Consider the following 114086-nt stretch of genomic DNA (forward strand, 5'->3'; position numbering starts at 1 on the left):
TCACAAACTGCCATACCAGAGCAAGAAAGGTTGTATCGGCAAAATTGTTGGGGAATGTTCCCCTATGTTTCTTAACATATCTGAAACATCCCTGAGTAAATGTGCATTTTAGAATTTCAAACATTTCCACTTTAGCCCTGTTTCACACTGGCAACTTTTAGCCTTGTATTTAGCTTATTTTCAGGGGATAACCCCACAAACTCAAGACTAACACTGCTTTGGAGCAATGCCAGCAAGCCCTAGCTAAAGTCGGGGTTAGCTCACAATGGAATGTGCTGGGATTGTGCCAGTGTGAAAGCTTTCTTAGCCCCAGGCTAACAGATCACTTAGCCTGGGTCTAAGTGCAGTATGATTAGCCCTAATTAGCTAGCATGAACCACCAGAAACTACTGACTATGCTGGAGCAGGAGAGGTTGCAGCGGCTAAACTAAAGCGTACTGAATTGTGTAATTGCGTTTTATTCCTTAGACATTTTTCATTAGTGAGAGGAAGAATGTGTAATTGCTTTTTCTTTACCTTGCTAACATTAACAATTGCCACTAGAAGCTCCTGGCCAGAGCAAGAAAGGTTGCAATACAGTGTATTAACCAAGTAAGGGTGAATTGTATGGCTTTTGTATATAACTTTACATTTGCAAAAAGAAGGATTTGTCATTTCCTCTATCAAAAGTTCCATAGTCTCACTTTAAATGTCAATTTTGTGGTAAGGAGAACCTTCAAGCAAAGTTCTCAAGATGTTTCATGGAGGTACTTTAAAAGTGACTGTTTTATCATTAAGAAGAGACCTTTTGGGACAGAAAATATTCCCCCAACAACCTTTGAAGGTAGAAAGAAGTTAATATGTCAAGGGAACATTATGTGCAGTATTAACTGGGTGTAGAGAAATCAGATAAAACTAAAATTTTCTGCTATAGTACATCTTACAAATGTAGTTCAGATTGGTTGACTCAGAATCAGAGGTTTGCATGCTGATGATGACTGATCTGACTCTCTGTACCTGACTACAATGGTTTCTCAAAGTGGGTGGTATTCCTCTTTTAAGTGTTGTAAGCGCCTGGTAGCTTCATAAGTCTGTGCTCTTCATATTACCGGCGGCATTGCCTTACATGTGTTTCCCGGGATTTCAATACAGATGTCGATATCTTTAAGGTGGAGTATTTTTCTTACATTGTGACTGAGATATCAATGTGAAGTATGTTAGAAGTACTTTAGAACCAGGTGCAGTAAAACTACACTGTGATGAGATGACAATGGTGTCAAATGTTGTCGGTCGTTTGTGTGTTGTTTGAGTAGGTGAGTGGAATTAAATAGGAGGGTAATTTGTCATTTGATATGGTTACAATACCGTGGAATTTAGGCTTCTAAATGCTGTTAATTCTTAATGCCTTTTTCATAACTGTTCATCTTACGACAATAACTCACAATCTTATGAATTTGTACATAATGTCGTCGCTATGAAACAGAGAAGAGCATGCATGTTTGGGCCCAGAAATTATGGTTCACACGTCGGGATTTTCCCAAAGAATGAATTGTAATCCCATTCTCACCACCTCTAGTCACTGTTGGCATTCCCTATGTTATGTACATGCTAATGTCACTCAGCTGTGTACAGCTCTGCTTGGCTTTTGTATCGCACACATGCACACATGTTGCCGAGGTATACTCTTCAAAGAAGAACAGGAAATTATCAGTTCAGTCTTCGGGTGTTGCTTGTTTTTCCGGTTGCCTTCTTAGGTGTTGGCAGAGTTTAAACTCTGTTTTGCTAATCTTTGCCTCTTACCAAGCAGCAGGAAGATTTAACCTCATTTGACTGAAGTGACACAGGGAGAAACACAGGGGGGGGGGGGGGGGGGGGGGGGGAATGTAGGCGAGGATGAGAGAAGTGTTAGGGGGAGGAAGAGATAAAGGAAAAAGGATGCCAGCAAAACGGGAGGTAAGCCCTCATTTGAATTTGAGAAGATTCCAGCAGTAGGGAAGTTTTTCTGGTGAAGGGAGATGGCGTATGAATGGAGGGGGACTGTGCTCATGTTGAGTCCTTTGCTGATGTAATGAGTCTTACTGGCTTATTTTACTGAGAGAATGTCTCTCTGTTGTGACAGATGCAGATTTGCTTGTTTCAGAGGAAAGTGACTTTATCTCAAAAAGGTTAGATTTCTCCATTACCGTCAAGACACTGCCACTCTCATTTTTCAATGATTCTCAAATCAAGTTCAGATGAAGAAAATGGAATTAGCCCTGTCTCCTAAAAATTCCCATTCAACAAAACTGAATTTTGAATTACGTTTCGAAGAAAACATATTTTATCACGGATTAAGTTTGATTTGACATATCACCAATACGTCCGTGATGACGTATTGGTGATTCGGCATGAGAAGGAGGTCGGGGTGGTGAATGGGTCCAACAAACACAGGACTTTCACCCAGGAGACGCTGGAGACCTAACAAAGTAGTTTTGTTGCATAAATCTAACCAACTAGTTTTGTTGTCTAAACCTAACCCAAGTAGTTTGTTGCCTAAACCCAACAAAATAGTTTTGTTCCTTAGACCTAACAAAGTAGTTCTGTGGCCTAAACCTAACCCAAGTAGTTTGTTGCCTAAACCTAACCCAACTAGTTTGTTGCCTAAACCCAATGAAATAGTTTTGTTGCCGAAACCCAGTGAAATAGTCTTGTTGCCTAAACTTAACAAAGTCGTTTTGTTGTCTTAACCAAACCAAGTAGTTTTGTGCCTAAACTTAACCCAAGTAGTTTACTGCCTAAACTCAATGAAACTATTTTGTTCCTTAAACCTAACAAAGTAGTGTTGATGCCTAAATCTAACAAATTAGTGTTGATGTCTAAAACTCACTAAGCACTTTTGTTGCCTAAACCTAACCAAATAGTTGTGTTGCCTAAATCTAACCAAGTAGTTTTGTTGCCTAAACCTAACCAAGTATTTTTGATGACTAAACCTAACAATTTTTTTTGTTGCCTAAACCTAACCAAGTAGTTTTTTTGCCTAAACCTAACAAAGTAGTTGTGTTGTCTAAACCTAACAAAGTAGTTTTGTTGCCTAAACATAACGAAGTAGTTTGATGCTTAAACCTAACCAAGTATTTTTGCTGCATTTTTTTTGTTTTGTTTTAATTTACAACATTAACCACGTGTATAAAACTGTTTAAAACTGTGACCGTAATCCAGGAGAAAATACATTTCCCTCGGATAATAATTTAGCATGCAGTTTAGTTGTATGAGAACTTAATTCTGTAGGAGACAGGGTTGCAGATTTTATAGCATGTTTAAATTAAAAGGTTACTCCAGCATGTTAGTATTGCACTTCTATAAAGGTGGGGGACTTGTGAGAGACAGATTTTTAAAAAAGAATATATCCAAGGCCAACGTAACCTGACTTTTAGTTCCTATGCAGGGCAAATTGTGAAGTCTGAATAAACAAAACCTACACAGTCCTGATGTAGCAGATTAGCTGAGTTTGTGAGTGTAAAAACTAGTTCTAAATATATACTAAAAATGCTTTTGACCCAACTTTAACATTGATTGTTACTTATTTGGTCATGAACATTAAATGTTGCACAGAAAATATAAAGATTTGAAAACAAGTTTTCAGGGGCTTTAAAGGTACAGGGACCCTCTGTAAAGCCAGTGTTTAAGGGCGCCACTTCAGGGCCTTTACCATTGCAGTTTTTAATTGTTCTTCAGTGGTGCATATTAGCGACCAAATAAGTGACTGTCGTACAGACAACCTGGGGCTTTTCAACCCGATTACAGGCCCAAAGCATGTAATAAACCCGCCTGTCCACCAGAGGACAGAGTGTTAATGTCACATTTTTCCTCGCATGAATATTACAAGCCTGTATGGACGTGTAGTACAACAAAGCCACTCATTTAGGATTAGACAACAAAACCACTTAGTTAGGTTTAGAGAACATTTCTTGGATGGGCTTGAAATAATACATAAACTAAGTAAAACATGTACGGAAACAGACAAACGTCACTAACCTAACTTGCAAAATGAAACTCCAGCCTCAAACACGGGTCTCCCGCTTTAAAGTCCTGTGTTTGTTGGACCCAACCCACCTCCCAACCCGCCCACCATAAGTGGTCTTTCTCTCTTTATATACTTCATAACTAGTTCTGAAGATAGGCTTCCGTCACCATACAAAACGTGACAACTGTCACTTCATAACACTGCACCTTCATTCAGCCATGTAATATATATATAATATACCTTTTGGCGACACAAAACTTGACACTGACGAGCTTTCTTCCGGTGGACGGGCGGGACACGCTTTGCCGTGAGACCAGGCTGGGCTTTTAGATTCTGGGGCCCTGGGGCAGTGGCCGACTTTCTCCAGCCAAACGCTGAATACTACACTTCCCATAATGCAACTTTGCATCTTTCATTTGACCCTAAATGCCTAAATGCCCACATCTTTGAAACTCCACATAGTTTCAATGTTAGTTTCAATAGTTTCAATGTGTAGTACTCTCTATGACAAGTAAACTGAACTTGACGTGTAAAATTGCTGGAGTGCCCCTTTAAAGATCAGTAAATGGTCAGAATTCAGCAGGGAAGAACTAGTATTATTTTCAAAGTTCGGATTCAGAAAACCATCTGTGTGACGGAGGAAAGTGCTCGTCAAGTTACTGTGTCTTATTGGCAGTATAGAAGAAGTAGATGGACTAGTGTGAGACTGGGCTTTATACTGCACGACGCTGGAAGTTTTACTGTACACGGCGACATCATAGTGGCTTTTTATAATCCCCCTAACGTTTCACTTCCTGAGCTGACGGAGACTGGCAGCAGGAGTGGCTGCTGTCGCGTCGTGCTCCGTTGCAGCGTTATTGCGCCAAGCTGCCTTGGCCGGGGATATTTTTGGCTCCCACCTTGTCTTAATCCTGTCGTGATTCTCCAATGGATTATTCATGCTTCCCCTCCTGTTTATCCCACCTTCTTCCCCTCTCACCCCACCTCCTCTCTTTCTCACCTTCCCCATCCTCCCCCTCCTGAGCGCCTTCCTTCCTAACACCACCACCACCACCACCACTAACAGTCTTCCCCCGTAAACATCATTACCATGCATGCATGGTGTGTGCTCTCATGATGTGCACCAATCACTTCTATATAATGTTTTCATTTAGGTTATATAATATATCTGCAGTTTTCTCCATACTATCCAAATATATAAATAAATATGTCAATAAATCAATAATCTTGTTAGCACCATTACCTACCTTTTAATGTATCCCTCCACTCTATACCCTTCATTTAGATAGCTTTTCTCCACAACCTATTAAAGTAGCCTGAAATCCCTGCTGAGGACCGCTGTGATAATTACTTCCATAGAATTCTCTCTTTTGCTGTTTCTCTCTCCACCTAAAAAGAGGTCCTGAAGACTCTTGGCGATGAATAGACTTGAAAAAGTATATGAATATATATTTCACTAGAGACTGAGGGTCCCATCAGCCTTTGCTGAATGTGAACAGAACAGTGAGTGAGAGTTCTCTGTGAAATCTTTATTTTATTTACAGTTTGTGACACTGTGCAATGTTGCTGACAAATGATGGGATGATGATAGAAAGTTGTTGGTGTACTGCATTGAGAAAGTGGAAATATTATTATAGGTAACTCTACTTCTAATTCTATATCTAGTTCATCTTAAAGAGTACGGACAAATATTGCAGCTCGCATCCAATCCACTTTCAGTTTCAGAGTACATCCACACTAAGCCAGCTGAATTTGAGAATGCCAACACATTCCCACTCCGTCAAATACCGCAGCTTGGTCAGTGACCCTACGTTTCAAGCTATGACGCCCTTCGTAGCCCTCCAGCGTCAGTTTTCCATGTGTCAATTTCCGCTTGTTACATGTGTACACTGTCTTTCCAAAATAAACTTCTGTTTTCACAGTAAACTACTTGGTTAGGTTTAGGAAAAGATTGTGGTTTGGGTTAAAATAAAGTATGTTTGTTACGTAGTTAAGTAGGCTATGTTATGTACGCGACGTAGTAATGTTACATAACTTTGCGCAATCTATGTAACATGGTGTTACAACCCGGAGTTGGTGTAGGGGTAAAGGGAGTAACATAGAGCCGATGTTATCAGGCAATCACTTGTTTATTGATGAGTGATTGAAATTAAAGCAATATAAAACGTACAATGGTTGAATTAATACTAAATGAAAACGAGGGTTTAGGGTGGCCGAAACGGAGAAAACAAAAGGCACACACCCTAGCCCTGCACAATCCTAACACACAGACAAATTAAACAACTTCGCTATGCACAATTAAATATAAACAAACACGAGTACCTCAAACTAGTTAACATTCAATATCACAATCTAAAGTCCACTGACTCCAGTGGGACTTATACACAATTTCTGGTTAACAATTTCCACACAACAATCGAGAGGCACGGGGAACAGATCAATAATAATCACTGCCCGCCTGGGTCTAGTCACAGCTGGCCTTTAATGCTTTCCACGCGCCCCAGCCGGCTGGTGATTGGCTAATCACATGTGACGTCGTCAGAGGCAGGACCACAAACGGCGGGAAACGAAGGGCATCCACCTGAGGGCGTTCCGGAGGCATGGCCCCGAAGGGAATCCCCAAGACGTGACGTCGTCTTGGAGAGACGGGACAGCAGAGCGCACTAAAAGAAGAGAGCACAGGGAACAGCGCCGCACAGCAACATACAACACTACAAACAATAACGAACGGTCACTTCTGCGACCGTAACACCCCCCCACATAAATACAAACCTACTGGCTTTGTCACCATATCACATCTAACAATACTACTTACACTCTGGACAAGGCATCGGCCACAATATTTTCTGAACCCTTTTTATGTTTAATCACAAGGTTGCGTTCCTGTACCAGCAGGGCCCAGCGTATGAGCCGCTGGTTGTGGTTATACATCCGCGACAAGAACACGAGCGGATTGTGATCTGTGTAAATCACAAGGGGCAGAGTACAGGAACCGAGGTATACATCAAAGTGTTGCAACGACCACAACAACGCTAACGTCTCTTTCTCAATCGTGGAATAGTTGAACTGATGCTGGTTAAATTTTCTCGAAAAATAACTGACAGGGTGTTCTATCCCATCTGCATCCTCCTGCATTAACACAGCCCCTGCGCCCACGGCACTTGCGTCTACCTCCAACTTAAAAGGTCGGGCAAAATCGGGGGCAGCGAGGACCGGCGCGTGACACAAAAGGGATTTTACACTTTCAAATGCACGCTGGCACTCCGGAGTCCATTTAAACTCTACCTTGGGACTCGTGAGACTAGTCAGTGGGTGGACCACGGCAGAAAAGTTCCTACAGAAGCTTCTGTAGTACCCTGTCATGCCGAGGAAACGCCGCAATGCACGTCGGGTGCTTGGAACGGGGAACTCGGCTATCGCGCTAACTTTAGCCTCGATGGGCCGGACCTCACCCTGACCCACTTGACGACCCAAATACGTGACGGTGCCTTTCCCAAACTCACATTTGGCTAAGTTCAGCGTGAGAGAGGCCCGCGCAAGACGACTGAGCACTTCAGTTAAGCTGAGCAAGTGTTCAGACCAGGAAGAAGAGTAAACTATCAGGTCATCGAGATATGCGTTGCAGTTGGCCACACCAGCCAGAACAGTGTTTACTAACCGCTGGAAGGTGGCAGGCGCGTTGCACATACCAAACGCCATGACAGTGTACTGAAGAAAGTGGTCGGGTGTTACAAAAGCGGAGATTTCTGACACGCGCTTAGTCAGCGGCACCTGCCAGTAACCTTTAAGTAAATCCAATTTTGTGACAAATTTAGCAGTGCCTAAATTATCCACACAATCCTCCATCCGCGGCAACGGATATGAGTCGGGTATGGTGACGGCGTTTACTTTACGAAAATCAGTAATGAACCTGGGTGAACCATCTGATTTAGCCTCTAGCAAACAGGGGGAGCTCCACGAACTAGTGCTGGGCTTGGCCAGGCCATTTTCCAACAGATATTTTACCTCTTTTTTCATCAGCTCTCTTTTAATCTGGTTAACACGATAAGAGTGCTGCTTAATTGATCGGGCATCTTTTACATCTATATCATGTTCTAGTACCGTGGTACGAGTGGGAACATCACCAAAAAGACACGGATACTCAGCTACTAAATTAACAATGTCCTGCTGTTGTTCTGCGTTCAGATGGTTAAGCAGATGTGGTAACACTTTCAGCATCTCTGAATTTGGTAACCGCGCACTGTGCTGTGAGGTGGGGCGTACAGCCAAGCCATCCTCGTCACCAGAACTTTTTTCGGCTACAATGAGCGCGGAGCAACCACTTACCGGAGAGGAGTCATGTTTTGGGGAGCGAGTTTTCGCGTCACGAGAGTGATACATTTTTAACATGTTCACATGGCAAACACGAGTTTTGCGCTTTCGGTCAGGAGTATTTATCACGTAGTCTGTCTCACTAAGTTTCTTTTGGATACTATACGGTCCGGAAAAACGCGCAGAGAGGGAAGAGCCAGGAATGGGTAACAGAGCCAACACTTGGTCACCCACTTCAAAGTGTCTGGCAACAGCGGATCGATCGAACTGTTTTTTCATCTCCACCTGGGAGCTGGCGAGTGCGTCTCTCGCCAAACTACGAGCGTGATGCAAACAGTCACGGAATCTACTTACGTAGTCAAGCACATTACCCTCCTCGGACAGCTCAGCCAAGAGGAATCTATCTTTCAGCACCTTTAAAGGGCCGCGAACGGCATGCCCAAAAACAAGCTCCCCTGGGCTGAATCCTAAAGATTCCTGCACGGATTTTGTCTGACTCCAAACAGTATTTACGCAGCATGGATTTAAAGGTCTGATGCCATCGCTCCAGCGCGCCCTGTGACTCTGGGTGGTAGGCACTGGAGATCACATGTTTTACCCCTAAGGACTGAAGAACCTGTCCGAAGAGCTTGGATTTAAAATTGGTGCCTTGATCAGTCTGTACTACTTTTGGTAGACCAAAGGTAGTGAAAAACTTGGTCAGCGCTTTAACTATGGAACTGGATGTTATTAGAGACGGGACAGCAGAGCGCACTAAAAGAAGAGAGCACAGGGAACAGCGCCGCACAGCAACATACAACACTACAAACAATAACGAACGGTCACTTCTGCGACCGTAACACATGGTTAAGTAGGCTATGTTACGTAACTCAAAATTCCACATGTTGACTTTTGGTTTCACATGGGACACAAACAAAGGTCTCCTGGGTGAAAGTGTTGTTGGACCCAAAATCCAGCTGACCTCCTTCCTACGCAGACTTTATCAGTCTTTATACTACGTGGCCTGACTTCCTCTTTTACTCCTACCATAACTATGGCCACGTAGAGCGTCATAGTTTGACGCGTAGGGCTACTGACCAAGCTGCCAGCTCAGTTTTACCAAATGACGTATAACTGACACAGCAATTTGTAAGTCATTTTGTGCACAACAACAACGCCGTTCGTCATGTAGTCTGTACTGACTGCCATGTAAACGCATCCGCGTGAATATGCTACGCTCAGATAGTTGAGTTATTTGAAGTTATATTACATTTGTGGCGTGTTTTCTGTACATATGTTACGTTGTTTACATACCTATTTTACTTAGTTTACGTATTTATTTTAAACCCAACCATGATGCTTTTCCTAAACCTAACTAAGTGGTTCTGTGTCCTTAACATAACCGCAGCTTAGTCATCAGTGACCGTAGTTTTTTTGCTTAAATAAAACCGCGATTGGTTCACGGTTGTGAAATGCACACGATTTGACTGTTATCAGGCCATTAAGTAGTTGTTATCGGTCGCTATAAGCACCATAGATGTGGGTCAATAGGGGCCTACTACGCCTACTACTTTGTAAAAGTGAAAGTAAAACTTGAAAGCAACATGTTCTAACATGTAAAAACATGTTAGAACGTGTTGCTTTCAAATGAAACGTCACGTTTTGAACACAAACAAAAAGGCTTCTTTAGGTTTAGGTAACAAAACTACAACTTCTTTAGATTTAGGCAAAAAAGTGAAGTTGAGGGAAAAACATTATGTTTTGGGTTAAAATAACTGAACACAAAGACAACTACACGTTGTTGGTTTCACATGGGATGCAAACTTTGGTCTCCTGGGTGAAAATATGTGTTTATACTACAGCGCCTGACTTCCACTTCTGCTCCTGTCATAATTACTACGGTCGCTACCATGACCATGTCCACCATGAGAATAAATGATAAATCCTACTAGTGGGTGTAGTAGTTCTCTATTGACCCACATCTATGGGGCTTATAGCGACTGATAACGTCTATTTAACAGCCTGACAGCAGTTTAATCGAAAGGTATGAAAAAGCCGCTTTGCAGTGTTAACCCTGTGATGTGAAATGATCCTTAAAATGTGCTATTTATATGCCTTCACATGAGATCAGGTTCTCCAACCTGATCTCATATAGATTGTCAAGCATTTTTTTTTTTTTATCATATGACCCCTTAGTGGTTTTCCTACAGTTCAACATAGACATAAAATGCCAGTGCTAACACGTTGTTTAAACAGCATTTAAAAAATTCGGCTAAGTGTGGACGTAGCGTCTGATGACTACAAAACTAGTGTAGCTGCAAGGTTGCTGGTCCGTAGTCTGGAAAGATAACCTCCAAATCTCTAGCACAAAAGAGTTTATCAAAGAATAAAAAAAAGAAAAAGAGAACTTATAATACAAATTGTATGTCCTTTAAGACAGTGTGATATCAAACAGTTATATTTATTGTAACATAGAATCATCTCCAGCTCTTTAGTGTCACATTGCCCGACCACGAAATGTGCACATCATACTTAATTTCACCCACATTTTCATTTTTGCAGTAAAGTAATGTAACTCCAAGGCAGCATTATCCACTGCAACTGCTCATATAAAAGCTTTTGCAACATACTATATGCATGATATAGCTGCAGCGGCAACACGCTGCCATGTATCGGCCCTGTACTGCAATAGAAGTTGAACGCACCCAGTGAAGATTAGACGGAAGCAGATACATTATGTAAGCTTGTGTATATTTTCGTGACGTGTGTCCTGTTGCAGTTCATGAACTTTTTTCTCTCAGATGTCAACATCAGCTATGTGAACGAACACAAAAATCAGCAGCAAATGATCAAGCAGTCTTCCATAAATGCAAATATCTAGGTGATAAATTTATTAGCAGAAAAGACCTCTCGGACATCCTAGCTTAGCCATTTCAGCTGACGGGAAAAAAAATATATATATTTCAGATGTGTCCAACTGAAATCACCTGGGTCACAAAATGTTATCCCAAATCCTTTTTCTAAAGCTTTTCACAGCAGATGGATTGAGCTCACCCAGCACATTACAGCATCTTCCGAACAGCCAGCCCAGTTGTCTGGCACTGCTCCGGACGTACGAATTTGAGCACCAGGCTTGCACACTGTATACATCTATCTTGTAGCGAGGAGCTGAACAACCCACCGATCAGACCAGCCAAAAGTAGAACCGTAGTGAGTCGATGATGTACGGGAATGTCTCAGTTGTCAATTTATTAGAAGACGTATGCTTTTGAATGCTCTGAATATTTTAATGTAAACTCTTTTTTCTACTGCCTGCTATGTTCAAGCTATAAATAGTATGCATATGATCAATCTTTTTTACTGGACAGAAAAATACATGATTTTCATTAAAAAAAGAGCTTTTGTCTATGAAACACCTGCGAGTTACTTCTTTTGTTGTCTTTTTCAATTTTCACTAGTAAATGTCATGTGTTGCTACGGGTGCCAGTGAGAAGCCTTGATAGAAAGGTATTGGTAAAGGTACTGAGAGACGCTTTTGAATTGTTTTGAAATGTATTTTGTCCAAAAAACACGTTACTCGAGCAATCAGAAACTCCCATAATAGACCCGTATTTGTCTTTTTTAGGGGGGTACAGTGTGTCTTTAGGGGGAGATAGCAGGTCAACAGTAGATGTCACATAGAAGTGGTTATTAATGTGAGATGCAGCTCAGCACTCAGTGTCAAGTTGTTCTAGTAGCAAATCAGAAATGAAAAAAAAAAATTTAATTAATTAAAATAGATTGTGAAAGTGAATAAGGGCTTAGAACATAATGATAGAAGTATATGATGGTCATCCCCATGCTTTATTATGTCTCATAAGTTGTAGCAGCAATTTTTGGGTTGATACCATTTGTTACACAGATTTTGGTTGCTAAATTTAACAATTTTTTTTACCACTGGAGAATTGATAAAAATGATCAATAATCCTTCCAAAATACCACATTAAAACACCAAGACCTTGAGGAACACCATAGAAAAAGTCATTCTGTGATTTGGGATCAAAAACTTTTGACATTTGGAGATTTATACAAGAATTGAATTTGTTTTTGCACTTCTGTTGTGTAAACTGCTCAGAAACCCCCTTATTGTAAATCTAACTAGGAAAGCCATCCATCCTCTGAATGCTCTAGGTCTCTAGTTTGATCCATCCATCCTCTGAATGCTCTAGGTCTCTAGTTTGTGGCTGTAAAGTTTCATGAGGCTGTGAATATCCTAAAGGTCACCACAGGTCATTTTATACAGTGAAGTCAAGTTTCCAAAAATGGTCTCACTACAATGAGATGGCTACTACTAACATCATCACACATGAATACAGTTGGACTCATTGAATCCACAAGAGTCTCCGCTTTACAGTGATACCCAATTTGTGTAATTCCAAGACTGTTTAGGGACCCCAGTATGCAGAAATACATTATTTTTAGAATAGCACATTTATACTGCATTCAAAAAACGGCATGTTTTTTTGCCCAAAACTGCTCAACCTGGTACAGCCCCTGAAACACAATAATCTTGTGGGTCTCAGAGGGTTTAATATAATTTTGTTTCTGCTCTTTTGATGATGTCACACTCAAGGTCAACCTCTGTGTTATGAGGCTTCAGTCCTGTGTCAGTTGTTGGGCTTTGTGAGCAGCGTTGGTTCCTATTTTTATACCACTTATGGCAATCACCAGATTGCTGCCTTCAGGAGATACAAGCGTAGTAAACCTGACAGTGCAGTCAGCGCAACCAGAGGAACCAACGCATCATATTTTACTGTAGCCAACAAGAGGCGGACATTGCATCCAATTTCCATTACCTAATTAATCCAGAGATCACAGGGAAATAAAAGCTTGACACCTCAAGATAACCGAAATAAAAAGTAAGCATCAACAGCTGCTCACGACTTCCTTATTCAACCAATTATACATCCATCAAAGTGTCCTCTAGCAAATTAACTAACTGCTCCAGTGGTGCTGCTCTTTGACAAATGGAAGAAAATGGAGGTTTTTACTGGGCGGCTTCCATGTGTGAAAGTGTCGGATGATTAAAGTGGGAAGTTGGAAGATGCTGAAACGGGGACGTGTGTACTCAGCAAAGCTTCCCTGGATAAATCAAGGTTAAAGGCGTTCACAGTATGCCTGTGAATGCAGCCTATTTAAGATCACATGTTCTATAGAGTCAGTGAGTGCATAACGCTAACACAGAGCAGAGTGAGTACCGGAGCTTCACCTACAGGATGACTAACTTGTTGTTGCAAATTAAGGCTGTCAACGTTAAAGTGAATTTGATTTAGCGCCACTAATTTATTTAATGCATTAACACAACTTGCAATTTTAAGGTTAGCTAGAGTGAAGATACTGGCATCATATGAAGCAAGACAACCGAAGGAATCCATTGGTACCAACCACAGAACCACGTTCTGGCAAGGTTTCAGGCAGGTTTCATGTGAGCCCATTGTAGTGGGCTCAGTTTTAAAGCTAGAGTGAAGATACTGGTATCATATGGAAGTAGAAAAAATAAGAAATCCATCGGTACCATCCATAGTATTAATAGTCCTACTAGATTGTTGAGAAGGAGTTTAAATAACGCTCAAAACTTGTCCTAAATTTTGGCGTGGAAAAACTGGCACTGCCATTTTCAAAGGCGTCCCTTGACCTCTGACCTGCAGATATGTGAATGTAAATGGGTTCTATGGGTACCCACGAGTCTCCCCTTTACAGACATGACCACTTTATGATAATCACATGCAGTTTGGGGGCAAGTCATAGTCAAGTCAGCACACTGACACACTGACAGCTGTTGTTGCCTGTTGGGCTGCAGTTTGCCATGTTATGATTTGAGCATATTTGTTATGCTAAATGCAGTACCTGTGAGGGTTTCTGAACAATATCTGTCATTGTTTTGTGTTGTTTATTTAATAATTTCCAATAATAAATATATACATACGTTTGCATAAAGCATCATATTTGTCCACTCCCATGTTGATAAGAGTATTAAATACTTGACAAATCTCCCTTGAAGATATATTTTGAACAGGTAAAAAATGTGTGATTAATTTATAATTAATTGCAATAAACTGTGGACAATTGTGCGATTAATCGTGATTAAATATGTTAATTGATTAACAGCCCTATTGCAAAATAATTTAAAGGTCCAGTTCACTCAAAGGGGCCAATTTTTACCACTTACCTCAGTATTGACCCATGCAGATATTTTTGGTTTTACTAAAGTATCTTCACGGGGTTCCTACAGATGAATAATCTCAACCCAACTGAACACCTATGGGAGCTACATGTTAGACGGCGCTCTGTGCCGCCACCATCGACACACCAAATGAGGGAATATCTTGGATGAATGGTGACCACCTCTACATATCTGGAGAATCTCTTTTTTTCTGGCATTTTTGACCTGAGAAAGGAGTGACATTTCTCACATCTGCTTCTAAACGTTATTCTAAATATATATATATATATCTAAATTATACTAAACGTAACGCATTACAGGGAAGCTCATCGCTACTAATTACAAAAGCCAATCAGATAATGAAAACAGTCCATCTGGCACAGCGAGAAGAAAGGTGAAAAAAAAAGCAGTAACCGGCAGACGAGTGGAGAGGGAAAGAGAGGAGACAGAGATAGCAGCTGAATTCTTCTCAATCTGCCACTTTTTTTTACAAACTCCTTCTCACCCTCTCCTGCCTGCTTGCATCTCTCCAGAAAATGAAATATTCATGGAAGCCCTGGATTCTATCTGCTGCTATCTAATGCTGCAGGCCTCCCTGCTCTGCTCGCTGCTACAGCAGCATGCGATGCCACCACCACTGCATCTCTGCTGTCACCTGCTGCAGGTTCACACTGCTTCTTTTGAAGAGCTCCTGCATATATGCAAGGGCCATCTCCAGCTCCATCTCCAGCTCCTGCTCCAGTTCCAGTCAGCCTCCTTTTTTTTCTACTTCCCACCCACACAGTGAGACAAGAAGAAGAGCAAAATGGTGAAATGTAAAATGAGAGAGAGAAGGCGTCTTTTTGGGGGTGCAGATATCACAGAAATGTAAAGAATGGAGGGAGAGAGGAGATAAGGAAGAAATAAATGTGAAGAAGAAGGAACAGATGGATGGATACAGTGCAGCGTGGTGCACTGGGTAGAGAAACATTATATGCCTTTTTCTTTTTTCTGAAAATGCAAATGTGGAAAAAATATTCTATGACGGAAGGGGGGGAAAAAAACAAGCACTGACTCCATTTTCAGAGCATGAAAAATAAATTCCGAGATGTGCTATCATTCATGGTTGTGGTGCTGAAGCTGCATCCTGTGAGCCTGAGCAGCTTTTGAATGTCAGAGAAAGAGCAATTGCTCCCCCTGGAGGACTCTCTGCACTCAGCTGTTCACTCAGACATTTTTATTCAGTACTCAAACTGTTTGAGCTCATGAGTGACGAAAGAAAGAAGGAAAGAAAGAAAGAAAGAAAGAAAGAAAGAAAGAAAGAAAGAAAGTGACGATTCTGTGATGATTGTTACATACAAGTGATTCTGAAAAGATCCCCTGGTAACCTACTGAAGTGCATGTTTGAGAGACTTGAGCTCACTTATTTTATTTTTTTCTACTTTTTCTATTTAATTTGTTTTTCATTCATATTTGATATGATTAAATTAGTTTGTATATTTTGCATTGTTTATTACTTTATTGTATTATTAAACATTTAAAAAAATATATATTATTTACATTTTTTATCTGGGCTGTCAATCGATTAAAATATATAATCGTGATTAATCACATGATTGTCCGTTGTTAATCGCCATTAATCGCACATTATTATTTTTTATCTGTTCAAAATGTACCTTAAAGGGAGATTTGTCAAGTATTTAATCCTCTTATCAACATGGGAGTGGGTAAATATGCTGCTTTATGTAAATACATGTATATATTTATTATTGGAAATCAATTAACAACACAAAACAATGACAGATATTGTCCAGAAACCCTCACAGGTACTGTATTTAGCATAAAACAATATGCTCCAATCATAACATGTCAAACTGCAGCCTACAGGCAACAACAGCTGTCAGTGTGTCAGTGTGCTGACTTGACTATGACTTGCCCCAAACTGCATGTGATTATCTTAAAGTGGGCATATCTGTAAAGGGGAGACTCGTGGGTACCCATAGAACCCATTTACATTCACTGATCTGGAGGTCAGAGGTCAAGGGACCTCTTTTAAAAATGGCCATGACAGTTTTTCCTCGCTAAGATTTAGCGCAAGTTTGGAGCGTTATTTAACCTCCTTCCCGACAAGCTAGTATTCAATTTCAATTCACTTCAATTACATTGTTTATGTTTTGCAGTTTGTTACTTGTTAGGTGGTATTGCCCAAATACAAACAAATGCAGTGGGGGTCAAAGGTCAGGAGCAGCTTGTTTTCCATTTTGCGTCTCCTCGCCTCCTCTCTCCTCTTTCCTCTCTCCTCCGTCCTCCTGCCTGTGACCCAAAATTTGATGTCAGTGCTCCATCTTGAAGGATGTATCAATTCCTAAAATGAGAGGTGAGTGAGGATGCACAGGTGTGTCCTTTGCAGACTTCTTTCCGGTACCCGTGACGTCTAAAAAAAAGGCCTGATACATTCTTGTCACATTATGCCACGTTGGGAATAGAATTACAATTAAATATGTAAGTTGTCATGAACGATTATGCTCATATGACAGAGATCCTAAAACACAGCAGTAGGCTGTAACAAAACAATGGACAGCTGTTGCAGTTGTACCACATGTTGATTTTAAATGACGGCTCCGAAACAATTTTGTTACAATGCTGTTGCCTCGACTCCTCTCTCCTCGTGTCTCTTCCTTGCCTCCTATTCTTGCATCTCAGGTGGGAGGGACTAAGATGCAAGGAAAGGAATCAAGGGATGCACAAACAGAGACATGAGAAGAGCCAGGTCAGCTCTACCCTGAAGTTAAAAAAATGTAACGGCAGAATAAGATCACATTAACTCAACATCCGCTGGCTCCTGCAGTCCACTGGCTCTGCATTTATGAAAACTGCTTTATGTTATTCATATAGTTAGCCACTAGAGGGCAATGTACATTGTTGGTATTGGCAGTCATTGGCAGTTTTTTCTATTCATGTATGTGTTCCAAAAGTTGTAGTTTCTTGGTTATGAATGGACTCTTTAGAGACTCCTTCAAGGTGATAACCTCTGATTTCAAACACTTATACCTGTTATAGTATAGTATAGCATAGTATGTCGAAAAATAGTAATAGTAGTGTGTTGAAAAAATAAAAAAGTTATAGTATAGTATGTTGAAAAAATTAAAAAAACTCATATTATAGTATGTCAAAAAAAAGTCATAGTATTGCATGTTGAAAAAATAGAAAACAGTCATACTGTAGTATGTTGAAAAAAACAAGGTATAGTGTGTAGGAAATCTTTTTAAAAAAAGTCATGGTATTGCATGTCGAAAAAATTAAATAGTTATAGTGTAGTATGTCGAAAAAACCGAAGTATAGTGTGCAGAAAATCTTTTTAAAAAGTCATAGTATAGTATGCTGAAAAAAAGTCATAGTCTATTATTTAAAAAATGAAAAAATCATAGTATAGTATTTCAAAAAATGTAAATATAATTTAGTATGTTGAAAAGGGGTCATAATGTAGTATTTAAAAAAAAAAGTCATAGTATATTATTTAAAAAATGAAAAAGTCCTAGTATAGTGTGTGTGACGGCCCCAGGGCCTCTTCCAGGTCTAGGGTGTGTTGCAGTGTCCTGGTCCACGGTGGGTTGGAGCTGGAGGAGGTGCCGATCAGGCGATTGGAGACAGCTGGCCACTATCTCCCTGACTATAAGACCCGCCCCATCCTCTTGGTCGACAGACGTCATTCCCCTGGCACCACCGGGTGTTATGCCAGCTTGGCTTTGTTGTGTAGTTTTGGTTAACAAGTTCTTAAGTAGTCCAGAGGCCTGTACTACGAAGCGAGTTCAACATACCCAGGGTATCTCCTCGTTATCTGGCTTCACTAACCCGAACAAACGAGATCACGCTAAGCGGTGCTACGACGCTGCTTATCAACTCTGTAAATCAACCCAGGGTTTCTCCGTCTGGCTGTGAGCGCGTTCACATGAACATGGCTGTGTTTGCAGCATCTGACCAATCACAGACATGGACAAATCTACTGTCAGCGTAGCGGCACATTTAACAAACGAAGAGCCAACTATAATATTAGACAAATACGAAGAAGTTAAACACTTAATCCAGACTAAAATTAACACAGTTGCAACTGCCAAATGCAGGAAGGACAGCTGGCAAAAAATGGCTGACTGTGTGAAGTAAACAACTATAATATCACTGTACTGTATAATGTAAAGCATCAGCAGCACGCTCTCCACCGGTGTATCGGGAGCACGGCAGTTATATTATAAGACAAACATTGTTTGTCTTATAATATAACTGCCCATTTAGGACACAAGTAGATCCGACTATAATTACATTAGCGTATTCCATTAAATTAATGTGATGCTTATATGTCTAATGAGGGCGTATTATAAATTACATGGCGTGTATGACATTTTTAGTGTGATTTATTTATTTATTTATATTTTTCAGCTGTAACCCCGGCGGTGTGAAATGGACTTGGGAGCAAATAAAGAATAAATATAAAAACATCATTCAAAGCGGTAAGCAGGCTTACTTTCATATTTTCATCAGTACAACAAGTAGGAGGCTTTAGTGATTCAATCAGTGTCAGTTGTAGAATGATATCGATATACAAAAGCACAAGGAAATGCTTTGACTTTGCTTGCAGCCAACAGAAAAAAACAATGAAATGAGAAAGACAGGAGGGGGCCCCTGGTCCTCAGCAATAATGAGGGTCTCCCCTCAATGGAAGGGGGTGTCTCTTCGGACCCGGGTGGTGGCAGCTCCCAACAGGCCACATTTTACAGGGTATGTGTCAATAAGTACATGAAACTAAGTAAAACTACTGGGTTGTTAATAAAATAGAAATATAATATACTAACATGTATTTACTTGCCCTACAGTTGATGGGGAGACGCTGGTGTTGCTGCCACCACCTACATACACACTGTCTCATACAGAGGTAACAGTAAAAGCAACCCGTGGTATTCACTGGCTGGCATGTCATCTGTGTTTGCTGATCATGGATTAAATAGTCAATTTACTTGTTTTATTTCCTCAGGTGGAGGCCCTAGATGATGAGACACTGTCAGTGTGCTTTCGGGGTACACTTCAGTCTTCTGTTACCACTTTTATGCAGTTTTCAGTTTGCCCATCTTAACGCAAGTTTGGACACTCACCATCTGTGTTAAGTAGTTAACACAGATGGCTTAAATAAAGTTCAATAGATTTATCTTAAATTACCTTGTTACAGCTGTATGTGTTTTCTGTTCTGCTGTCCCTTTTCCCTCTTTAGTAGCTCTGCCCAGGTGTGCTGCACTCCTCAACGAGGTGCCCAGGTGTGCTGCATTTTCTAAGGGAAGGAGGTGCTTAAAAGCTCCAGTACCAGCAGCAGAAGAGAGAGGCTTCTGGTGTGGGGACTGCTGTTTCTGCTGCCTCTCAGTTTAAGACTTGATACTTTGTCTTTTTCATATTTTCTTGTTAATAAATCCTATGGATTTTGAGAGTTTTAAAGGTGTCTTTTGTGGTTGGTTTGGGTCAGTGTTGGGGTGTTGTTTGCCTCAATAGGGCTGCCCAAGGGTGGGGTGTAACAACCTGCAAATGGTGGTGGTCTGCACATGGGACTAATAAATGCTTTCTATCTTAAAATGAATCCACTGCTTTGATCATTTAGCAGGAAGAGGGAAATCCTCCTCTCCCTGAGCCTGTGGCCTCCACATCTAGGCCAAGACGGTCACAAGTGGTAATGAATTAACCTTACTTTAAAGTATTAGTAGTCAATGCAACATGTGCACCTTTCTTTAAGTGAGCCTTGCAAAGGGACTGCTTGAATGTTAAAGCAACTCATGTTATGAGCTTTGTGTTTCAGGTTGGAGCAGACAATGTGAGGGCCCTATACAAAAGGACACTGGAACTGGATATAGAAATAAAACAATTATAAATACATCACAAACATATCCTAATAAAAAAAGGAAAACCGGAGGTGGAGAAATTAGAGCACGAAAAGAAGGTAATTCAGTAACAATTTCTTTCCAGGCAGGGGAAACAATTAAACAAATGTATTTCCCTTTTTACCAGGGAACAATTAAACAAATGTACTTCCCTTTTTTCCAGGAACGGGAGAACCGAAGATAAAAAATAAAGACTTAAAAATTCAAAGAAAAAAGGCCTGTTTTATGACTTCATCAAAAAACTTGCTGTGTGATGGCCTGTCTCACAGCCCTGCCAGTAGGGTGGTCAAGGGTGATGGGGTCCACAACATCAGGGGGTTGTTCGTGTACCAGAGGGGCTCTCTCCTTTCTGATGCCTGCAATGTTGTGTAGAACAACACAGGCCGTGATGATCCTGCAGGCTCGATCGGGGGCCACTCTGAGGCCACGCAGGCAAGCAAAGCGTGCTTTAATTAAACCAAATGTCATTTCTATCCTGACCCTGGTTTTGGTGAGGGCCATGTTGAATGTAGTTTGTGGCCCTGCATCAGGGTCAGGATAGGGGGTCATGAGGTATGGCTGGCAGGCGTAACCCCTGTCCCCTAGCAGCACTCCACTGTAAAGCACTGAAGATGAAAAGGAATATTGTCATGATCAGTATCACAAAATGCAGTTCACAAAACAAAAAAATAATATGCAATGTACAGTTTCCATACCCTGCTCAAACCGATGGCACAGTGCAGACTCCCGGAAGATCCGGGAGTCATGAACTGACCCAGGCCACTTTGCCTCAAGGCTTGTCACCAGACACTGGTGGTCACAAGTCATCTGCAAAAGCATTCAGGGTTTACGATACTTTCACAAGACAACAGCATCAAAGACAATGTGTAACATCAATGTGCATTTGAAAGGACTCTACGGTGGAGAGAACGATAGTCCAACCATGACACCTGTGGGCTGTGTGAATATTTCAATATGTGCTGACCTTTAACCTTTAATAACCCCGGCTACTGCATTTTCTGCAAACCCTTTTTACAGGCAATGTGCTGGTGTTATGCTCTCCCTCATTCTGATCGTGCTGATCCTGTCTCATGCCTAATCTTGGTCTGTGTTTTTTCTCTCCAGGTGTGGCTGTTTTCTCTTGATTGTGAATCAATAAAGAGGGGGAGGGGATTTGGGATCACTCTCTCTTCCACTCTGGCTTGGCAGCAGCAGCATATTAGCATAGTGACCACATGTAGTTTTTTGTTGTTTCATTCTTTATCTTTCCTGGTGAGTCCGGTGGTCTAGTTTTCAGTGTTTTGTTTCTGTTTGTCAGGGTTTAGTTTGGGGTTATGTTGTTCAGGGGTAGAGGGAAGCACCCGGTTCCGCCGGCTCTGTAAGAGCTGGGCTGAGGTGGCTTCCCCTCTTTTGTTCCTTTTTGCCGGCTCACCAGTTCAGTTAGTTATGGGTAAAACTTTAGGGGTTAGTTTTGTTTTTTACTTAACTTAGCTCTTTGGTTAATTATTGGTAAATTATTTCTGTGTTGCACTTAAATAAAAACTGATTCGTGTGATTATGTTCGACCTCGTCAATGAGCTTTTCTCGGGCGTTGTAACATAAAATGGGGGCTCGTACGGGATAGAACATCCATAAGGTGAAGTAAATGTAAGTTTTTCTGTCTATTTTTTTTGCCGTGAGTGTAGAGTTTAGATAATTTGTGGTTATTGCTGCTTGTTTAGTTGTGCTTTTGACTGGATAACTGTTTGACCAGCTTGGAATTTGGGTTTAGAGCACCCTGACTAGGTGGTCACTGGGCAGGTTTAAAGAGTCTGCCACTTTGTTATTTTGCCGTCCTTATTTTTGGTGGTAATCCTGAGTGGGGGTACGTTTCAGTGTATTACAGTTGGCTACATCTTTGGTCTTCGGTGATGCACTGAGTTCAGCGTTTAAAGTTGCCTCGACCTCGGCAAGCCACTGAAGATTAGCTAGGTTAATTATATATACGTCCAAATTACCATTGCAAGACTTACCTGAATGTTGAGGCTGTGGAACGATTTACGATTCACATAATCTGCCTCGTTGTCACCCAGACATGCACAGGTAGGAATGTGTGTGCACCAAGCACTCTGGGGAACCCTATGAAAAGAGTAGGCTGCATTTACTATAGGCCTGCAAGAGTATACGTTATTTATAGATCAAGTAGTCACATAGGTTAATGCCTACCTGTCATGTTATAAAAGCCCTCTTGTGTGTAGTACTAGCCACTAACATTATGTTCAAGACTGTGCACTTTATATTAGTCTACATGGTCAGGTAGTGAGGTGTTAAGAATTGTAGACTGAGTACTTTTGATCTGTGTATTTAGCTGTGTTTTACATTAACATACAGCCCTTAGTAACATTTGTTTTACTCATTTTAAGTGCCAAGTACACTTCATTTCAATAAATAAATAGTATGGTGGTAATTTGTCAGTGTGAACTTGTATGTTATATTGCTGCCGTGCTAAACTTTAAATGTTTCGACTACTGTGATTGAGTGACAAACTATTTACTCATTGTTTTAAGGCTGGGGGTGTTACGGCTGTATGTGTTTCCTGTGCTGCTGTCCCTTTTCCCTCTCCAGTAGCTCTGCCCAGGTGTGCTGTACTCCATTTGGTTAAGGAGGTTGGGAAGGAGGTGCTTAAAAGCTCCTGTGCCAGCAGCAGAAGAGAGAGGCTTCTGGTGTGGGGACTGCTGCTTCTGCTGCCTCTTAGTTTAGGACTTTTTATATGTCGTTGTTAATAAAACCTATGGATTTTGAGAGTTTTAAAGGTGTCTTTTGTGGTTGGTTTGGGTCAGTGTTTAAGTGTTGTTTGCCCCAATAAGGCTGTCCAAGGGTGGTGTGTAACAATTGCAAGATTTACCTGAACGTTGAGGCTGTGGAACGATTTACGATTCACATAATCTGCCTCGCTGTCACCCAGACATGCACTGATAGGAATGTGCGTGCAATCTATTGCACCAAGCACTCTGGGGAACCCTATGAAAAGAGCTGCATTTACTATAGGCCTGCAAGAGTATACGTTATTTATAGATCAAGTAGTCACATAATGCCTACCTAACCTGTTATAAAAGCCCTCTTTTATGGTCTGCATGGGCAAGTGGCCAGAGAAAACAACAAAGACATCAAGAAGCTCTGTCAGAGCACATGCACCTTTGTGTATTGCTCTGCATACTGTGTTTTTGCTGAGGCTTTCAGTGTCACACACAGCATACAAGAAAGTACCTGTAGCAAAATACCGCATAGCAATACACACTGTCTGTGGCACTGTAAGAGCACAGCTGCGACGTGTCATACTGGCAACATATGGTTCCAGGAGCTCACACAGGTACACCGGCCCCTCAGACGAGAATCTGTAACGCTCGTACAAGTAATCATCGGGAAATGAAAACGGGTTTTGGCGGTCCCTAAAGACTCTCGCCCTCCGAAGAGACCCTCTCACTATCCGTGCACCCAAGTCAACGGGATCTTCCACAAATGGTTATGACATTTTCCAAGATAACTGATTGGTCAGTGGGTGGTGCTTTTACGGTGTACGGTCACCTGCTCTATATATAAAGCGTCTCGAGATAACTTCTGTTATGATTTGACGCTTTATAAAAATAAATTGAATTGAATAGGCATTGATCTCCTATCTGGAACATAACCTGCCCCAGAGCAGGTCAGCTGTTGAGCATAAGTTACCATGGCGATCTACCCCAGTAAGAAGTGATCCACCTTCGTAGGACGGAAGACCCTGAAGGGTCAACCCTGAAGTTACATCAATAACCGCAAGTCCTGCTTCGTAGTACAGGCCTCAGGAGGCCTGTTTGTTCCTATTAGTTTACGTTGTTAACATTCATATTTATGTTACCGTTGTTAACATCATTCAATTTTTGTTAAATAAATCATTGTTTGTAGTTACTCCCTGTGTGGCTGCTTCCTCATTTGTTGTGGCCCCAGAGCCAGGCCATAACATATGTCAAAAAATAGAAATATAATTTAGTGTGTTGAAAAAGGGTCATAATATAGTATGTCGAAAAAAATACTATAGTATGTCAAAAAAAAAGTAGTGTAGGAAATCTTTTAAAAATAAGTCATAGCATAGTATGTCTAAAAAAAAAATCATAATATAGTATGTTGAAAAGGAGCCATACTATTGTATGTAAAAAAAAAAGTCATAGGATTGCATGTCAAAAAAAAAAAAAAAGTCATAGTATAGTATTTAGAAAAAAATCATAGTATAGTATGTCGAAAAAAACAAAGTATAGTGTGTAGAAAATCTTTTTAAAAAGTCATAATATATCCAAAAAAAGTCATAGTATGGAATGTTGAAAAAAAATATAGAATATAGTATGTTGAAAAAGAGTCATTGAAAAATAACAAAGTCATAGTATTGTACAGTTTGGTGTTCCTGAAGGTCTTGCTGTCTTATTTTGGAGGGATTATTGATCATTTTAGCATCAAATCTTTGTAACAAATGGAATTAAACCAAAAATTGCTGCAACAACTTATGAGACCTAATAGAGCATGGGAATGGCCATCATGTACTTCTATCATAATGTCATAGGCCCTTATACACTTTCACAATTAATTTGTATTTCTTATGAATGAGCTGCACCACAGATTAATCTTCAGGTTCTCAGCTTTCAGATGATGTACACCACTTCTCTGTGACGTCTACTGTCGACTTTAATTAACTTCTGAACATCTCCTGTCCCCCGCCCCTCTAAAAAAAGAGGGCGGAATGGTAAGGGGGTTACATTTTTTATGCTTCAGTTTTACATTTATTTTCAGTTTTGTCATTCATTCTACCAAATCAAATGATTGTAATATAATACTGTAATTAAAATGCTCCTCATATTTAAAGAATTGTCAGCTGTTCAGTTCCACCACTAGGTGCTGCAGCAGGACAAGACTGAGGCTGAGCACCATCTGAAAGTTCATCCTGAAGCCAGATTCACATGAAGGCCAGTTCATTCTAGGCAACAGCCCAAGACTCTCATGTCCCAAGAGACATCCGCCATACTGCTGGCTCGTCCTGCTCTGTTTTCTTAGTTTAAGGGAAGCTCGTTCAATGCCCAGACGCTCTCTCATGCCTGTGATGCTCCCTACATATCTCAGATCAGAGTTAAAACAGGACATTTTGAAGCTTGACCTACTTCCTTTAACAGACTTGGCGTCACAGGGCTGAGTACAGTAATTGCATTTAAATAACCTGCCGTTCAGTCCGTTCCATGATGTTTAAGTCTCAAGTGGCCTCAAGGCCTATAGACCAGGTGTTGCCTGAGCAATTACTCAAGCAGTAAAGACTGGTTTTAGGAAGATTTATCATTCATCTGGAAGGTTTTTCCCACGAGAATAGGCATTTGTTATCAGCGTTACTGTGTTTCATTGTGCACAGATTCATAGAAACGTTTTAGATGTTTTGTATGTGGTTTCTTACAAGAGATATATATTCTTAGCACAATTCATATATTGTGCTAAGAAAAGGGAAAAAAAAAATATATATATATATATATATATTTTTTTCCCTTTTCTTAGCACAATGACTAGATATGGGATGAATCTATGCATGTGGACACCGGAACATGACACGCTGCTGCTATAACAGCCTCCACTCTTCTGATTTCAGCCTTTCCACCAGATTTTAGACTTTGACTGCAGCTTAGATCAAGGGCTGTCAAAGTTAACGCGATAACGCGTTAACGCAAGTTCGTTTTAACGCCACTCATTTTTTTAACCGATTAATGCACATGATCTTTCGGAGGTCGTAGCGGGCATTATATGAAACTAGAAAAACCTAAGGAATCCATTGGTACCAACCATTTCACACTAGCTTGTCAGGAAGAACGCTAAATATTGCGCTACGAAGTAACGCTACGAAGTAACGCTACGAAGTAACGCTACGAAGTTACGCTACGAAGTTACGCTACGAAGTAACGCTAAATTTAAAAAAATATAAAAAACAGGCATGGCCATTTTCAAAGGGGTCCCTTGACATCAAGATCAGTGAATGTAAATGGGTTCTATGGGTACCCACGAGTCTCCCCTTTACAGACATGCCCACTTTATGATAATCACATGCAGTTTGGGGGCAAGTCATAGTCAAGTCAGCACACTGACACACTGACAGCTGTTGTTGCCTGTTGGGCTGCAGTTTTCCATTTTATGATTTGAGCATATTGTTTTATGCTAAATGTAGTACCTGTGAGGGTTTCTGGACAATATCTGTCATTGTTTTGTGTTGTTAATTGATCGCCAATATTAAATACATACATAAATTTGCATAAAGCAGCATATTTCCCCACTCCCATGTTGATAAGAGTATTAAATCCTTGTGCGATTAATTTGCGATTAACTGTTTCAATCGGTTGACAGCCCTAGTTTAAATACATTTAAATACTTTAGATGATAACACTAAACACTGATGCTACTGCAGTAAGAATTTCCGAATGAAAAGCAGGTCAGTTGTTAAACTCTTGAAGCAGAAGTGTCTTTCAGTGATGACGTGGAGAGAATCCATTCACAGGGTTTTCGACTCACGGGAGCAGCTGTGAGATATGCAGCGTAGGAAGTGTGAAACAAAAGAAAAACAAACACATTTCATCTTGACGTATGTGCTTGTCGCACCTTTTATTTGCACTTTCATTCAATACTTTACTGACACAACAGATTTTGCAATTCAGTGCGATATGTGATAGAAACACAGTACTCAGTGTGCAACATGTGATACTCCAAATAGACAATAATACCGCACTGGAATGATACAGAACAGTTACTGTAACACATATTTGTGATGTGTCTGGACATAAAAATGGCATATTTTATGTGACTTTTCTTTTTCTATCTTGGGAGTCAGTGTGATACAATATGTATGTATGTATATATATATATATATATATATATATATATATATATATATATATATATATATATATATATATATATTGTTGTTTCCTGAGTCCTGTTAAGTGTGGATCGTCCATCAACGTCACAGTCAGTGAAGAAAATTGTGTAATTATTACAAGCTATTGAAAAGATGTTTGTTAAGCAGATATGTAAATTCAGGTAAATAAAAAATAACATCTCACTTTATTGAAGCCTACAGACACCAATTCACATCAGGAAAGTGCATGACAAGGGGAAGAATTGGGTTATTACACAAGTGAATTGTGATATTAAAAATTTTTGAAAAGTGAATATTTCCCATTAACTTTGCCGTTCACACATACTCTTTAGCTTTCACTCATTATCTTATTACAGTACTAAAATACATTTGATTGAATTAATGAAATCACAAAAAAATTAAATATGAAGTAAATGTTAGTCAGGCTGTAAGAGTTTGCTTTCTGAGAATTGAGCTTTCTGACTAAAAAATTAATGATTATTTTCATGTGATTTTCAGAGAATTCAAGAATTTGATGAATCACCACACAAACACCAAAGTTAAGGGTTATGGTTAACTTTGGTGACCCTAATCCTGTTGGGTTTACGATATACCTCCAGGCTTTTTTGTACGTCTCAACATGTTACGTATACCTGCCAAATTTCATACATCTCGGGGAAACCACAATGAGGGGCTCAATTTCAGCAATTTTGTAGGGGGGGCGCTATCGAGCCATTTTGTCACATCTGAGCCAGAGACCCAGAAAATATCAAATTTTTCACCAGTCCTGAAAAATTTGTTCATTTTCCGAGCACCTTTAACCCCTAAAAAATGTGATTCATTTTGTCCTAATAATAATAATAATAATAATAATAATAAACGGACCAATTACAATAGGGCCTTCGCCGACCTTCGGTCAGTTCTCGGGCCATAGTTAATAAAGTTGAAATAAATTGAGAATCAAAGAGAAAACAGTGGCTCATTCTTTTAGTTGCAAAATCTCCAATTTGCGGATTTCTGTCTAAGTAATGTTTCTGCGTCAGAGGCTGTCTGAGTCGGTTGTTTGCATTGTATTTACCAAATTACGTATTCCAGTTTTAATTTGTCCACGGATAAGGGTCAATGAACCGTCTGACTGTCACATGAAATTAACAATTTCAGAAAGGAAATATACTAGGCTAACAAAACAAAAGATCCTTATGACATTGACATAGGTATACAAATATTTCCACGTTAAAAAATCTTTTCCACAAGACTGCAAATTTAAGACAAAATATGTACAGGCAGACTTTGTATGGGGTGCCATTAGTGACAAAAATGTCTGTATTCTGCTTTCATTTTGTCAGAGAAAATAATGCTGTTTTTCATCTTTATTTTTTACATTCATTTGTTTTGTATATTGTCTTGACTTTATCACTTTGGTTGTTTGCATTTATCTGTAGCTTCTGTCGTAAATCGACAGAATAAGAATATTTGTTCCTACTGATGACATACAGTAGATCTTTAATAACAGTTCACAAACACGTAGTTAAATTTGTTTGAATGTATTTTCCTAAAACAGCTGGGCACTGTAGTTTTTAGAACGACCTTACTCAAACGGGAAAAATAGGTATATTTTTTGGGACTATTTTCAGCTGTGGATTAATACACACTTGGTGAGTACTTCAGGCAGCACGACTGATTCAAAATAAACTACAACGTGTGTGTTCGTGGTAAAGAAGGAACATGTCACCTAGTGCAACAGTGTGGAACATTGATGTGTTTTTAATAGTTTTTGGGCGACAAAAATGGAGCTCTATGGCAAAAAACAACCTAAAAGAGGTTAAATTATATAATGATAAAATATAAAACCATGCTGCAAATTCTAATTAAGTGAAACAGTATATTATATTTAACATGTCAGCGTGATCATTGATTATGTCAATGTGTAGTCACTTCTGTTTGATTTTGTCAAAGACAAAACAATGTACTACAGTTTTTAAATGTGTAAAGATGAAAAACAACAGTAATTTACATTATAACTCTGAGAAAAAGTATTTAAATGCAACTCATTTTTGGCACAAATGTTAAATCCATAAATCCTCATAGACCAACAGACTAGAAACAGACCAAAAAACAACTAACAACCAATACCTGAGATTCAGTTTGATGCCGAACAAGGACATCATTGTAGACTCCATCATCTAACAACAGGCCGGGGCCACTTCACCCTCAGTTCAGGATTTCAAATATGTATTCTGTGAAATCTTAAGGCTTGAATTCATGCGTATGATTATTAACAGAATTGTTAAAGGTCCCATATTCTAAAAAGTACGATTTTCATGTCTTTTATATTATAAAGCAGGTTTAAGTGCTATATAAATACTGTGAAAGTATCGAAGCGCTCAATATACAGAGAAATACACACAGCTCGTATTCAGAAATTGTGCTTTTGAAACAAGCCGTTAGGTTTCTGCCCATTTGTGATGTCACAAATATACAATATTTAGACCATTACACCGTTTTTAAACGTAAACAATCTAAATTTGTCCCAGTTTATTCCTGGTTGCAGTGTATGTTAATGACATCAGCTGACAGGAAGTAAACATGGACCCAAACTGTTGCCAGGCAACGCAATTCTGTTGTAATTCCGTTGCAATATCGTTGAAATGCATTTCAGACAGAGGGTAAATACAGGTATATTCAGGCATGCAGTACGAGGATAACATTTTTTAACATTACAGCATGTAAACATGTTCTAGTAGAAACCCAAAATACAAGTATGAAGTGAAAATGAGCACAATATGGGACCTTTAAAAGATTTGACATATGAACTGAGAGCAAACACACACCAACCTGTGTTATAATGCTTTCGATATGCATAAACATTAGTTGTATCAGTCCTGATTCAAAGTACACTGTACAGTGTGCTTACTGGAAAACTTAACGTCAGTTTCCTTTTTGCTTCTATGTCGACATCGACCTTACAAACAAATCACATGACAACATTTGACCCACCGAAATAGGAAACAAAACTTACAAAAATACTCTATCAATTAGCACATCGCTAATTATTGATCATTTAGATGCAAGCAGCAAGTCACGAGGGTCCAAGTAGACTAGAAATATTGGGACAATGCAGACAGTGCAGAACTAAAGCAATACTGAGGTGGTACAAAATGTTTCGGTGCAGCAGTGTTTTACATTTAGTGGGTTTTGTGCAGAGAACATGGGACTAAGGGCTGGCACCACTAGTAGACATCAAGGAGAGGAAAACATGCACATTCTCAAAATTGTTTGTGGTGCTGGGAGCAGATCCCCTCCAACATGTACTTTTTAAAAAATTACTTGCTCCCGCACACACATTTCTCTGCTTTATTAGTCAACGTCATCAGGACATTAAATCACTAGGAGACATGCCTATTAGCTTGACTTAGCAGACTTTTTCTGTGGCTAAAGTAACACCTGTACAATATAATGTAACAATAGCCCTGCAATACATACTTATTTGTGAATTCTTTTGCGAAGATTATTTTGTAAGATTATAGACTGTAAAATGCTGCTGTTGTGTAATATCATGTTAAGTCAATACAATGTACAAACTGTGGCCTTATTGGTGCCATCATTTCTATTGTGTTGGATTGCATCAGAAGTTTTGTAGAAGTGTTATACTATTACATTTATACTGTGTGTATATATATATATTAGGGTTGTCGAGTAACAAGTTAGCCATAACGTGTTAACGCCACTCATTTCTTTAACAATTAACTAAATTAAATTGGAGGTCATACCGGGCTCAGTTTTAAATCTAGAGTGAAGGTACTCGTATCAACTCAAAAACCTGAGGAATCCAATGGTACAAACCATGTCATACTAGCTTGTCACGAAGGAGGTTAAAAAAAAACGCTCCAAACTTGCGGTAAAGTTTGCCATGTTATGATTAGAGCACATTTTTTTTATGCTAAATGCAGTACCTGTGAGGGTTTCTGGACTTTATCTTTCATTGTTTTGTTTTGTTAATTGATTTACAATAATAAATATATACATATATTTGCACAAAGCAAGCATATATGTCCACTCCCATGTTGATAAGAGTATTTAATATTTGACAAATCTCCTTTTAAGGTACATTTGAAAAGATAAAATAATGTGCGATTAATCAACATGCGATTAAATTAAAATAATGAATCGCATGATTGTCCATGATTAATCGCGATTAAATATGTTAATCGATTGACAGCCCTAATATATATACTATTATTATAAGTGTCATACTTCAATATATACATTGACTATAATTTATCAATCTGTGGAGTTACTTTATAAGGACTTTTATATTGTGGCATTCCCTGTGGGCAAAATTTTGAAAATTGATTCTCCATCTGAGGATGTTTGTTGGGTTCTTTTGCGTATTGAACTTAGCATTCATGAAATATGGCTTGTTTTATATGTGCAACACCCTAGAACTGAGTGATTCTTAGCTTTGTATGGAGTGCCAAGAGTGCCAAAATTGATTGACAGTCTAGCAGTAGTCAGAAAAGACAGGTCTTTCCTTAGTACAAGCATGTTTGGGCAATATAATGTTAAGATACATTTTTAAAAATAATCTTCTAAATAAAAAAACACAGACTGAAGCACATCGATGACCCACGGTGACCACAGAAAGCACAACACTTTTTTTTTTTAACAATTATTGATGCTGAGAATCAATATATTCTCCTTTAAGCTTTTTTTAGGCAAAAACTAGCTTGCAAAAGCGGGTTTTGCATATTTTGTAAGATTGCTAAAAATCTGTGAAAGTGAAAATGGAATAACGTGGAAGAGTGCTTCTTAAAGCGAACACCATCTGAACAAAGCTCAGTTGAATTTGGTCATATTTTTTTTCCAGTTCTCAAAATGTGACCACATATGTCTTTTGTAAACTGCAGGTTTACAATTTGCACAACACAATCAGTCACCTCTAAGTGTGTACATATGCCTAATGGATGAATTTAGACTTGCAGGTTGCTTGAGAATCCACAAAGTGTCTGACTTACTCTGGTTTGCAGTCATAATAGATGCCAGTCAGGTGTTGAAGACAGTAGGACATGTCCAAACACTTAAGCGTCTGCACAGGGGTGAGTGCTGACACATGGAGGGAAACAAAAGAGGGCTCAATGTGGCAGGTTTACAAAAGGCTCAGCAACACAGTGACAAGTTTCAGCAGCAAAGGGAGCGTCGCCTCACTAGAGGAAGTCTCATACTACCGGAAAATGCAACAAGTTGCGTGGTCATATTTTGTGGCGTTGGTTGTCATGCAAGTGGCTTTCAATCACAGCTGTTATAATGGAGGGTCCAATGGCAATGTGTTCAACTGAAGTATCCCAGAATACCCTGCAAACTCTCTGTAACGTGCACTAGCTGTGAGACTCAGCCAAATGGCGAACACATATAACATAAACTACACTCTGTAACTATGACTGATTGCTTTGACATTGTCTAATACAGTATTTGAAGTAGGTTCAAGTGTACTGATGAAAATAGGGTAAATAAATTCTGTGTTGTCTGGTAGTAAATTTCAGGACACTTGGCACATAGCGCACACCATAGGAATTCAGGAAAAAAATAATTCTTTAAAAATAAAAAGATTCACATCTTGAAGCCAGTATTTATAGTGATACATATACAGTGTATATATATATAAATATATATATATATATATTAGGGCTGTCGATGTTAACGCGATAATAACGCGTTAATGCAAAATCATTTTAACGCCACTACTTTATCTAACGCAATAACGTAACTTGCGATATTTAGGTTGTAGCGGGCAGTTTTGAAGCTCCAAACTAATGCTGAATTTTGACGAGGAAAAACTGGCATGGCCATTTTCAAAGGGGACCCTTGACCTCTGACCTCAAGAAATGTGAATGTAAATGGGTTCTATGGGTACCCACGAGTCTCCCCTTTACAGACATGCCCACTTTATGATAATCACATGCAGTTTGGGGCAAGTCATAGTCAAGTCAGCACACTGACATACTGACAGCTGTTGTTGCCTGTTGGGCTGCAGTTTGCCATGTTATGATATGAGCATATTGTTTTATGCTAAATGCAGTACCTGTGAGGGTTTCTGGACAATATTTGACATTGTTTTGCGTAACTAATTGATTCCCAGTAATAAATACATACATTTGCATAAAGAAAGCATATTTGTCCACTCCCATGTTGATAAGAGAATTAAATACTTGACAAATCTAATCACTAATCACACATTTATCCGTTCAAAATTTACCCTTTAAGGTAAATTTTGAACGGATAAATTAAATAATAAATTAATTAAATTAATTAATTTATTAAATGTATTAATTAATCGATTGACAGCCCAATTATATAAATATATATATATATATATATAATAAGCGGAAAGAGGGAGGCTGAGGAGTAGCGAGCGTCGGAGCCACTGTCCAGGATGAAACATCGAAAATCCAGGAGTACATCAAGAAGATGGCCCCAGATGATGAGCCGCTAAGTGAATACCTAAGACAGCAGAAACCTGATGATAGTGAAGAGGAAGAGGAGCAGACAACATGGAAGGACAAGCCCCTACATGGCATGTACCACCATCAGATAGAGGAAGTGGCTGATATCAAGAAGACCTACCAATGGCTGGAAAACGCTGGACTGGCAGACAGCACAGAAGCACTAATCATGGCAGGACAAGAACAGACCCTAAGCACAAGGGCCATAGAGGGCAGGATCTACCAAAGCAGATCAGACCAGGATCTACCATAGCAGATCAGACCCAAGGTGCAGGCTGTGCAAAGATGCCCCTGAGACGTCCAGCACATAGTAGCAGGGTGTAAGATGCAAGCTGGATCAGTGTACATGGAGAGGCACAACCAAGTGGCTGGGATAGTGCACAGGAACATCTGTACCCAGTACGGACTAGAAGTACCCAAATCCCAATGGGACATACCACCCGAAGGTGGTTGAGAACAACAGGGGCTAAGGTCCTGTGGGACTTCAGGTTCCAGACTGACAAGCAGCTGCTGGCTAACCAACCTGGACATATTGGTGGTTGACGAACAGCAGAAGAGGGCAGTGGTGATAGATGTGGTGATACCAGCTGACAGCAACATCAGGAAGAAGGAACATGAAAAGGTTGAGAAGTATCAAGGGTTGAAAGAACAGCTGGAACAAATGTGGAAGGTCAAAGCCGACGTGACCCCCAAACTGGGAGAGTGGCTCCAGCAGATTCCAGGAACGACATCTTAAGCCTCAGTCCAGAAGAGCGCAGTCCTAGGAACAGCTAAGATACTGCACAGAACCCTTTCAAACTCCAATGGTAGAGGAGCCGAGCTTGAGGAAGACACAGATACCACCCCACGAGGGGTGGTATCTGTATATATAGCCATATATATATATATATATATATATATATAGGGCTTTTAATCGATATCTTCACTGTTGGTTTATGGATATGTATGTATTGGAATCTTCACTTTAAAACTGAGCCCGCTAAAAATTTAAAATTGTGTTAAAGAAATTAGCGGCGTTAAAAACGAATGAACGCGTTATCGCGTTAATTTTGTGACAGCCCTAAAATGTATATATATTTATAAGTACTTTGTATATGGTAGTTGCCAAACTTCGGTCTCTCCTGGAAGACGTTCATAGAGTTGCGATCAAGTGTGCACATGAAAAGTGACAGAAACAGTAAAGAATAAATCATTGGATTGTCAGCTTCAGAAAGTTAAAGAAATTGTTGAAAATTGCCGACCATCTGTCGAGCAGCATACCAAACGCTTTTACTCTAGCCACATCTTAACTGATTGTGATTCATGACTTTCCCTTATCTTAACCATACCATAGTTCCATAATATGCAGATATTGCAGAAAAGGAAGAATTTTAAAAACGTTGACACAGGACGTAAGAAAGAAACGTCATTGGACATAATCCGAAGTGCAGAATAGTCCAATGGTGACGTTGGAGTATTGAGTTGTTACTGTCTGATTCTTGATGAACTTGCAGAGTTCAGGGGCTTCATCTAGAATTTAATGAAGAAACTTGCATCATGATGAGGAAATGTTCACGCCGCTCAGGGCTTCACTTGTCATATGACCTTTACGTGCTGTAGTATCTCAGGTGTGATCATAGCAACCACAACATTTCTCCAATAAAGTTAACCCAGGTGAACCTGAGCCACTGCAATGTCGGACTTTCCATTAGCACATCCCTGAGCTCCTTTAACAAATACTAGGTCTTCATCCCTGTTTGCCTCCACTTGAGACTTGTGAGAGAGCGGTGACCTTTTGATTTACTCTGATGCTGCAGGCTGGCTCTTTCATTTTGACTTCAGACGGGTTTCGTCGCACTCCACCCACTTCATTCCAGCTAACCCTGCTGTTGAACTCTCTCTCAGCACTCGCGAACCTCCCTGTGTGTCAACAGACAATCAATCCCCCTTAATCAAAGTCCACCTTCAACCCACTGGATGACATTCTGAAAAACCGTGGTCGAGCACCTTCGAGCACTAGTTTATGAGTCATGGAGTGAAGGTGTGCAAGAAAGATGTGCACAATATTTTTTTTATATATATTGCTTATCCTCATTCCAGAAATGTGGATAAATGAACATTAAACATTAATTAAAAAAACAGTTAAATAAATATAAATGAGACCCCAGGTGTGTGCAAAGGCAAAATGTTTAACCAAGTAAATGTTAACTTTAAAAAGAATACTTTAATGTTTTTTGGAAACACACTTATTCGCTTTCTTGCCGGGAGTTATAGATGAGAAGATCTGTGGGAGACTCTCAACTGATCGCTATGACCCGCAAAGCAAGGGCTGATGTGATACACGTAGACAACCGAAGGCATCGGTAGGCCACGTTTCTGTAGCTAGCATGGTTAGCTTGTTGATTTGAACTGAAGAAAGAGACGCTTAAAACGACAGTGAAGAAGCACATAACACAACTATCCTTGTAAAGAGTAAAACATTACATGTCCCTTTTAAATTAAAAAGAAAATACCACTAATTTGTGAGGAAAATGTCTTTATTCTTTGATTTTTGGGTTGCTGGATAATAAATAATTCCTGACAATGACTGATATATTTGACTTCATGCTGAAAATCAAATATTTTACTTTATTAATTTAGATATTTTCCAAAGTAAAAGTCCCTAGAAGTGTATTATTAAACCTTTTCCCCATGGTCTAGTGCTAAAAGAGTTAACAAAAATAGCAATAAATTGTAATATTGAATCGCAATATTTGTAGAATTGCATATCAACATACATATCGAATCGGCACCCAAGTATCGTGATAGTATCGAATCGGAAGATAGGCGTATCATCGTTTTTTTTTTACTTTTGATATGGCTAGGCTAGCTGTTTCCCCCTGCTTCCAGTCGCTATGCTAAGCTAAGCTAATTGCCCCCCTGTCTCTAGCTCCAGACTTAACACACAGACACTCTGGTATCAATCTTCTCATCTAACTTTAGGCAAGAAAGCGAATGACCATATTTACCAAAACGCCAAACAACTATTATAATGGAAAAAATGAAGTTATTTCTGGCTATGGCAAAAAAACAAACATACAACAATAAATAGATGAAAGAAAATGGTCCCTGAATCAACCAGAATTGTTTGTGTACCCATGGCCACAAGTGTAGGTTTGGTAGTTAGTTAGAGAATTACATTTTCATTCGTTTCAAAAGAAACAAACTGAATGCTTTCGCAAGTATAAAGTGCACCGTCTGAGTCTCGGTTTTCGCCGACTCGAGTCACGTAACGTCTCCTCGTGTGCAGTGTAACAGCTGATAAGAACATTAGCTGGTGCGATTCAGTGCTTTTTGAGATATATTCACGGTATACAAGCCACAGGTGTGGGAGTACAAAAGACAACAGCCTGTACAAACAGTAAAAAATACACCCAAACCTGTTTTGACATGGCTCACGTCAGGTTGATTTTTTTCTGCTTTAATTTGCAAGTTTGGGTTTAGAAAATATATTGAAATTTTTTGGTGCAATTTCATAAGATTTGGATTCACAAAAAAAGTTATAGCTCTTAATTTGACTGCACTTTGGTTGTTTGAACTTCTCATGATTTCAAACCTCAGTGGAGCCGTGTTATGAGAACAACTATGTAGTAAGTCATGTCTGTATAACTATGTCTGTAATACCGGAAAAACAAAGTCAAGAAGCTCACATGACACGTCACTGGTATGTTGCAACCGCTGCAAAGACAACGTTTGTGTATTCTGAGGAAGGAGGGAGGTGGGGAGCTATGGGAAGCACATGGAGATCCAGCGTGGGTGTAAAAAAAAACACAAGCAGCGAGAGAGACTTGGGGGAACCACCGGCAACAATGGTGAGCTGTTGATGATGCCGTAGCAGGTGTGACAGGCAGCGTGTGATCAGGGTAAGTGTAGGGCACGTAGGGCGGGAAACAAGGCAAACTGTCCGAAGTAGGAGAGGAAAAAAGGTCACGCAGTCTAAAGTGTCTTGTCTCACCTCTCGATGTGAGCTTCTTTGGCTGGCGGAGTGTCCTTTAACGAGCCGGAGATGGCGTAGAACCTGCAGGGACGTAACAAAAACAGGAACATCGGTGAGGAGCTTTTATTTTTTCCAACACTTAAAGGTCCCATATTGTAAAAAGTGAGATTTTCATGTCTTTTATATTATAAACAGGTGATATATAAATACTGTGAAAGTATCAAAACACTCAATCCATGGAGAAATACACACAGCCCGTATTCAGAAACTGAGCGTTTGAAACAAGCCGTCCATTTGTGATGTCACAAATCTACAATATTTAGACCATTTCACATTTTTTAAACCTAAACATTCTAAATGTGTCCCAGTTTATTTCCTGTTGCAGTGTGTGTGAATGTCATCAGTTGACAGGAAGTAAACATGGACCCAAGCTGTTTCCTAGCAACGCAATTCCAATGCAATTCCATTGAAATGCACTAAAACGGAGCGCTTCAGACAGGGGGTGAATACAGGTATATTCGGACAGACAGTATCAGAAAAATAAAGTTTTTTTTTAACATTACAGCATGTAAACATGTTCTAGAAGAAACACAAAATACAAGTACGAACCTGAAAATGAGCATGATATGGGACCATTAAAGCTAAAGTGGACATGCTGGTATGAAACCTGAGGAATCCATTGGTACCAACTATGTCATACTAGCTTGTCGGGAAGGAGGCTAAATAACGCTCCAAACTCGGGTGGTGAAGACAGTAGCACATGTCCAAACACTTAAGCGTCTGCATGGTGGTGAGTGCTAACACATTGCTCAATGTGGCACGTTTTCAAAAGGCTCATCGCCTCACTAGAAAAAGTTTCATATTACCGGAAGATGCAACAAATTGTGTGGTTATTTTTTTAACGATTTTGGTATATATGTGTTAGGGTTGTCAAATTTAACATATTAACTGGTATCATATGAAACTACAAAAACCTAAGGACTCCATTGGTACCAACCATGTCATACTAACTTGTCGGGAAGGAGGCTAAATAACGCTCCAAACTTGCGCTAGATTTTGGCGAGGAAAAACTTAACCCTTGTTAACCGATTATTAACTGTTAACCGACAAGATTTGTGCCTCGCATGCAGCGGTGCGCCAGCTCTATTGTACGAGCACGACAGACAACTGAGTCCCCAGTTCACCGTACGGGAGCGTTAACCTAGCAGCCACGGTGCTTCGTGTAGTGTCGCGGACATGCAGCCACTTTCTCAGTAAAAGTCTCCACCGCACATTTAATTTAGTTTAGCAGGTTGTCTGCTGTGTGTCTGCCCGACGTCACGATACTCCGTCTGCCCGGATTAACTTTAGCGATTGTACGACAAACAGTGTGTGTGTTTGTGCTACGTTAGCATCTGTAGCCCTGCTGGTAGCTTCGTGCTCACACACATACAGTCTGTCAGCGCAGCGTAACTTCAGCGAGTTTTTCCGACAGACCGTGTGTGTGTTGTCGGTGGCGTTATAGCTGTGAACGTACAGTAGGTGTAGCAGACAGTATGTGTACAGTTTATTTGTCGGTGAATAAATGCTACGAGGCTACAACTCCTCCGCTCAAGCGAGCAATAGACGGGAGCCAACTTCCTGTATCTGTAACTCCGGCTCAGACTCTCTTCAGGTGGGCCAGCTTTTCTCCTGAAAGTGACGAGTTTTTCTCAGCTCTTTATTAATTATTAACATTTCTTTTAATCGTTTTAATCGATAGCGCTAATCTTTTAAATTGCTTAATGTCGGTTAACGGTTAAACAGTTAATTATTAACCTCCCTAGTTCTGGACAATATATGTCATTGTTTTGTGTAAATTGATTTCCAATAATAAATATATACATACATTTGCATTAAGCAAGCATATTTGCCCATGTTGATAAGAGTATTAAATACTTGGCAAATCTCCCTTTGAGGTACATTTTGAACAGATAAAATATATGCGATTAATTTACGATTAATCTGGATTAAATATTTTATTTAAAATCATGATTCTCGATATTTTCTTACAGCCCTAGTAGCCACACAACTAATGAATCAGCCAGTGTTTATGAACCATGAATGAAACAGCTGATGCCGCTAATGCTATGCTACGCTAATGTTATGCTTCATCAAAAGTTTCACAGGGATACAGACTAAAAAAGAAAACTGCTCTGTTTTACCTCGACTTTCTAAAAGGCCTGCGTTTCTTCAGGGACTTAAAACAGGAGGACTTTGCGCAGGAATTCTTCAAGTCCAAGACCTGGTAGATGATGGGGTTGTACATGGCTGAGGACTTGGCCAGCAGCGTGGGAATGACCGACACGGGGATGGGCACCGAGTCCGGTTCGCCGAACGCCGACACCACTGACACCACCGCGTAAGGGATCCATGCAATCAGGAAGCCGGCGCAGATCAGCATTGCCACCTGGGAGAGGATACAAAGCAATATTCAGACAACACTATTCCTTTTTGAGTCATTTCTTTTTTCTCTTCTCCACTTTTCTCTCTGTCCTGCACTTTTTTTCTTTGCCTCCCACCTCTACCCTTACCTTTGTCAGTTTCATCTCAAGGTTGTGGCTGTTTTTGATGCGGGCGTCAAAGTGCGATATCTCCTTCGCGGAGGACTTGACCTTGAAGATGATCATGACGTAGGAGAAGACGATGATGCCCGTGGGGAGGACGAGACAGAAGAACAGGATGGCCATGACGAAGCACTGGCCCGACACGGAGGCCTGCGCCAGCCACCAGTCCAATGTGCAGGAGGTCCCGAAGGGCTCCGGGGCGTAGTTCCCCCAGCCGACCAGGGGCATGGTGGCCCAGAACGCCGCATACACCCACACGAAGACCAGGCACAGGAAGGCGTGGTGGCGTTTTAGCCATGTGCCTACAGGAAGAGGGAAGGAAAAGACTTGTGGTGAGAGAGACGACAGAAACTTAATTTGCAAATTCAATGAGGCTGGTTGACAATGTGCAAAGAAGGTTTAAACTAAACCTGGGAGGAGTTTAAGTTGTGTGCGCCTGCTTTCTGCTGCTTTGTTGAGTGCAGTTGCATAAGAACGATGTGTCTCTGAACTATAATAATTTCAGCAGGGGAGAGTGGGGACGAAAGTAACACCATTTGTTCAGCCTCAGTAACTCAGTGGTTGTTTGTGGTAGATCTCCCAAACTTTGATAAACGGTACCCTAATCGCGGGTCCCAACCAACTTTACTGTCTTTCAGAGGCTGTATTGGGTTCAGTTTTAAAGCTAAAGTGAAAATACTGGTACCATATGATACTAGAAAAACCTAAGGAATCCATTGGTACCAACCGTGTCATACTAGCTTGTCATGAAGGAAGCTAAATAACGCTCCAAAATCAGGCAAGGAAAAACTGTTACATAGTTGTAACGTGTGCAAGACCAGGCCAAAACATTCCCTGTTTGACATGATGCATAACATTCGCAACCCAAACCTGACGTACCGTAACTGAGATGGCAGATCTTGAGGTACCGGTCCAGACTGACCACGGTCATCGTGATGAGGCTCCCACAACCAAAGAAGAAGCCTGCCCAGCCGTAGAAACGACAGCCCTCCCAGCCGAACAACCAGCGGTGGGCGAAACAAGATACGACGAAGAAGGGCTTTCCCGTCACTGCAAGGACAGAGAAGGGGGAAGGACGAAGATGACGAGGAGGAGGGAGATAAAAGAACGAGATACAAACAGGAAAGGGAAGGATAAAAAAGAGGAGTGGGAGTGAGTGGGGTTGCAAAATGATTTGATTATAAGGTTAAAGGCTTATTCTCCACCTCTCACCATCTCCACAACCATTTATCCAACACAGATCACCTACAGAACCAACGTTTACTCTGTTATGTGTAGGCAACTGGCAGCTAGTATTCCTCAACAGTGCAACTAACGGCTTCTACAAGTGCGATGAAACGTATGATTCCATTCCATGTTTTTGACAAAATATTTCATCAAAACCATTTTTCTTTAAACTTGAATAAAAATCAAAAAACACAGGAGACCGGTGTTTGTGTCCCATGTGAAACCAAAAGTCAGAGTTGATTTATTTGTCCCGTAACTTCCGCATTTAAGTTACGGCACTTCCAGAGTTATTTAAACTCAAAACATGATCTTTTCTTCAAGCTATCTTAAGTAGTTTTTGTCACGTAACTTCCATACATAAGTCGCGGCACTTCCGGTGCTTTTTTAACTCAAACCGCGAACTTTTCCTCAACCTAACTAAGTCGTTTTTTGCCTAAGCCTAACCAAGTCGATCTATTCCTAAACCTAACTAAGGAGTTTTGTTGCCTAAACCTAACCAAGTCGATCTATTCCTAAACCTAACTTAGTAGTTTGTTGCCTAAGCCTAACCAAATCGATCTATTCCTAAACCTAACTAAGTAGTTTGTTGCCTAAGCCTAACCAAGTCGATCTATTCCTAAACCTAACTAGGTAGTTTGTTGCCTAAGCCTAACCAAGTCGATCTGTTCCTAAACCTAACTTAGTAGTTTGTTGCCTAAGCCCAACCAAGTCGATCTGTTCCTAAACCTAACTAAGTAGTTTGTTGCCTAAGCCTAACCAAGTCGATCTGTTCCTAAACCTAACTAAGTAGTTTTGTTGCCTAACCCTAACCAAGTCAATCTATTCCTAAACCTAAATAAGTCGTTTTATTTTGAAAAGACTGGAGCGGCAACTGACACGTGCATCACGTGTTGCTAGACATTCGTAGGAAAAAGCATGAAAAATACGTTGTTAAAAGTGTCAAGAAAAAAAGGGAAATTCGTGTCTATGTACATGAATCAAATAAATTAAATTTCGTAACTATTTCACGGACTGCCGTGAGACTATGTTCTATAAACATACTGTACATATATACATTTTAGGGCTTTCAAAGTTAACGTTATAATAACGCATCAACGCAAAAAAAACGCCAATCATCAAAGCTAGAGAGAAGATACTGGTCTCAAACTTAAAAACCTGATGAATCCATCGGTACCAACCATGTCATACTAACTTGTCGAAAAGGAGGCTAAATAACGCTCCAAACTTACACTAAATTTTGGAGAGGAAAAACTGGCACGGCCATTTTCAAAGGGGTCCCCTTGACTTCTGACCTCAAGGTATGTGAATGTAAATGGGTTCTATGGGTACCCACGAGTCTCCCCTTTACAGACATGCCCACTTTATGATAATCACATGCAGTTTGGGGGCAAGTCATAGTCAAGTCAGCACACTGCTAAATGCAGTACCTGTGAGGGTTTCTGGACAATATTTGTCATAATTTTGGGTTGTTAATTGATTTCCAATAATAAATATATACATATGTTTACATAAAGCAGCAAATTTGCCCACTCCCATGTTGATAAGAGTATTAAATACTTGACAAATCTCCCTTTAAGGTACATTTTGAACAGATAACAAATTTGCAATTATTTTGTGATTAATCGTGATTAACTATTTATAGATACATTATAAATATATAGATATATAGATAGATAGATAGGTAGATAGATAGATACATCGATAGATAGATAGATAAAATAACAAAAGAGCCTTTCTCCTTTCCCAGAATATTCAAAGGAGACAAAGCAGGACTACATGTGACAGCGCTTGTGACAATGTGTGACTAGTGCCTCATTACTGAACATCATAAAAAGGGAAGTGACATCTACACAAAGCAATACTAGTAATTATTGTATCAAAGCTTCCTTGAAAGGTCACAGTTGTGTCTTAAGTGTGAATGCTATGGTAGCTATGGTGTTGTCATTGGACCAGCCTTATCCTTTATGTTGGATATATAGCCTTCACACAACAACAAGGGTTCTTGACTTCAACACAAGGCTCCAGTGTAGTCGTTATTGCAGCAAGCCACCGTGAATCTCTGATTGTCGATGTTGTGTTGTGTGTCAGATGTGGACCCTCGTCCTAGAGAGCAGCACAGGGCCAAGAGCCATGTGGCATACCAAGCCCGAGCGGCATTTAAAAGGGATAAGCATCCAAACCCCTCAAGGCAAGTTTGCATGAGATGCGATGAGCCAAGACTTTTTCTTGGGATCACTGGAAAACCCAGCGGGGCATGCACACACAGTCGCTCACATGTTTCGGAGACTTAACAGTATTTACTGATTCTGAGTCATGGCAATAACGGCGAAGAGACTTTCAAGCTCTTCAAATCAGGCAGTTGTTTTGTTTGGCCTTTGGCTTGTACAGCATGGAAGCAGCAGAAAGGATTATTGCATAAATGGAAAATACTGGATGTACAGAGCTGAAATTTGGCACTCCCACAGTCGGATCTAACCCGGTCACTCCCAGCAAGCACGCACAGTTTGTTTGGGGGAGCAACTGACTTGATGGATTCTTCCTCCCACTTCACTAAGGGCTTGTTACATTTTTCAAGATTCACTCCAGGGTTTCTTTTACATGTATTCAATAGGTGAAGATTACTAACACGGCATGCAATATTATGAAAACAATAGGGCTGTCAAATGATTAAATTATTTAATCGCAATTCATCGCACATTTTTTATCTTTTGAAAAATGTACCTTAAAGGGAAATTTGTCTAGTACAGAATTTAAAGCAGCACTCGGCAGTATATTTTTGGCATCATTGGGTAAAAATTCCATAATAACCTTTCAGCATATTGTAATTCACGTGTTCTGAGAGATAACTAGACTTCTGCACCTCCTCATGGCTCTGTTTTCTGGCTTTAGAAGATATAGCTCATGACGGAAGACTTTGACCAATCACAGGTCATTCCAGAGAGAGAGAGCGTTCCTATTGGCTGTGCTCCGGTACTTGGCGTTCCTTCAACAGATTTTACAATGGCGGCCGCGACACAAACATTCTCATTTACAGCTAAACCGTGCACTACAAGATGATTCTGGGGCCGCTACAGTTGTAGCGTTGGCCCATTTGCGACAGCCGGCTCGACTGCAACTTTACCGCGATACGATAACGTTTCCTGTCCGCGACAAGTTAGCATGCAGCTTTAGCCGTGATGTCTAACTCTGCTTTTCCTGTCAATGTGTGAAACCCAAAGTGTATCCTTCCTTTACTGGATGTATAGTGTTTACCATGCTGGATTTAACATGTTACCACGCGGATCCTCCGCCTTTTTCTACTTTATCGTTTTGGCTTTGTTTGTTTTGGTTGACGGATACGGACTTCAACAATAAAAGCGGTAACTTCCTTCAATCTCCGCATAGACTCAAATGAAGCAAATATGTCGATTCTGGCATTACAAAAATCCACTTCAAAATCGTAAAAAAAAAAAAAAAACGCAATGTTTTTTCCCACTTCTAATAAATAGTGTATTTGTAGGGGCCTATTATATTTTGCTTGGTGGTGACACAAGGGGAAAGTTTACTGTTAGCAGATTAGGATTCATCCTCAGGGGTCATCAACAAACACAACGAATTTCATTGAAACGGGGCCACCAGGTTCTACTTGCCCTCAAAACCTCCACCAGTGGTTCAGCAACGAGGAGAGCTGCTCCCTGTGCAGTATCATTAAGCCTACAACACATCCTGTCAGGATGCAAGACTGCACTGATCCAAGAGGCGCTACAGATGGCGACATGACAAGGTCCTGAGGAAGCTGAAGATTCTTGAAACCTGCAAGCAGGAGACAAACACCATACAGCCTCCTGCAGGGAAACAGCTCGTCCAGTTCGTCAGGCCTGGAGGGGGCTCCGAAAACACCTGCCCAAGGGGCACCATCAAGGCTTCACTCCCCTGGCAAGGAGTGGAGCATGAGAGTCGAACATCGGAGCACAGCTTCAGTTCCCTAGGGAAATAACACGTCTCTCCGCCCCGACATTGTCGTATGGTCCAAGGCTTCCAAGGCTTCCAAGGCTTCCAAGTCTGTCACCCTCATTGAGCTCACCGTTCCATGGGAGGATGGAGCTGAGGCTGCCCACGAACGGAAGAAGGGGATGAAGTACTCAGATCTGACTGCTGAGTGCAGGGAGGCGGGCTGGAGGACCACCATCTATCTACCCCGTGGAGGTGGGGTGCCGGGGCTATGTCTGCGCAATCAACTTCACGGCTACTCCGCGTGATGGGAATAACAGCGGCGAAACTCCAGCGGGCGCTCAAAGAGACTGGCAGCGGAAGCAGAGAAGGGGCAATTTTTGGCTGTGGTTGAGGAGGAAGGATAGGAGTTGGGGTACCGGTTAACCCGAAGGCCAGTTGCAGGGAGTGGGAGGGAGACGTCCCTTCCACTGCTCCGCCACCAAGAGACGTACCGGGTGTAATGCCCGGTTCAGACTACACAATATCAGCCCGATTATAGCCCGACACGGCCTTCGTAGGGGATCGGGAACGATAAATGAGTGTCATGTGCGAAAATCGATTCTCTTATCTCGTGTAGTGTGTCATAGTACACGACAACTGACGCCACTTCTGGGACGCCCCACGACACCCCGAGGAAAAGTCTAACCTGTCAGAATTTTTCGTCTTGACACACCTAGTGTGACATCTCCAACGACGTGTTCCTTTGTGTTGACCAATCAGGTGCTCTCTCCAGCGCGCAGTCGCAAGTCAGGTCACTTGGTAATAAACAAACATGGCGGTAAGGAGGAGGGATGCCAAGTTTGCTGCTGTCAGGTGGGACAACGAAACTGACTGAAGTATGGACAGCCCATACCGTCCTCTCTGTGCCACCCAGGAGCGCATCCACAACCCTTTTTTCTTTCTTTACTTTTTCTTTTCGCAACACAAGACCACCAGCATCACACACAACGCTTCTGTCGCCATGATTGAGAGTTGCTTCAACCGCCTCCCCGATGATGTCTGAACTCGCGCATGATCGCGGAATACGACGTGCCATGATTGGTCGTGCTCATACGTGTAGTCTTGCCAGTCACCCGACCAAGACACTGCAAGAGTTTATGGCGCTGGCATCGTCAGATCTGACATGGTGACGGCAGGCAATGTCCAGCAGGTAGCAACACCCACCTGTATTTCTAATGAATTGGTCCAGTGAAATTACTGAATGCTTAAGAAAAGATTGGCAGTCACTACAACGCTTAGAAAAACATCCTCTGGGAACCATGAATGTTCATACCAAATTTCATGGCATCTGGTCCGTAGATGTCAAGACGACTTTCTCCGGACCAGAGTGTCAGATGGACACACGGTGCCAACTAAATCAATCAGCTGAATGAACTCCATCATCTTTAAGTTCCCCGGGGCAAAAACTAATTTCAATAATGGAGAATATTCATAATGGTAATGTGTTTGGCCCCTCTTGATCCGGATGCTGTCTGTTACGGATGCACTCCTGGACAAGATAAGGTTATTGTCAGCTCCAAATATCACTGCTACTTGTATTTATTTTGAGCAGTGTTTTGAACTTGAAGAAGCAGCAACTTGATTTGAGATATAATTGCCAGCTTTAGACGCTTTAAAATATTGATTTATTATATTACAATTTTCATGATGATGAAGAAGAGCACAACATGTCCTTCTGAATCCCACTAAAGAGCTTAATGAGAGAACAGGTCAACCAGGGGAGGATTAGTGAGGATTACAGCACTGAAGGTGACATCAAGTGTTAAACAAGGTGGAAAAACATGTAATTACATGATTTCAGTTGCATAACGCCTAAAACTCATTTTTAATATCCAAACATAATTTGTATAGACTTTCCAATTGGAGTTATTTTAATATATGTGTAGGTATGTTTGTATGGCATGAAGGTAACATCCATTCAGTCATGAGAGTTAAACCCATAGCATTTTTATTAAACCTGTCTGACCTGACTTTCAATGGATTTCATAAGCAGTTATAAAATTGTAGAATTTCACGTATGACCAAACCAGAGGAAGGTACACGCAGGACTTAATTAACTGTTCGATAACTTTGCCGAGGCATGCCGTGATTTCTCCCTCACCATCACCATAAAAAAGACTGTAGTGTTGGGTCAAGATGTCATTGCACCACCACCAACGATCACCATCAATGATGCGACCCTGACATCAGTGGATACTTTCCGGTATCTAGGGTCCACCATCTCCAACGATCTTTCACTTGACCACGAAATCGACGCCCAAATTGGTAAAGCCGCTGCAACCGTCATGGGTCAGGCTAAACAAGCACGTATGGGACAATAACAACCTGCAACTCAACACCAAAGTGAGGGTCTACGGCGCTTGCGTTCTTAGCACTTTATTGTATGGCAGCGTAACCTGGCCTGCATACGCCCGACAAGAAGCCAGACTGAATACATTTCACTTAAAGGAGTCTCCGCAACATCACGGGCATCTCGTGGGAAGACACGATTCACCAACACGGAAGTGCGAGAGCTAAACTCACCTCCATCCATAGCTTCCTGTCTAAACGCCGTCTCAGATGGCTCGGCCACGTTCGCCGCATGGGAACAGGCACACTCCCCAAGGACCTTCTTCACGGACAACTCGTTCTCGGCACCAGACCCATCGGCCGCCCTCACCCTACGCTTCAGAGACGTCTGTAAGCACGACCTCCATCAATGTGGACACTTGGGAAGAAGCCGCAGCAGACAAACCCAAGTGGAGAAGACTGGTGAAAGAAGGCTGCGAAAGAGCCGAGGAGGAACAACAGAACCGACTGGAAGAGACGAGGCAAATGAGGAAAACTTATGCCAGCGACCCCACCAAGCCACAGACTACATATGCAGCAAGTGCAGGAAGGATTGCCAGTCAAGGATTGGACTCCACAGCCACTCGAGGAAGGGCAACCCCCACCAATCGACGTGAACCATTGTCTATAAGAAAGACGGAGGCCAAGTTAACAGTTCATTGTTGCACACATTAGAACATTTTATAGAAATATGTAAGTATTTGGTAAGATATTATTTGTAAAATTTAAAGAAACTGTTTGTGAAACATCTATAAATATACATAAATAGATATTGGTAACTTTGTCAATGGTTAATAATTGGTTTGTAAATCATCTAGAAATATTATTTGGATGGTTATTATAAAGTTGCAACTGATGATTCTGATAACTTCTTAAAGGTATTATATGGCATACTTTGTAAAGTGTCTATAAATAGTTAATACCCGGTTTGGAATCCAGTGGGTTTGTCCAAAAAAAACATTTTTTTGGTTTTTGATCGTTTTTTGTTTTTTTATCTGCAAGACATTTTGCTCAATTAATCCAAAGGTTTGCTGCAGGACTCCAGCACCTTTTGGTCCAAAGAGACTGTGTAAGCAGACTCCATCTCTCATCATGTCAAGATGAACAAGCACTACATCAAAGGAACAGGGGTTGTGCTAATATACAGTACATTGCCTTGACATTGGAGTGGTATATGAAAAGAAATACATTCATCTTCTTTAATATGAGCAACCCCACTGTGACACACATATATAGATATAATATTTGCTGGAAAAAGGCTGAAATGTCCCGTAGAGCGGAGAGGAACTGCAGAGTCTGTATTATTTTTGTGTTTTCCTGACTACGAGCAACCTCTTTCACATCATACTTTACTCATTTGATCCATTCTCAATGTGAATATTGAATACAGAATGTTGAATAGTGAGGTTTTAAATTGTGTTCACATTCACTATAAAATGCTGACAATTTATATCCTTATTTCTTATTTTCAATAAAAGTGTACGAAAGAAACAAAGAAATGAATCGCAATTCTTATCCTTCTACGATTCTGAGTCAGCTCACAAAATCCAAAAAGCATGAAAATTGTATTATTATTATGAATCCCGAAGGAAATTTTTTGGCAGAGTTTGCTCAAAATTACAACATTATAATAAAGATAATATTAACACCGGGCAGAATAGAAAAGCAATAAGAAAAAATAGAAAAGTACATTTCTACAACATCAGAATAGAAACAACAGTAAAAATTAGGGCTGTCAATCGATTCAATATTTAATCGTGATCAATTGCATGATTTTCCATAGTTAATCACAAATGAAGCAGACATTTTTTATCTGTTCAAAACGTACCTTAAAGGGAGATTTGTGAAGTATCTAACGCTCTAATCAACATGGGAGTGGACAAATATGCTGCTTTATGCAAATGTGTGTATAAATTTATTATTGGAAATCAATTAACAACACAGAACAATGACAAATATTGTCCAGAAACCCTCACAGGTGTTGCATTTAGCATAAAACAATATGCTCAAATCACAACATGGCAAACTGCAGCCCAACAGGCAACAACAGCTGTCAGTGTGTCAGTGTGCTGACTTGACTATGACTTGACCCAAACTGCATGTGATTATCATAAAGTGGGCATGTCGGTAAAGGGGAGACTCGTGGGTACCCATAGTAACCCATTTTCATTCACATATCTTGAGGTCAGAGGTCAAGGGACCCCTTTGAAAATGGCCATGACAAAATTTAGCGCAAGTTTGGAGCGTTATTTAGCCTCCTTTGTGACAAGCTAATATGACATGGTCACTCTAGCTTTAAAACTGAGCCCGCTACAACCTAACAATTGCGTTAATGTGTTAAAGAAAATAGTGGAATTAAAACAAATTAGCATTAAGGCATTCGCGTTAACTTTGACAGCCCTATTTGTCATACAACGTTAGCTTGTCTTACAATGACGTACCAATGGATTCCTTAGGTTTTCTAGCTTCATATGATACCAGTATCTTCACTCTAGCTTTAAAACTGAGCGCGCTACAACCTATAAATCACAAGTTGCGTTAATGTTTTAAGAGATTAATGCTGGTAAAACAAATTTGCGTTAACGCGTTATTATCGCGGTAACTTTGACAGCCCTAGAAAAATAATATTCTCCACATCTTCAATTCCATCCCAGGACAGGGCGTTTATATCTGAACAGATTTCTTCTTGCAAACTCACCCATTTTGACATTATCTCCCCGATACACTCTCAAAACTGGTGCTCTCCTCCAAACCTACTACTCGTTTACTCTATCCTATTCCTTTTAAGTTTATTAAAGACCTTTTCTCCCAAATCTCAGCCCACCACTACTACAGATAATAAATAGCTCTGTTATTAGAGGAATTGTGGCCGCATCTTTTAAAACCGGGGTTATCCGGCCACTCCTGAAGAAACATAACCTTGACCCCGATTTTATCGACGACTTTCAGATCAGACCAATCCCCAATCTGCCATTCTTTTCAGAACTCCTAATAGATCACCTCTCATCCAATAACTTGTATGAACCTCATCAATCCGGCTTCGGAAAATTAGACAGCACAGAAACAGCTCTGACAGAAATGATAAATGTCTTACTATTCGCTCTGACCTCAGCGCAGCTTTCGTCACGATTGATCATCACATTCTGTTACATGGCCTAGAAAATCATATTTTGTCTCACTGACACTGCTCTCTCCTGGTTCAGATCATACTTAGCTGACAGACACACTGATACATGCAAACCGTACAGACCAGACACATAGCGTAAGGTCTAAGATCATCAAATGCCAATGATGGTTTGTATAAATGTACAGATGAAATGCTCTCAAGGTCAAAACAAAAAGAAACTGCTCTGACTCTTGCTCAGTTTCTACATTGCACCCTTAGACCTCAGCACAGCTTTTGACGGGATTGATCATCACATTCTATAACATCGCCGAGAAAATCATATTGGTCTCACTGACACTGCTCTCTCCTGGTTTAGATCATACTTATCTGACAGATCCCACACAGTTGTCGCTACTAGAGATGTTCCCATACCATTTTTTGCTTCCCGATACCGATTCCGTTACCTGAACTTGCATTATCGGCTGATATTGAGTATCTGACTATCTTTGTTGTATGGCCTGACTCAGGTTAAAACCTTTTTTAAACTTCCTTGTATTATTCAATTTGTCAGTTACAAAGAACATAAATTAATAATATAAAAATTACAAAATATAAAATAATCCGGTTAAACAATCCCAAATTCTGGGCAGTATAAGAAGCATTTCCGATACTGGTATCAGAACAACTGTAATTGTTACACAATAACTTGTTCATTAGACCACAAGAAGGTCAGGTATGGTGTGCCACATGAATCTGTGCTTGGTCCTATTCTTTTCTCTATTTACATGTTGCCCCTTGGTGCATTAATAAATAGGTAAGTAAACTAGGTTCCCTTCTATGCAGATGATACTCAACTTTACATCTCCATTAAGCAGGACGCCTGTCATAAGCTGGTGAAACTGGAAGAATGCATATCAGAAATCAAACAATGGATGTCATTAAACTTCCTTCTTTTAAATGCTGAAAAACCTGAAATGCTAATTCTTGGTACAAAGCCAATTAGAAATAAATTCTGTGATCTCACTCTAAAAATCGCTGGTTTCACAATTCCACAAAGCCCTTTTATTAGAAATCTTGGTCTCCTATTTGATCCCAATCTCTCCTTTGAAGAACATATCAACAATATTACTAAGAGTGCATATTTCCACTTACGAAACATTGCCAAGATCCGTCCCATTCTTGCCATGATGATGCTGAAACACTTGTTCATGCATTTGTCTCATCTTGGCTTGACTACTGCAATACACTTTTCTCTGGCTTACTTAAATCAACTATTAGTAAACTTTAAACTTGTATAAAATACTGCTGCTAGAAAATTAACCAAAACTAGAAAATTTCATCATATTACCCCTGTTCTTATTTCATTACATTGGCTCCCTGTACATGCTAGATCAGACTTCAAAATCGTAAATTTAACTTTTGGAATATATACATGGATTTGCACCACCCTACTTATCACCTCTAGTCTAAACTATGGTCTCCAACTTACAATTCTGTATGTTTTGGTATATTACGCTAATGCTGCTACTGTTTTTATTGTATGTATTGAGTGTGTCAAATTTCTTCCGTTTGTAATGCTTTGTATGTAGTTTATCTCACTTACGCCTCGTCCACACTGGGAACATCAGGAGCGCGTGGCAGCTGAGTAACCTGTTGTTTTTTATTTCGGCATCCGTGTTGACAGGTTAGAGCAGCCGTGTGAGACTCGGCTGCGTCTCAGCTGCATTTCTTCTAGAGATTCAAGGTCTCGGCTATTTTTGACGCGAGCCGTGCGGTTCACAGGAACAACAGATATCATAATAAAAATCATAGTACTGCTGGCAATGACAACTAACCACCTGAACATTTTGCACGTTTTTTTGTTTCTGGAAAACAGGTTTCCAACGTGACATCATACCAGCAACATTACTACAGTTTCGATCTTTATATCTGTAGAAAATGTTACGGAGAGGAAAAAAAGTAAAGACTTATTTTTTAAATCAACACTTCCTGCTTTCATTTCAAAATAAAAGCCCTCAAGTGTTTTTTTCTGTGGACATAATTCCTTCATTTGTTAACACGAGGCTTTCATTCTGCAATATTTGCAGGACAGTGTTGTAGAACATGCAGTGACTTGGAGAGCTCCATGAATGAATATAGTACGGAGTTTTAATTGTGGATTATTATTATTATTCACAAATTACAACACGTTTTTCAACCTTTCTCTGTCTAAAATAAACATAAACGATATTTATAATGAAATGAAATGGCCATTATGAAAGGCAAACTCTATTTAGAAAGAAAGGGCTGGCAGCAGCAGCTGCAACAGCAGAAACGCAGCAGAAAGTCGCATCAACCACACAGCCGCCACGCCACACAGCTTCCAAGTGTGGACGAGGCCTTATATACGTTTTTGTCTGTTTTGCTAATGGTGCTCATCGATGTTTTCATTATACGTACAGCTCTTTGAGACATGTTTTGTGATATTGGGCTTTAAAGGTCCCATATTATACACATTTTCAGGCTCATACTTGTATTTTGTGTTTCTACTAGAACAAGTTTACATGCTTTAATGTTCAAAAATACTTTATTTTGCTCATTCTGTCTGTCTGAATATACCTGTATTTACCCTCTGTCTGAAACGCTCCGTTTTAGTGCATTTCAACGGAATTGCAACGGAATTGCAATGGAATACGTTACTAAGTAACAGTTTGGGTCCATGTTTACTTCCTGTTAGCTGATGTCTTTTGCATACACTGCAACAGGAAATAAACTGAGACACATTTAGAATGTTTACATTTAAAACTGTGTAATAAATAATCTAATCTAAATATTGTATATTTGTGACATCACAAATAGACAGAAATCCTGACAGCTTGTTTCAAACGCACAATTTCTGAAAACGGGCTGTGTGTATTTCTCCGTATATTTAGCATTTTGATACTTTCACAGTATTTATATAGCACTAAAACCTGCTTTATAATATAAACGATATGAAAATCTTACCTTTTTACAATATGGAACCTTTAATAACCCTCTCTGATCATGCCTCTGTCTTTTAAAGACAGAAAGTCAACGGAGTTCTGTAAACATATTGATGACCATCGCAATCACCAGTATCAAGAGGCTGTGGCTAAGAGGGTATAGAGCAGGTCGTCCACCGATCAGAAGGTCGGTGGTTCGATCCCAGGCTGGTTTGATTCCAGTGTCACATGTCGATGTGTCCTTGAGCAAGACACTTAACCCCAAAATGCTCTCGAAGGCTGCGCCATCGTTGTGTGAATGAGTATTTAGATTAGATCCTGATGGGCAAAGTTGGCTCCTTAGCAGCCTCTGCCTTCAGTGTGTGAATGGGTAAATTCTGACATGTAGTGTAAAGAGCTTTGAGTGGTTGGAAGACTAGAAAAGCGCTCTATAAATGCAAGTCCATTTACATCAGAAGTGTCTGTATGATTAGACCTAGTTGAAACAAAAAAGTAGCAATTACTACAATGATACTACATGAACAATGTTGCTTTCTTCTATTCATATTTTTAATGCTGTTGAACTTTTTGCAAGAATAGATATTATTGAATCAAATCAAATATTGGATGGTAAGATTTGATGACGCATTGCATTTGTGCATTCAGTCGAGACATCTGATTAAGTCATTATACACAATGAAAGAGCTTGACAGAGCACAGCTTGACTGAGAATGTCCTAGCTGATTTAGGTCATCAGTGTATCAAAATGAAACTGAACTGGTGGGATGACTCATTTTTGGAATAAAACACTTCAGTTATTCTCAATATGCCATCACAAGGCATGGTTAATACACATATTGAGCCAGGACTACTGCGTATGTAGCTACGGGGCAAACACATGGGCTGGTAACCTGTGTTCACTTCCTGGACACAGTTGATCTTTGTTGCCTTGACTGTGTCTGCATAGAGAGGGGCATACACAGGTCAACGTCCCACACTGATGCATGCTAATGCCAGAAACCATATGGACCAGACATACAGCATGAAGTCAAAGATCATCAAATGCCACTGCTTTGGCAGTGCACTGCTTTACAACTAAACTTAGTTAATAGTTATTTTACTGTTAAAAAACAATGAACGTGATCATTAACAATGTTTACTAATTATTAGTAATGCTATAATTTCTGTTATTTTATCATTAGATTGTGTAATACGAAATAATTAGTTTATAAATTATATATTATATCATAGCTGATAAGAGACTAACATTTACATTCTGATTAAATTAGTAAACTACTAACAGTTTATTGTTGCACACATTGTATCATTTTATAAACTATATTAAGTATTTGCTAGTGATTACCAGATGATTTGTAAAAAGTTAGATGTTCATGTCTTTTATATTATAAAGCAGGTTTAAGTGTTATATAAATACTGTTAAACTATCAAAACGCTCAATATACGGAGAAACACACACGGCTCGTATTCAGAAATTGTGCGTTTGAAACAAGCCGTTAGCATTTCTGTCCATTTGTGATGTCACAAATCTACAATATTTAGACTGTTTCACGGTTTTAAACGTAAACATTCTAAATGGGTCCCAGTTTATTTCCTGGTTGCAGTGTATGTGAATAACATCAGCTGACGGGAAGTAAACATGGACCCAAACTGTTGCCTAGCAACGGCATTCCGTTGCAATTCCATTGAAATGGACTAAGACAGAGCGTTTCAGACAAAGGGGAAAATACAGGTATATTCAGGCAGACAGTATGAGAAAAATAATTTGTTGTTTGAACATTACAGCATGTAAACATGTTCTAGTAAAAACACAAAATACAAGCATGAACCTGAAAATGAGCATGATATGGGACCTTTAAAACACCTATAAACATTATATAGATAAATGGACCAGAAACCAATTATTAACCATTGAAGTATTAACTATCTATCTAAATAATGTTTATAGATGCTTTACAAAGTATTTATTAACCATTTCACAAGGTATTATAATCAGCAACTTTATAATAGCCATCCAAATAATGTTTATAGACAGTTTACAAACCAAATTTTAACCATTAAAAAAGTGTTACAAATATCTATGTGATGTTTATATATGTTTTATAAACAATTTCTAGAGGTTTAAAAATAATATCTTAATCATGTGCAACTATTAATATTATTTACATTTTATTAACAACAATTATTTCAACAATTAACAAGTGTTAAATTAACAATGTTGTTAATTATCATTTCGTTGTTGTAAACAGTAAAATAACTATTAACTATGTTTAATTAACTGTCAATTCACCATTTATAGATGATGGTTATTATAAAGTGTTACCAAAAACATTATAGTTTGTGTTAAAGTAATAACGTAACAACCGTAAATTACAACCGCCGTTAGCTGACTTTCTTACTCAAAGTCAACGTTAGCTTAACGACGTTGGCGTAACGACGTTGGCGTAACGACGTTAGCGTTAACGTTAGCATTTTCTTAACTGTTTCTTGACAGGGAACAATTGAATGCAGAAAATAATTCAACCTTTACCTTGGGAGATCTCTGATTATCATTGTCTCGTGGTTTCACTCACATCGTATTGGAAAAGGCCAAAAGAACAACATGACCTATTGTCCCATTACTTTAACTTCACATTATCGTGTTGAACTCACTTGTCCATCGAGGCTAAATGATGCTCTAAACAGCACACATTGATCATAAGTACACTGAAAATAACACATTTTAGTGTCAGAGTCGGCTGTTTAATTATGTTAGGAAACTATCGTTTAAATCCTGTCTGCTGGCTGATTTGTGTGTGTGATATGATATGTATGATTCTATGGAAAGCCCTTTCAGCTACAGCTTATGAATGAAGGGTTCTATACAAGCGGTCTGCTGGTTTACACGCTTGTTAAAACATTATCCGACAATTTTGAAATTCTATGAGTGCAGTGTTTCCCACAGCATTAGATTCTATACATGTGGTGTTAGCTGGGGGGCATATACTTCATCCCACCCATGATCATGCTTTCAGTCAGAGTGTGCACAGACGGGTCACAGAGCGAGAGAGAGAGAGAGAGAGAGAGAGAGAGAGGCAAGGAGGGGCTGAGCGAATCACTCACTCTCTCATCCCTCATCTTCAACCTCTTATCTGGGGTCGGGTCGCGGGGCCAACAGCTCCAGCAGGGGACCCCAAATTTCCCTTTCCCCGGGCCACATTAACCAGCTCTGGCTGGGGGATCCTGAGGCGTTCCCAGGCCAGTGTGGAGATACAATCTCTCCATCTAGTCCTGGGTCTTCTCCCCGTGGTCTCCTTCCAGCTGGTCGTGCCTGGAACACCTCCTTAGGAGGCATCCTTACCAGATGCCCGAACCACCTCAGCTGGCTCCTTTCAACGCAAAAGAGTAGCGGCTCTACTCCGAGTCCCTCACAGTTGACTAAGCTTCTCATCCTATCTCTAAGGGAGACGCCAGCCACGCTCCCAAGGAAACCCATTTTGGCCGCTCGTACCCGTGATCTAGTTCTTTCGGTCATGAACTGCAGCAATCATGACCATAAGTGAGAGTAGGAACGAAGATTGACCGGTAAATCAAGAGCTTTGCCTTCCTGCTCAGCTCTCTTTTTTTCACAACGGTGCGGTAAAGCGAATGCAATACCGCCTCCCCGCTGCTCCGATTCTCCGGCCAATCTCACGTTCCATTGTCCCCTCACTCACGAACAAGACCCCGAAGTAACTTGAACTCCTTCAATTGGGCTGAGCGAATCAAGCCGCTTTATTTTTTATCTATTTTCTACAGTAACTACAATTACAGCCTCGCAGCTGTGTGCCTCCGCCAACCAGTAAAGTTGCAGTTTACATCCAAGTCTGTCCAAAATATCATAACTTCATCATGTTATCCTGACATTTGTGTGAAATAAGCATATGAATTAGGGCTGTCAAAGTTAACGTGATAATATCACGTTAACGCAAATTTGTTTTAATGCCATTAATTTCTTTAAGGCATTAACGCAACTTGCAATTTTTAGGTTGTAGCGGGCTCAGTTTAAAAACAAAGAGTGTAGATCCTGATATCATATGAAACTAAAACATCTAATGAATCCATCGGTAATAACCATGTCATAAGGGCTTGTCGCGAATGAGGCTAAATAACACTCCAAACTTGCGCTAAATTTTGGAGAGGAAACACTACAAAGTTACGCTACGAAGTTACGCTACGAAGTTACGCTACGAAGTTACGCTACGAGGTCACGCTACGAGGTCACGCTACGAGGTCACGCTACGAGGTCACGCTACGAAGTCACGCTACGAAGTCACGCTACGAAGTCACGCTACGTAGTCACGCTACGTAGTCACGCTACGTAGTTACGCTAAATTTTGGCAAAGAAAAACTGGCATGGCCATTTTCAAAGGTATGTGAATGTAAATGACTTCTTAATGATACAGCACAATTTAATAATTTATAGCAAATTATGTTTCCAGAGCCCCTGACTGAGTGCCACGGACTCCACTTTGAGAATCACTGCTCTAGCCATTCTCTTTTCTAAAGGGTACTCCAGCTGTTTAGTATTGCACTTCCATAAAGTCACATACAGATGTGACAAAGAATGGTGGAAATAGATGCAGCAGAGGCTGAGAAATCCTGAATTGTAGTCCATAATATGGGTGTAAGTGCAAAAAGGGCTGGTTGAAGTGGAATATAGACCAGAGGGTGGTGATTAATAATAATTAATAATACACTCTCAACCACTCACATCACTGTAAGCTCCTCCAGAGCCACGGGAAATCATTATTCAATGGAGTAGTACTCCCAATGACAACTACCGTGACCTTTACATCCGTTCATCCTGTATTAGCTGAAGGAAAAATGTGTGTGTGTGTGTGTGTGTGTGTGTGAAAAAAAAGTCTAAATGTCAAATCATTCCTCTGGGGGTCAAAAGTATCTGCTAACACGTGAGTCTTAAAAAAAAGACAGTTGTCAGTTGTCAGTCAGATTTCAGTTTCCAAAGTCAAAGAAAGTCAATAAACGCTGAATTTTAGATGATTCCGGGCTAGTGAATCACAGGCATTGTGGGTTGGTTTTATTGTAACATTTTGAGATGCAATACTAGATAATGAATAGGCTTGGTGAAATCGAAAAACAATGAATGTAAATGAAAAAGGCAGCCAACAGATAGACAGCCCCATCTTTATCAAGAGTAGAAACAGTTATGGGAATGGAAATCATTTCATCCCTCTGTCACCCTTGTGAATAAATGAATAAATAAATCAAGGAAAAAGGCAAAGAGCATTCTAACGGCACATGGTCTGAAGAAGGACTGAATGAGAGAAAAATGAGCTGACTGACATTTACTGACAGCATATTCACTTCATAATCACTGGATCGGTTCGCAGCCGAGTGTTGAAGCGGCTGGGATGAGGATCAGCACCTCTGAATCTGAGGCCACGGTTCTCAGCAGGAAACCGATGGATTGCCTTCAACGGGTAGGGAATGAGTCCTTACCCCCAAGTGAAGGAGTTCAAGTTACCTCGGGGTCTTGTTCACGAGTGAAGGGACTATGGAATGTGAGATTGGCCGGAGAATCGGAGCAGCGGGGGCGGTATTGTGTTTGCTTTACCGCACTGTTGTGACGAAAAGAGAGCTGAGCCAGAGGGCAAAGCTCTCAATCTACCGGTCAATCTTGGTTCCTACGCTCACCTATAGTCATGTGGGTGCAGGTCATGACCGAACAGAACTAGATCACGGGTACAAGCGGCCGAAATGGGTTTTCTCAGGAGGTTGGCTGGCATCTCCCTTACGCTGGGATCAGACTACACGATATTTTTGTCTTCAACGATGGTCACCATGTCAGATCTAACGATCACAGCGTCATAAACTCTTGCAGTGTCTTGGTCGGGTGACTGGCAAGACTACACGTATGACCACGACCAATCACGGCACGTCGTATTCCTTGATCATGTGCGAGTTCAGACGTCATCGGGGAGGCGGTAGAAGCAACTGTCAATCATGTAGGTAATGATAATTTAGCATATTTCCGCAATTAGGACCGGGGATATGCCGGCATAGCTAGCCACCTGGACACCTGAGTAACGACGTCAGCGCAACGACGTCAGCGCAGCGCAAAGACGTCAGCGCAGCGCAACGACGTCAGCGCAGCGCAACGACGTCAGCGCAACGACGTCAGCGCAACGACGTTAGGACTTTCTCGCTTGTTATACTCGTTATTATACCATGTAACTTTCCTACCACGTAACTTCGGTCGCTCGATATATACTACGCCACTTGCTCTGACCGAATGCACAAACGTTGATATCCAACGTATCCATGATTTGCAGAAACATACAATGCCCACATTTTTTCCTAGCGACTGGGCTGGACCAAGACAATTTGATATGCTATACTTTTATTTTTGAGGGGTTTTTTTTATGCCAAATGGCCTAATATGTATCCTTCATTCTTTCTTACATTTATTCTTTTTGTACTACAGTAACTGTACACATAAGCCAGTACCTGATATGCCAAAGTCGAAGATGGCTAGATTAACGGTCATGAGCTCAGGAGGCTTCAACTTGGTCTTGCGTTTGATGGTCATATAAATGACATAGCCATTCCCTGTTGCAGACATGATTCCTGTAAGAGAAAGAGAGAGAGAGATGTTGACCATTTGCACTTCTGAGACACCAGTCACATTTGTTTCTACTAGGGATGTCAATCGATTCAAATATTCAATCACGATTAACCTCATGATTGTCCATAGGTCATCGCGATTAATCGCAAATTAATCGCACGTTTTTTATCTGTTCAAAATTAACCTTAAAGGGAGATTTGTCAAGTATTTAATACTCTTATCAACATGAGAGTGGACAAATATGCTGCTTTATGCAAATGTATGTATATATTTATTATTGGAAATCAATTAACAACACAACACAATGACAGATATTGTCCAGAAACCCTCACAGGTACTGCATTTAGCATCAAACAATATGCTCCAATCATAACATGGAAAACTGCACCCCAACAGGGAACAACAGCTGTAAGCGTAGCATATTTGCCCACTCCCATGTTGATAAGAGTATTAAATAACTGACAAATCTCCCTTTAAGGTACATTTTGAACAGATAAAAAATGTGTGATTATTTTGCGATCAATCAGTAATCCTGATTAAATATTTTAATTGATTGACAGTCCTAATTAAGATACATTACTACGATCAGGCCTTTCCTTTGATTTACACAGACCTTACTGTAACACACTGTTGGCAAGAGAGGTATTCATACGGCTAGCGCAGAACAAACCTGCCATGCCCATCAGGATCTAATCTAAATACTCATTGACACACCGATGGCTCAGCCTCCGGGAGCAATTCGGGGTTAAGTGTCTTGATCGATGACATATCGACATGTGACCCGGAGCAGCCGGGGATCGAACCACCGACCTTCCGATTGGTGGACGACCTGCTCTAACCTCTGAACCCGCCCGATAAATATGTCCAGTTTGAACAGCAATATAAAATAGATAATAGAGAGAGAATTATGACCTGTTTAACTTAACCTAACACTCTAGGCTCTAGGCAGCTTCTAATATATAATTAAAACTACTAATGCCAAGACTTTTGTTTTAATCAAAGCAAATATTTAAATAAAAATGAAATAATTTATTTCCAGATAATTTGAATTCATGCAAATCGCCACGACAATAACAAGGCAAAAGGACAACATTCCGAATTTTTGACAGTTGGAATGAAGCACGACATGGAAGTGACAGCAGCGCGCTGTTTATTAAAATGTGAAATTGCAATAAAAATATTTGGTCCCTAAATTATCGTGATCAAAATAATCGTGATTATCATTTTGGCCATATCTGTGCAGCCCTAAGTCATAGACAAGTCAGCAGCTGTTGTTGCCTGTTGGGCTGCAGTTTGCCATGTTATGATTTGAGCATATTTATATTTATGCTAAATGCAGTACCTGTGAGGGTTTCTGGACAATATCTGTCATTGTTTTGTATTGTTAATTGATTTCCAATAATAAATATATACATACATTTGCATAAAGATACATACATATATATATATACATACATGTGATTAATCGCGATTAAATATATATATATATATATATATATATATATATAATCCATTGACAGCCCTAATAAACAAGTATAAGTGCATATACTCTAATTTAGAGTGGTACAGGAGAAAAATATGACAGCATGGTTTTGGATCCCTCAACTCCATTCCCACTCTGCTTCCACACTTACCACCACCTAATTAACACTGGAGCACAGGAGACACCATCTGATGGCCCCGACATTCTCCATAGCAACTTCATTGATTGTCACGGCCTACCGTGTGTTCCTTTAACTTCGTCATTAGCAGTTCAACTTACTGTGCACAACAGTAGAGACGAGAATGGGGCGGTGAGTGACGAGGCAAACAGACGATTTACATCGATCCAAAGTCTATTTCATTACAATGAACACATTATGTCTAATGTGAACAGACACAGTGAACCGTGACGGGGTTTCCCTCATTCTTAAACAACTGAAGTGTAAAATTGTACACTGAAAATACAGTGTTGACTATGTATAAAACATGTAACAGTGTGAGATGATGCATTTTTTCTTTGTATCTTGTAAGAAAAAATAATAAATCAAATGACAATGTGTAATGTTGGAAGGGGTTATTTGCATTAACAAACCCACGGAGAACTGTCAACTATGTAGCTTTTAACCTGTTGATGCTCTTTTATTGGTTTTAAGATCCACAAATTTACCGCCACTCTGATTAACCTCGTTTCCAGCAGCTGCATGTTTACAGTACCTCGCACGGTAGCTGGATTCTTGCGATGTCAAGAGATCACGAAAAATTGACTCTCTCTATTATGAATTTTTGATCCATGAAGGTTTTACATTTGTAAAACTTTTCTGGGCTGGGCCAGCGTGACAAACACTACTGCGCATATTCAATCACACAGAATCCTGTGTGTAGATGCTGCAATCCCATCAGTTATATCAGAACTGGAGAGTATTTTTTCATTGAAAGAAGAACAAAGAAAGGCATTTAAGGCTTTTTTTTCCAATGGAAATTATGTTTTCGTTCTTCTCCCGACTTTCCGAAAGTGCCTGCCCTTTCTCTGAACACTTTCCAATGACGGCTTCTCAGATGGTTCTGTGTGACAAACCATCTTGCGCGTTAGGTTAGCTGCGTGTAGCTGTTCAGCAAAATATAATTGTCTGGAATTAATGCTACTTGCTCTGTGTCTGTTGGATGCGTAAATAGGCAATTGTTTAACTTTTTAGCCATAACCACTTGATGAGGTGCTGCTGCATAGCAAACACATCAGCCATAACAACTTTATAAGGCAATGTTGTAAAGCTAACACGTTAGCCATGACTTTATAAGGCAATGTTGTAAAGCTAACACATTAGCCATAACAACTTTATGAGCAATGTAAGCTAACACATTATCCATATCAATGTAAAGCAATATTGTAGGTAACACCTTAGTCATAAAATTATAAGGCAATATTTTAAAAGGTAACATGTGACGTTAGGCATATCTTTATAAGCCAATGTTGTAAAATTCTTCTGCCAAGCAAGAAAAAAGTGTATATTACTGCAGCTTTAAAGTTGTTCAGTGTTTGAGTTCTGCGTGTATTTTGCACGAGTGGGGAGTTAAAGTGAGTTGAAGAGATCAGCCAACTATAGGGTTAAAAGAAAAAAAAACACTAAGCTACTACTGATATTTTTTTGAACCAAAAGACGAAAACAAAACTCCACCCAGCGTACTGGTAATGTTTTGAGAGTCAACTGTAAAATGTGTTGAATTACCCACTCTGTGGAATGCCAACATCTACAGTAAGAGGACAGGAAATTGAAGACACTAATTGACTCTATAAGAATACTATTTTGTATAATAACAATGTGAAAGAGGTCGCCCGTAGTGATCAACCTACAGAGAATTATCACCTGAAACTGCAGCTCCCCTCCACTCAAAATCCTTAAAGGGGACATATCATGCTCATTTTCCGGATCATACTTGTATTTTGGGTTTCTACTAGAACATGTTTACATGCTGTAATGTTCAAACAACACATTATTTTCCTCATACTGTCTGCCTGAATATACCTGTATTTATCCTCTGTCTGAAACACTCCGTTTTAGTGTATTTCAACGGAATTGTGTTGCTAGGAAACAGCTTGGGTCCATGTTTACTTCCTGTCAGCTGATGTTATTTACATACACTGCAAAAGGAAATAAACTGTGACGCATTTAGAATGTTGACGTTTAAAACTGTGAAATAGTCTAAATACTGTAGATTTGTGACATCACAAATGTACAGAAATCCTGAGGGCTTGCTTCAAACGCACAGTTTCTGAATACGGGCTGTGTGTGTATTTCTCCATGGATTGAGTGTTTTGATACTTTCACAGTATTTATATATCACTTAAACCTGCTTTATAATATAAAAGACATGAAAATCTCACTTTTTACAATATGGGACCTTTAAACCCTAAATTTCAGGTTTAAGTTTTTGGAATAACTTAATTTGCGATTAATCGTGATTAAATATTTGAATCGATTAAACAGCCCAAGTTATAACGTGAAACGTTTATTATTAAAAGTGTATTTCAACGAGATGTTTTTCACGTTATAACAAGACAATATATATAACAGATATTATCCAGAAACCCTCACAGGTACTGCATTTAGCATAAAAAATATGCTCAAATCATAACATGGCAAACTGCAGCCCAACAGACAACAACAGCTGTCAGTGTGTCAGTGTGCTGACTTGACTATGACTTGCCCCAAACTGCATGTGATTATCATAAAGTGGGCATGTCTGTAAAGGGGAGACTCGTGGGTACCCTTAGAACCCATTTACATTCACATATCTGGAGGTCAGAGGTCAAGGACAATGGTAATGCCAGTTTTCCCAGTTTGCCAGTATTGGAGCATTATTTCGCCTCCTTTGTGACAAGCTAGTATGACATGGTTGGTGCCATTGCATTCCTCAGGTTTTTGTAGTTTCATATGATGCCACTATCTTCACTCTGAGTCCCCTACGAGGTAAAAAATCGCAAGTTGAGTTACTGCGTTAAAGAAATTAGTGGCGTTAAAACAAATGCGTTAACTTTGACAGCCCAAACAAAAGTTGCACCACGTCCGATGGTGTGTGCTTTTTTGAAGTCACAGTCACCTTGATCTTTGACCACCAAAATCTAATCAGTTCATGCTTGAGTTCAAGTGGACGTTTTAAATTTGAAGAAATTCCCTCCGCGGGCGTTAACAAGATATTATGTTCACCAGAATGGTACGTACGCACAGACAACCCGAAAACACAAAATGCCTCTGGGCCACGGTTGTTGCAGAGGCATAAGAATAATCTTGGTTTCAGGCTTTAAGATTAAATTTTCACTCGTAAAACCCGCTGTCCTGTCTGCTGCTTCCTATTCACCCTATTTGACCTGCGTAAATAACGTTGTCAGTGCTGAATAAACCTGATTCATTCCAATTATCTATGCGGGCACTTGAAGTAAAATGGCAAATTAAATGAAGAAAACAGCACAATGGACGTACTGTACACCTCAATTTCCAAGTACTCATATGACGCACTAAGAAATAGTGGCTCTCCGCCAAGATTGGCTCTTTGGAACGTTCCCACATGGAACCATGTGGGAAGATGTATCTTAAAACTGTAAAACCACAAAGGGAAATTGAATTGACAGAAAAATTAATTGCATATCCTCCAAAACATTATCACGCTGCCCACTCTTCCTCTCTCCATCTCTCCTCTCCACAGATATTGTGTTTTAAAGAGGTTGAAGCTTGACACACATTAATGGGAACAACGGTGGTTATTATCAATCACTAACATCTGCTAAGCTGTGTGTCATACTGGCTTATTATCAGGAGGATGGGCGTCTGCTCGATTTGACTTATATTAGTAGTGTACATGCACTGGTGACTTTATTTTTGTTTTGTTTTTTTTGTTTATTTAGATTAAAAAAAATTTGTAACCCCTTTCTTTTTGGTCTCCCTCTCAAAACCATCCATAAACTTCAACTGGTCCAGAACTCTGCCGCTCGCATCATCACCAGAACCCCCTCCATTATTCACATCACACCTGTCCTTCAGCATCTTCACTGGCTCCCGGTTAAATACCGCATTGATTTCAAGATTCTGCTCCTCACCTTTAAGGCCATCCATAACCTCGCTCCCCAGTACCTCTCTGAACCTCTGCATATCAACACACCCATTCGCACTCTCAGGTCTTCTTCTTCCATCGACCTCGCTGCGCCGCCCGCCAGCTTGACCACCATGGGGTCTACAGAGCCTTTAGCCGCTCTGGCCCCCCCGCCTCTGGAACTCCCTCCCACCAGACAGCCGTAACATTGACTCACTCTCCACTTTCAAATCTTGTCTCAAAACACATCTCTTTAAACTGGCATATTCACTTTGGCCCTGTTCACACCTGGTATTAACATGCTTCCTTAGTTATCGGATCACAAGTGGACAGCTCTGAATACAGGTGTGAACACTCTCGAGACGCATTGAGATCGGATCTTTCAGACCACATTCAGAGGTGGTCTGGGCCACATATGACCACATTCTTTTAGCAGTGTGTACGCGAATGTGTCCTGGACCACATTAAGGACCGCCTACTCATCTGATGTCCAGCTTGGATCCGCGCGATCACCGCGTTCGTCATGTGAATAAACAGGCAGACACGCGCGCCTGTCAGCATGGAAACGACCTCTGTGCTCTACTGTATGCAGAATAGACAAGCAAAGTGCATTATTATCATACTGTCGGAGATGTGTCGGTGTTTTGGTTCTGCTGCTTTGCACGGAGCTGACACCCGTCCGTCTGCCTGTTCTCTGTCCTCCCAGGCTCCCTGGAGCGCTCTACCCCTACAGGCTGTTGTCTGGCAAAAGCAGCGGTACAATAACCTTTTATTTTGATGTTAATACAATGTACCAGAATTAACAAATATGTAGGATATTACTACTGACTCATGTAATATTACGTCACAACGTCTGCTGTATTAGCCGTGTGTTTACTACGTGTTTATTTGCATATAGAGTGGGGGAGTGAGATCCGATCACAAGTGGCCACTGAAGACGCATATGGAGACACATTTTAATGCCAGGTGTGAACAGACGTACTGAAAGCTGTCCACTTGTGATCCGATCACTGAGGACGCATGATAATACCAGGTGTGAACAGGGCCTTTGATCATTATCCATCTAGTCCCACGAATCCTCTGTACATAATGATTTTATAATGATTTTATACGCTGTCAATTTGTTTTGTTAATTTTATTATTTATTGTTACATTGTTATCCATTTTTTACTCTCACTTGTAAGGTGACCTTGAGTGTTTTGAAAGGCGCCAATAAACAAAATTGGTAATTATTATTATTATTATTATTATTTCTGAATTTGGTTGTGATTTCTGTATTCACAGTGTGTTTCTTTGTTTGGTTATGTTCTCGTAGTATATTCTTTTTAAATGCTGTTGCTAGTTTGTCCAATTGGTGAATATGTTTTCTCAAGTTATTTGTGTTTTGGTTCATGTTAGCGGAGTTAAAGCAACGGACATTGCCACTGTTGTAAATGTGTCAGCTGTGAGCCAGAGGTCTGCAGGAGTGCAAATCCCACGAGATCCACAGCAGATGCTATCAGCGCAGGTTACTGCCGTTATCAGCCACCACCACACACACACATTAACTGTAGCTCTTTCCTCCAACCATTATCAGACAGTAGAGAGCTGACAGAACATTAGTTGTAAACAGCTGCCTGCATTGGACGCTGATAAGAGCAGTGGAAATGACCCAAAACAGTAATGTTGTGGGCCAAAGCAACGAGTCAAAAGATGCTAGAACGCACTGTAGAGCTGAGGGGAACTGCCGAGTTGGTGATATTACCTATGTATCACAAGATTTCTATTTTTTTACGATTTTGAAATTGATTTTTTTAATGCCAGAATTGATATTCTTGCTCTATTTGGGTCTATGCAGAGGTAGAAGGAAGTTTCCGCTTTTATTGTTGTAGTCTGAGTAACCTGACGTCATATCCGTTCCGTATCCGTCAACAAAAACAAACCACAGCGAGCCGAAACGAGAAAGCAGAAAACGTTGGAGGGTCAGCGTGGATACGACCTGCTCCCTCACATGTTAAATCCAGCGTGGTAAACACTACACATCCAGTAAAGGATGGAAACACTTTGGGTTTCACACATTGACAGGAAAAGCAGAGCTAGACATCACGGCTAAAGCTGCATGCTAACTCTGTCACGGACAGGAAACGTTATCACATCGCGGTAACGTTGCGGTCGAGCCGGCCGTCGCTCTCGTCTCCGTGGTCAAATGGGCCGACGCTACGACTGTAGAGCACCCATATACTGACATTTATGTTAAATGCATTCAAACGGCCCCGATGGAGCTGACCATGGATGTAGAAAGAGAACGGAGCTGACTGGAGAGCTAGAGACCACCTTGGATAAGTTAGAGGAAGTATAAAGGTGTGACTATGTCCGGTTTTCAAAATAAGGTGTTAACAAAGGGAACTGTAAATACAAAACACATCTATGGAAATAAGATTGATTGGATTATATTCTGCAGAAGTGTAAAACATTACATGTCGCTTATAAATTAAAATGAAAATTCCACTAATTTGTGAGGGAAATGTCTTTATTCTTTGATTTTTGGGTTGCTGGGAAAAAAAATTAATAAATATTTCCTGACAATGACTGACATATTTGACTTCAGGACATCTCTGACTACATAAATGCTGAAAATCAAAATTTTTTACTGTATTCATTTAGATGTTTTCCAAAGTAAAAGTCCCTAGAAGAGTATGATTCTACTTTTTCCCCCATGGTCTAGTGTTAAAAAAGTGAACAAAAATTTCAATAAATTGTAATATGGAATCGCAATACTTAAAAATTGCAGTTAACGAATCGGGTAATAGGCGTATCGTCCCTGCCCTAATGGCAATGGTAGGATTGAGCTGACCTATTTACCCTCACAACCTCTCTAATCTTCTAGTCTTGCCGTTATATCGAGGCTTTATGTTCCCAGTGAATTCTTGCCTGTGTCTCCAGCCAGGGTTGCTAGGGTTTTACTAACATGTGTAGCTGCTATGGCTGTGTACTGATCATTAGGCCAGTATCCTGTTCTTTACTGCCACTTCATGTGACAGTGTGTGAGTGTGTGTGTGACATATGGAGCAAATTACACTTTTAAATGATGACATCGAGTTGTCATTTTTTTAAGCCGCCGGCATGAGACTCACTTTGGCGTTTCGAGTGTGTGTGGTGTCTGAGCATGAATGTGTGTGTGTATGGAGTGTGCGTTTTTGTAGCTGGAGGGAAGCAGGGAACAGGGAAAGAGCCTGGAGAGAGCAGAAGAAGTGAAGCTTAGTTTATACATGTCGCAAAAGGTGATGGAAGATGCCAGTCTCCACCTCACGAAAGACAGTCAAACTAGCCCCCACGCTGTTATGCTGGTACGTGGATACATGCACTATCTGCCTTTAAATGTGCACTATCTGCCTTTTAACATGCACTATCTGCAACCATCTTGGACTCTAACCACTGGCGCACTTTACACTTACTTTACACTATACATCCTATATACCACTTTATAGACAGCACACATGTACATATTACATTTATTTATTGCACATACTACATTTATTTATTGACGGACTGCACACACTATGTTCACCCATTCACTCTGTATCTTTTATATCTCTATTATTGTTTTTTATAATTTTTGTATACCTTTACCTCTCCTGTGTTTCACTCTGTTTGCTGATGTGTGCTGCTCTGACACCTGAATTTCCCTCCGGGGATTAATAAAGGTTCATCTTATCTTATCTCATCTTATCTTATCTTATTACGGTAAGAGCACTTAAAAACTGGCTTCAAAATAAAAGTGATATTCCAGTGAATGCGATCTGCAATTTAACATAAACTAAATAAGCCAATTATTCAATCTGTCTATAATAAATAAAGACATTAGGGTGATTCAAATATGTAATTGTGATTAATTTGTCAAGTGTTTAATACTCTTATCAACATGGGAGTGGACAAATATGCTGCTTTATGCAAATGTGTGTAATTATTTATTATTGGAGATCAATTAACAACACAAAACAATGACAGATATTGTCCAGAAACCCTCACAGGTACTGCATTTAGCATAAAAATAATATGCTCAAATCATAACATGGCAAACTGCAGCCCAACAAGCAACAACAGCTGTCAGTGTGTCAGTGTGCTGACTTGACTATGACTTGCCACAAACTGAATGTGACTATCATAAAGTGGGCATGTCTGTAAAGGGGAGACACATGGGTACTTATAGAACCCATTTTCATTCACATATCTGGAGGTCAGAGGTCAAGGGACTCCTTTGAAAATGGCAATGACAGTTTTTTCTCGCCAAAATTTAGCGCAAGTTTGGAGTGTTATTTAGCCTCCTTCCCGACATGCTAGTATGACATGGTTGGTACCGATGGATTCCTTTGGTTATTTTAGTTTCATATGATGCCAGCATCTTCACTCTAGCTTTAAAACTGAGCCCGCTACAACCTCAAAATTGCAAGTTGCGTCCATAACTTTGTCGTCAATTAGTTCCTAATGACTTCATATCTTTGTTTTCTGTTTAAATTAATGCTTTTTTAAAAAAGACCAATGTCTTTGGGTCCCAATCAAAAGAACCTAATTGCAGCCTATGCTGTTAAACTTAAATTAAATACAATAGACAGATCAAATGTTTGCCATGTATCCTAATTTAAAGTACCACACATGATCATTTGGGTATAGGAGCACTGTGTCAATCATTGTGAAGGAGACAGACACAGATTTCCTCGTGTGCTCTGTCTATTTTCGTTTTACACAGTATGCAAATTAATTTGAACTTCCCTAAAATAATATTAATATTTTTTATCTACATAATAATAATATAATATAATATATAAACTAATAATGTTTTGAGAAGAAAAAAGTTAACATTTTGCTATGATGGTTGTTTTCTTACAGTGGTTTATTTTGGGGTCCCCATGTATGGAGGACTGAACCTGCCAAAATCAAAAATAAATACATGACTCGATAAATAAATAAATATGGCATTAAATTAACCAAAAATAATGTAAAAAATAGATAAAATGTGACAGAAATGTATATTTCTGTTTTAATTTGCTTCTTTATTTATTTATCTTTGTTTATCATCCCCTATCTATCTAATCTTCTATTAAATTTCCCCGGGAGACCGGTGTTCGTGTCCCAAGTGAAACCACAAGTTAAAGTCGATTTACTTTGTCACGTAACTTCCGTACTTAAGTTACGGCACTCCCGTTGTTATTTTAACCCAAACTGCAATCCTAAACCTAACTAAATAGTTTTATTTGTAGTGTAGAGCGCCTTGAGTGGTCAGAAGACTAGAAAAGCGCTATATAAATGCAAGTCCATTTACCATTTACCATTAAAAAAAAAGACTGGAGCAGAAATTGACATGCGCTTCATGTTTTGCTGGACATTCAGTGGGGAAAACGCCTGAAAAATATGTTGTTGAAAGTCAGGCTGAGCGTCATGAAAAAAAAACCTGGGAAATTTGTGTCTATGTACGCGAAACAGATTAAATTTCACGACTACTACTAACTGCTGTGAGACTATGTTGTGCATTGCAACCGTAAAAGCTGTCAGATGATGGACACTCTAACCTAAATTAATATAAATCAGTTTGATTTTTGATAAAAATATGTGAATATGCTTTAGATTTTGCCTGTTTTCCTGTTAAAAAATGCTCTTATCTTTGACTTCCATACTCTGGAATTTGTTTTACTTGAGACATCTGCCAGGCTCTGTTTAGCTAATTATGCTAAGTTTGTCGGTAAGTGAAAATTAACCAGTTCCCAACTGACTCTTCTTTACCCATATAATTGGCTTATTATACATGGTATCCCTTATACATGTTCTTTTAACCACCCGTCTCCCATATTTGACCCCTTACTGTATGCAGCCTTTAGCTCTTTATCTATTTATTATGCCTCCATCTGAACATTATGTGCCACAGGACACACTGCATTATGCTTAATCTCATACATCACACGTACAAGGTGTCGCAGGATTTCCTGTTTTCTCTAGAAACCATTGTATGCTTCCTTCACGGCGAGCCAAAGTAAACCCAGACCTTACAAACTGCTTCCTGTGTGTCCAGCACACCTAACGTCTCCAGAGTTCAACCGACAAACATGACAAATGACACATTGAACTTCCCAATATGCCTGATCAAATTGTAAATTTTTTCTGATATCAGTGCACAAGAGTCACTTCAAAACATTTATTGCACGCTGCAGACCATTATCATCTTTCTCTTTGCCCTCGCAGGGAGATCGCATTATTACGTTCTAACACATTAGCATTAAAGCCTGATTGCGGACAACACTCGACGTCACCGTCTGGCGAAAAGATGTGAAATGAAAACATTTACGAAGAGAAGGCAATCCCTGCAATCAAGACTAACCTATGATGCAGATGTAACAAGCCGCGACGATGTCCGCCTCTCTGGAGAGCCTCGAGGCGAAGGGGTCGTCGCGGAGGAGGTAATGGGGGACGTACAAAGGGTGCGGCCACGTCTCGTTCTCCATCATTGCCGTCAGTAGGGAATGTCCTGTAAAGTGGAGGGAAAAAGGCTTGAAGGACAATGAAAAGGCTTCCTCAAATTGAAAACAGCTCTCTCACACACGCACACAGGCATCAGGTAAACAGGACACGTTACTGTAACTAATACATGCTGTTTATGAAATGCAAAAGACATACATGCAAACGTTGAATAATTCACGACAACCTGCCGGTGGTCAGACTTTTTTTCCACCGTAGTGTCCCAATTGGGGGCGCTGACTCATGTGGGGCTGGTTATGTTGCGTGTGCACGCGCACACGCTCAACAGAATGGCATTAATTTACCATTTCTGGCTCCACTACCCGTATCTGCTTTACTAATATTGCAGTATTTTACGGTTTCGTACATTCCTGTGTTTAATATTTGTATTCAAAAGATAAATAGACCCACCAGTTACAACACAACTAGGTGGCACCAAGAAGCTTCCATACTTTATTCTTTAAGTCCTCATAAAGAAATTGCACCTCCAAAAGTAGGCTACGTACAAAAAAAAAACAATGAACATTCAAAAATACAGCCACAATATTAGGTACCAACAAAATTACCAATAAACACACTGACACACTGACAGCTGTTGTTGCCTGTTGGGCTGCAGTTTGCCATGTTATGATTTGAGCATATTGTTTTATGCTAAATGCAGTACCTGTGAGGGTTTCTGGACAATATCTGTCATTGTTTTGTGTTGTTAATTGATTTACAATAATAAATATATACATACGTTTGCATAAGGCAGCATATTTGTCCACTCCCATGTTGATAAGAGTATTAAATACTTGACAAATCTCCCTTTAGGTACATTTTGAACAGATAAAAAATGTGTTGTTAATTTGCAAATAAACACGGTTAACTATGAAAAATCATGCGATTAATCACGATTAAATATTTTAATTGATTGACAGCCCTAATAAAGACACCTTACGTCTAACAGGCATATAACCAATCATAGTTTAGGATAACGAGGTGGCCAATCAGATTTCAAAGTGGGGCCCGTGCTACTGGTTTCTGTCGAAAGTTCTGGTCATGCCGTAAGTATTTATTTTTCTGATAAGTTTGTTTTTAATTAGTAATTTGATTTGAATGATCATAGGTATTTTTCACACAAGGTATTTATGTATATAAATAAATTATTACATTTAAAAATAAATATAAAATTTAAAAAAAATTAAAAACTGGAAAAAAAATAAATTTTAAAAGTATTAAAAAATAAATATATTAATAAATAAAAGGGATTTTTATCAATTAATTAATGGCTACATTTATTTTTATTATTATTTTGCTAAATTTGATATTTATTTTTTTATTGAGTCATTTATTTATTTATTCATTTATTATTTTGATTTTGTCAGGTCCTGTCCTCCATACCATCATGGGGAAAAGTAGCTCACTAAATGATTAATGTGGTATGTTTTGTTTAAGGGTACAGTTTAGCCACTTGGGTACATAATTGTACTTTTGAAGATATAAATAGTATGGATACAAAAACCTAGTTTGCATTAAGGTACTCTTGAGTGTACTACCCCTATGACAATTTTTTGTAAAAGGTACTTTTCTTGGAGTCATAATATGTATGCATACTACTTCTACATAATAACGCAAATTCGTTTTAACGCCACTATTTCTTTTAACAAATTAACGCAACTTGCGATTTTTAATTAACCTCTTAAAAGTCCAATGGGCCGCCAATTTTCCAGCGGGCTAAGTTTTAAAACTAGAGTGAAGATACAGTACTGATCATATGAAGCTTAAAAAAACTTTCCAAAATTACGCTATATTTTGGCGTGGAAAAACTGGCATGGCCATTTTCAAAGGGGTTCCTTGACCTCTGACCTCAAGATATGTGAATGAAAATGAGTTCTATGGATACCCACAAGTCTCAAGAATAACATATAGAATCACAATGGTTCTATCCAATGAATGGCATATCTGTGCTCTCCAACATCTCGGCACTCTCACCAATTAAAGAAAAATCCAATTCAGTCAAGAACACTGTCCTCCAAGTCTACAGTGCTATTGTGGCAAATTGACCTTGGTTCAGCAGCTCGGTTCAAAGCACTCACAGTGGTAATGAAGTGAAGGGAGCCAAGGCACGACAACATGTCCAGCTTTATCTCTACAAATACGACAACACATTACATGATGAAATATTATTGAAATTCCTGATGCATTATAGAAATAGTGATAAAGTTAATTAATAGTAGAGGAATCAGCTTGCATTGCAATGAAGCTGTGACAGCAGCAACAGGACCAAATAACAGCCATTAGATGCGCGGAGCCATAGGCTGAAACATATTGCTCTACGATGTGAAATGTGTGTGTGGGTGGTATTTAATCCTCTTATCAACATGGGAGTGGACAAATATGCTGCTTTATGCAAATGTATGGATATATTTATAATTGTAAATCAATTAACAACACAAAACAATGACAGATATTGTCCAGAAACCCTCACAGGTACTGCATTTAGCATACAAAATATGCTCAGATCATAACATGGCAAACTGCAGCCCAACAGGCAACAACAGCTGTCAGTGTGTAAGTGTGCTGACTTGACTATGACTTGCCCCAAACTGCATGTGATTATCATAAAGTGGGCATGTCTGTAAAGTAGGGGTGGGGAAAAAATCGATTCACCTATGTATGTGTCGCAACTTTTTTTTTAAATTGATTTTTTAATGCCAGAATCGATATATTTGCTTCATTTGAGTCTGAGCTTGTCTTATAAGAATGTTAGCTTGCCTTAGGCTAAAGTGCGCTTGTGAGGCAGAAAACACATCCCAAATAAATGCTACAATGTAGTGAAAGAAAAGGCTACGTGGGTTGCTTTTAAAATTATTTGAATTACGTGCTAGTTTGAATTCATTTGCATTTTTTTTTTTTTTTTAAATAACAGCCTTGATACACACACAAGCCATGACGTGTGAAAGACTGCGCTGGTTCTGCTAGTCAAGATTCACTAGCTGAACCTCCCTCGGTGACGTAAAAAGAGATGGAAAGTCATAACTGTCAATAAATAAAGAAGTCTTTAACCGAGACTTATAAAATACTTGGTGCAACATATCCAAGCGCAATATGATGAATATGATCAACTTGGTGTGCACAAAGCAAACGTACTGTACAGAGCATTATTAGATATTAGATGATTCTACAAAACCCCAAATTAAATCAAATGAAAACAGTTTTGATGCAATCTCCAGTTTCTGGTATGAAAGCCATACTGACCATAACCTGATATTTTCAGGTGGAATTTCATTCATTCATTCATTTCATTCTCACTGTGCAATATCATTTTCCACTTGTGCAATTTTGTTAATAGTCTGTTTATTGTCAATACTGTACATACTGCTCCTATTTTTATACTTCCTTCTATTTAAATGGTTCGTATTTTGTTACACTTTGTTTAGCTCTTTTTTACTGTTAGCTGATGCGTCTTGTTTTTTGCACTATCCCCTTTGCTGCTGTACACTACATATCTACCCACTGCGGGACTAGTAAAGGAATATCTTATCTTATCTTATACGCACTACACACCCTGCCCCCACCCTGACCTCCACATCCTTTATGTACACTACATGAAGGACGCACTTCCTCCTGTGTCCGCATTTAACGTCAGCACTTAAATCATGTGCTGTGTGACAGTGCAGACTTCCTATGAAGACTGGGCTGTCACAACAGCACAGGCGTTAGCACTCTTATACTGACTGGTGCAGATGGAACAACCCTTTCCTTCCTTTATGTACGTATGTACAGGATAGAACTGTACCGTAGACATGATATATTATAATATCCTACATATGTAGTATGTAACTTTTAACTTAAATTAGGAGCTTAACTGAATTTCCACTAAAGTATATAATCTGAGTTTTGATTCACTCAAATTATTGTCTCAACTCAATCAACCCGATCTCATGGGAAGGCGTATAAATAGCACAACATTACAAGGACATTCCACGTGTCTTGGGGACACATTTGAGGCTTTTCCTGTGTCACTGTCACTTTTCCTGACTATGGTAACATCTGCAGTTAACTTTAGACTACAAAACCAGTCATTTAGGTTTAGGCAACAAAAAATCACTTAATCAGGTTTAGGAAAAACATCATGGTTGGGCTTAAAATAAGTACATAAACTAAGTAAAATATGTACATAAACAGCGTATCATAAGTACGGAAAACACGTCACAAACGTCACTAAAAATCATGAGACAAACATCACTAATGTAATTTACAAAATAAAACACCGGTCTCCTGATTGAAAGTCCGTTGTTTGTAAACCACTCAGTTAGGTTAGGATTAAAGTAAGCATGTAAACTGAGTAAAATACGTACGGAAACAACTTAACATAATTACGAAAAACACGATACAAACGTCACTAAAAAACATGAGAAAAATGTCACTATCATAACTTACAAAACAAAACACTGGTCTCGAACATCGATCTCCTGTTTGAAAGTCCAGTGTTTTCAAACCATTTAGTTAGGTTTAGGAAAAACATCATGGTTGGGATTAAAATACTTACGGAAACAACGTAACATAAGTACGGAAAACACGTCACAAACATCACTAAAAAACACGAGACAAACATCACTAGTGTAATTTACAAAATAAAACACCAGTCTCAAACACCGGTCTACTCATTGAAAATCAGGTGTTTACAATCCACTCAGTTAGGTTTAGGAAAAACATCATGATTTGACTTAAAATAAGTGCCTAAACTAAGCGAAATATGTACCAAAACAGCGTAACATGAGTACAGAAAACACGTCACAAACGTCACTAAAAAACATGACAAACGTCCCTAACGTCACTTACAAAACAAAACACCAGTCTCGAACACAGATCTCCTGATTGAATGTCTGGTGTTTGTTGGAAAAAACATCATGGTTGGGCTTAAAAGAAGTACGGAAACTAAGTCAAATATGTACAGAAGCAACATAAAATAAGTATGGAAAACTTGTCACTACCGTCACTAAAAAACACGTCACAAACGTTACCTACTAAACAAAACACTTGTCTCCAACACCAGGCTCCTGATTGGAAATCCGGTGGTTTGTTGGACCACCTCACCGCTCCCACCCGCCATAAGTGATCTTTCTTTCTTTTTTACTTCTACATCACTAACTCCAAGCATAACATCTTTTATGCAGATGTGTTTACATTGCAGTCAGTACAGGCACAGACATGGTGTACAAATGACACGCCGAAAGGATGAAAGGTATTCTTATTGCACGATTAAACGCCTGTCATTCATGTGCCTTCACGGGCGTACGGGCTGCAATTATATTGAAAGGTGGCAATTCAAGGCTTCTATTTGCAGAACAAGATGTTTAGAAATTAGCATCCCTACTGGCAACTTCACATTATTTAACAGTATCTCAAAGCGATTCATCTTATTAATAAGTAAGGCCCCTTACAGTATAAATGTGGAGAATTATAAGTAATAACATTAATAACACTAATTAACAGCCTACTTCACAGATTCCACAGTCTCTATTTACTGCCTCTGCAACACGAATCACCAGATGTCCTCAGGGCTGGAGGTGAATTCTCATTATGTCAATGAAGCTTTGCAAGCGAAAGCGCAGGGGTATTATTTGTGAGAAAAAATGTCTCACTCATGCTGCTCAGGGTTAGACGTCAAATAAACACTTAAAGAACACAGCACAGGAGGTTATTATGTGACTGTGTTGTACAACAAGCTAAGATTCACCTCTTTTCCACCGGGGACGTGGCTGCTTGTTGGCTATTAGTAATGGGGTATGTCAGTGACTGATGCCCAACTGCTTTTTATTCTATTGACTTTTAAGCCTTATGGAGAAGAATTACACCTCAAAACTAAGAAGTAAGTTCTCATCATGTGTTTGTGTTCTTTTTAACAAAGTTTTGTAAGTCTTAAAAACGTTTTTAAATATGGATGCATTTTGACCATCTTAAAGTTGCATTAATTGTTGTTGTTTTTTGGTCAAACAAGCATATTATGATGTTATTATAGCTACAATTTTAGTAAACAACTGCTTATTTATAGGGATGCATTGGGTCCGATACTGTGTTCATGTACTCGTACTCGCAAAACGGCTCCGATACAACGGCACTGATACCACTTTACGGCAGCGTTGACGTTAACCTCTCGTGACCATCTTTCGGGTCCTATCGCACGCGCTCACGCTCCACCTCCCCGACGGTGTGGGCGAGACGGGCCGGTGGTGCGCCCGACAGCGCGGGGCAGGGATCCCAACTCAGCCGGCGCGCCCCAGCCCTCACTTTTATTGCACCACAGGGTTTTGCTTGCACCCTCTGACTCGCGCGTGCGTTAGACTCCCTGGTCCGTGTTTCAAGACAGGTCGGGTGGGTTGCAGACATCGCCGCAGACCCCTGGTGCCTTTTACGTGGGCCGAGCCCACGTAAAAGGCACCAGGGGGGCACGACTTGGGGGCACGACGCTGTTGGGGCGCACTGAGGACAGTCCACCCCGGTGACACTTTGGCCACGGCCCCGGGAAGGACCTTCGCCCCGAGACTTTCCAATCCGACCTAGAGCCGGTCGCGGTGCACCGCCTCGTATGCGGGACTCCCCAGCCTGCCGTGTGTCGCTCACACTGGGACTTATACCAATCTTGTGACATGACACTAGATTATCTGGAAGTTATTGTTGTGTAGCTTACATGTTTGTCTTTTTGTGGTCTTAAAGCTGCATTAGAGTTTTTGGGTGATTACTATTTTCTGAAGTTTCTGACATTATTCTGACGTTATTATTTAGCTGGCTGTTAACGAGGGTCTTCTGGCACAGAGAAGTACTCGTATCGGTACTCGGTATCGGTGAGTACCCAATTGTAAGTACTTGTACTTGTACTCGGTCTGAAAAAATCGGTGGTATCGGTGCATCTCTACTTATTTATACACAAAGCATGTACAAAGCAACAATATCATTCATTTGGAGTTGTGTTTCTGGTAGGGCTGTCAATGATTAAAATATTTAATCGCGATTAATCGCAAATTAATGACACATTTTATCTATTCAAAATGTACGTTAAAGGGAGATTTGTCAAGTATTTAATACTGTGATTATCATAAAGTGGGCATGTCTGTAAAGGGGAGACTCGTGGGTACCCATAGAACCCATTTACATTCACATATCTTGAGATCAGAGGTTAAGGGACCCCTTTGAAAATGGCCATGACAGTTTTTCCTCCATTCCTACCAATGGATTCCTCAGGTTTTCTAGTTTCATATGATACCAGTATCTTCACTCTAGCTTTAAAACTGAGCCCGCTACAACCTAAAAATTGCAAGTTGCTTTACAGAAATTAGTGGCGTTAAAACAAATTTGCGTTATCATACCGTTAACTTTGACAGTCCTGCTTATTAATTATTATTTTTATTTAGAATCCGGGTATGGGGCCAAAATATTGCAGTGCATCAAGCTCAATTACACATTGTTCTCACTGCATTTCATCTAGGGATCAATTAATCCAATGAAACACCCAAGACCAAATCACGAAAAACAACAACAGATGGGTAGATTATAGCCTACGAGGCTTTTCATCTACCAAAAGGCTTTGCTTCAGAAGGCAGTGTTGTTACACAGAGAGGAAATTATATTATTGCCCGTTAATTATCCGGGAAAGGTCACTCCGAAGGAAAGACATCATGTCATCGGAAGAAATAAAAGAGTCTCTGTAGCTCAGAATTCTAAGGATTTAATGAGTCTTTTTGGGAGGACCTGTTGATACCATGACGATCTAATGCCCAGTGAGACACCCTTTGGTTGGCAAAGAGGGCTTGAACCCCGTCAACATCTGACAGCTCGGAGCAAAATCACACGCACTCAGCGCTGCCTACAGCACTCATCAAACATCTAAAGGGAACGAGTTCTCTGGTTTCGGCATACACAGATGTGACCTAGAATACAGAACATCAAAGTGTATATATCCAATATGTTTCTGGCGAGAGCTGAAGTGAGCGAAGCAGCACTGGACACAGTTAAAACGGGCTATAGGTGTATTACTGTTAATACTAGGGATGCACCGATACTACTTTTTTCAGACTAAGTACAAGTACAAGTACTTACATTTGGGTACTCGCCGATACCGAGTACCGATACGAGTACTTCTCTGTGCCAAAAGACCCTCGTTAACAGCCAGCTGGAGGGTGTGAGCGACACACGGCAGGCTGGGGAGTCCCACATAGGAGGCGGTGCGCCACGACCGGCTCTAGGTCGGCTTTGAAAGGCTCGGGGAGAAGGGGCTTCCCGGGGACGTGGCCAAAGCGTCACCAGGGCGGACTGTCCTTAGTTCGCCCCAACCGCGTCGACATGCCCCCAGGGCGGGGCTCTGCCCACGTAAAAGGCGGCAGTCATCTGCGGCGATGTCGGCGACCCACCCGACCCATCTTGAAACACGGACCAAGGAGTCTAATGCACGTGCGAGTCAGAGAGTGCAGGCAAAACCCCGTGGCGCAATGAAAGTGAGGGCCGGCGTGCACCGGCTGAGGTGGGATCGGGTCGGGCGCACCACCAGCAGTCTGGCCCGCACCGTCGGGGAGGTGGAGCGTGAGGACCTGAAAGATGGTGACGAGAGGTTAACTTCACGCTGCCGTAAAGTGGTATCAGTGCCGTTGTATCGGAGCCGTTTTGTGAGTACGAGTACATGAGCACAGTATCGGAGCCGATACCCGATACTGGTATCGGTATCAGTGCATCCCTAGTACTCTGTACAAAAAGATGCATTTCCTGTTGTTGTACTTTGTAAATTGTTGTATTTTTGTAAAAGCTCATTAGAGTAAAGTTCTTGCTGAGGTAACGTCACCATCACTCTCGTGATTATTTCACGCAGTTTGACTAGTGTGGACGAACTGTGAATGTATTCATTGGCAAATACAGTAGGTGATAAAATAATGACGAAAAGCATAAAGGTGGTGCTAAATTGCTAATTTTCGAAAGGTGAGATTAACAACAATGAAGGAGATTATAACACCTCAGCTGGAAGCTTACACAAGTGAGGAAGAAAAGGGAAAATGAGTAGTCCTTATTCAACTGCTGGAGACCAGATAAGTGATTTTTGTGGGCGGAAGGTCAGTGATTAGAGTGATTAGAGTCCTCAGTTGACACCGATGAGTTGCTGAACGTGTCACCTTTAACTACTGGCTCACGTCATCCCTCCCTCTCTCCGTCTCTGTGTTATCAGGAAAATAATGTGATTATTTAGCCTTACAACCTTTACTAGTCTCTATAAATCTGATATTCTGTGCTTCTTATTGCCAATAAATCTCAAGTATTGTCTTTGTATTCAAAAGCCTGATATATCGTATCCCTCGGAGCTCCAAATTTGCCCAAAAAACGATTACATGTGTATTTATTAGCAGGTGAAAATAGTGCCCAACAAATGCTCTATTTATTGCAAATGATTGCTAAAAACTTCCGTGCCCAGCTGAATTAGGAAATTACTGAGCCCTTTTAACGAAGGAAAGTCAGCTGATTTTAAAGATGTACAAACTGGACAAGAACTGGACAAATACCCTATTTATTGCCTTTGATATTTTCATGGGATTTGTTTACAACAACAAAAGATTGTCTGTAGTAGGGCTGTCAATCGATTAAAACATTTAATCACGATTAATCGCTCCATCTAGGAATGAACACGGCAGCAACAACGTCAGCGATGACAGCGGGAGAATCTCAACACTGATCCATCCATCCATCTACAACCCCTTATCCGGGGTCAGGTCGTGGGGTCAACGCTGATAGACTTTGATAATACTTTTAACCTTGCATGCTGTATGTCATGCTAATTCCTTTTCACCTTGTATAAAATGTATAATATCCTGACTAGTAAATGTTACCACTTACTGTTACTGAATGTGTTTTGCTTCATTATCAATCAAACATTAAGATATAAGTGGAAAAAAAAACTGTTCTTGCAACTTCATTTACAACATTTCTTGACTTTTTTATATGCATAGCTTTACAATGTCCTCATATGCTACTCCCAGTGGTGTAGCGGAGGGTGTAGTGGAGGGTGTACGTGGGTATACAGAGTATACCCCCTTCTTTTTCTGGCAGTAATATACTTATCCACTAGTTAGCCAAAAAGCCATTGGAATATATAGGAGAGTTTACCCACCTCCTCCTCTGTAACCTGCCCATCTCCACCCAGTAGTTCACCCACCTTATCGACGACCACACTGTCTACTGCAGCACATTGAGAAAGACTTACTGGATTTAACATTATAGACATGACCTCTGACTATTTGTGTAACAATTTAGCCACAAATTCCCATACTGACCATTAGGGATGCACCGATACCAGTATCGAGTATTGGGTCCGATACTGTGCTCATGTATTCGTACTCGCAAAACGGCTCCGATAAAACGGCATCACTTTTTTACCACTTTACGACGGCGCGTCGTTAACCTCTCGTCACCATCTTTCCGGTCCTCAGGCTTGAACCGGTCGTGGCGCACCGCCTCGTATGCGGGACTCCCCAGCCTGCCGTGTGTCGCTCACACCATCCAGCTGGCTGTTAACGAGGATCTTTTGGCACAGAGAAGTACTCGGATCGGTACTCGGTATCGGCGAGTACTTGTACTCGGTCTGAAAAAAAAGTGGTATCGGTCCATCCCTACTGACCATATGGTCCAGCCATATACTCGGTTTTGTTTACCGAGGCTTGTTTGACCATTAAAGCGTGTAAACATGTTATAGCAGAAACCCACAATACAAGTATGACCATGAAAATGAGCATGAAATGTCACCCTTTCATTTATGACAAGGGAACTTTCAAGGAAAACAAACATTCTTTGTCGCAGTGAAATGAAGCGGTGCTGCTGTGATTTTATCTGAATGTTATAATGATGATAATCTCATCCAACAGTTTGCCAAAAGCAAAAAAACACCTTTTAACAGCGCGATGACCTGCTTTGGTCATTATGTCCAACAGCGTAAGACTGACGCACGCGGTCTCTTCAGAGGTCAAGCTTATTTGCATACGACCATATGACAACAGTTTTCAGGTACGTCCAAACTTTCCTCATACAAAATGTAACGATCGCAACGTGCTCTCCTTTTTAAATAAGACATGACACGGGTCAGAATTAGACAGTGTCACTCTCCATCTCGTCAGGAAATCTACCTTAGAGGTTAAGTGATGAAACACGATGATGAATTGATGTGCTGTTACGCGCTGGTTGGAAAGTGCATTGACTCAAGCACTAAAAAGGTTGCGGTACTTGATTTTTTACTTGTGCATTTCTGTTGCAATACTTCTGGCTATTACTGTGTTTTTTAATCCACTACATTTGTCTGACAGCTGTAGTTTCTGATCCGCTTCTGAAATAAAACCTATTAAAGTGAAAAAATAAAAAAAGTGGAAGTTAAATATTTAAGTTTAATTTTTCCTAATTCTTGCGCAGCAGGCACCCGCCTCGTTTTTTCTTCTTTCGAGTTACAGACTCTTCTTTCCAGAGCATTTTTAAACATATCGATTTAGAATAAAACCCTAGTTGAATAAAATGTTTTTACTGCACAGACATATTTTTTTACACTTGTTTTAGGAAATGAATGTAATTCTACACAGAAATGTCGTCGTGAGATTAGGGGTTTGCAATTTAATTTCTCCACCTCGACCAACTATGACAGCAAAAGGCAGCTACTTAATGATTAATGCATCAGTTACTTCTTCTCAATGTACCTTAAAGGGAGATTTGTCAAGTATTTAATACTCTTATCAACATGGGAGTGGGCAAATATGCTGCTTTATGCAAATGTATGTATATATTTATTATTGGAAATCAATTAACAACACAAAACAATGACAAATATTGTCCAGAAACCCTCACAAGTACTGCATTTAGCATAAAACAATATGCTCAAATCATAACATGGCAAACTGCACCAGAGACACAGTGGAGAGAAAAAAAAAACGCTCAACAGTATGTTGCTATAAACCTGAGGAATTTTACCCTGATGCAACACTGTGAACAACAAATCTGTGTTGAAATCAGCAGGAGGAGAGTTAGTGACATTAGCTGTTAGCAGCCGGTGGGCAGCACAGTCCCGACTGGATAAATAGCGGAGATACGAACGTTAACGGAGGTGCCATTGAGTTATTATTATGAGAACGAAGGTAAATTACAACGTTATCATGATGCGTTCAAATGTAATCTCGTAAAATTAAGTGTTTGGCGAGAAACTTGAATAAATCCAGTTGTTTGTAGGAGATGTTTTCATATCAATATAAAATAGATATTAAAGAGAGAATTATGACCTGCTTAACTTCATATCAACTTACCAAGATTTTTTTTAATCAAAGCAAATACTTAAATTATCATAATCACTTAAATTGTGTTTTTATGCAAATAACCACTATAGATGACAATGACAAAGTACAGTACAGTACTGTGTACAGTACCCTCCCCCAGAAGCTACGGTGTAATTCTGACACTGTAATTTACCGTGTATATAATGTTTTTGATGTTAAATATATCGAACATTGAATAACATCAGATTTAAAATGTTATTCCTTCATTTAACACAGAGATTTCAAAAGTGGCAGATACAATTTCTGAGTGGCCGACAAAAAAAACAATACTTGTCTGCCATAGTGGCACGAAGTGAAAAAATTCATTCATTTCAGACCCTGGTTTCAGGAATCAATGATATGATAGAGACTGAGACACATCTCTAACCACAAAGCACAGAAGTTAAAATAAATACAGATGATGTACCCCAGATCGACCACCCAGCTTTAGCAGCTTAACAACAGAATTTGCGGTGTTTAATCACCTTGACAGCTCACGTCTTTTTCCTCATTTTATGAAAATTGCTTATAAACATCTTTTTGAACAAATGACTTGAATTGATTTAGAGTCCGCTACAGAAAACGAGGCATCGATTCTGCTTGTTCTGTCAGAGACAGCAGCTGTCAGACATAGTTAGACATAATGGATGTTCATTTACAAGCTTTTATCTCCTCCAGACTCCATTGTTGCAATGCACTTTACCTCAGGTATCAGCGGTATCTGAGGATCTCAGGCAGCCAAACTCAGCATCTTCCATTTAAATCTCTTCTGAAGACTCACTTTGATCTTTTATCTGAACTGATGGTATTTTGTTGTAGCTATATATATGATTTTATCATGCTCATTTTCACTAGAACATGTTTACATGCTTTAATGTTAAAAAAAACACATTATTTTTCTCGTACTGTCTGTCTGAATATACCTGTATTTACCCTCTGTCTGAAACGCTCCGTTTTAGCGCATTTCAACGGAATTGCAATGGAATTGCGTTGCTAGGAAACAGTTTGGGTCCATGTTTACTTCCTGTCAGCTGATGTCATTCACATACACTGCAACAGGAAATAAACTGGGACACATTTAGAATTTTTTACGTTTATAACTGTGAAATTGGTCTAAATATTGTAGATTTGTGACATCACAAATGGACAGAAATCCTAACGGCTTGTTTCAAACGCAGTTTCTGAATAAGGGCTGTGTGTATTTCTCCGTGGATTGAGTGTTTTGATACTTTCACAGTATTTATATAGAATTTAAACCTGCTTTATAATATAAAAAGAAAGGGTCAGACCTGAGGCTCATTGATGCACGTGGGGAGCGAAGGCTGGCCCCTGTTGTCTGATCCAACAGAAGAGCTACTGGAGCTCAAACTGCTGAAAAAGTTAATGCTGGTTCCGATAGAAAGGTGTCAGAACACACAGTCAGTGCATCGCAGTTTGTTGCGTATGGAGCTGCGTAGGCACAGACCGGTCAGGGTTACCCGTGCTGACCCGTGTCCCCCTCCAAAAGCGCCTACAACGGGCACGTGAGCGTCAGAACTGGACCACAGAGCAATGGAAGAAGGTGGCCCGGTCTGATGAATCAAGTTTTCTTTTACATCATGTGGATGGCATCGAGTTGGAGGTGTTGACTGGGCCTCCAAATTCTCCAGATCTCAATCCAATGGAGCGTCTGTGGGATGTGCTGGACAAACAGGTCCGATCCACGGAGGCCCCACCTCGCAACTTACAAACTTACAGGACTTAAAGGATCTGCTACTGACGGCTTGGTGCCAGATACCACAGCAGACTTTCAGAGGTCTAGTGGAGTCCATGCCTCGACGGGTCAGGGCTGTTTTGGCGGCAACAGGGGGACCTACTGAATATTAGGCAGGTGGTCATAATGTTAAGGTTGATCGGTGTATGCTATACAGGGATTTTATTGTCGTTATTGTTAATATTTTCTAACATAAAGCAACGTGCTTTATAACCTGTGCATCAAAATGTGAATAAATTATTTTCTCCTGAAAAAAAAATACATATTGTATTTCTTATTTCAGCCCTTAACTGAGTCTGCAGATCTCCCGTCATTAGAGTGCCTTTTTGTACCGGAGAGGTGAGCTCACATATTCATCTGATAAAACAAAAAAAAAGCTTTTGCGGCTAATCGAGCCTGTCTGTGTACATCAACATGTACATCAACATGTACATCACACCGGAGCTCTTTCCATCACGGTTTAGGCGACTGAACAAAGAGAAGACAACACTGTAAAGAATAAATCTAACGGAAACTGGTAAAGTGGGGAAAGTGAGACTCCTGGCTGTCTCTCTGGAGCTCTCGGTCTTCTCACTCGTTAATCAACAGTTGGTTTATTTTAGCCTCGCAGAGAAAACAGTCTCACTCTTAATGAAGTCATGAGAATGTCATTTACTGAACCGGGAGGTCATTCAGTCATTCACATGAGACATGAAGGACAATATAGCAGGAGTTCCTCTGGACTCTCCTCATTAAAACAACCCAATCCTCCAGTGGTTCCAGAGGTTTGGTTCCTGACTCACCTTGTGTTCATCGGTCATCAGTCATCCCGACAGGAGCAGATTTTAATCCTCCACAGATCAACTCTTCCTCTGTTAGAAGAGTATATCAGCAGTCAGTCCCGGTCCGGTCTGGTCCGGTCCGGTCCCGGTGACTCAAACATGTGTAAATATATTCCGGTGTGGTTTCAGCTTCAACTGGTCCTCTGATCCTCTCTCTAACTCTCTGACTCTCTGACTCCTCTGGAGAGCAGCAGCATCCAGTCAGTCTGCCGGCTGTCTGATGATGGTTTATTTATATACAGTCAGGACAAGTCCACACACACCAGGGAGTGAAGACAAGCACAACTTCTGGTCCAATATTTCACAATAAAACCCCAACCCCCAACGTGTTGATATTTCACCTCGACTCTCAAAGAGACTCAGCTGGAGGACAGAAATGTATAGAGAAAAGAATACAGAAATAATTAAGGGGGGAAATGCAAAAAGGGGAATCGTGCATATAAAAATAAATAAATAAATACAAATAAATAAATGAAAAAATAAATTTAAAAATTTACAAAAACAAATACATTAATCAATAAAATAAAGAAATGTATAAAGAAAAGAATACAGAAATAAATATATTGGGCAAATAAATAAGGGGTGAAATGCAAAGGGAAAATCATGCATAAATAAATAAATGAATGAATAAATAATTAAATACAATCATTATTAATAAAAGAAAAATTAATAAATACAAATAAATGAAAAAATAAATAAATCAATTTAAAAATTAACAAACAAAAACATTAAGAAATAAAATATAGACATTTATGAAAAAAAGAATACAGAAATAAATAAATTTAGGGATATCAATAAGGGATGAAATGCAAAAGGAAAATCGTGCATAAATAAATAAGTAAATACATTTAAAAATAAATATAAAATGAATAAACAATAAATGAAAAAAAATAATTAATGAAAAAATAAATCAATTTTAAAAGGAACAAAAATAAATACATTGATAAATATAATAAAGAAAATGAAAAAAGAAATGTATAAAAACAAGAATACAGAAATAAATTTGGAGAAATAAATAAGCGGTGAAATGCAAAGAGAAAATCGTGCATAACTAACTAACTAAATGACTGAATGAATGAATAAATAAATACAAATAAATAAAAACGCAAAAATAAATGCAAAAACAATAAATCAATGCTTTAATACATAAATAAATACACCCATTTAAAACTACATATAAAATAAATAAAAATGCAAAATAAATCATAAATTTAATAAAAGGAAATACATAAAAAAGAGAAAATTATCAGAAGAGTAAAGACATAAGGGAATAAATACTAAGATAAATACATGAAGAAGCAAAATAAACAGTAATATTAATTTCACATTTCTATCAATAAATTAATGGCAACATTTATTTTGTAATATTATTTTTGCTATATTTAATGATATATTTATGTATTTTTATATTGAGTCATTTATTTATTAAGTCATTTATTTTTGATAAATAAATACAGACATTTCAAAATGAATACAAAAATAACGAAATAAGTAATTAAATAAAGATAAATGCAAAATAAATTGATAAATAAAAAAATAATAAAAATAAATACAAGGGAAAAGTAAACAGAAGAGTAAATACATAAAGGAATTAATACAGATAAATAGATAAAGAAGCAACTTAAAACAGAAGATCAATTAATGTCACATTTTATCAATAAATTAATGGTTACATTTATTTTGAATATTATTTTTGCTTGTGACCCGGCAGCCATGTTGAGATCAGTTGAGGAAATACCAAGCACCGCCACCAACCGGAGCAAACGTTCTTGTTTTACAGCTAAACCGTGCACTACAACATGTTTCTGAAAACATTTGAGGAGAGAAATAGGCATTACAGTAACAGAACATTTATTCATATTTGATCAGCGCTGCCTAGTTTGACCGTTTGATCGGAGTTTGCGAGTGATTGACAGCTGCCTCCGTTGAATGAACAGCCAATAGGAACGCTCTCTTTCTCTGAAATGACCTGTGATTGGTCAAAGTCTCCCGTCACAGGCTAGATGTTCTAAAGTCTGAAAACAGAGCCATGAGGAGGAGCAGAAGTCTAGTTATCTCTCAGAACACTTGAATTACAATATGCTGAAAGGTTATTATAGAATTTTTGCCCAATGATGCCAAAAACATTCTGCTTACTGAATCTTTAATGTTGCTGTGGTGTTCTCACGATTTAATCGCTTGAACTCCAAGCATATCGTGTACACACTTCCCATGTTGTAAATACGAGCTCACGAGTTTCATTTGAAGGCGCTACACGGTAAACATATGGAGGAGAAGTTAATCATTTTAGTGCAGGAGTAGCCAGAGCTTCACCATCTGTCCCACGGACTGTTTTATTTGCTTCTTCACCCTTTCTGTTTGAGGACGTCACAACTTCCGGCTGAAAGGCCGAAATCGAGCGTAAAGCTACTTCTTCTTCTTTTATATTATAAAGCAGGTTGAAGTGCTATATAAATACTGTTAAACTATCAAAATGCTCAATATACGGAGAAACACACACAGCCCGTATTCAGAAATTGTGTGTTTGAAACAAGCCTTTAGGATCTCTGTCCATTTGTGATGTCACAAATACACAATATTTAGACCATTACATGGTTTTAAACATAAACATTCTAAATGTGTCCCAGTTTATTTCCTGTTGCAGTTTATGTGAATGACATCAGCTGACAGGAAGTACACATGGACCCAAGCTGTTGCCTAGCAACACAATTCCATTGCAATTCCATTGAAATGAGCTAAAGCGGAGCGTTTCAGACAGAGAGTAAATACAGGTATATTCAAGCAGACAGCACGAGGAAAATAATGTGTTTTTTAAACATTAAAGTATGTAAACATGTTCTAGTAGAAACACAAAATACAAGTATGAACCTGAAAATGAGCACGATATGGGACCTTTAAGGGATTTACGATGCTGGGAATGCATGTATCTTTGTTTTGATTGTGTTAGTTTAGCCAGTGAGGCTTTTACTGCTAAATTACCACAACTTCATTGTCATTGTCATCACAGCGAGCAGGTTTTGGTTGCTTTGTAACGGCAGGCGAGACAGGAGCGCAACCTGACACAATTTTTCATACGTTCATAGGGAAAATGTCGTCTACTGAACTTTACTTTGTAGGGAACCGGTCCTGTTTCCTGTTGTGTCTGTGTCTCAGTGTGTGTGACTTCACTTGACTTGTCTGATGAAGCCTCCTCAGCAGCTCAGCAGAGACTGATGGATCCCAGAGGATCATGATGCAGCTGGTTGGATGACTTCAGCAAAATAACAACATCCCGCCAGCCGTTGAGAGATAAATAAAGAAAATGTCCTTTAGTCATGTTGTGAAGCCTGAGAATTAAAACACCAGGCTGAACTCATAAGACCCGTTTCCTCTGTATCAGCAACAATAAAACTATGACGTTTATGAGTGATTGTCTGAGTTAGCTAATGACATCACACATGGAACGTTTCCCCTTAGTTGTATCTCTCACGCTACCAATAATTATAGTACACCGTTAAAGAAGCAGACACTTTAAAACCACTCTGTTCCACTCTTTAAAGAACTTCATGTATTAAAGTAGGTCTATATTTACTTACTTTAATCAAGGGTGACGCTTTCCGGTCGGTACTTTGTTTGAGCTCCGACTTTATTCATCTTCTTCCTGTTTACATCCAGCCATAGTAAGGTGGCCTTGAAGGACAAACTTATCCATTACCCAATATCAGCCACTTCCAGTGCTACTGCTCCAGTCCAGCAGGAGGCGACAACGCGAAAGAAAAAGAAGCAAATGTGTCACTTTTTATGCATTGCTGTAATTGTCGCAGAAGAAGTAACCCCTTTAAAGGGACTGTTTGTAACTTCTTACACGTATAAATCACTCGGGTTGGTGTCCCATGCACGCTCGCGTGTGGCTACACTGCTCAGACTCAGACTCCAACACAAACTTCACAGAAGCACCAAAACAGCAAAGTTATATCTAGTGAAGCCCGTCTGTTAAACAGTGTTGGCCACGGTCGGAGACCGGCGCTTTGGTCTCCAGGGCTGGAGTCTCTGCTGTACTCTGCTCCTCTGCTCCTCTGCCTGCTTGCCTTCATTCAGCTCGCTCCACCTCACGTGCATGCGCACACACTACACACTGCAGAAGAGTTAGTAGCTCTGAGAATATCTAGTGAATGTATAGTGGACATTTGTGCAGAAATAAATGCTGCAGCTCCTCCAGACTAACAGAGGTTTTCCGCGTCTCCGACCAAAACTCCGGTGTCTCCCCTGTTCCCTCCGGCCGCGGTCGGGAGGCTGAGGCAGGAAAAGCCAACACTAGGATCAGCATTGATTCATGGAGAGACCTCCGTCTGGTCAGCTAACATTACTGCCAAGCAGCTGAAATATAGAGTGATATTGTGCTTTTAGCTGACGTGTGTCGCCTCACTGTTTTGAGCGATGCTCGTTCATGTCTATGTAGAGCGAGCACAAGCGCGAGCAACAGGACGCTGACTTTCGTCAACTTAACGGCCACAGGTGTCGCTGTTAACAAGACATTCTGATTCTTACAAACAGTCTCTTTAATACATCCATGGTCGGTACTTTTTAAAAAAAAAAATGTATTGAAGATAATTCATTTATAAACATTAAGGCATTGTAATCTAAACTCAATACTTCTAACATACAAGGAACAATTGATAGGAAAGATAACTTAAATTGTAAAAAAAATCATATAATAACAAAAATAAAAGAGGGTAGAAAATAATTAAAGGAACAAAAAAAGAAATGCATAAATAAATAAATAAATAATAATACTACACTCTTCCATAGTAGCTCTAGGGGTCATCATCATATACTGTATGTTCAGTTTTTCATCAGCTCTGAGAAGACACTTTGCATGTTGTCCTTTCATTAGTCTTAAAGCACTGAGACGATTGTCCACAAGGTCCCTTTTGAAAACGGAAAATAGGGGTTTCATTTTCCTCCATTTGGATGCATCGATGAAACAATTTGCCAGCAATATCAGATTGTTCAATATCAGGTCACTCTTAATGTCCTTCAAGTTAATACCAAACACAATAATTTATCTTGTAAGAGGAGCAAGTAGTTGGATTTTGGTTGACAGCCAGTGCTGCAAATCTTCCCAGAATGCTGCAGAATATATACAGAGGAAAAACAGATGATCAGTAGTTTCAATGTCAGTCTCACAAAAGTTGCAGTTATTGTGATCAACCTTAAATCTCAGTCTTAGCAATTCTTGGGTCTTACAGGGTAAGTGATGTATTTAGATCTCCATTTCTTAATGTCTGAGTCTGAAAATAGTTGGATGATTTTGTTTCTGTTTGATCATATTGAGTACAGTATGTTGGTCAGGTGATTATGTAACAATTTGTTTGAGTTTTTCGCATCCAGAAAATCCTGTCCATTAACTTGAAGCACAGGTAATTCTATTACACACGACTGTTTATCTGTGTTTTGGACCAGTCGTCTAACTGGAACAGGGATCGCCCTGATCACTTTATTAAACTGGGCACGTGTGCAAACTATATTATATGTTGAGCAGAAGCTTTCCCAGGACAGCAAGTATCCCTGATCATTCATTAGTTGAATTATTGACCAGATATTTGTATCCATCCAATGCTGTAAGTAGAGAGATTTACCATTAAATAACCCATATCTGTTGTTCCAGACGGGGGTTTGGTGTGGGGTGAAATTGTGTGTGTATATGAGTTTCCAGCATAACAAAACTTGTTTGTGAAATAAGGACAGTTTGACTGGCAATTATTCAATCTGAAAGTCAAATTTAAGAACAAACTCAATACCACCCATTTTTTTTAACAAACCTCTGGGGAGACAATACCAGATCCAATCTTTGTTTAGCAGAAAGGATTTTAGCCATTTTCACTTTAGCACAGCATTTAAACATTAAAAATCAATAGCCTGGGCGCCTGGTTAGCTCAGTCGGTAGAGCGGGCGCCCATGTATGGCCAAGGCTCAGGCCTAGCCGCGGTGGACCCGGGTTCGAATCCGGCCTGTGGACCTTTCCGCATGTCATCTCTCTCTCTCTCCCCCTTTCCAAGACTATCCACTGTCCTATCAATAAAATGCTTAAAAATGCCCCCCAAAAACAATAATTAAAAAAAAAAATCAATAGCCTGCAGACCACCATCTTTGTATTCTTTAACCATTTTTGATTGTAATGAGCCCAATTTTTCCAGATCAAATTAAAGTTTAATTGGTTGATGGTTTTAATGAACTTATTAGGTATGGCCATGGAATATGCAGGATAAATACACCTTGTTAAGGATTCCATTTTAGTTAGGTATGTCCTTCCAAAAACAGATCTCATCATTGTCACATCTCTTTGCAACCACATATTCAGCTTAGATTTACACTCAAGAATCTTGTCTTGTATGTTTAAGGGCTCACTGATATTATCATCTTTGGTTATATGGATGCAAAGATATTTGTTGTAGTTGATTTGATATGAATATCATAAGCCGTTGTGAGATTGCAATCACGTATGGCCATTAATTTACATTTATTGTGATTGAGTTTTAAACCCGATGCTTTAGAAAACACATCAATTAACTCGAAGACTTTAGGGATTTGTTTTAAATTTTTCAAGAAGAGCGTGGTATCATCAGCCAGTTGACTTACAATTATCTGTTGATCGAGAACATTCAGTTTGATAATATCAGAATTTATAATATGAATTGCCAACAATTCTGCTGCCAAAATAAATAAGAAGGGATAAATGTTGCATCCTTGTTTAACCCCTCTATTGATAGTGAAACGAGGGGAGGTACCCTGAGGGAGTGCTACTGAACTAGTTGTGTCATTGTAAAAGGATTCTATTATGTTACAGAATTTAGGTCCAAATCCAAACATATGTAAGACTTTAAACAGGAATTGATGCTCCAACATATCAAATGCCTTGTAGAAGTCAAGGAATAAAATGAATCCTTTATCCTCTATTAGTTGGTTATATTCCAAAAGGTCTTGCACTAGTCTTATATTGTTATGTATGGACCTACCGTTCATAAATCCTGTTTGTGTTTCGCTAATTATTTGATCCAGTCGTCTTTTTAATCGGTTGGTGTAAATGTAGGTTAGTAATTTAGAATCGTTGTTTAAAAGTGAAATTGGACGATAGTTATCTAAAACCTTACTATTTTTACCTGGCTTTGGTATGAGTGTAATGACGCCTTGTTTCATGCTGACTGGTAATGAGAACTTAGTTGTAGCTTCTCTAAAGACTTGGAAGAGTACATTTTTAAGCAAATACCAGAAGTGTCTGTAAGTAGAAAAGGATGAGCTGGATAGGTTTTGATAGAATGTACTTATTTCTTTTGCAATTTATTTTGGCTCTGAGCAATCCATACCATTAATCGTTTTGAGTTTTGAGTTCTTTTATGATATTTTCTTCTTCCAAACTGTTTTTATTCTTTATATATTTGCTGAATGATATTGAATATTGACGAATTTTGTTTTTTAGGAACTCCCATTTCTGAGTATATGATAATATGGAGTCATCCTGTAAGACTTCATGAATACGGTCTTTAATGACACTACAGTGTTCATCGTTTTTTAGAAGATTAGCATTGAATTTCCAGTACCCTTTTTTTCTTTCATGCTGCATTAGAGGTGTTACGGATAAATTAATACAGCAATGATCCGTGAGTGGTGCAGGAGATATTTCACAGTGTGATATTTGACTAAGCATTGTATCTGCCACTAACCAGTAATCTATTCTAGATTTACATGAGGCATCTGGTTTGAACCAAGAAAACTGACTATGATCTGGATTTTTTTCTCTCAAAGGGTCATGAAGGCATAAACACAGTCTGTAACTTCTTCGAGAAGATTTCTGTTTTGCACAGTGTTGCAGTAGCCATACATATTTCCCAGAAACACTGATGAGTCATCGGTATGTAACACGCATAAAAGCCAGTGACCTTCATCACTAGATTTAGTTGTTGCTACTTTCCCCGGACAGTTATTAAATAGAATTCCAACTCCTGCCGATCTAGATGTACCATGTGAAAAGAGAATTTTATCTCCCCATTGATTTGACCAGAATTTTTCATCAGACTCATTTGAGTGAGTTTCTTGCAGAAATATACAGTACATTGTGGACTTTTACTTTTGCAATAAAGGAACATAGCTTTTCTTTTCAGAATGTCTCTTAGGCCCCAAGCATTAACTGTTAAGAGTTTAAGATTGATTTTTAATGACATTGAAGGAAAAAATAAATAAATAAAATGAATGAATTAAAAGAAGTGCAAAGTAAGAGAGGGAGGTTTTCACAACAACAACAAATAGCTTTCTTTCTCAGAAGCTTATTAGATAACTTGAGGCAAGTCCCTAAAAGCGTCTTGGAAATTATCTTCGAACTGGACATTAAAGTTCAACATATTGCACATTTCTCTCCCTTATGTCCCATGTTTGTAGAAACTGACTTTACATAGTGAAGAGAGAAGAATATGTGAAGCTAAACATATTCAGAACCAACATATATATGTTATATAGTAACAGTGAACACCATAAAGTAACATTAGCCACCAACTGAATATCAACTTAAATTTCCATCCGATGTTGAGGATGGTTTTAATGAGGTCATTCTAAGCCTTTACTACCCGTCCATCAATTACTGCGATGTGGCCTCTGTAAAATGCCACCTTACCCAGCACTCTGGCTTGCTTGATTTTCGGCCACAGTTGCTCTCTTGACTGCCGATCCTCTTTGGTGAAATCCTGCACGAACGGCGGTACTGCAACTTCCGTGTGCGTCACGTGGTGCCGTTGGGCCCAAAAAGACTTTTTCCCATAGACTTACATTGGGAAAGACACGTCTGTAACTCAACGGATAATTCTTGTTGAGGTGAATCAACTCCCCAGTACAAACACTCTAATAGTCCTTATTTAAAAATTAGGTTTTTAAAGTTGTAAGACGCACTAATAGCTGTATCCAGAGTTATTTCCCTTCCTCCGTTCATGTGAATGAGACCCAGACTGAGGCTGGAGCGCAAGCCGTGCCGACGGCGTGACGTTGTGACCAAATCATGTGACCGAGCGGACGCTACTGCGCATGTCCCAGTTGCCCAAGATCCGCCAAGATACGGGTACTTTTCAAGACCCTGAGTCTGTTGGCGTCTGCTATACCCTCAACCTGCTGCCCCAGCACACAACAGCAGACAGGATAGCGCTGGCCACCACAGACTTGTATAAAGCATCCTCAGCATTGTCCAGCGGATGTTGAAGGACTTCAGCTCTGGTCCTTCTTGTAGAGGGCTTCAGTGTTCTTAGCCCAGTCCAGTTTATTGTCGATGTGTACTCCCAGGTACTTGCAGTCCTCCACAATGTCCACACCGACCCCCCTGGATCGAATCATGTAGCCTTTACTTCTTCATTTTTTTTTTTTTATTCTTAATTCCGATTTATTTTTTTTACTAATTCAATTTTTGTTCCAAAGTTTAACTTTGGTTGTCGCTCCTTTAGTCATGAATATTTCATGTTATAGTAGAGAAATACCTGATACTTAAATGAATACCAAGTTTTCAGGGGCATTAAGGCTGGAAAATCCATATAAATAAATATATATATTTTATATATATAAGTATATATATATATATATATTTATTTATTTATTTATAAAAAGAAATAACCTGCATTTAAAAATGTTTTTTTATATCTACCTTTACTTTCTCACAAAAATCCCAGATAATTTGTGAAGAACTACCCAGATAATTTTAATGGCAGTGATATCACACCATAAAAAATACTACATGTAAAATTCCTGCATATAAAATTTTACATGAGTAAAACAATATTATTAGTATCAAAATGTTCTTAAAGTATCAAAAGAAAAAGTACTCATTATGCAGAATTTCTCCTTTAGTGTAAAATTATATATTATTATTAATATGGTCGAGATGTTACGGAATGTTACTTTATTTCAGTTGATAGACAAAAAAAAAAAGTCATCATGACATCACAGTGCAACCCTGCCGCTATGACACCATTATGACATCACTGCCTCTGATCCTGACCAAAGGCAGTGATATTATAATGATGTTGTAGTGTGAACCCCTGATCACAGAGCAACACAGTGCAGAGTTGTGTTCTCTCTATCAGACAGAGACCATTCCAGCAGAGGAGTGAAAATTCTCTGAGAGAATATCTTTCTAACAATTTTACTTCTTTCAGATTTAATTGACATCACCATGACAGAACGACCGGCCCAGGACCCACCAGGGTCCTCCGCCGCATCGGTGCAGATGCCTGATACTCTGCATGTTGACCTGCCACATGTTGATCCACAGGAAGTCCGTCTTACCATCAACAAACTTTTGATGCACATGACCGCAGAGTAAGTACATCAAAAATACAGTATTTACAAGTATTCTTATGAGGACATGTCAAGTCATGGTTATTACAAAGGCACACTGAGATACTTGTGTACACATAGTCAACACAGTTGTGTTCAGATGGGTATCAACTTCAGAGTGCTCATGCTATAACATTGATTGCTTTCTTACAGGCATCGCGCGGAAATGGAAGACAACTTGGTGTCCAGTGAGATGATCGCTGTAATGGTCGATTGTTGCATGGATATTATCCAGACTTCTGCAGAGGCTATCGTGGATGTCGTGATGCCACAGGTCTACAGATACTTGAGAATCTACGGCACCTTTTCCCCATCCATCCTCGGTCTAACTGAGGACCGAATCCAAACCTACCTGGGGGATTCCGTTGAACGGGGGCTGTCCAATACCCTGAAGGTCAATGTACAGGATTTTGTGGAAACAAAGTATTTCTCCCAGATGCTTTGTAGCTACATCTCAGAGACGGTCAACACAGTCTTGGATTTGACCACTCAGACTCCCACCCCGGAGTCCAGACTCCCAGTGGTTTTTGTCAGCGGCGTTGTGTCTTCCCTTGAAGCCTATGCAAACTTGCTTCGTCTCTTTGCCAAGATACTGGTAGGAGCCGTCAAAGCTCGGCAACGAGCTCAAAAGATGACTGAAGATGAGTGGAGCCAGACTTCAGAAGCGAAGCCCCTTCTATTCGTTTTGGCAACCAAAAAAGACTTAACGACAATGACGGAGGCGTACATCACTCGTATGGTGAAACACCTAAAAAATGTTCAAAAGCCACACCGTTGCGTGAACTCTAGCAACCGCAGAGATGTCTGTGTTAGAGTTGGCACAAACACACAAATTTTGACCGTCAAAAACAGGGAATCAGAAAGACAAAGGTCTGCCGCGCCTTCCCATTGTGGTTTTGATGCCATACCGGCTGCTGTGCATGACGGCGACGTCATCGAGTCCCGTTCTGAGAGTCCTCCCTTCAGTTCAGCTACGGTAATCGACGCAACGGAGGACCGTTCTGCTCCTTCTTCAGGTCCCAGTGCGATGGAGTCTATCAAGAACATAGCTGTCGAACTGGTACAAGTATTTTTGGAAGAAGTTCCGGAAGAGGAAGAGGTCGCACACACTGGTCAAAAACTAAAGGAACTCATAGACAGAATCTTTAACGTGGTAATGGGTGGACATGACTACCAGATTCCATCAGTGCCAGCCGGAATGCGCCTGATGGACACTGTGACCTATAGAAGGCTGAGGGGAAGAGACGTCACTGACCCAGGCATCGTGGCTCACACCCTTTACCTGAGGACAGAGGAGGTTGTTACTCGTTGTGCTTGGCAGATTCTCCTGCCGGACAAACTGCACTTGCAGCTGCTGCAACATCCAACTGTCAACTCAGGAGTTCAGTCTACAACTTCTGACTGTGATCGAGTGGTGGGTGAAGGTTGTTATGAGGCGAATCAAGGTTCTAATGCCACATACGATGTAATCCATGAGACGCAGGAGCTAACGGAGTCACAGATGCAGAAAAGCCTTGCGCACACAACCCTGATGACTCTGGTGGTTGGGCAGATGCTCAATATCATCGGCGTTAGAGACCGTGCCATAATTGCCGATTTGGTAATGAAAGTGGCCGAAGAGCTTCAAGATGTCGACCCTGAGAAGTACGAGCACTTCCATGCCTTCTTCATGGGTAAGCATTACAAAGACATTTCCCAGGCTGCCCTCAACGACCTCCTGTGGACATATGGTTCACTACAAGAGCTGCACGAGGTGGTGAGAGACCAGGATCCCAGGTTTGAGGCATCTCTATTGACAGTACTGAGGAGACAGTGGGAAACCACCCTCACTCCAGTGCCTGACAGAAAGACAGACAAGAAAACAAGCGTCAGTTTCTTCGATAAATTGAAAAAACTGTGCTGCAAAAAAAAGGAGGTCTAACAAGATCCAGTCTGTCACTTCTCTGACCAGGCACCAGAACGGCAGCCAGTTTGAGGGTAAGTAACACATCAAAGAATTTATGTTAATTTTATTACAAGCACTGGGCAGACCATTCGCCTTTTGCCACCGCCCAGAGAGCCAGTGAGGCTCCGGGGGTTGTGGGGACCTTGGATCCACTGAAAGCTCCTACAATAGATCCTTAGTCCCAAAGTGGCTTTTGGGATGTGGGTCCTCGCTTCTAGTAACAATCCACTGGACTAAAGTAATTTTTTGAGCAGTGGTTTCAAATTTCTAAGAACTGGGGGATTGGTAAGAACCTTGCCATTTGGTTTTCACTTTATCCATTCCTCAAAGCGAAGTGTGGACCTACGAAGTGTGGACCTAGGCAATATAGAAGCATACTTCTATAAGCGTCCCACACCAACTGGAGAAAAGGAGTACCAATTGTCACCACCCTGGAAGGGGGTCCCCTCTTCTGTGGTCCTTCTCAAGGTTTCTTCCATTTACCCTGTGAAAGGCGTCTTTGGGAGTTTTTCCTTGCCCAATTGAGGGGGGGTGTCCTAAATAAATATATATATACTGTATATATATATATATATATATATATATATATATATATATATATATATATATCAAACTATCCTCAGGCAAGATACTTAACCCCAAACTGCCCCCGAAGGCTGTGCCATCGGTGTGAGAATGAGTATTTAGATTAGATCCTGATGGGCAGTGGCACCTTGTGTGGCAGCCGCTGCCATCAGTCTATGTAATGTGATGCCGGTCATCGTAGTGAAATAAACGTGTCAGGGCGGTGCAGGACCCTGACTCAAATTGGAGGGGTGACCCCAACTCGAAGCAGAGGTTTATTTATCAACAATGACCCACTCTCTGTACATTATTCCGCTTATTACACAGCTACATATTTAATAATAATAAGTAATTGACCGATCAGAAATCATTTTTACGAACTAAATACATTTTTTAAAAATGACTTATGTTGGTCCAGCATTGCTTATATATTGCATCTATATCTTAATAACATGTATATGTTATATGTTGGGGCTCCAACTACCAATTCTTTTGGTCTATGAAATGTCATTAAGTAGTGATTAATCAAGGATTAAAATAGTTGCTGATAATTTTTCAGTAGCACAGTTCCTGACAGAAGGTGGACAAACTGTATTCATCTGGAGAGAGAGAGGCTCTGGATAGGACGCATTCTGTAGACTGACAGTCCTTAGGTTCCTCAAGGCCCCTCAGCACTAATATATATATATATATATGTATATATATATACATATATATATATATATATAATTAAAGCCGCAAGCGGCATTTCGCGGGTTATAGCCTTTATCGCTCAAAGCGCCCCCCTAGTGGCCGATTTAAATGAAACTTCCAGCGGATGTTTCAGCTACTCTTGTGAACATATGCTGCAAGTTTGGAGACGATGGGCCAAAGGCTTGTGAAGTTAGGTCTACTGATGTGCTGAGCCATGCCCTCTTAAAGTTCATTGGTCAACAGATTCATAACGCAATAAAACCTTACACAACCACTACATCAAGCAATGGGCATTACTGTTGTACGAACTCTCAGATGTACGTCGCTTTGGACAAAAGCGTCTGCGAAATGAAATTGTAGAATGGTATTGGACAAATGTTTAAAGTGGAAATGAAACGTTCAACCTGAGGCGACACAGGACAGAAGACATCAAAAGAGGGGACACTACTGTATTGCTCCTGGATGTAAAGATGAGTTTTACAATGTTAAAACCAAGAACAGAACAGCCCCGTTTCATAAACTGTCGCCGAAACGGAGATCAGTAAGTTCCTGCAGCGCTGGCTAGTGGCAATGAAAGACTCCTCCAACAGGCACTGAGTCCAGCTGCAGCTGACCGTCTCTCCATCTCCTGTCCTCTCCCCTCTCTGATCACCTGTCTCTCCTCCTCTGCTGTTTCATTCTGACCGTTCAAAGACAGCGTTGCTAAGAAAATAAAAGCCGAAAGCACTACTTTATTCTGAAGCCCACAATATAGCGTTTGTTTACGTAAGTTGCCGGTAGCTTCTGCTAGCTAACTAGCTATAGGCTCAACATTAGCATACCAAAACTACCGTCACAAAGTAAAACTTATCACCAAAGCAAACACTTATAGACATTATCTGCCTAATGTTACCTGTTTTCTCCTTCAACTAACAACATACTAAGCTGACGGACACCGAGCAGCAAAGACTGGGCCTCCCCGTCAACACGGCTCGGTAGTATAACCGAGTGAGTTAGTTAGTGAGTTAGTTAGTGAGTTAGTTAGTTAGTTGAAGGAGAACTCAGGTAACATTAGGCTGATAATGTCTCTTGTGTTTGCTTTGGTGATAAGTTTTACTTTGTGACAGCAGTTTTGCTATGCTAATGTTGAGCCGGTAGGGTTAGGGTTAGCTAGCTAGCTAACTATTGGCAAGTTACGTAAACAAACACTATAACATGGGCTTCAGAATAAAGTGAGCTTTTGGCGTTCATTTTCTTAGCAACCCTGTCTTTCAACAGTCTGAATGAGACAGCAGAGGAGGAGAGACAGGCGATCAGAGAGGGGAGAGGACAGGAGATGGCGAGACAGTCAGCTGCAGGTGGACTCAGTGCCTGTTGGAGGAGTCTTTCAGTGCCACTAGCCAGCTGCAGTAACTTACTGATCTCCGTTTCGGCGGCAGTTTATGAAACGGACTGTTTTGTCTTTAGTTTTAACGTTGTAAAACTCATCTTTACACCCAGGAACAACACAATAGTGTCCCCTCTTTTATTTTCTTCTGTCCTGTGTCTCCTCAGTCTGCGTCTTTCACAGTCTCTACCGTCGTATCTGTGTAACTCAGCCGAGCCAGTCGTTCTCATGACGTCACAGTCTAGAGTACTGCGACATGGAGATACCCTTGACACGAAAAATGAAACGGAATCTTCTTTTTTCTTTTAAATGCCGACACTTGTCATGTTTGTTATATAAATTGTTCCGTGTTAAAGAATTCATTAAAAGAGACGAATACATAATTATTCAATTCGTCAGATGTTCAGTCTGAGGCTGAATCACTTACACGTATTAACGGCATTAATCTGCTTTCTCCTTCTGTATCAACCTATACCTCACATCTTGCAGTTCATAAAGCTTTCCACGATATCTGATGTTGATGCTCTATGATTCTGAGGTTCTGCTGTACAAAGACTGCACTTGTTTATGTTGGCTGTCTGTCCAGAGCCTGCAGCAGATCACTTGGGGTCAACCTGAGATGTGGATTTTTATCTCACTCAGGATGCAGGGTTTGTACATGATAGATGACTTTGCAGCATTTCTGTATTTTCATTTTTCAACCTGGACACCAGGAAAAAAGAAGTTCAGTCAAAAATAAAAAAATTCTCTCCAGCCCCCATGGTGGTATCAATCTTATCATCTAACTCTCTGTGATATATTTCCCCAATATTATTAATATATATAAGGAACTATTCCTTTGAAATGAGCTACAATCCATTTCATTGCTTTCCAAAATGATGTGAAAAGTCATGCACATACAGACATCCACATTGGCAGTCTTGGCAGTTTGCTTCGAGCGTGTACTCCAGCAGTGCTTACTTCCTGCTGTAATTTGATAGTTTACCTCCACATCTGATTAACCATGTGGAAATTGTATCCTTTTTCTATAGGGTAAAGCTCTACGCTGTTCACCCTACAAGTCTTACACTGTTGCCTGGATTTACATGAGCAGGAGCCCCCAGGCACATATTTGCAAGGTCTAAGTCCCAGACGAGTTCATATTCAGTAGCCATAAGTGACAGCATGTCCAGGCATTTCTGTGTCATTTATTTGACATTTGAACAAAGGAACGTCCTCCCTCACAGATGCTAACAGGAAGCGTCAGATACAGTCTTAAGGCAACGTATGCGTTAGGAAGTGACTGACTGTTTTTAGTTGCTTTGAAGGAGGCACCCTGTGTCCGTCGTGTCTAATGAAAGATTTGAAAAGTTCATCCGAGTATGTGGTTTAATTAGCTGCGTTACAAAACAACCATAATTGTATAACATTTTTGGTTCCGTGCACTCCAAGATCCTTACAAATCGAGTCCTTTTATAAATATTTTGTTCCCAGTTCTTTAATGGAATAGTTTCATATTTCGGCTAATATTCCTCTTTTTTTTGTTGAGAGTTAGATGAGAGGGTCGACACTCTCATATCTGTCTATTTAATGTGAAGCTTCAGCCAGGAGACGGTTTATTTAGATTAGCATAAAGACTGGAACCAGGGGAAAAAGCTAGCCAAGTTAAGTCAAAACAAGACAAAGGTCAAAACTGAGTATATGGCTGGACCGTGTATGTGAATTTGTGGCTAAATTGTTACACAAATAGTCAGTGGTCATGTCTATAATGTTAAATGTCCACCAGGTCCGGCGAGGATGCTAGGGATGCGCTGCTCCACTCAACTGGCTGTTCAAGCGGTGACGTACCCTATCTTGGAATGCACCTGATTGATCCCTGGTTTTCTGCTCGCCGTTTCAAACAGGATACAACATGGCGGCCTGCTCATAAACTTTCTGTTATTCCGCCTAAACAATCCACCAGAATCTACTTTGGAAAACATTTTAAGCGAGAAATAGGCGATGTCACTGCTAAATCTGGTTTCATTTTAGAACTAGATCGCCCGGTTTCACAGCTTGGTCAAAGTTTCGTGAGCCGGACACGTCGCGCTGGACGGACTCATTTGCATAAAGGAGACAGACTTTTGCGTTTGTAGGACTGGCCCTCTGCGGTCCAGCCAAAAACTGGCACTGGCAACCTCATAGACAGTTTAAATTAAAATCCAATGAGCTCAAGTTGAACAAAAATAATGAAAAGCTTCTGAATACACTAATTCTAACCTCACTGTATAAGATCACTGCTTCATGTTCACCTTATTGGGCAAAAAAATGTACAATGTCAATATACACTCATTACATGCATAGTGTCCTTTCAAAATAAACTTCTGTTTTCACAGGAAATTAGGTAGGGTTAGGAAACGGTCTAGTTGACATGAACTTCACTGACTAGCGACTCACGTGACTCACGGGATTGACAATACCGACGACGAGTAACGTGACCAACGTGATGAAATAAGTCAATTTTACTTTTAGTTTCACACGGGACACGAACGCCGATCTCCTTGTTGAAAGTCTCGTGTTTGATTGACACATCCACCACCCCTCCAGCCCGCCCGCCCGCCCGCCCTGAATGGACTCTCACACTATTAATACTACGTCACCGTCATTAACGCCGCAGGTGGGAATACATTGGAGTTAGTTGAAAGCCCTAGATCGTCACGTACTGTTGCTAAAGGTTGCCTCCATGCGTTGGTTTCCAATGCCGAGGGGCACTTACCAAACGGCACTTTGACGAGTTGGGAGTGAGAAAAGGGTTGGCATGTCGCTCCAGGGATGGCAATGCCGGTTGCCCAGTCCAGTTTGTACAAACATACATGGTGGTGGTCCCCAGAGGATTAATTGTAATAATGTTTTCTAACAAGTAGGGCCTGCAGCCAGCATGTAGCACTACAATGGTGAACCTGTATAGCGTGACTTTATGCTTTATGATCTCACAGTTTAATGTTGATTTTTTTTCACAGGGCCTGCATTGTTTTATGATGCTTGGCAGGGCCCTTTAGGTATTGGGGGTCCCTTGCCTTAAGGAGGTTGTGCTCACATCTAATGCATTCTTGGAAAACTGTGTGGCTATATCCTATACTATAACTAGTCAACAACTATAATGAAGGTATTTCTGTATTTCCCCTCATCATCCACACAATCCTCTACAGATTATTTTCTTGAAGAGAATTAGGTCACATGGAAATCGCTGGAAACCCTACAAAGAGTACTTACTCAACATGTAACAGTAGACAGGATTTAATTAAGCTAAATGCTCGGGTGATCACTTACATTCGACAGTGGACAAAGGTGTACAAATGTTAGAGTTGCATTTGTTTTGGTAAAAACAGAAAAAGCCATGTGTATGAATAAATGGATTGGTGTCAACAATGCTGGAATGAGTTTTGAAGTGGGGAGACATCTAGTTTTGGATAACATAATACAGCGTTTACCACTGGATTTTGTGAGACTATGGTGGACGGACCACGGACCCTGTAGGAGGGTTCGGGGGCATGGTCCCCCCAAAGAAAATTGTGTACATACAAGTTAAATGCATCAATCTGGTGCACTTTGAGAGCAAAATGAAGAAGCTAGATCTACGAAGAACTTTGTGCTCTTGTAGAACCACAAAAAGTCCCACCCACATAGCATGGTAAACGAGACAGGGTTCATGTTTCAAGACGGGTGGGTTGCCTACATCCCTGCAGACCCCTGACGCACTGAGGACAGTCCACCCCGGTTGACAGTCGTGCCGGGAGCCCCGTTCCTCCCCGCAGCGGTAGAGGGAGCACTGCGCAACGAGTACTACACGGCCCCGGGAAGCAGCAAGGTCCGGGCGAGGGAACTCACGGTTGGAGCTGCGACCAACCTTTCCAAACCAACTTACAGCTGGTGCACCGGAGGAAATGCGATGGCCAGCCAGCTAGACTGCGCGGATCCCACCCTTTGAGAAGTGTAAAACTGTTTTCGGCTCATTATGTAACTGTTGCGGGCTGGATGTCAGATCACAATGGTTGATTATGATTGGATAAAGGTCCAGCATATAGACATTCTCGCCAATGTTCTATGACCTTCATACTAGGCTTAGACGTTACCACTTTATAACCATAATAACACCCGAAAGTGGGGAGACAAAAAGTCTTGTTGTCCCCCCTTATTCCGGCGTCTATGATTGGTATGAATTAGTGGGCTGGGCTCTGAGTAATGCTCTACACAAAGTCAGTTCAATCAGTCAACATTATAATTAATTTGAAGTCTTGTGTGTATCCACCTGATTTAAGTCCAATAGTTACTTTGACGTTCGACTCAAGAGGGAAATGTCGGGCTCTTTAGCTGCTAAATACTCCACTGTGGCTGTAGATAGTAATTGCTCTCACTTCTTGCATAAGACAGTGTCAGAAGACAGATAGTAGAGCTATGTGACTTTTCACTGATGCAGTATGAAAAAGAAGTATTTTATCCTTCCCTCTTTCACATATAATACAGACATTAACATGTTGGGACATAGCATCTGCCCTGGCAATAATTTGTTGTTTATTCTTATTTCTAAACTTTGAGGTGCAGGGGGCGGTTGTGGCTCAGAGGTTAGAGCAGGTCGTCCACCAATTGGAAGGTGGCGGTGGTTCGATCCCCGGCTGCTCCGGTCACATGTCGATGTGTCCTTGAGCAAGACACTTAACCCCAAATTGCCCCCGAAGGCATAGCCATCGATGTGTGAATGAGTATTTAGATTAGATCCTGATGGGCAGAGTGGGCACCTTGCATGGCAGATTCTGTCATCAGTGTATGAATGTGTGTGTGAATGGGTGAATGCTGACATGTAGTGTAAAGCGCTTTGAGTGGTCGGAAGACTAGAAAAGCCAAACAAACGCAAGTCTATTTACCATTTACCAAATAATGTACAATCTGTGCATACCATCCCATCTTTGGCACAAACATCTGTTCCATCAACAGGCTTATTATTGGATCAATTTAGGTCTCAGCAAAGATTTAAATAGCACGTAAGTATTACAAAAGTGCTATATAGATTTCAAAACAAGACTGAAACACTGTATTGATAGTTTGCATAGCACTGTGTCAATACTAATCGGTTGCTGTCAACATTAAAATAATAAAAAAAACAGGCATAGCCAACAGGCTCTAAATGTATGTGAGAGAAAGAATCTGAACACAGAAGCTGCAGTTACATGAAAAGAGCGGCTCCCTGGGAAGATAGGAAATTAGTGGAGGAGACAACTACACAGCCGTGCTGGGAGCCAACTGGGCAGCTGCTGCATCAGGAATAAAAAATAAAAAAAGATTCATCTCCTCAGTTGGCCTTTGATGTTTTCAGTCAGGCGATAAATCTCAGAACGAATGCATCAGCCAAGAGCTGAAAGCTAATGTAAAGCTGAAGAATGATGCCCTCTCATATCCTGACGCCATGAGGCGTGAAGCACCATTCGCCACATGTAGGTAAGCAGAGAGTGGAGTCATGCCATAATAAACACAGGAAATGCACACAACAGGCTCACCTTCACCCCATATTCAGCTGAGACAATAACAGCACGTCTCTAACTTGGATTCATGATACATGTCCGGCCATGCAACAAATATGTGTTTCCACTGCTTCTCATGATCTTGGTATATGTGGTGCTTTGTTTTCTGGACACAAAGGTCCTTGTGACACTTTCCTGTTATAAATAAGTCTCAATCTGCAGCAACTACATATGGAAATGCAATGGCAAGTCTATGCTCGAGACACAACGCAGTTTGAGCTCACGTTTGAGCTACGCTGACCACTGTGTTGAGCACACATCACGGCGTGCAGCGCCCAAAGTGGTACTTTGCTCGATATAGCGAAAAGCCGTTGTGGCGCGACGCAAGCCATTGGGAATAACAGGCTTCAGAGCGTAGTTGGCTTTCTGTAAATCCCTAGATAGATGGCTCCAGCTCTGCTGCACACTGTCAGTAATGTAGAAAGAGGTTTTCTTTTGCCCATATCTTGGACTTGGAGCAGGCATGTTCCAAGGTAAGTATGTCCCATAATTTGCGGGTTCATGTTTTATGTCCATCTGAATGTTGCTGGAACAATTGGGGTGATTTGTTTAGGGCCCACGTGGTATCTGGTTTATCATGTGAGTGCAGCAGCCTTCACTTCATCCCATGATCATGAGCTGCTTTTGAAAAGGATCACCATTCTGAAAGGGGGTTTAGTTCAGGTGGAAAAAAACATCCCTCTAACTCGAAGTACACCGCAGGAATTTCCTTCTGACAGAACATTTGAGTTAGTCACCCAGTAAGGGATTACCCATCTATTCACATGGGAGATGGTAGAAAAAAAGGTATAAAAGAACAAGACAGAAACCTATAGCAACCGTAGTAATTATGATAGGAGCAGAAGTGGAAGTCAGGCACTGTAGTATAGACAGTGTGAAACTCCATAAGGGGTGGAGGTCGGGGACAATGGATGAGACACCAAACAAAGGGTTTTCACCCAGTAGACTGCTGTTCGCATCCCGTGTGAAACCAACAATGTGTAGTTGTCTTTGTGTTCGTAGTTATTTTACGACAAAACAATGTTTTCCACTAAACTTAACTAATTGGGGTTTTTTTGTCTAAATCTAAAGAAGTTTTAGTTTTATTGCCTAAACATTAAGCAATTATAGTTTTATTGCCTCAACCTAACAGTTTTTTTGCCCTTGACCTAAAGAAGTTGTAGTTTTAGTGCCTAAATATAAAGAAGTTTTAGTTTTGTTGCCTAAACCTAAAAAAGTTGTTTTGTTGCCTTAACCTAAAGAAATTTTAGTTTTATTGCCTAAACATAAAGAAGTTGTAGTTTTGTTGCCTAAACTTAAAGAAGTTTTAGTTTTATTGCCTAAACCTAAAGAAGTTGTAGTTTTGTTGCCTAAACCTAAAGAAGTTGTAGTTTTGCTGCTTAATCCTAAAGAAGTTGTAGTTTTATTGTCTAAACCTAAAGACGTTGCAGTTTTTTTCCCCCAAACCTAAAGAAGTTGTAGTTTTGCTGCCTAAACCTAAAGAAGTTGTAGTTTTATTACCTAAACCTAAATAAGTTGTAGTTTTGCTGCTTTAACCTAAAGAAGTTGTAGTTTTATTGTCTAAACCTAAAGAAGTTGCAGTTTTATTGCCTACACCTAAAGAAGCTGTAGTTTTGTTGCCCAAACCTAAAGGATTTGTAGTTTTTCTGCCCAAACCTAAGGAATTTGAAGTTTTTCTGCCAAAACCTAAAGAAGTTGTAGTTTTGTTGCCTTTACCTAAAGAAGTAGTAATGTTGTTTCCTAAACCTAAAGAAGTTGCAGTTTTATTGCTTTAACTCAAATAAGTTGTAGTTTTGTTGCCTAAACCAAAATAAGTTGTAGTTTTATGGCCTAAACCTGAAAGTTTTTTGTTTTTTTTGCCTAAACCTAAAGAAGTTGTAGTTTTGCTGCCTAATCCTAAAGAAACCTTTTTGTTTGCGTTCAAAACGTAACGTTTCATTCAGTTTTACAACATGTTTAAACGTGATGCTTTTAAGTTTCACCTTCCCTTTCACAACGCAGTAGGCCCCTATTGACCCACATCTATGGTGTTTATAGCGACTTGATAATCCCTATTCAATGGCCTGATAACAGTCGAATCGGGTGCAGCACGTACTGTATGGGTGTGTGTATTTTTGTTTGTGCATACGGAGAGTCCAATTTAAACTTTTGGTAGGAGAGGTCTAGCTTAGGCTGTGTTTAAGCTGATTAGGCAGCACAGAGCAATTTTGATTGTAGTCGTCACATGGCAGCAGGAATGATGCATGTGTTTCATCAGCAGTCTCTGATTTGTAATTTCATGGATGGCACAGCAGCAGCAACTCAATTAATTATTTAAATCTCCTGAGACGGCAGGATCAATTAGAGTGTAACGGTTATTAATGTTCTGTGTTTTCTCTAAACATTACACTGGACGCTCGTGTACTGGACTTGAAAAGCACAACGAGTAGGATTTTCCCTAAAAAACAATGTAGCCTATAGACTCCGAGAAAATGAACACATCTCAATCATCACTTCTGACCCACTAGAAGTGTGTAGTCAGTGGTGTCTTTTCTGTTTTCATTTTGCTGCGTGACGTTTCTGGGCGCCAGCCTCTATAAAAACGTAGCATCTGGGTACCAGATTGTAAGCATGCATCCAAGAGGAAACTACGAAAATGACTGACAGAGCACCAAAAAAAAAAAGCAAATACAGCAAGGCGAAGTGGACGCCAAATGGACAAAGCTCGTTCCAAAATGAGAGTGACTCTGGGGTTGGCTTTCACTCGCTGGCGAGCACCCTAACCCTCGTCGAGCCGGGGAGAAGGGGGCCAACTTTGAATGTTGTGTCCACAACCGACAAATCCTTCTCATTCTGACAGCTTTTCAAATATGCTGAGGAGGAGAAGAACCGCTGAGTTTAAATGTGTTAATTAGTCCTTATTAAATCACAACTATAACCAGCCACGCTGATATTCCAGCAACAATATACCTCAGCTGCCTTGTCATTCAACAGGGGAGTAGTGGCGTAACTTAAGTATGAAAGTTACGCGGAAAAAACGACTTAGTTAGGTTTAGGAAAGGATCGTGGTTTGGGTTAAAATAACTCCGGGAGGGCTGTAACTTAAGTACGGAAGTTATGTGACAAATAAATTAACTTTGACTTGTGGTTTCACACAGGACACAAACACTGGTCTCCTGGGCTTTTATTAAAACAGAACTATAACCAGCTACGCTGATATTCCAGCGACAATAAACCTCAGCTGCCTTGTCATTCTACAGTGGAGTAGAAGCAAAAGACCACCTTTTTTGCCCTTGTTTGGCATTATGCTAGGCTTTTCCAAGCATGTTTATCACATATTAACACATTTCCCCATGTAATTTCAACACAAATGTCCAACAACATATGAGTCAATTTCCGCTCCAGTCCTTTCAAAATAAAGCTACTTAGTTAGGTTTAGGAATAGATCGACTTGGTTAGGCTTAGGCAACAAACTACTTAGTTAGGTTTACAATTAATTCGCAACAAAATTGGCTTCCCTTGAAACGTAATTTGCAATACAGTTTCGTCGTATGGGAATTTTTAGGAGACGGGGCTGGTAGCTGGTTTGATGCTTTACCTACTGTACCACTGCAGCAGCTAGCCCAACATATTGTTTTTACATAAGCAGCATTACATACATACAGCATATGTGAAATGTGTATGCACACTTTGCTCTAACTATAGTTCCAGTTGGAGGCAGGCCATATGGATTTATACTAATCTTCGTGTGGTGAAGTGCAGTTTGATGGTACACCTGTGCTTCCATTTCGGACTGCTGTTGGATTCACAGTGTTGATTGGACAGGTGTAGCTCGGTGATATAACTCTGCATTACGTGTACTTGGTCCCCTGAGTTATTTTACGTATTTCTTCTTCATCATTATCGATCACAGCTCTATGAAGGTTGTGGGGAGAGAGAGAGAAACTTGGATAGAGGAAGACAACGTACACTATACAGACTGTATAGAGGGAAGAGTCTATTGAGGACACAGGGAGTGGAGAACTATTTCTGTTCACATGGGAGTGTGTGTTTGTTTGTGATACAGTAATTTGTTTGACCCTTCAGTCCTCACCCCAAGATAGAACTTGACTGAACAATTCTAAACCAATTAACTGCAACCAGCAGGGAGACTGCACAGAGCTGCTCTATCCTTGACATGAATGTGAAGTAAACAAGGCTGGTCTCTGCTTACTTTCTGTGCACCAACTGGATTCTTCAGATTTGGAACATTCAGAATCTAAAGAAAATCACTTCCAAGACTTTTTTTTCTTATTGTAAACAAAAGCCATTCAAAGAAACAAAACCAACAATACCAACAAATATTGCATGTGCAGACGAAGCTTGATGTAGTCCTTCCTCTGTGCCATAGAGCTCCGTTGTTGATTAAATAAGACCAACCCTATCGCCTACGAAATTACATTCCCATTAAGACTGTCAAAGTTAAACGTGATGATAGTGTCAACACAAATTCTTTTTAACGCCACTGACACCAGTTTTAAACTAGAGCGAAGATACTGGCATCTTATGAAACTAGAAAAACCTAAGGAACCCATCGGTACCAACCATGTCATATTGGATTGTTGCGAAGGAGGCTAAATAACGCTCCAAACTTGTGCTAAATCTTGGCGAGGAAAAACTGGCATGGCCATTTTCAAAGGGGTCCCTTTAAAAAAAATGGGTTCTATGGGTACCCACGAGTCTCCCCTTTACAGACATGCCCACTTTATGATAATCACATGCAGTTTGGGTCAAGTCATAGTCAAGTCGGCACACTGACACACTGACAGCTGTTATTGCCTGTTGGGCTGCAGTTTGCCGTGTTATGCCCGCGTCACACAAGGAATGTCATCAGCGCATGGTGGCTGCAGAATGTTATTTTTTATCTTACAGATTAGGGCACCCCGCGTGAGCAGCATGGCTCATGCATGCGTTGTTCACAGCAAAAACTGACTTTGACAGTATATTGACATCATACCAGCAACATTATTATAGTTTCAATGTCTAGACATCTGTAGAATATGTCACGGACAGTGAAAGTGATCTATTGACTGTATATTGACATCATACCAGCAAGATTACTACAGTTTCAATGTCTGTATCTGTAGAATATGTCACAGACATGAAACAGATTTATTTTTAAATCAACACTTCCTGCTTTCATTTCAAAATAAACGCCCTCAAGCATTTTTTCTGTGGACAGAATTCCTTCATTTGGTAACACAAGGCTTTTATTCTGAATTATATGCAGGACAGTGTTTTAGAACGTGCAGTGACTTGCAGGGCTCATGAGTTAATAAAGAATGGGGTTTTAAATGTGGATTATTACTATTATTTACAAATTACCACACACTTCTTAACCTTTTTCTGTCTAAAATAAATATAAATAACATTTACAATTAAAGGAAATGGCCATTATGAAAGGCAAACTCTATGTAGAAAGAAAGGGCTGGCAGCAGCAGAAACACTGCCGGTGTGGACAACCCACGCGAGGGACACGCAGCAGTTCAGCGAGGCGGCCGTCACGCACTGGTCACGCGGGCAGTCTGGCCCAAGCGTAAGCAACCAACCGCAGACTAGACAATCTGCTTCCTGTTTTTACACCGACATGTGCATGCACATACGTGAATGGTCATGTGATATGCGCTTTCAGGCGTGTAAGACGGTTTCTGTGCAACGTCATCACAGAGATGCGCACTCAGATAGGGGGGCAGAAAACACGGCATGTCTAGCAGAGCCAAGCTCCATAGCAGAGATGAAATGTTGTTGTGCAGTAAACTGCACCAACCGCAGAAAAGATGGATTGAAAATGTTTAATATTTCGAGGGGATCACATGTCTTTGCTAAAAACAGAAGGAGATTATGGATCTAGGCCTGATGGGCACACAGCGCTAGCGAAGCAGCGGGTGGTCATGGCGAGCTGTCACGCTCCACAGATTGATAAAAATGAACTGATCAACAACCGGGTGATTGACCCAAACGCTAAGGAAATATTTATATACATTTAGCTACTGTGCCTTAAAACTTAAAAGTGATGCAAGACTTTGTTACGGCTCTAAATTGCTGCAACGTTACGCGACTACTGCGGGGGAAAGCTCACCGTAACGTTACATTTTGACGGGAAGACGTCTGGTAGTCTACCGGGATAGCACAACAACAAGCAGTCGTGGTAGCTAATGCTAGCTAGCGTCCGTTTAAATTTGAATCGGACATATCAGCAATATTGTAATG

General features: G+C 40.1%; 3 protein-coding genes across 3 annotated transcripts; 1 reads left to right on the top strand and 2 right to left on the bottom strand.

Moving 5' to 3' along the window:
- Window positions 1-20446: 20446 nt before the first annotated feature.
- Window positions 20447-23858, bottom strand: zgc:162945 (uncharacterized protein LOC560936 homolog). Its single transcript, XM_037751514.1, is given in 4 exon segments — window positions 20447-20973; window positions 21064-21175; window positions 23232-23347; window positions 23426-23858. Coding segments are annotated over 4 exon segments (1032 nt in total). The 3' UTR covers window positions 20447-20602.
- A 9732-nt stretch (window positions 23859-33590) lies between these two features.
- On the bottom strand, window positions 33591-87840 carry opn5 (opsin 5). The gene is made up of 8 exons (XM_037751507.1): window positions 87371-87840; window positions 72391-72537; window positions 60359-60478; window positions 41156-41326; window positions 40244-40578; window positions 39875-40119; window positions 37710-37772; window positions 33591-35245 (listed from the first exon to the last, which is right to left on the bottom strand). Exons 2-8 carry the CDS (start codon window positions 72515-72517, stop codon window positions 35242-35244), a joined length of 1065 nt encoding a protein of 354 aa, XP_037607435.1. The 5' UTR covers window positions 72518-72537; window positions 87371-87840; the 3' UTR covers window positions 33591-35241.
- Window positions 87841-97347: 9507 nt separating this feature from the next.
- LOC119477403 lies at window positions 97348-100513 on the top strand. The gene is made up of 2 exons (XM_037751492.1): window positions 97348-97738; window positions 97910-100513. Exons 1-2 carry the CDS (start codon window positions 97593-97595, stop codon window positions 99675-99677), a joined length of 1914 nt encoding a protein of 637 aa, XP_037607420.1. The 5' UTR covers window positions 97348-97592; the 3' UTR covers window positions 99678-100513.
- The last annotated feature ends 13573 nt before the right edge of the window (window positions 100514-114086 follow it).

This window comes from Sebastes umbrosus, chromosome 18 (genome assembly GCF_015220745.1).
Source record: "Sebastes umbrosus isolate fSebUmb1 chromosome 18, fSebUmb1.pri, whole genome shotgun sequence".
NCBI lineage: Eukaryota > Metazoa > Chordata > Actinopteri > Perciformes > Sebastidae > Sebastes > Sebastes umbrosus.

Excerpts from the sequence above, each read along its gene's own strand:
- opn5 (XM_037751507.1), bottom strand. The coding sequence starts at position 72,517 with ATGATGGAGAACGAGACGTGGCCGCACCCTTTGTACGTCCCCCATTAC. Across the intron at positions 60,479-72,390 it reads TTGTTACATCTGCATCATAG|GAATCATGTCTGCAACAGGG; the intron begins GTTAGTCTTGAT and ends TTTCTCTTACAG. Across the intron at positions 40,120-40,243 it reads TTGAGATGAAACTGACAAAG|GTGGCAATGCTGATCTGCGC; the intron begins GTAAGGGTAGAG and ends ATCCTCTCCCAG.
- LOC119477403 (XM_037751492.1), top strand. The coding sequence starts at position 97,593 with ATGACAGAACGACCGGCCCAGGACCCACCAGGGTCCTCCGCCGCATCG. Across the intron at positions 97,739-97,909 it reads TTGATGCACATGACCGCAGA|GCATCGCGCGGAAATGGAAG; the intron begins GTAAGTACATCA and ends GCTTTCTTACAG.